The 117,789-nt window shown below is 44.7% G+C and overlaps 1 protein-coding gene and 1 non-coding gene across 2 annotated transcripts; both read left to right on the top strand.

Annotated features, from left to right (window-relative positions):
• The first annotated feature begins 63,616 nt into the window (after positions 1-63,616).
• trnae-cuc (transfer RNA glutamic acid (anticodon CUC)) lies at positions 63,617-63,688 on the top strand. Its single transcript has one exon. It is a non-coding gene; the product is annotated as a tRNA-Glu (tRNA).
• Positions 63,689-78,218: 14,530 nt separating this feature from the next.
• Positions 78,219-116,721, top strand: LOC140723709 (uncharacterized; the record flags this gene model as incomplete). Its single annotated transcript, XM_073038266.1, has 11 exons — positions 78,219-78,261; positions 85,578-85,670; positions 86,131-86,297; positions 87,220-87,391; positions 87,491-87,541; positions 96,892-96,984; positions 97,479-97,645; positions 98,557-98,728; positions 98,828-98,878; positions 113,571-113,663; positions 116,629-116,721. Coding segments are annotated over exons 1-11 (1,195 nt in total), but the record flags the coding sequence as incomplete, so codon positions are not given.
• Between the last annotated feature and the right edge of the window lie 1,068 nt (positions 116,722-117,789).

Here is a 117,789-nt window from a genome sequence, read left to right as displayed (position 1 = left end):
TGATACAGTACTGTGCGGAAGGGAAAGACAGAGGAATTAGATCAGGGTCTGATACATTGCTCTGGAGTACGAGGGGACAGTTGGATTAGATTAGGGTCTGATACAGTGTTGTCAAGAAAGATGGTGCAGTGGGAGTATTTGAGGAGCCGACACAGTGATGTGGAGACAGACGGGGCATGGGGATACAGTGTTGTGGAGAAGAGGGGGACAGTTCGATTAATTTAGGGTCTGATACAGTGCTGTGGATAAAGAGTGGGCAGTGTGTTTAATTTAGGGGTTGATACAGTACTGCGCAGAAAGAGGGGGATAGTAGAGATTGGTTTAGGGGTTGATACAGTGCTGTGGATAAAGAGAGACAGTGGGATGAGTTACTAGTTTGATGGAGTGCTATGGGCAAAGAGGGGAAAGTGGGATGAGTTTTGAGGCCGATACTCTGCTGTGGTGTAAAATTGGGCAGTGGGATCAATTTACAGGCTGATACAGTGCGGTGGGTAAAGAGGGACAGCTGGATTTATTTTACCGTATGATACTGTAAAGTGGAGAAACTGGAGACTGTGGGATTAGTTTCGGACTGACACACTGTTGTGTGGAATGAGTTGGCAGTGGGATTAGTTTAGTGAGTCATACAGTACTGTGAAGAAATAAGGGGCAATGAGATTAGTTGAGGGTCTGATACAGTGCTGTAGAGAAAGAAGGTCCATTTGGATTACTTCAAAGGCTGATACAGTGCTGTGGAGAAAGAAAGGACAGTGGGATTAGTTTGGAGGCTGATAGAGTGCTGTGGGGAAAGCGGGTCCAGCGGGATTTGTTTAATATCTGCTGCAGTACTATGGAGATAGAGACGGGCAGTGGGAACAGTTTAGGGGCTGAAACTGTGCTGTGGAAAACGTGAAACCTTTGGGATGAGGTTCGGGCTAATACGGTGCTGTGGAGAAAGTGGGGGCAAGCGGAATAATTTCAGAGGATGATGGGTTTCTGTGGAGAAACAGGAGGCAGTGGGATTAGTTAAGGGGCTGATACAGTGCCATGGAGAAAGATGGGACAAGGGGGTTAGTTTAGGAATTGATACAGTATAGTTCTGCGGAAAAAAAACGGGCAGTAGGATTAGTTGAGGGATTGATACAATGCTTTGGCTAAGGAGGGATATGGGTTTTAGTTTAACGGCTGATACAGTACTGTGGAGGGAGAGCGTGCAGTGAGATTAGTTTCGGGTCTGATACAGTACTGTGGAGACAGAGTTGTCAGTAGGATTAGTTATAGTGTTCTGACACAGTGCTGCTGAGATATGGAACAGTGGGATTAGTTTAGGAGCTGATGCTGTACTGTCGGGAAAGAGGGGGTAGTGGGATTATTTATAGACAGATAAAGTGCTGTGGATAAAAGGTGAGTAGTTGGACTGGTTCAGGGGCTAATACAGTACTGTTGGGAAAAAGGGGGTACTGGGATTAGTTTATCGGCTGATACAGCGCTGTGTAGAAGGCAGGGGCAGTGGGATTGGTTAAGGGCTGATACAGAGCTCTCCTGGAGAGAGGGCTGTGGATCAGTTTCGTGGCTGATACGGTGCTGAGGAGAAAGATGGGACAGTGGTATTAGTTGAGGGTCTGATGCAGTGTTGAGGAGAAAGAGGGTGCATTGGGATTAGTTCAGAGGCTGATACCGTGCTCTGGAGAAAGTGGGGGAAGTGGTATTAGTTTAGTGCCTGATACAGTATTGTGAGGAACTGGGGGCGGTGGGAATAGGTCAGAGTCTGATACAGTGATGCGGAGACTTAAACTTAAACTACGTCAAGAGTTTATAATCCTGGTGCCAATGGTAAGAGTAGGCGATTCAATACAACACCACAAGCTACACTGTTACAATCCAGTTGTGCTGTGTCTCACAAGTGGTTCCTTTGAAGTACAGATTTACAGTGGAAGCACTTTGCAATTGATAAGATACATGTGAAGGTTCGGTCACTTTTGTCGGTTCCAACAAATCCACACAGATGGTCAAAACGCTTCTGAGAACTGAGATCCCAGAAGCCCAAGATTACTGTTGTGAGGGTTGACACGTGGACAGTCAGGGAGAGTAGGGGGACTGATCAAGTGTTGGTAGGTGGTTCCCGCTTAATATGACGTCACGGTTGGTACACTCACTGTGGGCCGAAGGGCCTGTTCCCGTTCTTTGCCTTTCTCTGTTCTAAGTCGGACAATCAGAAGGCAGAAGTTTCTTTTCTCAGAGTAAACATTTCTCTGAGTGCTGATGAACGTTGACATGTTCACGACCCAGGACAAAGTTTGGTACGCTTTACCAAAGCTGAGGATGGTTTCTTGTATCGGGAGTGGGAGATAAGTTTACAATGAGATGAGCTATGACTGCATTTGATGGAGAATTAGAGTGGAGAGGCCGCTTTGCTCTCAGTTGATCTGCTCAGCCGATGGACAAGAGTCGCATTGACACAAGGTGAGGTGGAGAGTTGGGTCTGATGGTGATTGAAACAATACTGTATCCCCTTTGCTGCAGGAATGTCACTCGGAATTTACAACCCTTAGTCACATCCAATCTGCATTGTGTCAGTTTCACATTTAATTCACTGAGGTAATCACAGTGTTGCAACCAGGGATTGCACTTGGTTGACGTAATCAGATTGTAAATAATTTTGAAAAATGTTTATTTTTAAACCTGTTAAAATCTGTCCCCTTGGAGTCGGTAAATGGTATTAAAACCCAGGTATTTGCAGCCTCGACATTTCATTCCGGGAGATATTCTGTAGCACACGGGGACATATCACTGGCTAGAGAAAATGCCATCATTGTTGCATATTTTCCGACCTGTGTATAAAATACTGCACGTGTTCATTGTCGTCATTGGAGTTCCTGGTGAGTGAGCACAGATATTGGTGTTCAGCGCTTCTGTCTGTAAACCGGTGTGAGCTTGGTGTCATTTTACAAGCTTCCCGCTTGATGCTAGTGGCAGTAATATCCGAGAGTGATATCGATCCAGACTCTTCAATATTTTTGATATTTTGATTTAATAACAAACTTAACTAAACCCCTGTCTGTCTTCTAACTCACAGGATTGACTTGAACGTTGTTCTTGCATTTGATGGAATTATATTCAGAGTGGTACCAATGCTGGGGACAGACAACTCTCCGGGAATGTGAGACTAGGAATGTTATACATTGTGGTGATGACTGTTTATGAGTTATTGACCCGAGTGAATACTTGGTCCGTTAATGACATCCTCTCCAGAGTTGTTCCAGTTTTGGGAGCCGGTTATCCTCCGGGAAGGTGTGACTGGAAATTTTCAATGGCACTTGTCCATGTTTTCCCAGTGTTGGGAGCCGGGATCCTCCAGGAGGTGTCACTGGGAAATTTTAATGTCGCCTTGTCCATGTAGTCCCAGTGCTGGGGACAGGCAGCTCTCCAGGAAGGTGAGACGAGAAGACTTTCAGTGGCCCCGCCTCCAGAGTAGTCCCAGTATTGGGGACGGGAGCACTCCGGGACGTTGTGACTGGGAGCGATTTCCAGAGACTGAATTTCAGTCATTGTGTTTCTGATCAGATTGAACCCGTGCTCCTGTGTTTCATTTCTCCCTGTGGATCCTGTCACAGTCTCATTTTATTGTTTGTTTCTCAATTATTTAGCCCGATCTCCTGAAACTAGTCCTCGGATCTACTGACGTGGGTTTTCGAAACGAGCTGCGCTGTAGAAGTAATCCATTAACGGAGCCACTCGGCATCTGGTTACTATGTTGTCCCGGCTTTCCCTCAGAGATCCGACCTCGCTCGGTGCACCCTTTGGCCCTGAAGAAAGGTCTCGGACGGATATCTCGAGTGTCTGTTCAATATCGCGAAAAATGTTGAGGTCTACCAGCAATTTATGTGTGTTTTCGCCCTGTGGATATTGTTTCTGCCCGTCAGGTGCTGAGTTTCCAGAGGCCCGCACAGTCCCTGGAAATCAGTGAAACCGACCCCACCAGCGACTAGAATCGCCTTAAGTACCGATCGTTTTTGTTCGTGCAGCTCGTGTTTAACCCCGACAATTAACGACACCTTGCCTTATCTCCACATTGAAGAAGGCAGGTCAAAGACAGTGTCAGAGAATGTGTTTAATAATGCCCGGTCTGTGTTCTTTTCTCTGTCCCTGCAGTGAATTTAGCGGCGATTGTGATCCTGTCCCGGGGAAAGTGCGGCCTCTCCACCTGCACCACTCGCTACCTGGTGGCCATGGCAGCGGGGGATCTACTGACCGTAGTCATAGAGGTCCTTGGGCGTCAAGTTTTAGATTCTTATTTTCAGTGGAATTTTCTGAGGAATTACCCTGCGTGCAAGGTTATCGAAGTACTGAGACTCACAGCCACATACTGTTCTGTCTGGTTCACCGTCACCTTCACTTTCGATCGGTTTGTCGCCATCTGCTGTCAGAAGCTGAAAACAAAATATTGCACCGGGAAAACTGCGGCTGTGGTTCTCACTACAACCGGCGTGCTGTCCTTTCTGAAAAACGTTCCCCGCTACTTTCTCTTTGAAGCCAGACAGATAATCAACAATGTACCGTGGCGCTGTAAACTCAAGGCCAATACTTTCACTGACCTCGGGTGGGTAGTATACGATTGGCTCGACATAGTTTTAAATCCGTTCGTCCCGTTCATTGTGATTCTGCTGCTCAACGCTTTGACGGTCAGGCACATTGTTGTGGCCAGTCGTGTCCGTAAGGGGCTGAGGGGTCAGGGCAAGGGGGAGGACAGCAGGGACCCGGAGATGGAGAGCCGGAGGAGGTCTGTGGTTTTCCTCTTCACCCTCTCCGGCAGTTTCATCCTCCTGTGGATGACGAACGTTGTAAATTTCATGTATTATGAGATCAAAGGGATAGGATTCAATTTCAATGATTCTGAAGCGATCTTTCACCTCGTCGGAGCCTTGCTGAAGAATTTCAGCTGCTGCACGAATACATTTATTTACGCAGTCACTCAGTCGAAATTCAGGGAGCAGGTGATCAGCGCGGTGAAATATCCGTTCACTTCGGTGTGTCAGATCATTACTCAAGCCGCACACTGAGCGGAGTCTGGAGGCGGCAGCAGTGGCTCCAGTCCGGGCTCCAGGTCCTCACATTCACCGCCTGATCTCTCATGGAGGAGTGTCCCATCGACCGGCAGTTCCTGGACGTTAGGAGCAGCAGGGGTGTGGACCAGAAGCGGATGGAGGAGCATGCATCGTGATTGAGGGAGGGAGGGATGTGGTTAGTATGGGGAGCCATGAGACAGTGGCTGAGCGAGGTGGGGAAGCGAGTGCGTGGGCTTGGGGTGATTGAGAAAACGAGCGATGTGCTGGAGCAGGAGTGTGTGTGTGTGTGTGTGTGTGTGTGTGTGTGTGTGTGTGTGTGTGTGTGTGTGTGTGTGTGTGTGTGTGTGTTTGTGTGTGTGTGTGTGTGTGTGTGTGTGTGTGTGTGTGTGTGGTGGAGCGTGTGTGTGTGTGGTGGAGCGTGTGTGTGTGTGTGTGTGTGTGTGTGTGTGTGTGTGTGTGTGTGTGTGTGTGTGTGTGTGTGTGTGTGTGTGTCCGTGCGTGTGTGTGGTGGAGCGTGTGTGTGTGTGTAGGACAGGGAGCGAAATGTGGCCAAAGTGGAAAGTGTACGGAAACAATTTACGAGTCTGATGCCAAGAAGTGGGGTGTGAGAGCTGTGTTATAGAGTTTGTCCAGCCCGGGTCCTTATTCTCATTCAGGAGTGACCTGCCTTGATTGTAATTTCTACCCACCGTCAATGCGGGGCTGGAGATGGGGAAGATGCACGATTCACATGCATTTTCGTAGTTTTGAAGTCGGGACACAGTGCACCGTGTGGTTGTAGTGGTGGGTCTGAATTCTGGGATGAGTGCGCAGTCAACGCAGGCTCGTAGGATTTTGCGAGTAAAACATGTCCGTGACTTTTCAGTTTATAACAAAAGTCGGAGACCTTTACTTTGATTCCAAAAAAAAAGAAAACCCAGTCGCTGTACACTTTCGTCATTAGGTCAGACACCGCCTCGTAAAGTGAACACAACAATTGTATGATGGAGTTTGTGAATGATGTCAGCATTTCCTCTTACGAACAGCTTGTGTCATTTGCCTCAGTTTACATTGCCCCACAAATGTTCCGTGACAGTTGGACTTGTTGTGACGGGGGGGGGGGGCGAATAATCATTGTTACACCATGGTCATGTTTGGGATCAGAGCACATTCACTATCCAGTCTCCTCCTGACTCAAATCCTCCCTTCGTGAATTCTTAAGTCTTTTCTAAGCCGGGCGACCAGAGATTCACAAGGTGCTCCAGCTGTTGTCTCACCAAACCAGAAAGGGACAGAACGGGAACAGGACTTTTGGATCACTGTGTGTTCTGAACCAATTGAACTGGTAATTTCATGCCGAGCTGAACCAATCCCGTCTGCCCACACAATGTCCACATTCCTCCATTCCCCCCATTTTCATGTGGATTCTAATATCCTCCATCGCCTCTGCCTCCACCATCGCCCCTGAAATTCATTCCAGACACTCACCACTATGAGTATGGAAAAAAAAAGATTTGCAACGTACATCTCCTGAAAACATTATGGGTCAGGATTAATATTACTGCGTTTTACTGTTTTTTTTCCGCATGAATCTCGGGAAAAGATACAAAATTACACTAAATAAAAAAATAAATATATAAATAGTGAGAAAACAAGTGCCTGCGTTTGACCCATCTCCCTTGGGACAGGAATTGGCTCGAATAGACTCCCGTCGCTTTGCACATGCGCTGAAGGATATTTTTCCCTCGCCGTCTGTGTCTATGACCAAACCTTCACTATCCTGCGAGCATACAAAACCATGAGGAGATACACAAACAACCACTAAGGAGCTCGCGTCTGGTCGCTTAAAGAGCATTAAGCGGGATACGTTTCCAGCGCTTGGAGGGATTTACTGAACATTATTGAGAGGTGGAGATGAGTATACTGCGGATTTGACCAATGCATTTGGGTTCTCCCTACCCACAAGAAAGATTCCAGAAAGCCAATTATAAATTTTATTGTAAATTTAGAACCGGGGTGGGTAATTTAGAAAAATATAGACCAACCTCACGTCAGGGGTAGGTAAGTTACTGGACAGGATTCTTAGGGAGAGGATGTAGAATTATCGAACAGCACGCACACTAACAGACCCCTGGCCCTTCCAATCTGTACCGATCTGCTTTCTAGCCTCGTCCTCTCAGCGTGCACCGGAACAATAGCCTTCCACACCCCTTCCCATCCGTGCACCTACCGAGATATGAACGAGACGAGGAGAGAATAGAAAACCCGTTCGGAGTGAAACATCAACCCCAGACCGCACAGAAAGGAACGGCATCCAGACCACCAACCCTACTACCCCGCGCAAAACAGAACAAAAATATCGACCCCTAACCCCACTCCCTTCGCAAATCAAAAGGGAAAGAAATAACCCAAAAACACGGAACACAGAAACTATTAGTGTGAGATCGCAACACTCCATAAACACCATTATGTCCAACACGTAACGTAGAAACAAGGAAACATCTTCCTCCGTCAGTGAAAAGTGAAACACCACTCGATCAGGGGAGAGAAAGAGGGAGGCTGGGAGAAACAGAGTAATAGATAGGAAGCGAGGACAGAGACAGGAAGAGAGGCTGAGAGCTTCGGGGGAGATCGGAACAGAGGAAAAAGAGAAAGAGAATCAGCCAATCAGATCCAGGGAAGGCAGAGAGGACTCTGCAGATGAACTACACTAATCAGCTCAACAGTAAACCATACCCTCCACATGAGGTGATGAGAGAGAAGGAGTGGGTGGGCAGAGTGGCCACTGCATTCTAACTCTTCCCTCAGACCTCCGATGGGGAGTCGTGTGGGAAGTGGGGATTTGCCGATGCACAGGAAGATCCAGTAGATACACCTCACGGTAATATTGAAGCACCTGGGTGAGTGGGGCGTCTAATCAATAGCCCGACGTCTCTACCCCCCCCCCCCACCCCCGTGTTACAGCTGACTGATTGTCGGTGTGGTGTGGTTAGGGTGTGCGAACACGGGGCGATGGTGCTGGGACGTTGAGGATTCTGTTGGTGGGATATCAGTGGAGTTGTAGGTGAGACCTTTAAGCTGGGTTAGTTTAGGGTCTGTCTGGTAGCGAACTGTGGAGGAGAGTCGGTGAGAGGTTGTCATTACATCGCCACTCCTCACATTCCCCATCCACCTCTACACCAGACACTATCTTCTTTGCCCCACCCTTCCCAATGACTTACTCGGACTCTGAGAATTCCTCTCTCCAGGAAAGAGTTCCGCGCCTCCGCTACCCCTCCACCTGCTACGCACTTTAGCGTGTCAGTCGCTTCTTCCCTACCCAGCACAGCTCCCCTGTGCTCCACACAGTCTCCGGCAACCGCTCCCTCACTGATACCACAAATTCCACCCCCCCCCATCACGGCTCTCCTCTCTGAACACGTTAGCGCGCTCATCACTACTTTAGTTACGCACAGACCTCACCGTCTACGTCACCTCTCCCTCCCACAACAGCCTATCTCGCCTCGGTTACCCACCCCCTCCTCAAAACCCCAACGGAAATTCGTTTTGCAGTCTCCTCCCGAATTCGTGACTCCCTCTCTGTCCATCCCCTATTCTCTTGCACCCCAATCCGTCATCCTCACTCCTCACTCCCCTACACACCCCCGGGGATTCATCACCGCGACCTTTACCTACAGCACTCCCCGTCTCCTTCAGTTCCTCCCCCGCCCGCACCTCTCACAAATTTGAGACGCTCCCTTGCTCAGTCCCTTGATCAGTCTAGAGGGAGCCATTCAATTCCGACTGACGAAGATTTACGGCAGTGAGACAGGACAGTTTCGCATCGAAGTTCTTATCCTCCGCCGGCTTCATTTAACCTGGGCAGGAACAGCAACAGGGCAAATGTCTGATAGAACCTGCTAATTGAGTTGAGTTTTTGAATCGCCTGTTCGATCCGGCATGTTTGCGGTGTGAACTGAAGTATCGAGGGTGCGAGACGGTTGCGGGCCAAATCGAAGCGGCCGGGCCCGGAACCGAGATCGGGGAATGAGCGATGATTGGCCGTAGCCGGAGAGGATATGGAGGCGTTTCGCGATTCGATGCCGCAGAACCGAGGAGACTGGAGCCGAAATAGAGAGGAGGCGGCGGGGACCGGTCCGAGACACAAAAGCGAGTAAAGAAGCGATCGTGTCAAGTGCCAGGACAGAGTTAGAAAAGCCGGTGACAGGCCGAATCGCGGGGTGTTGGACAGGTTGGAGAGCTGGCGGGGGTCCGAAAGTGTGGAACGGTCCGAGGCTTGGATGATCCAAGCGCCGAGCTGGATGGATGGGTTTACCGGCCGGTGACGAGGGACGGGCCGGTTCAACTCGCTGCTCCGCGGGGTTAACCCGTGTCTCTGCTGAACGCAGACTAGGGTGAGGACGGCTCCGTGGGTATGGACCCTTAGGAACTTCAGATATGTGTTTTTTCTTTCTCTTTGCACGATTTTATTTTTTTTTTCTGCTCATTGCGCGTTTGACGATCTTTTTTCTTTCCTCTTTATTTTGTTGCTGCCTGCAAGCAGGCGATTCACAAGGTTGTGTGTTGTGTACATACGCCGATAAAACTGAACCTGGACATTGTCTGTGAAACGCCACCGGAGGAGGACAGCGAGGAAGCGCAGCACCATCTCTTCATCACCAGCCGCCAGGCCATCTCTCTTTCTCCCGCAATGTCTCAGCAGTCTTCCAGCCCCACAGCTATCCCGTCCCGAAAACTATCCCCCTCCACATTTCGCCCCTCTGCTCTCCTCCCGGCCAGCAACTCTCCCCTCTCCGTTTCACCCGCCTGGTTCCCCTCGATCCTACGCTCTCTTGTCCTCTCTCCCCCTTCTCTCTCGAGTTTTACTTCCCTATCTCCCCACCTCTCCACCTCTCTCCCCATCTCTCGCCTTGTCTATACACTTTCTATACACACGACCTTCTCAAAACCTTTCCCCCTTCCAGCCTATGTACTCTCCCCATCCCACATTTGCACTAGGTCTCTCTCTCGCCCTGTTTCTCGCGTCTTTCTCCCCTCGTTCTGTCCCATCCCTTGCCCCCGTTACCCTCTCTCTCCATCCCTCTGGGTCATTGGAATATTATCTGGGGAAGGTGCGACCTGCACAAAGAGACGCTTCACACCTGAACCAAAGGGGGACAAACATCTTTGTGGGCAGGTTTGCTAGAGCTGTTCGGGCGGGTTTAAACAGATTTGACAGTGGGAATGGAACCGGGAAGACAGACTGACGATGGTGAAGCTGGTTTAAAAACAAATACAGGGCGTAGTGAGACTGCCGGCAAGAAGAGACCGATCACAGGGCAGAGGGGCAGCCAACAGGGTAAGATGCAAAGTCTGAGGGAGGGGAGGGGGAAAAATCAATCTGTTGATGAGCACAGGATTGAAGGCGTTATACTGAATGCCCGCAGTGTACGGATTAAGGTAGACGATCTTGTGCCACTGTTATAAAATTCGCAGGTATGACGTGTTGAGCACCACCGAATCGTGCTGAAAGAAAATTAAAGTTGAGAGCTTAACGTCCAAGGATACACATGGAATGGAAAGCACAGGAAGGTAGGCGGAGTGGATGGGGTGTCTCTATTGGTAAACATACGTAATAATAATAATAAAATAAAACCACGGTGAAGAGGTGTTACAGTATCGGAAGGTGTAGAATCGTTGTGGGTAGAACTGAGAAACTGCGAGGCGAAAAGGACCTTGATGGAGTTCTACACAGAACTAAGAACGGGAGCCTAGTATGATTTACACTTTACTGTGGCGGACTGGAAAACGCATGTCAAAATGGCAATGTTGCTGGTGTCACAGGGAGTTCAATATATATGCAGCTTGGGAAAATCAGGTTGGTACTGAATCTTCAGACGGAATTTCCGGAATACCTGCGAGATGGATTTTCAGAGCAGCTGGTGTTTTACCCACAGGGGGCTCTGTTAATCTGGATCAGGAGAGCGTACTGATCCGGATTTGATTAGGGAGCTTACGGTAGAGGAACTCTTCGGAGACAGTGATCAAAATACTAGGGATGGACAATGAATGCTGGTTTAGCTGGCGACGCTGACATCCCGTAAATGAATTTAAAAAATAACACCACAGAATGCACCCCGCAATTTGAGAGGGAGAAGGGGAAGTCAGATCTTTCAGTATTCCAGTGGAGTAAAGGGAATTACACAGGCAGGAGGGAGGAGCAGGGCAAAGCTGATTGGAAGGGGGCATTCGCTTTCAATCGAATGCTAAGCGGCAAGGGCTGGAGTTTCTGGGAGTAATTCCCAAAAATTCACATATCCCGAATAAGAAGCAGGATTGATGACGAAACCATGACTGACAGGGAAGTCAGAGCCAACATTAAATCAAATGAGAGATCATATAACTGAACAAAAATTGGTGGGAACTTAGAGGATTGTAAAACTTTAAGAAAATAATCAGCAGAACGTGACTAAAGAGGCATAAAGGGAAATATGAAATAGGAAGGAAAGCTAGCAACCATATCAATGATTTTCCAGATATGTGTATTGCCGTAGTTAAGATTTCCACTGCGAGCGCTGTAGAAGATTTCATTTTGTTGCTTTCTGTAGAAGCGGCGTGCACTGTTGGTAGTGTTTAAGTTTCAGTTAAAGATAAGTGTCGATGCTGATCAACCAATGTGTCATCCATTCAGGATGGTGGAATGGGAGAAGGTTCTAGAGAAAGCTGGGCCGAGAGCAATTTGTGAGGGACACTGCTGGGTTTCGGGGTCTTTTGGCGGGAGCTGGGGAGAGGAGAAGATCAGGGGAGACGGCCATAGGGTTCGATCCGGCGGCAAGGCGCGATCCGAAAAAGACCAAGATGGGAAGTTTTACCGGTGACGGTGATGTGACTCGGCGGCATGAGTGAAGGACACATCAGGCTTTTGGAAGATATGAGCCCCAACGCTGTGTGCATTTAGCTGATTTAATTCCTAATGGGCCCTTTGATATTTGCTAAAGTTGGAATTAGTAAATATACTTACGTTATAATTGTTTGTGGTGTATAATCTGCTCTTCCTTGCCGAAGCACAACCGCAGAGGGGTAACATTACACCGTCATCGCTCAAGTCGGGATTCCGTTATTGGAAACCTCCCGGATTTCTGGTTTGCTGTGACCGAAATCACACCGGCCCTGGACCTACATTGTTTGAGAAAGGTGACAGTCCGGTGTCTGTCAGCACAGCCGACTGACGGTGACGTTTCTATTCAAGTGGCAGAGAAGCAAGAATAGATGTTAGATGTCTACACTGGAGAGGTTGTAATGGGGCATCGCTCTCCCTCTACCACTGACCACCCCTGCTCTTACTGTCGCCACCGCCTCCTCTCTCTGACTCCGTCTCTCATCCTACAAACCCCACTGTCTCAGCGATACTCCTCACACCGATGTTCCTCTGGTTGGCCTTCAGTGGTGAGCGGAAAACTAAGCGGTTTAGACCTGAGCCCACAACAGTTCACCCTCTATATCACCGGGTTGGAACAGGGGACACAGCGAAGCGAAGTTCATTTTACTGATCACACTAAACTGAAAAGTAGTTTCAATTTTGGATATAGATAGTCTGCACAGTGATATGTACAGGTTCGGAGAGAGGGCAAAGGTATTTCGGATGTATTACAACGTTGGGAATGCGGGATTCTCCACTTTGGAGGGGAAAACACAATTGATTATTTAAACGGTGGAGGACTGCGGAAGGAAGTATGAGTGCTTTAAGAGCCGTAAAAGCTGCAACTGCTTATGAGAAGGCAAATGGAAGGTCGACCTTCGAGGCTGGAGGGTTTGAATTTCAGAGCAGGGCATTATTTCTGAATATTTTCAGGGTATTACCGACGCAGCAGCCAGTGTACCGTATGCGGTTCTGTCCTGCTAACCTGAAGAAATACCGGACACAGGACCGGCCCTTCGGCCCAGGGTATGCTGACCATTCAATTTACTCCGCCATCAACTTAGCCCTACTCTCCTACACTGCCCATATCCTTTCATTTTCCTTTTACACACACGGAGATCCATGAGACTCTGAAATTTCCCCAGTTTATCTGCCTCTTTCCGCCTCCCCGTCAACGCGTTCCATGTATTCACCAATCTCTGTTCAAAAATCCAATCTCTGACAACCCTCGAAAATTTCCCTTATTCACCTCAACAAATGTCCTGTGGTAATCGCCATTTCCGCCCTGTGGAAAATAGTTCTGTATGTTTGGGCTATCTATGCCTCTGATCATCTTGTACATCCCTGTCAATTCACCTCTCATTCCCCTTCGCTCCAAAGTGAAGAGTCCCAGCTCGCTCAAACTATCCTCACAAGACATGCTCTCTAACCGAGGCAGCATCCTGGTAAATCTCCTCTGCACCTTCTCATCCTCATCCTTCCTATGTCGAGGACTAGGAACGGTGCAATCATACTGATGGGGTTGTACTACAGACCCACAAATAGCCACAGGGACTGTGAGGAACAGACATTTAATGCGATTCAGGAAATATCGAGTTGTTGTCATGAGGTGTTTCACCCACCCGATTATAAACTGGGACATTCTTAGTACAGGGGCTTCAGATCGGGCTGAACTTGTTAAGTGTGTATTTCCAGTTTATTGAATCAAATTATGGACTGTCCAAAGAGAGAACAGACCGTACAGTGAGAATGAGAAGAGGGTAAGGGGTACATGTCGAGGGGGTGGGCGAGGGGTGTGTGGCAAAATGTGTAGACAGGACAAGAGAGAGGAACGTCATTGGGGAAGTAAGGAGAGGTAGCTAAAATAAGATGCCAGGCCAGACGTGGAGACCACAAGGAAAAGGGAACCTACGACCACAGGACAATGTGCTTGGCAAAATAATTTGAGGATACCTATTTCAAGTGTTTTGATACGCCAGTATTAATTCTAGGTATTACGCTTTAACCTTTGCTAAATTCTGAGTATTTCGCATGCTTAGCTATGCAATAGCCAATCAATTGATGATTTCGAATCGGTAACCATATTTGTTAATGTAGTACCCTGCTTTCGGGTATAATTCTGACCTTTGTAAACCGACAGATTGGGAGTTGGCTACCTTACGCCCGAAGTGCGTGGGGCTGCGAACTCCTCTCTGAATAAAAACCGTTTCAGAGGTAATTTTGTGTCTCTGGTGTTTTTCCTCAACTGAGCAGGTAACAGTTACAGGTTGACAACAGGAACTGGTGTTGGGGAATGAGCCTGGCCAGGGGACTGACCTCTCAGTCGGGGAGCAGTTAGGGATCAGTGATCACATCTCACTAACTTTCTGGGACTGGTTTGGTCCTTGCGGGAGGGTTTTAAATTGGAATGGGACACATCAGCCATGAACTGAGAAGAGTTCTTTGGGAAGACGTTTTCTCAGTCAACTCCACATCAGACATGCGGAGACGTACACAACGCTGGAAGAACTCAGCAGGTCAGGCAGCATTCGTGAGAAAAGAGTAGCCAACGTTTCGGGCCGAGACCGTTCCTGATGAAGGAATTTGTTAAGTGCATGATGGACAGATCATTGAATCAATATGTGGGCTGTCTAACGAGAGAACAGGACCTGGTGTTGGGTAATGAGCCCGGCCAGGTGACTGACCTTTCAGTCGGGGAGCAGTTAAGGAAGAGTGATCACATCTCACTAACTTTCAGGATAGCCTTAGAAGAGGACTGATTTTGTTCTTGCACTAGAATTTTAAACTGGAATGGGACACATCAGGCATGAACTGAGAAGAGTTCTTTGGGAAGTCCTTTTCTCAGGCAACTACACCTCAGACATGCGGAGAGTGTTCGCAGATCAATAGCACAGAGTACAGGAATGGTGTTTCCCCGTTAGAATGAAGGACAGGGATGGGAAGATAAGACAACCTTGGATGTCCAGAAACGTGATGAATGCAGTCAAGATGAAAAAGGAGAAGTAGGTAACGCTTCCGAAGTCAGGATCAAAGGAAGTCCGTGAGGAGAATAAAGACGCCTGGAAAGAAGAAAGGGAGGGAATGAGGAAAGCCAGGGGGGACCATGAAATGTCCTTGACAAGTAGGATTCAGGAGGATCCCAAGGCTTTTCGTACGTACATCAAGAGCAAGAGGATAACTCGGGAGAGTGTGGGTTCACTCAGAGATAAAGGGGGAACATTTGCTTGTCTGCGGAGAATGTCCGTGAGGCATTTCATGGGTACTTTGCTTCAGTATTTACCAAGGAAAAGGACACGGAGGCTCAGGAGATCGGTGCTGAGTGTATAAACACGTTACGGTGCTTAGAGATCAAGCAGGAGGAAGTGTTGGGCCTCCTAATGAGTACTATAGTGGAGGACTCCAGGGCCTGATGGGTTGTACACAAGGTTATTGCAGGAGGCAAGGGACAAGTTTGCTGCGGTCTTGACCAACATGTTCGCGTCCTCTCAGCACAGGCGAGGTCCCGGATGAATGGACAGTACCATTTTTTAAGAAAGGAAAAAGGGAAAATTCTGGGAATGACAGACCGGAGAGTTTCACATCAGTTGGAGGGAAATTGCGGGCGAAAATTCTGAGGGACAGTATACATGAGCGTTTGGAAACCCATGGACTGTTTCTGGGGCTTGTCTTGTATTACAAACTCGAATGGTTATTTGGACAATATGACAAGAGGGATCCTTTTCCGAGGGAAGCAGTAGAGAATCAGTCAGTAAATATATCCTCAGTGGCCACTTCATTGGGAACAGGTGTGGTCCTCTGCTACCGTCGCCCATCTACTACAAGTTTCGACGTGTCGAGGAGGCGGTGCGAAGTTAATTTGGCACTAAATGGCGACTCATTTTCTTTGTATATTTCGAAAGCAGCTTTATTTCTGTCGTTGATATCTCTTTTTATACCTTTTTGCGGGAGTGGGGGTTCTTTTGAAGACACTGTACTGAAGTTACACTCCGACTTCTGTTATTGGCGAGAATGGGACCCGCTCTCAGGGAGTCACGGACGGCCGCTTTTGATATCCTAAGGCTGTGGCATGGAAGCCGAGCGCGCCTTCAGGGTTCCGGGATTTCCTGGCTCAGGGGACGTGCTGATTGTGGGTCGTTGCCCTGAGTGAAGCGTCGCTGGAGAACGAGGAATATCGGAAGCAGCGGGTTGGCTGCCGGGGGTTGTGAGTACGGAGAGATGCGCCTTTTTGGTGCCGAAACTCCGGGAGCAGATCTTAGAAAAAGTGACGCAACAGACTTTTAACATCGTGAATATGCCAGTTGTTTGTTATGGCTCCCCTGTAGCTTTGAAACGGGGACACTTCCTTTCCCCTTATTAGGGAGGGAGAGCCTGCGGTATGTCGAATTATCGGGTGAAGGACTAGTCTTCGGGATACTGCAAGTTTGTATCTTTATTGATGCTTTGCTGCGGGTTTGAGCTCTCGGTGGAGGGGGCTGATGCTTTCATTTTCAGGTAGAGGGTTGGGGTTCGTTGCTTTTCTGCAGCTTATCCATGGGAGGGGGAGCTCGGGTGGGCGGGGGCTTTGCAGTTCTAAGGTGTTATCTGTCACTCATTGTTTTCAGCACTTCTCTGTTTTCGTGGATGTTCGCGAAGGAAGAGAATTTCAGGATGTATATTGCACCCATTTCTCCGACATTAAAAACACCTTTTGAACCCACCTACCCATTGTGAGTTCAGAGATGCTCTTCTGCGCACCGCTGTTACACATTTGTTAGTTTGAGCTACTGACAGGCGTCACAATCCCAGGAGATTATTCTTTTCGGAGATTCTCAAACCACCCCTTCTGGCAGCACCAATCATTCCAGGGTCAAACTTAGATAATTTGTATTTCTTCCCTGTTCTGAAGTTTAGTCTCAACAACAAATGAACCTCTTGACCTTGTCTGCACAATTGTATGCATTGTGGTGCTGCCACATGATTGGATGATTCGATATTTGTATTAGCGAGCAGGTGTACAGGCGGAGGATGCGTGTATTGTAGACACGAGCAGATTTCTGGGTGATGGGTGAAAGGCAGGTGGTGTCACTGTGCTCGCTGGCAGGATTTGAGCCAAGTGCGGAGGAATGGCCGAGTCGGTCACGGTGAGCTGGGCAACGACTGAACACAGCAGAGGTGTAAAAGGCAGATTCCCGCGGAGAGACAGAAACAAGTGTTTAGATATGTGGGTAGAAGTAGACGGTCGGAGGCATGGCTGATCGGCAACGAGAAGCAACTCATTGTCCTAAGCACAAGGACTCACTGCAATAAAGCGAGAGTCTCCGCTAAATAGTCTTGGAGTCTGTGTCTTCTCGCGCTCCTTGCACCTCTCTGTCTCTCTGTCTCTCTCTCTCTCTCTCTCTCTCTCTCTCTCTCTCTCTCTCTCTCTCTCTCTCTCTCTCTCTCTCTCTCTCTCTCTCTCTCTCTCTCTCTCTCTCCCTCCCTCCCCACCTGCTTTTGCAGACCAGAGCAACCTCTCCCCACGCATCTCCCCTCCGACACATCCATCAATACCAGTCCCAGCTCATCATCTCACCCTCTAACTCTCCCCTCTCTCTTCCCACCATTGCCTCATGCTTCATTTGTCTATTTCTCCATTCCACCTCGCTCACACTACCACTCGCTCCTCTCCTTCATCTCACCCTTTTCTGTCTCTCTCCCAGCTCCTCCCACCTCTCAGCAGCCCCGCTTCCCTTACTGACGTTCCGCCTCTCTCCCTCCACCTCTACATACCACCCTACCCCCCAGCTCACACCATTATCTCACGCTGCTTCACTCTCTCCTTCTCTCCTCCATTTCTCCCTCTCTGTCCTCCCTCTTCTCCACGTATTTTCCTCCCTTCCCCACTCTGTCCCTCGCATCTTCCTCCCTTTTCTCTTTATCCAATGTCGCACTCTATCACTGGCACTTCCTTCTTATTTTACCCCTTCCTCATTCACCATCATCTCCGCTCCCTCACACACGCTTCCCTATCTTGTACGCCCACTCTCTCCAATCTCGTTCCCCCTCTCTCGATCCCGCTGGTTCCACTCTCCTTCTTTCCCTCTATCGCCCTCCGCGCTCTTACTCTACCCTCTCTCCCTTTCGCTTTCGCTCCCTCCATCCTCTCTTCCCAGGTCGATCTTTCTCTGCCCCTTCGTTCCCCTTCTCCCATTTCCCCAACTCCCCCAACATATCGCGCTCTCCCTACCCGTCACCTCTCTGTCTCCCTCTCTCTTCTCTCTCACTCTCTCACTCCCCTCTCCTCTCTCTTCCCTCTCTCACCCGACACTTTCTCCTTTTTCTCTCCCTCCCTCTCCCCTTTCTCGATCTCTCTTTCTCTCTCTCTTTTTCGCTCTCATTCCTCCTATGTGTCTCACTCATTTCTCCCTTCACCCCACCCTCTCGCTTCCTGCACCCTCTTTTTTCCCCGAAGCCCTTCTGCCCAGCGCTTCGCAGTTTTCTCTTTGTCTCTCCACCTGCAGCGAAAGAGTGTTGCCACTGGCTTATTTTGGGAATTGTCGCTGGGCTGTCGGTACACACAGTCATTCTCTTGGACTGCTGAGTTTGGTGGCCATGCATTAGGTTTAGGGTGCGTCCTGAAGGAGTCCCCAAATATTGTGACTGTGAGGGAGTCACTGAAGACACTTGACAGCTTGGTGGATATGAAAGTGTTCATTCTTCAACAAAAATAGACATTTTCCTAGACAGACTCTGGGCAGAGACTCTCAAACTCAAATTACGTCAAGAGGTTTTAATCCTGGCGGCAATGCTAACAACAGGTGATTCAATACAGTAACTCAAGCTGCAATGTTACAATTCAAGATGTGTCTTACAAACATTTTTTATTCAAGTTCAGATTTACAGTGGAAGCATTTCTGCAATTGATGAGACACCTTTGAAGGTTCAGTCACTTTTGGTGCTTTCAACTAATACACACAGATGGTCAAAATGCTTCTGAGAACTGAGATCCCCGAAGCTCAAGATTACTGTTGTGATGATTGACACGTGGACAGTCAAAGTGTGTAGGGGGACTGATCAAGTGTTGGTAGTTGTGTTCTGTTTCATACGACTCTTGGTTGGCACAGTAACTGTGGGCCGAAGGGCCTGTTCCCGTTCTTTGGCTTTCTCTGTTCTATGTAGGACAATCAAAGCAGAAATTTACTTTCTCAGAGCAAACATTTCTGAGTGCTGATTAACGTTGACATGTTTACGACCCAGGGCAAAGTTTGGTACACTTCACCCGAACAAGCTGAGAATGGTTTCATATATCGGGAGTGGGAGATGAGGTTACTGTGATATGAGCTGTGATTACAATTGGTGGAGGATCAGTGTGGAGAGTCCGCTTTACTCTCAGTCAATCTGCTCAGTCGATGGACAAGAGTCGCACTGACACAAGGTGAGGTGGAGAGTTGGGTCTGATTGTGTTTGAAACAATATCCCCTTTGTTGCAGGAAGGCCACTCGGAATTTACAACCCTTAGTCACATCACATTGTTTCAGTCTCACAATTAATTCACTGAGGTAATCACAGTGTTGCAAACAGGGACTGCACTTGGCTGTGGTAATCACATTGTAAATAAATTTTATAAATGTTTATTTTTAAACCTGTTGAAACCTGTCCCCGTGGAGTCCGTAAATGGTATTAAAACCCCAGGTATGTGCAGCCTCGACATTTCATTCCGGGAGATCGTCTGTGGCACTCGCGGACAAATCACTGATCAGAGATAATGCCTGAATTGTTTGATAGGTACATGCGAGTGGACAAAATACTGAACGTGTTCATTGTCGTCATTGGAGTTCCTGGTGAGTGAGCACAGATATTCGTGTTTGGCACTTCTGTCTGTAAACCGGAGTGAGCCTGTTTGGAGTTGTTTTACAAGCTTCCCGCTTGATGTTCGTGGCAGTGATATCCGTCAGTGATATCGATCCTGCCTGTTCAATATTCAGATTTATCAGATTTAATGACAAACTGAACTAAAGCCCCGTCTCTCCTCTAACTCACGGGATCGACTCGAAAGTTGCTCTTGCATTTGATGGTATTTTGTTCAGAGTGGTACCAATGCTGGGGACAGGCAGCTCTCCAGGAATGTGAGACTAGGAATGTTATACATTGTGGTGTTGACTGTTTATGAGTTATTGACCAGAGTGAATACTTGGTCTTTTAATGACACCCTGTTGTCAAAGTGCCCCAGTGTTGGGAGCCGGGAGTCCTCTGAGGAGGTGTGACTGGGAAGTTTTAATGACACCGTGTCCATGTTGCCCCAATGTTGGGAGCCGGGAATACTCCGGGAAGGTGTAACTGGGACGTTTTTATGGCACCCTCACAATGTTGTCCCACTGCTGGGGACAGACAGCTCTCCAGGAAGGGGAGACTAGGAGACTTTCAGTGGCACCGTGTCCAGAGTTGTCCCAGTCTTGGGGCGGGCAGCACTCCGGGACGGTGTAACTGGGAGCGATTTCCAGAGACTGAAATCAGTCATTGTGTTTCTGATCAGATTGAACCCTTGCTCCTGTGTTTCACTTCTCCCTGTGGAACCTGTCACAGTCGCATTCTGTTGCCTGTTTGTCAATGACTGGGTCCGATCTCCTGAACCTGAGTCACGGATCTACTGACGCAGGTTGTCAAAACGAGCTGCGCTGTAGAAGTAATCCATTAACGGAGCCACTCGGCATCTGGTTACTATGTTGTCCCGGCTTTCCCTCAGAGACCCGACCTCGCTCGGTGCATCCTTCGGCCCTGAAGAAATATCTCGGACGGGTATCTCGAGTGTCTGTTCAATATCGCGAAAACTGCCGAGCTCCAACAGCAATCTGTATGTGTTTTCACCCTGTGGATACCGTTTCGGCCCCGTCAGGTGCCGGGTTTCCATTGGTCCGGACAGTCCCTGGAAATCAGTGAAACCAGACCCACCAGCGATCAGAATCGCGTTAAGTACCGATCGTTGTTCGTGCAGCTCGCGTTTAACCCCGACGATTACGGACACATCGCCTTATCTACACATTGAAGAAGGCAGGTCAGAGACAGTGTGACCCATGTTTGGTGTTGGATGAGCAGCCGTTCACCGCATCTAGTCTCCTCACCTCTGGCTGAAACTCGAACCTGAGTCCATTCCCGGAGAATGAGTTTAATAATGCCCATTGTCTGTTCTCATCTCTCTCTCCCTGCAGTGAATTTAGCGGCGATTGTGATCCTGTCCCGGGGAAAGTGCGGCCTCTCTACCTGCACCACTCGCTACCTGGTGGCCATGGCAGTGGGGGATCTGCTGACCGTAGTCATAGAGGTCCTTGGGCGTCAGTCTTAAATTATTACTTTCCGTGGAATGTTCTGAGGATTTACCCTGTGTGCAAGGTTATCACAGCACTGAGGGTCACAGCCACATACTGGTCTGTCTGGTTCACCGTCACCTTCACTTTCGATCGGTTTGTCGCCATCTGCTGTCAGAAGCTGAAAACTAAATATTGCACCGGGAAAACTGCGGCTGTGGTTCTCACAACAACCGGCGTGCTGTCTTTTCTGAGAAACGTTCCCCGCTACTTTCTCTGGGAACCCAGACAGATAATCAACAACGTACCGTGGCGCTGTAGAGTGACAGCCAACACTTTCACTGACCTCGGATGGGTAGTATACGATTGGCTAGACATAGTTTTAAATCCATTCATCCCTTTCGTGGTGATTCTGCTGCTCAACGCCCTGACGGTCAGGCACATTGTTGTGGCCAGTCGTGTCCGTAAGGGGCTGAAAGGTCAGAACAAAGGGGAGAACAGCAGGGACCCGGAGATGGAGAAACGGAGGAGGTCTGTGATTTTACTCTTCACCCTCTCCGGCAGCTTCATCCTCCTGTGGATGACGAACGTTGTAAATTTCATGTATTATGAGATCAAAGGAATAGGATTCAATTTCAATGATTCTGAATGGATCTTTCACCTCGTCGGAGTCTTGCTGAAGAATTTCAGCTGCTGCACGAACACATTTATTTACGCGGTCACTCAGTCGAAATTCAGGGAGCAAGTGATCAGCGCGGTGAAATATCCGTTCACCTCGGTGATTCAGTTCATTACTCAGGCCGCGCACTGAGCGGAGTCTGGAGGCGGCAGCAGTGTCTCCAGTCCGGGCCCCAGATCCTCACATTCACCGCCTGATCTCTCATGGAGAGATCTCCCATGGACCGGCAGTTCCTGGACATTAGGAGCGGCAGGGGTGTGGACCAGAAGCGGATGGAGGAGCGTGCATCGTGATCGAGGGAGAGAGGGATGTGGTTGGTATGGGGAACCATGAGACAGTCTCTGAGCGAGGTGGGGAAGCGAGAACGGTGCTCGCGTGTGCTTGGGGTGGTTGGGAAAACGAGCGAGATTGTGTGTGTGTGTGTGTGTGTGTGTGTGTGTGTGTGTGTGTGTGTGTGTGTGTGTGTGTGTGTGTGTGTGTGTATGATCCCAGGAAGTGGGGAGAGGGAGCTGTGTTATAGTGTTTGTCCAGCCTGGATCCTTATTCTCATTCAGGAGTGACCTGCCTTGATTATAATTTCAACCCACCGTCAATGCGGGTCTGGAGATGGGGAAGGTGGACAATTCACTTGCATTTTCGAAGTCAAGATACCAATGCATTTTTGTAGTTCTGCAGTCGGGACATAGTGCACCATGTGGTTGCAGTGGTGGGTCTGAATTCTGGGATGAGTGCGCAGTCAACGCAGGCTCGTAGGATTTTGAGAGTAAAACATGTCTTTTCTTTTTCAATCTTTTTATTAGTATTAATAATATTATGAACAAAATTCAACTGATATAGTAATAAAGGGATTACAAACATACAAATTCCCATTGCACGTGAAAGAATACATAAGCAATGAATACAGTATTAATAAGTTTTCCCGAAACATGAACCATATAGTATATGTATAAACCAGGTATATCTAGAAATTTCATAATATATAATGTAATATAAAAAAAGAAAATAAAAAAATATATATATGCAAAGTTAACTAACCTACTAATCTAGTGTCTAAAGAAAAAAAGGAAACAAAAAAAGAAAAAGAAACTAACAAAAAGGGAAAAAAAAGGCTGTTTATAATATATCACAAGAATACATAAACATCAATGTCGTCAACTCCGATCCTCTCAATATAAATACGATTAAAGCTGATAAAACCAATAAGCTTGGAACAGGGTCGTATTACATCATATGAAAATATTGAATAAATGGTCTCCATATCTTTTCAAATTTAATAGAAGTATCGAATACACCACTTCTAATTTTTTCTAAATTTAAACATAACATAGTTTGAGAAAGCCAGTGAAATACAGTGGGAGGATTAATTTCCTTCCAATCCAACAAAATAGATCTTCTAGCCATCAAAGTGAGAAAAGCAATCATTCGACAGGCGGAAGGAGATAAATGAAGTGAGTCCATCATCGGTAAACCAAAAATTGCGGTAACAGGATGGGGTTGTAAATCGATGCTCAGTACCGCAGAGATAATATCAAAAATATCTTTCCAATATTTTTTCAAAAGCGGACATGACCAAAACATATGAGTTAAAGACGCGATTTCCAATTGACATCTGTCACAAATAGGGTTTATATAAGAATAAAAATGAGCTAATTTATCCTTGGACATATGGGCCCTATGTACAATCTTAAATTGTATTAATGAATGTTTGGCACATATAGATGATGTATTAACTAATTGAAGAATTCTATCCCAATTCTCAATAGGAATAATAAGATTGAGTTCTCTTTCCCAATCCTTTTTGGTCTTATCAAGGGACACTGAACGTATCTTCATAATTATCTTATAAAGTTTTGATATAAGCTCTTTTTGAGAAGGGTTTAATTCAAACAAACTCTCCAAAATATCTGAAGACACAAAATTTGGAAACGTAGGAAGTACCGTACTTAAAAAATGCCTAACCTGTAAGTATCTAAAAAAATGAAATCTAGGCAAATTATATTTATTAGATAATTGCTCAAAAGACATAAAACAATTGTCCGAAAATAAATCAGAAAATCTTAATAATCCCTTAGTTTTCCAAGTCAAAAAAGCTTGATCTATAATTGAGGGGTGGAAAAAACAGTTAGATACAATAGGAATATTTAAAACGAATTGAATCAACCCGAAAAATTTCCGAAATTGAAACCATATACGTCAGGTATATTTAACTATCGGGTTGTCAATTCGTTTCGGCAATTTAGAAAGAGCAAAAGGGAGAGAAGTCCCTAAAATAGAACCCAGAGCATAACCTGGTACCGATTTAGTTTCCAAACTCACCCAATGAGGGCCAGAAGGACCATCCCATTCTTTCAACCAACATAACAAATATCTAATATTAACTGCCCAATAATAAAATCTGAAATTGGGTAATGCCAACCCACCTTCCTTCTTTGTCTTCTGTAAGTATATTTTACCTAACCTGGGATTTTTATTCTGCCATATATATGAGGAAATTTTTGAATAAACATTAGTAAAAAAGGATTTCGGAATAAAAATTGGTACTGCTTGAAAAATATATAAAAACTTAAGTAAAATAACCATCTTAATAGCATTAATCCTACCTATCAGAGATAAAGATAATGGTGACCACTTAGCAAACAAGCCTTTAATCTGATCAATTAAGGGTAGAAAATTAAACATAAATAATTCTTTATGGTTTTTTGTAATTTTAATCCCTAAGTAAATAAAAGAGTCATTAACTAATTTAAAAGGTAAATTACCGTAGCTTGGGACCTGTCTATTCAAAGGAAACAATTCACTCTTATTAAGATTTAACTTATACCCAGAAACTCACTAAATTGAGCCAACAATGATAAAACTGCTGGAATAGATTTCTCAGGGTTAGAAATGAATAATAATAAATCATCTGCGTACAAAGATACCTTATGAATATCTGTTCCACGGTTAATACCCAAAATATCCTGTGATTCTCTGATGGCAATTGCCAAAGCTTCTAAAGCAATATTAAATAATAATGGACTAAGAGGACAACCTTGTCTAGTGCCCCGAAATAAACGAAAGAAGGGAGATCTTTGATTATTAGTAAACACCGAAGCTACTGGAGTTTGATAGATCAGTTTAATCCAAGAGATGAAGGTCGGACTAAAAGTAAACTTCTCCAGCACATAAAATAAGTAAGGCCATTCAACTCTATCAAATGCTTTCTCCGCATCTAATGAAATAACACATTCTGAAGTGCTATGTGAAGGAGTATAAACAATATTCAATAATCTCCTAACATTGAAAAAAGAGTATCGGTTTTTAATAAAACCGGTTTGATCTTCCGAAATAATTTGGGGTAATACCTTCTCCCGCCTGGAAGCCAGTAACTTGGAAAAGATCTTGGAGTCCACATTCAATAAAGATATTGGTCTATAAGATGCACAGTCAGTAGGGTCTTTATCTTTCTTCAGTATTAAAGAAATGGAAGCTCTATAAAAAGATTGTGGCAAATTCCCCAATCTAATTGCTTCTTCAAAAACCTTGCATAACCAAGGAGAGAGAGTAGCAGAAAAGCATTTAAAAAATTCTGCTGCATACCCATCTGGACCTGGTGCTTTCCCGGAATTCATTGAGGAAATAACCCCTTTAATTTCCGCATCCGTGATCGGAGTATCTAATACTGAAAGATCATCAGATGATATTTTTGGAAAATTCAATTTCCCAAGAAAATCACACATGGTATTATGATCCTGAGGGAATTCAGATTGATACAGGGAGGTATAAAAGTCTTGAAAAGACTTATTTATCTCATTATGTTTAACTGTCAAATCCCCATTCTGCTGACGAACCTTAGTGATTTGACGTTTAACCCAAACATTCTTCAACTGACTAGCTAACAGTTTTCCCGATTTATCACTATGTATATAAAAATCAGATCTGGTTTTCATTAATTGATTTTCAATCGGAGATGTAAGTAATAAACTATGTTCCATTTGAAGTTCAACCCTTTGTTTGTAAAGCTCCCTACTAGGAGTGGTCGAATATTTCTTGTCAATCTCTTTAATTTTATCAACCAATAAAAGAGTTTCCTCCTTAATGCGTTTTCTCAGACCAACAGAGTAAGAGATAATCTGTCCACGTATATACGCTTTAAAAGTGTCCCAAAGTGTTCCACAAGAGATATCTTCCGTGGAATTAGTTGAAAAGAAGAAATCGATCTGCTCCTTCATAAATTTGATAAAGTCCGGATCTTGCAATAAGGTAGAGTCAAATCGCCATTGTCTAGCACTTAAAGCTGTATCCGTAAAATTAATAGAAAGTTTTAATGGAGCGTGGTCAGAAATAGCTATAATATCATAATTACAACCAATTACCGATGGAATAAAACAAGAGTCAATACAAAAATAATCAATTCTCGAATAGGAGTGATAAACATGCGAGAAAAAAGAAAACTCTTTGTCATTAGGATGGCGAAATCTCCAAATATCAAAAACTCCATTATCAGTCAAAAAGGAGTTAATACAAGTGGCCGACTTATTGGGTAAAGACTGAGTAGATATAGATTTGTCCATCAAAGGATTTAAACAACAATTAAAGTCACCACCCATTATTATCTTATATTCATTTAAATTAGGTAAAGAAGTAAATAAGGACTTAAAAAAATCAGGACAATCCACATTTGGAGCATAAACATTAACCATAGCAACCTTTTTATTACAGAGTAAAACCGTAATTAACAAAAATCTACCATTCGGATCCGAAAGGATATCATGTTGAACAAATGCAATAGAGGAGTCAATAAAAATTGAAACTCCCTTAACTTTGGCATTCGAATTCGAATGATATTGTTGACCCCGCCAAGACCTAAAAAAGCGATATTTGTCCTCCTTCCTCACATGAGTTTCCTGTACAAAAATGATATGCACATTAAGTCTTTGGAATACTTTGAAAATCTTCTTTCGTTTAATCGGGTGGTTTAAGCCATTAGTATTCCAAGACACAAAGTTAATGGTTTGAGCCATACTTCTAAAGTCAACCCTTTGGTATAAAAAGTGTTAACCAAATTATAAACTCATGCACCCGGAAGAGGAACAAAAATAAAGAGCAGACCCGGAAGTGACGACATCGTAGACATATTTGTAGTTCAAATACAGCCCGAATGAAAAAACTGAAACAAACTGGTAAAGGAAAAATAAAAAAGGAAAACAGACCAACCCCCACCCCCACAAGAAAAAGAGAAAAAGCCAAAATATGGCTAGAAAAAGAAAAAAATGAGACGAATTCTACCCCCATATCAGCGGCAGACCACTCCGTATTTAAAGGATATATAACAAAAACCACCCCAACTTTAAAAATTATAATCACAGTACTAAAATCTACGCTTCTTAATATGCTTAGTTGTAAAAAAAAAGAAAATAATCACTAAAAGTTTATAAATCGGGTTATAACCCAAACAAATCAAGAAGTATTTAAACTATGATAAGCGATGCATTATAGGAAGAAGACGAAAAAAGAAACAATAACACCATCTTAACCAAAACCAAGAATATTTTTGCAAAAAACCACCATCTTGATAATACAAAAAATTTCCCTTCGAAAGGTTAAAAATATACCTTCAAGGGAACAAAATTAATAGTCAAAAATGTAGTATAGTGGTTAAAGTGTATAAGACAGAACGATTAATATAACGAAAACACACTTTAACTTAAATATGAAGTATAGGATAAACCTACACCGATAACCAGAGACTAACCCTGGTTTGAGGAATCGAAAACCATCTTACACAATCAGAATCACTCATTTATTAGGGATCAGTGTCTATAGTAGTAGGGAAGTTCTCCTCCAGATACTTTCTCGCTTCAAATGTAGAAAGAAAAACCTGGCGTGGAGCATTCGATGGAGATATTGTGAGCTTCGCCGGGTATAAGAGCGCAGGTTTTAGATTTTTCTCATAACATTCAGATACCAGAGGTTTAAAAAGAAACCTTTTTTTCATAACTTCAGGACTAAAATCTTCCACCAAATGGAAGTAGTAATTTTGAAATTTAATCATCCCAACCCTCCGAGCTTCACGAATAAGTTGTTCTTTGTCGTGTACATAGTGAAACCGGACAATTACCACCGGGGGTTTAGCTGAAGCACTCGATGAACGACTCCAAATTCTATGTGCTCGGTCAAGTAACGGGGGGGGGGGTTTCTGGAAAAACCGACGGAAACGCATCTTTTAAAAGTTGAGCAAAATATTTCGAAGGATCGCCTTTTTCTATGCTGTCTGGGAGACCAAGTATACGTAGGTTCTGTCTTCTGGACCGATTCTCCAAGTCGACACTCTTGGCTTTAAGTGATTCCACCAATTTAATGGTCGAAATTAAACCCTGTTGCAATTTATCAATTGTCAAATCTCGTTTCCGAGCTTCTTCTTGCAGAGACGCAATAAGAGCTTGCTGCTGTTTAATTACTGAATCCGTCTTAACCATATAATCTTGAAAAGCCTTTATATCTTGTTTAAAAACTTGTTGTAGTTCATCGAATTTTTTTATCCAAAACCTCCATAAAAAGTTCATAAGTTAACTCAGTGCGTTGCGGATGAGCTTGCTTCTTTCCATTACCGTTCGGGTTGCGCCCCCGTTCTCGTCCTTTGGATCTAAGAGCCATTTCTGTTTGAATATCTTCAAAAATTCACAATAAACTCTTAACGATAAGCCCAAGAAAATAGCAAGAATCTTTTGGTGTAGGTAACAATAAGTTGAATAAGGGTGATCAAAGGTTAAAAAAAGTAAAGGTTATGGAGCGGATCTGAAACAATACTCACTCCATGAGCGTCTCCCGCTGACCTCAATTTTTTTTAAATGACAAAATCGAACCTGTCTCTACCACTTACACTGGAAGCTCGTTCCACACAGTTACCACCCTCTGAGTAAAGAAGTTACCCCTCGTGCTAAACCTAAACTTTTGCCCCTTAACTCTCAACTCATGTCCTCTTGTTTGAATCTTCCCTACACTCATTGGAAAAAGCCTATCCACGTCAACTCTATCAATCCCCACATAATTTTAAATACCTCTATCAAGTCCCCCCTCAACCTTCTACGCTCCAAAGAATAAAGACCTAACTTGTTCAACCTTTCTCTGTAACTTAGGTGCTGAAACCCAGGTAACATTCTGTAAATCTCTGTTGACATCTTACGTATAATTTGGTGACCAGAACTGTACACAATACTCCAAATCTGGCCTCACCAATGCCTTGTACAATTTTAACATTACATCTCAACTTCTATACTCAATGCTCTGATTTATAAAGATCAGCATACCAAAAGCTTTCTTCACCACCACATGAGTTTCCACCTTCAGGGAAATATGCAGCATTATTCCTAGATTTCCTCACACTGTCTACAAGCTTTCTCTATTTGTGAACTAACCTCCTCTCTCCTAGTCTCTTCAATTTGATTCCCACCCCCAACCATTCTAGTTTAAAGTCTCCCCAGTAGCCTTCACAGATCTCCCCGCCAGGATGTTAGTCCCCCTAGGTTTCAAGTGCAACCCGTCCTTTTAGTACAGGTCACACCTGCCCCAAAAGAGGTCCCAAAGATCCAGAATCTTGAATCCCTGCCCCCTGCTCCAATCCCTCAGCCACGCATTTATCCTCCACCTCATTCCATTACTACTGTCACTGTCACATGGCACAGGCAGTAATCCCGAGATTACTACCTTTGCGGACCTTCTTAACTCCCTTCCTAACTCCCTATATTCTCCTTTCAGGACCTCTTCCCTTTTCCTACCTATGTCATTGGTACCTATATGTACCACAACCTCTGGGTCCTCACCCTCCCACTTCAGGATATCATGGATGTGATCAGAAACATCCAGGACCCTGGCACCAGGGAGGCAAACTACCATCCGGGTCTCCTGACTGCGTACACAGAATCACCTATCTGACTCCCTAACTATCGAGTCCCCTATTGCTACTGCCTTCCTCTTCCTTTCCCTACCCTTCTGAACTACAGGGCCGGACTCTGTGCCGGAGGCACGGCCGCTGTTGTTTCCCCCAGGTAGGCTGTCTCCCCCCCCCCATCCCCCCCCCAACAGTACTCAAACAGGAGTACTTATTGTCAAGGGGTACAGCGACAGGGGTACTCTCTAATGCCTGACTCTTCCCCTTCCCCCTCCTAACCGTGACCCACCTGTCTGCCTCCCATGGCCCTGGTGTGACAACCTGTCTGTAACTCCTCTCTATCAACTCCTCACTCTCCCTGACCAGACGAAGGTCATCGAGCTGCATCTCCAGTTCCCTGGCACAGTCCCTTAGGAACTGCAGCTCGGCGCACCTGGCGCAGATGTGAACGTCCGAGAGACTAGGAGACTCCGGGACCTCCCACATCCGACACCGAGAACAGCAAGCTCCCTCACACTCATAATTCCCAGCATGGAACCGTAATCCCACGGTGGATTTGTTCGGTGATTTGTGAACATACGTGATTAATGACCCTGCAACTGGGGACTGAATAAATAGTTAGTCTAACAATTCTAATCAGACACACAGTCTCCTCGCCTTTCTCCCTCACCCCTAGCTACTTACCCCATTTCCCTCACCACACCCTCCTCACAGTCCGTCTTCCTCATAGGGCCCTCTACTCCAGCCCTCCCTTCTTGCTCCCTCACTGTCTCAACTCTCCCTCACCCCTTCCTTATCATCGCCCCTCTCAATCATCCTTGCTTCCTCACCGCCTCTCTCCCTCCCCTTCTCTTTTCCCTATCCCTCTGTTACACTGCTACTCGACCAGTCTCCCACTCTCTTTCACCCCTTTCCTCTCGCTCTCCTTTTTTGCCACTCTCTCTAATCCTCTATTAATAAATCGTACTCCTCTCTCTTGTTTCTCTTCATCTCCTCACTCTCTCATGCCTCTTTTCATTTGTCTCTCACTCTCTCCCCTTCTATCCATCTGTTTCTCATACTCTTCCATTCTCTCTCCCATCTCACAATCCCTGTCCCTACCCCTATCACCCACCATCCCACTCTCAATCTCGGTCACCCTCTGTCTTCCCCTCTCCATCTCCTCCTCTCTCACGCACCTCAATCAAACTTGTCTCTCTCACTCACTCACCTCCGCCACTCTGTAACCGCCTCCATTTCCAGCTCTCAACCTCTCTATCTCTCTCCCTACATCCCCCCTCCCCCCTCTCTCAAACACTCTCCCTGCTGGCTCCCGTATCCCACATTGTCTTCCCCTCTTTCTCACCCTCTAAATCTACCACTCACCCCACGCGTTCTCCCTCTTCGCTCCCTGTCAGTCCCATTCCTCCTCCTCCCCCTCTCTCCCGTCACACCCCGCGCTCTCCACCCCATCCCATACAGTGGTATGCAAACGGCTGGGCACCACTGGTCAAACTTCCTGTTACTGTGAATAGTTAAGTGAGTAGAAGGTGAACTGGTCTCCAAAAGTCATAAAATTAAAGACAAAACATTCTTTTCAACATTTTAAGCAAGATTAGTGTGTTATTAAAAACACAAAATGCTAGCAGAACTCAGCAGGCCAGAGAGCATCTATGGGAGGAGGTAGTGACAACGTTTCGGGCCGAAACCCTTCATGAGGAGTTTAGTGTATTATTTCTGTTTTGTACAATTTTAGAGTGGGAAAAAAAGGAAAGGAGCACCAAGGAAAAGTTTGGGCACCCCAAGAGATTTGAGCTCTCAGTTAAATTTTACCAAGGTCTCAGACCTGAATTAGCTTGTTAGGACAATGGCTTGTTCACAGTCATTGTTAGGACAGGCCAGGTTATGCAAATCGCAAAGCTTTATAAATACCCTGACTCCACAAACCTTGTCCCAACAATCAGCAGCCTTGGGCTCCTCTAAGCAGCTGCCAAGCACTCTGAAAGTTAAAGTAATGGATGCCCACATAGCAGGAGAAGGCTATAAGAAGATAGCAAAGTGTTTTCAGGTAGCCGGTTCCTCAGTTTGTAATGTAATTAAGAAATAGCAGTTAACAGGAACGGTGGAGGTCAAGTTGATGTCTGGAAGACCAAGAAAACTTTCCGAGAGAACTACTTGTAGGATTGCTAGAAAGGCAAATCAAAACCCCCATTTGACTGTAAAAAAAAATTCAGAAAGATTTAGCAGCCTCTGGAGTGGTGGTGCACTGTTCTACTGTGCAGCGACACCTGCACAAATATGACCTTCATGGAAGAGTCATCAGAAGAAAACCTTTCCTGCATCTCCACCACAAAATTCAGTGTCAGAGGTTTTTCTGACATTGAGGGAGAGGTTGTTTTCTTGACACCAGACAGATGTTCAGAGCTCAGATAGAGTCAGCATCAAATGCTTGAGCACGGTGCGATGAATGTGTTGAGCTGTAGAAATCACGATGCAAGAAGCATCGTAGGAAAGCCAGATGAGCCCAGGGCATGGAATTATGATATCGTAGGCATTACTGGGAATTGGTTGCACCCAACAGTCTGAGGGATTCAGAGGAACAAATTTGTAGAGAGTTCACAGACTACACCAAGAAACAATTGTTGATATAGTAAGTGATTTTAACTTTCCATATATTGACTGGGACTCTCATACTGTAAAAGGACTAGATGAGGTCGAGTTTGTCAAATGCTCCTTAATCAGTACGTAAAACATCCGGCGTAGAAGTGTGCAATAAGCTGTTGGGAAACGATCCAGGGCTGGTGACAGAAATTAATGTATGGGAACACTTTGTGCATAGTGATCATAATGGCATGAGATTCCAAGTAAGTACGGAAAAACATAGGTCTGGACCTCTCTTGAGATTCTAGATTGGAGCAAGATCAATTTTTATGGTATTTGCAAGAATTTGACAAGTGTGGATTGGGACGGGCTGTTTTCTGGCAAAGGAGTACTTGGTCAGTGGGAGTTCTTCAGAAGTGAAATTTTGAGGGTGTACTGTTTGTACGTGCCTACCAAAATAAAAGTTGAAAGGTAACTGGTGCAGGGAATCTTCGCTTTCAAGAGATATTGAGGCCCCGGATATTTTGTTCCTCTAAATTCCTCAGGCTGTTGGGTGCTACCAAGACGCATTAATGACTACAATATCATATTTCCACACCCTCTCATCTGACTTTCTTTAGTTGTCTTCTGTTGGTTTCTAAAAGCCTCCCAATGTTTTTTACTCTATTATTTGCCCTCCCTTTGGCTTTTATGTTGGCTTTGGCATCTCATTTCATGGTTGTGTCCTCCTGCCTTTCCAATGCTTCCACTTCTTTGGGATGTATTGATCACTCACCTCCCGAGATGCTGCCAGAAACTCCAGCCATTGCTGCTCTGTCGTCACTCCTACCAGATTCCCCTTCCAGTCAGGTTTGGCCAGCTTCTCTGTCACAGAAACATGGAGAAGGTCAGAACAGAAACATGCCCCCTCTGTACGATCAGAATGGTAATCTATACGGGAGACAAAATAGATGGGGGAGGTTTTAAATAGTAGTTTTGCATCTGTATTGACTCAGGAGATGGACACAGAGTCTGTAGAGGTGAGGCAAAGCAACATCAACTTCAGAGTCCCTGGACAGATTACAGAGGTGGAGGGGTTTGCTGTCTTCAGGCAAATTAGCGTGGATTAATCCCCAGGGCCTGACAAGTTGTTCACTCGGACCCTGCGGAAGACAAGTGCAGAAATTGTCGGGATCCAAGCAGAGATATTGAAAGAATCCTTAGTGACAGGTGAGGTACTGGAGGATGGAGGGCAGACAATGTGGTTCCACTGTTCGAGAAGGGCTCTAAGGAGAAGCGAGAAAATGTTACGTTAGTGAGCTTGACATCAGTAGTGGGAAAGTTATTAGAACATATGTGCAGGAACCCGATATGTAAGTATTTGGATCGATGTGGACTGATTAAGGATAGACAGCATGGCTTTGTGCATGGTAGGTCATGTCTAACCAATCTTAGAGAGTCTCTCGAGGAAGTTATCAGGAAAGTGGATGAAGGCAAGGCAGTAGGTGTTGTCTACATGGACTTTAGCAAGGCACTTGACAAATTCTCATATGGGAAGTTGGTCAAGAAGGTTCAGTCACTCAGCATTCAAGATGAGACAGTAAATTGGATGAGACACTGTCTTTGGGAGAGGCCAGAGTGTGGTAGCAGATGGTTGCCTCTCTGACTGGAGGCCTGTGACTAGTGGTTGTCACAGGGATCAGTGCTGGATCTGTTGTTGTTTGTCATCTATATCAGTAATCTGGATGATAGTGTGGTTAACTGGATCATCAGATTTGTGGATGACACCAAGATTGGTGGTGTAGTGGACAGTGAGGAAGATTATCATGGCTTGCAGTGCGATCTGGACCCACTGGGAAAATAGTTTGAGAAATGGAAAATGGAATTTAATGCAGACAAGTGTGAGGTGTTGCACTTTGGTCTGACATACCAAGGGAGGTCTTTCACAGTGACTGGTCGGGCACGGAGTAGTGTTGTGGAAGGAAGGGACCTGGGAATACAAGTCCTTAATTCACTGAAAGTGGTCTCACAGTTAGATAGTGACGGAAGGAAAGATTTTAGCCCAATGGCCTTCATGAACCAAATATTGACAATAGATGGATGTTATGTTGACTTGTAGAAGACATTGGTGAGGCCTAATTTGGAGAATTCTGTGCAGTTTTGGTCACCTACCTACAGGAAAGATGTAAGAGGTTCAGAGATTCAGAGAAAATTCACAAGGATGTTGCCATGTCTGGAGGACTTGGGTTATAAGGAAAGTTTGAACAGGTCAGGACTTTATTCCTTGGAATGTTAGAGATTGAGGTGAGATTTGATTGTGATAGAAGGGCATCGATAGTGTAAACGCAAGCTGGCTTTCTCCACTGAGTTTGGGTGGAACTACAACCAGAGGCCAGGGATTAAGGGTGAAAGGTGAAATGTTAAGGGGAACATGAGGGGAAACTTCTTCACACAGACGGTCATCCGGGTGTGGAATGAGCAGCCATCAGGAGTGGTGCATGCGAGCACAATTTCAACATTTAAGAGGTTTGCGTAGGTACCTGGATGATGGAGGTATGGGAGTGGGCAGTTTAAATAGTTCAGCACAAACTAGAAGGCCCAAAGGACCTGTTTCTGTGTTCAACATGAGTGAATCTGCAGATGCTGGAAATAAATAAAAAAACACGAAATGCTGGCAGAACTCAGCAGGCCAGACAGCATCTATGGGAGGAGGTAATAATGACATTTCGGGCCGAAACCCTTCATCAGGAGTGAAGTAATGTGGGATGGTCGATGGGGGATAAGAATTGGGGGGAGGGATAAAGTAGAGAGCTGGGGTGATAGGCTGGAGGGAAATGGGCTGGGGGAAGGTGGAGAATTATAGGAAATAAAAGAGAAAGAAAGGTAGGGCTGTGGGGAGAGATTATAGTGAGGGGGGAAAAGAGAGAGAAAGAGAACCAGACTAACATAATAGATAGGGATGGGGGTAAGGGTGGGGGCAGGGGAATCAATGGAGGTCAGTGAGTTGGATGTTCATGCCAGCAGGAAGAAGGCTACCTAGGCGGGAGATAAGGTATTGCTCCATCGACCTGCGTGTGGCCTCATCTTAACAGTAGAGGATGGACAGACATGAAAGGACTGTCTGGGGCCTGGGATGGTGGTGAGAGAAGAAGTGTGGGGGCAAGTGTAGCACTTGTTCCGTTTGCAGGGATGAGTGCCCAGAGGGAGGTCCGTGGGGAGGGATGGGGGGGATGAATGAACAAGGGAGTCACATAGGAAGCGATCCCTGCGGAAAGCTGAGTGTGGGGGGGAGGGGAAGATGTGGTTGGTGGTGGGATCACTTAGGAGGTGGCGGAAGTTACGGAGGATTATGCATTGGATCTGTAGGCTGGTAGGGTGATAGGTGAAGACCGGGGGACTCTATCCCTGGTGGGCTGGTGGGGGGATGTGGTGAGGGCACAGGTGCGTGAAATACGGGAGACGCGATGGAGGGCAGAGTTGATAGTCGACGAAGGGAGGCCCCTTTCTTTAAAAAAGGAAGACATCTCCTTTGTCCTAGAATCAAAGGCCTCATCCTGAGAGCAGATGCGGCGGAGGCGGAGAAATTGAGAGAAAGGGATAGCATTGTTGCAGGAGACAGGGTGTGAGGAGGAATAGTCTAGGTAGCTGTGGGAGTTAGTAGGTTTGTAGTAGACGTTGGTGGATTGGGTGTCTCCAGAGATCGAAACAGAAAGATCTCAAAAGGGGAGGGAGGTGTCGGAAATAGACCAGTTGAATTTGAGGGTGGAGTGAAAGTTGGAGGTGAAGTTAATGAAGTCCAAGGCCCCAGGCAGTCCTTTCAGGTGAGGTACCACTTCACCTGCGAGTCATCTGGGGTGATATACTGTATCCGGTTCTCCCGATGTGGCCATTTATACATTCGGGAGACCCGCCGCAAACTGGGAGACCGTTTCGCCGAACACCGGCCCTCGGTCCTCCAGCAGTGGCGGGATCTCCCTGTGGCCACACACTTCAATTCCACAGACCACTCCCACTCTGATATGACTGTCCATGGCCTCCTCTACCGTCAAGATGAGGCCACACGCAGGTCGATAGAGCAATACCTTATCTCCCGCCTAGGTAGCCTCCTTCCTGCCGGCATGAATGTCCAATTCACTGCCCTCCGTTGATACCCCTTACCCCCATCCCTATCTATTATTTTAGTCTGTTTCTGTGTTGTACATTTCTAGAAGAACCTGAAATATTACAAAAATTCACTCTAAACCCTTTTAACAGCTGTGCAGCCCAACCAGTCATTTCAGCAGGAATTTTTTATATGGCGTTAAAACTGTGACACTTTAAGTTAACAATACATAAAAGAAAATCCCAGCTGCACATCAAGAAAGACTATTTGCGTGAGACTGTTTCAGTTACTGTGGGACCAGGCACCCATGCAGTTCAGCAAGAGAAGGGAATAATACCAATGGAGAGTCAAACTGAGCGAGGGTACAAATTGGAGATGACAGAAATGCCCCATTCTTATAAAGACAGGAACAGCATCAGGGAATTGATGGTCATTCCAGATACCAGCACTCTGCCCAGTCAGGAGATGATTTCACTGTCCAACTTGGGTAGAACTTCACTGTAACAGTGTGATACCAGATCAAACCTTGGCAACTCAAGTAATCTCATCCAAAATGTTGTCCTAACCCCATTGATGGATTTTATAAATCATTTTACAGGTTAAAAACGAGAAGGAATTTGTCTCCAGCAATTTCAAACACGGCATGCCAGTTTTGTTGTCTCTGTCCAGATATTTAAGAAGTGGAGAAGTGATTCAATCGACCTTCCTTCCTGCTCAGACAGTGGGGAGGGATTCACTTGGTCATTTGACGAACTGGCACGCCCGTCATTTTATACAGGAGAAAGGCCATTCACCTGGTCAGACAGTCGGAATGGTTTCACTTGGCTATCACAATTGAAGGTACATCAGCAAGTTCACACTGGGCAAGGCCATTCACCTGTTCTGTGTGTGAGAAAGGATTCAGTCAGTCTTCCCACCTGCGGACACAACAGTCAGTTCACACCAGGCAGAGGCTGGTCATCTGCTGAATTTCTGGGAAAGGATTCACTCTGTCATCTGACCTAATGGCTCACCAGCGAGTTCACACCAGGGAGCGGCCGTTCACCTGCTCACTCTGTGAGAAAAGATTCACTCACTCTTCCACCCTGTGGAAACACCAGCGAGTTCACACTGGGGAGAAGCCGTTCATCTGCTCAGAATGTGGGAAGAGATTCACTCAGTTAACCCACCTACAGAGTCATCAGCGAGTTCACACTGGGGAGAAGCCATTCACCTGCTCAGAATGTGGGAAGAGATTCACTCAGTCATCCATCCTGCAGAGTCACCATCGAGTTCACACTGGGGAGAGGCCATTCACCTGCTCAGAATGTGGGAAGAGATTCACTCGCTCTTCAAGCCTACAGAGACATGGGCAAGTTCACACTGGGGAGAAGCCGTTCATCTGCTGAGAATGTGGGAAGCGATTCCCTCAGTCATCCCAACTACTGGCACACCAGTCAATTCAGAATGGGGACTGGCCATTGTTATGAATCTCTCGGTTTCGTTTGTTGTGGACTATCATTTTAAGAGACAGAGAGAGAGAGAGAGAGATTAAAAAGGTGAATCAGTCTGACTTGCAGCTTGTTTACATCGCTCGCAGCTTGTTTAGTTTTAACCGAGGACACAGACACTCAGAGTCAGATGGAGATGAAGGAAGAAAAATGGAAGGATCGAAACCAGGGAAATAGGTGCCAAGGGTCACTGTTTGGAATTTTCCTGTGCCCACAAGGGTGGGTTAATTATCGATTCACCGTACATTGAATGTGTGTTTGTCACCTCGTTTGATCCATAGGAATGGATTTGATTTGGGGTATCCAATGAAGACCACTGATGTTTTAACCCTTGCCTGGGTGTGGTGTGGTAATTCACTTGATGATACCTCCTGTGACAAGTCACTTTCGGTGATAATTCGTATGTGGATTTGGAACGACGACAGATAAAATCTACAGTGACTCTTCTCTCATTTTACCACAATGGAACCTGTGGAATTCAACATAATTGCCTTCTCTCGACATTTACCCTGGATTACAAATATCTCTCTCATCACCTATTCTGTAGATGAACTGAACTTTCATACTTTACCATCTCAAGACTCCAAGCCTTGTTTCCCCCGAGCTCAATAGTTTGGGAGTTTTATTTACACACATATATACACATGACACTGTTAACTTCTGTTTATCTTCCTTAAGTTACTATATTATAAGTAGATTATATTAAAGATAGTTTTAGCATCAAAAACATACTCCAGGTGTAGTCTATTGCTGCTGGTTCGTTTCTAAAGCGTTACAATTCAGAATAAAATTGGGGCCTGCGTCCAGAATATGAACAGATTTGGGGGTGTATTGATTAATTATTGATTTCATTGGGGAAATTCCTTTTGATTTATTTGTTTGTGGAAAATCAGCAGCAATGGATGTTGATCAATGTCAGGAAGCACCAACCTCTGAGGCATTAGAAGATGTATTGAGTTGTTGAGTCTTGCTAGAAGGTTAAAACTTGCTACGGTGAAATCGACAATAAGGAGGGCACAGATGCAGAGGATAATAGCTGAACATTATGTATCTGAGGGTGTGTTTAAAGTGGAGGAGTTGGAGTTGTTTCCTGAAAGTAAACCTAGTGAGCTTGAGCTCCAGTACGAGTGATAAAAATTAAAGCTGGAGGCTGCGGAAAGGCAGAGGCAGAAAAACAGAGGGAGGAAGCAGAAAGGCAGAGGCTGTTCGAGCTGGAAAAGATAGAGAGATTGCAGCAAAGGGGTCGAGTGTTAGACTCTGGTGATATGTTGAGGCCAGTCAGGAAGTTAAATTGGTACCTCCATTTGACGAGCCAGAGGTTGATAAATACTTTCAGCATTTTGAGAAGGTTGCTCAGATTTTAAAGTGGCCAAGAGAGGGTTGGTGTATTCTCTTACAAAGTGTAAATCAGGGGAAGGCTTAGCAAGCCGATTCTGCTTTGACAGTTGATGAAGCAGCTGATTATAGAACATAGAATAGTACAGCACAGTACAGGCCCTTCGGCCCACAATGTTGTGCCAACCCTTAAACCCTGCTTCCCATATATCCCCCCCCCCCACCTTAAATTTCTCCATATACCTGTCTAGTAGCCTTTTGAATTTCACTATATCTGCCTCCACCACGGACTCAGGCAGTGCATTCCACACACCAACCACTCTCTGAGTAAAAAAACCTTCCTCTAATATCCCCCTTGAACTTCCCACCCCTTACCTTAAGCTATGTCCTCTTGTATTCAGCAGTGGTGCCCTGGGGAAGAGGTGCTGGCTGTCCACTCTATCTATGCCTCTTAATATCTTGTATACCTCTATCATGTCTCCTTTCATCCTCCTTCTCTCCAGAGAGTAAAGCCCCAGCTCCCTTAATCTCTAGCTCCCTTAATCTCTGATCATAACGCATGCTGACTAAACCAGGCAGCATCCTGGTAAATCTCCACTGTACCCTTTCCAATGCTTCCACATCCTTCCTATAGTGAGGCAACCAGAACTGGACACAATACTCCAAGTGTGGCCTAACCAGAGTTTTATAGAGCTGCATCATTATCTTGGGACTCTTAAACTCTGTCCCTCGACATATGAGAGCTAACACCCCATAAGCTTTCTTAACTACCCAATCTACCTATGAGGCAACTTTCAGGGATCTGTGGACATGAACCCCCAGACCCCTCTGCTCCTCCACACTACCAAGTATCCTGCCATTTACTTTGATTTAACCTTCCAAAGTGCACCGCCTCACACTTCTGAGCGTAGAAGCAAAAAGTAGTAAGGTGGAAAGTAAAAGTGGCAGGCAGGCAAATCCAGGGCAAAAATCAAAAAGGGCCAGTTTTCAACATAATTGTATAAGGTCTAAGAGTGTTTAAAAACAAGCCTGAAGGCTTTGTGTGTCAATGCAAGGAGCATTTGTAACAAGGTGAATGAATTGAATGTGCAGATAGTTATTAATGAATATGATATAGTTGGGATCAAAGAGACATGGCTCCCGGGTGAGCAAGGATGGGCGTTCAACATCCAGGGATATTCAATATTCAGGAGGGAAAGAAAAGGAGGTGGGGTAGCGTTGTTGGTTAGAGAGGGGAATTAGTGCAATAGAAAGGAAGGACATTAGCCTGGAGGATGTGAAATCGATATGGGTAGAGCTGCATAACACTAAGGGGCATAAAACGCTGGTGGGAGTTGTGTACAGGCCACCTAACAGTACTAGTGAGGTTGGGGATGGCATTAAACAGGAAATTAGAAATGCATAAAATAAAGGAACAGCAGTTATAATGGGTGACTTCAATCTACATATAGATTGGGTGAACCGAATTGGTAAGGCTGCTGAGGAAGAGGATTTCTTGGAATGTATGTGGGATGGTTTTCTGAACCAACATGTCGAGGAACCAACTAGAGAGCAGGGCATTCTAGACGGTATTATTGAGCAATGAGAAAGGGTTAGTTAGAAATCTTGTCGTGCGAGGCCCCTTGGTTAAGAGTGACCATAATATGGTGGAATTCTTCATTAAGATGGAGAGTGACGTAGTTAATTCAGAAAAAAAGGTTCTGAACTTAACCTTGAAGGTATGAGACAGAAATTAGCTGAGATAGACTGGCAAATGATACTTAAAGGGTTGACGGTGGATATGCAATGACAAGCATTTAAAGATCGCGTGGATGAACTACAACAAGTGTTCATCCCAGTTTGGCAAAACAATAAACCAGGGAAGGTAGTGCACCCGTGACTGACAAGGGAAATTAGGGATAGTATCAGTTCCAAAGAAGAAACATAAAAATTAGCCAGAAAATGTGGCATACCTGAGGACTGGGAGAAATTCAGAGTCCAGCAGAGGAGGACAAAGGGATTAATTAGGAAAGGGACAAAAGATTATGAGAGAAAGCTGGCAGGGAGCATAAAAACTGACTGTAAAATCTTTTATAGCCTTTTAAAGAAAACGTTTGGTTAAGACAAATGTAGGTCCCTTGCAGTCAGAAACAGGTGAATTGATCATGGGGAACAAGGACATGGCAGACCAATTGAATAACTACTTTGGTTCTGTCTTCACTAAGGAGGACATAAATAATCTTCTGGAAATAGTAGGGGACCGAGGGTCTAGTGAGATGGAGGAACTGAGGGAAATGCATGTTCGTAGGGAAGTGGTGTTAGGTAAATTGAAGGGATTAAAGGCAGATAACTCCCCAGGGCCAGATGGCCTGCATCCCAGAGTGCTTAAGGAAGTAGCCTAAGAAACAGTGGATGCATTAGTGATAATTTTTCAAAACTCTTTAGATCCTGGATCAATTCCTGAGGATTGGAGGGTGTTTAATTTAACCCCACTTCTTAAAAAAGGAGGGAGAGAGAAATCCGGGAATTGTAGACTGGTTAGCCTGACATCGGTGGTGGGGAAAATGCTAGTCAGTTATTAAAGATGTGATAACAGCACATTTGGAAAGAGGTGAAATCATCGGACAAAGTCAGCATGGATTTGTGAAAGGTAAATCATGTCTGACAAATCTTATAGAATTTTTTGAGGATGTAACTAGTAGAGTGGATATGGGAGATCCAGTGGATGTGGTATATTTGGATTTTCAAAAGGCTTTTGACAAGGTCCCACACAGGAGATTAGTGTGCAAACTTAAAGCACACGGTATTGTGGGTATGGTATTGATGTGGATAGAGAATTGTTTGGCAGACAGGAAGCAAAGAGTGGGAATAAACGGGACCATTTCAGAATGGCAGGCAGTGACTAGTGGGGTATTGCAAGGCTCATTGCTGGGACCCCAGTTGTTTACAATATATATTAATGATTTAGACGAGGGAATTAAATGCAGCATCTCCCAGTTTGCGGAAGACACGAAGCTGGGGGGCAGTGTTAGGTATGAGGAGGATGCTAAGAGGATGCAGGGTGACTTGGATAGGTTAGGTGAGTGGGCAGATTCATGGCAGATGCAATTTAATGTGGATAAATGTGAGGTTCTCCACTTTGGTGGCAAGAGCAGAAAAACAGATTATTATCTGAATGGTGGCCAATTAGGAAAAGGGGAGGTACAACGAGACCTGGGTGTCATTGTACACCAGTCATTGAAAGTTGGCATGCAGGTACAGCAGGCGGTGAAAAAGGCAAATGGTATGTTGGCATTCGTAGCACAAGGATTCAAGTACAGGAGGAGGAAAGTTCTACTGCAGTTGTACAAGGCCTTGGTGAGACCACACCTGGAATATTGTGTTCAGTTTTTGACCCCTAATCTGAGGACAGACATTCTTGCCATAGAGGGAGTACAAAGAACGTTCATCAGATTGATTCCTGGGATGGCAGGACTTTCATATGAGGAAAGACTAGGCTAATACTCGCTGGAATTTGGAAGATTGAGGGGGGATCTTATTGAAACGTGTAAAATTCTAATGGGATCGGACAGGCTAGATGCTGGAAGATTGTTCCCAATGTTGGAGAAGTCCAGAACGAGGGGTCACAGTTTAAGGATAAAGGGGAAGACTTTTGGGACAGAGATGAGGAAAAAGTTCTTCACACAGAGAGTGGTGAATCTGTGGAATTCTCTGCCACAGGAAACAGTTGAGACCAGTTCATTGGCTATATTTAAGAGGGAGTTAGATATGGCCCTTGTGGCTAAAGGGACCGGGGGTTTGGAGAGAAAGCAGGTACAGGGTTCTGAGTTCAATGATTAGCCATGATCATACGGAATGGCGGTGCAGGCTTCAAAGGGCTGAATGGCCTGCTCCTGCCCCTATTTTCTGTGTTTCTATCATCCAAACATCAACTCCCTAATCATTCTGCATCACTTATTAATTCCTTTTTAATTGATTATGGCTTAATTGAAATTTGGAGGCATATGCATCCTAGTGATAGAGAATACTCTTTTTTTCTCACATGTTCATAATAAATATTCGAAAATCGACTATTTTATAGTCGACCCTCGATTTCCATTTAATGTTCAGAAATGTGAACATGATGCAATTGTTATCTCTGATCATACTCCTTTAAACCTAATAATTGAACTGAAAGATGTTGCTTCTACCAGACCACTTTGGTGTTTTCCAGAACATTTGTCAACGAGGTTCTGGATTTGTTGACTTTATTGAAACTCAGATAAAAGAGTTTTTTCTCTTTAATAATACAGGAAATGTCTCAAAGTTAGTAATTTGGGATACATTAAAAGACTATTTAGGTGGTCAGATTATTTCATATATAGCTAAACTGAAGAAACAGACAAGAATGGAATTAGATAAAATCTCTAATACAAATTAAAGAATTAGATAACATCAGTGCTACCTCTCCAAATGTTGCTTTGTTTAGAAGAAGAGTTGAATTACAATCATAGTACAATTTATTACTAACATATCCTATTGAAGGATATTTGCTTAAATTGTAAAGTCAGTTTTATATTTTTGGGGATGACTTGGACCGGTTGGGTGAATGGGCAAATATATGGCAGATGCAGTTTAATGTGGATAAATGTAAGGTTATCCACTTTGGCGGCAAGAACAGGAAGGTAGATTACTATCTAAATGAAGTTAGGAAAAGGGGAAGTACACAGAGATCTAGGTGTTCTTGCACATCAGTCAATGAAAGCAAGCATGCAGGTACAGCAGGCAGTGAAGAAAGCTAATTGCATGCTGGCCTCCCTAACAAGAGGTATTGAGTATAGGAGTAAAGAGGTCCTTCTGCAGCTGTACAGGGCCCTGGTGAGACCCCACCTGGAGTATTGTGTGCAGGTTTGGTCTCCAAATTTGAGGAAGGACATTCTTGCTATTGAGGGAGTGCAGCGTAGGTTCACAAGTTTAATTCCCGGAATGGCGGGACTGTCATATGTTGAAGGATTGGAGCGACTGGGCTTGTATACACTGGAATTTAGAAGGATGAGAGGGGATCTGATTGAAACATATAAGATTATTAAGGGATTGGACATGCTGCAGGCAGGAAGCATGTTCCCGCTGATGGGTGAGTCCAGAACTACAGGCCACAGTTTAAGAATAAGGGGTAGGCCATTTAGAACAGAAATACGGAAAAACTTTTTCACCCAGAGAGTGGCAGACATGTGGAATGCTCTGCCCCAGAAGGCAGTGGAGGCCAAGTCTCTGGATGCATTCAAGAGAGAGTTAGATAGAGCTCTTATAGATAGTGGGGTCAAGGGATAAGGGGAGTGGGCAGGAACAGGGAACTGATTGTGTATGATCAGCCATTATCACAGTGAATGGTGGTGCTGGCTAGAAGGGCTGAATGGCCCACTCCTGGACCTACTGTCTATTGTCTATTGTCTATTACCAATTTGGTTCACCCAATCTATATGTAGATTGAAGTCACCCATTGTAACTACTGTTCCTTTTTTGCACGCATTTCTAATTTCCTGTTTAATGCCATTCCCAACCTCACTACTGCTGTTAAGTGGCCTGTTCACAACTCCCACCAGCGTTTTATGCTCCTTAGTGTTATGCAATTCTACCGATATCGATTCCACATCCTCCAGACTAATGCCCTTCCTTTCTATTGCGTTAATCTCCTCTCTAACCAGCAATGCTACCCCACCTCCTTTTCTTTTCTGTCTATCCCTCCTGAATATTGAATATCCCTGGATGTTGAGCTCACATCCTTGGTCACGCTGGAGCCATGTCTCTGTGATCCCAACTATATCATATTCATTAATAACTATCTGCACATTCAATTCATCCACCTTGTTACGAATGCTCCTCGCATTGACACACAAAGCCTTCAGGCTTGTTTTTACAACACTCTTAGCCCTTACACAATTATGTTGAAAAGTGGCTCTTTTTGCTTTTTGCCCTGGATTTGCCTGCCTGCTTGCCACTTTTACTTTTCACCTTACTACTTTTTGCTTCTACCCTCATTTTACACCCCTCTGTCTCTCTGCACTTGTTCCCATCACCCTGCCACATTAGTTTAAATCCTCCTGAACAGCAGTAGCAAACGCTCCCCCTAGGACATTGGTTCCAGTCCAGCCCAGGTGCAGACCGTCCTATTTATACCGGTCCCACCTCCCCTAGAACTGGTTCCAATGACCCAGAAGTTTGAATCCCTCCCCTAGCACCATTTTTCAAGCCACGTATTCGTCTGAAATATCCTCCTATTGCTACTCTGACTAGCACGTGAAATGGTAATCCAGAGATTATTACCTTTGTGGTCCTACTTTTTAGTTTACCTCCTAACTCCCTAAATTCACCTTGTAGGACCTCATCCCGTTTTTTTAAACCTATATCGTTGGTACGTATGTGCACCACAACGACTGGCTGTTCACCCTCCCATTCCAGAATGTTCTGCAGCCACTCAGAGACATCCTTCTCCCTTGCACCAGGGAGGCATATATCAATATGCTTGAAATATTACAGAGAAAGTATCTAATTCCAGAGAGCTTGCATTTCAGGTGAAAGGGAGAACACTACCTCATTTGTCATTTTACCACCATTCATGTATTGTTTAATTTTGTCTAATGTTTTCTCTTTGCCGTACAGAGCTACTGTAAGAATCAAGTTATATAAGTTATATAAGACACCAATATTGAATCTGACTCAGAATAATTAACTGAGATGTGTATTGCAAGATTTTCTTTCATACGCATAGTGGTGAGTGTCTTGCGTGAGTGCCAGGGGTGTTGGTGGAGCCAGATGAAATAGAAGCTACCATGAATGTGTGGAGAATAGAGGGTGTGGACCTGGTTTAGGCAGAGGGGATTGGTTCAGTTAGGCATGCATTATAGATCAATTCGTTTACAACAACGCACTGAGCAGAAGGGCCTGTTCCCCTGTCCACTGATGTACTGTTCGATGTTGCTGAGACCACAGCTGGAGTGTTGTGTGCATATCCGGTCGCCCGCCTCAGGGAGGATGGGATTAGTCTAGAAAGGCACAGAAATGATACAGGAGTTTTGCTGCCGGGTCCGGAGGACTCGAATCAAAAGGTGCAATGATCCCAGTACTGATGGCGATGCAACACTGATTCTGCATTCCTCCACCACAGACCCCACTGTCACAATGCAATTGTAGGGTGATGTTAAAGGTGGCAAATAGCACAAATGGTTCATAATTCACAAACATTGTCTTTAAGATGATGTGTTCGCGGTGTTACGTATTCAGGCAACAATAAATATAGATGAGTTAGGCAAGAGGTTTTTATAACAAATAACACGTTTATTAAACACTGAAACAAACCCCCTCAAAAGTAAACAAACCCAAACGTAACCCGAAACCAGCTGCTGTGCGACACATTCACAGTTCTTAATAGCGCTGCATGTTCAAACAGTCTTTAAAGCGGTATTGAAAAAAAAATAAAACAGTTCTTTAGAGCGATATGCCAAAAGTTCAAAAGCTCACAGTCCTTTTAAAAGGAGAGACTTTTTAAGGCGATTTAAATTCTCTTCCACGTCGTTGTCCTTCGATTCCCCGGCGTCGAACTTTCCCACGTCGAATTTTATTAAATATAACGGTTTAAAAGGTACTGACCTTCCTTCCACACTATTCTCAATCTCCCGCTATTTCCAGCGGAGACTAACACGAGAATAGTAAACGAAATCCTTCCGAATGAGGATCAAACAAGGTCGAAATCAATCCACCGTCGAAAATCGATTCTCCTCGATTTTTACCTTCCAAACTTATCTTCACTCTCCACCAGCAAAGAAACCATTGGCAATGACCTTTTAAACTTTAGGCATTATATAGAACTTCATTTTTAACTAAACTGCGTCATCACATTAAATCACGCAGGGACATTAAGTCATCTTGGCAAATTCCGCCACGAACTGCCGCACCTGACAGGGTGGGTCTTCCTTTTATACCCTGTAAAAAAACCTGTCACATGACCTCTACTGGCGGGAAAGTGACATCACTCCACCATCACAAGACCATTACCTCAAGTCCAGTATAACTTCAACCCCAGTCACGTGACAAGGGTACCACTGTCACGTGTCACGGGTACGTAACACCTCCCTCCAAAAAAAAAACATTTTTGGTCTGACAAGAACAAAAATTTTAACAATCACTTACAAGAAAAACAAATGTATAAATTATATAACATACACAATATACAATACAGTAGGAGTGTTACAATAAAAAAAACCACTCCAAAAAAAAAATATTACATTGTACATTCAACATCGAGATAGACAATCAGCAACCACGTTATCTTTACCTTTAATATGAGTTATCACAATATTGTACTCTTGTAACATCAAACTCCAATTTAACAATCTTCTGTTTTTGTTTTTCATCTTACTCAGAAAAACTAACGGTAAACAATAAGTGGTTTTTGAGTTGTACCAACATATACCTCAAAATATTCTAAAGCCAAAACAAGAGATAACAATTCTTTCTCTATTGTTCAATAGTTTCTTTGATGCTTATTAAATTTCTTAGAAAAGTATGCTACTGGATGATCAACCTCATCACCCTCATTCCTTTGCATCAATACTGCTCCCGCAGCTTCATCACTAGCATCCACAGCTAAAGAAAAAGGTTTTTCAAAGTCAGGTGCCTTAAGCACAGGTTGTTGACATATCATTGTTTTCAATTTTTCAAATGCTTCCTGACAAAACACTGTCCACACAAACTTCACATTCTTCTGCAGAAGATTAGTTAATGGAAGGGCAACATTAGCAAAATTCTTACAAAATTTTCGATAATATCCTACCATTCCCAAAAATCTTCTGAGAGTTTTTTTCCCCCGTCGGAGTGGGAATCTCTAAAATTGCCTGAACTTTTGCCTGAACAGGAGCTACCTTACCTTGACCCACAACATAACCAAGGTAAGTCACAGTGGCATGTCCAAATTCACTCTTGGCTAAATTAATAGTCAAGTTAGCTTTTGAAAGCCTTTCAAACAATTTCTCCACCGCAATTATGTGTGCTTCCCAAGTATCATTTCCTGTCACTAAATCATCAATATAAGCATCAGTATCTTTCAATCCCTGAATCACAGAATTAATCATCCTCTGAAAAGTACCTGGGGCATTCTTCATCCCAAATGGAAGAACATTATACTCATATAACCCAGATGGAGTTACAAATGCAGAAATCTCTCTACCTCTGTCCGTTAATGGAACACACCAATGCCCTTTCAATAAATCAATCTTTGTAAGGAACTTTGCTTTTCCAACTTTATCTACACAATCATCTACTCTAGGAATTGGATATGCATCTGTTTTCGTTACAGCATTCACCTTCCTATAGTCCGTACAAAACCTAATACTACCATCAGGTTTTGGCACCATAACACATGGCGAACTCCAATTCGAGTTAGAATGTCTAATAATATCATTCTCTAACATGTATTCAATTTCCTTCTCAGCAAGTTCACATTTTTCCATGTTCATCCTATATGGATGTTGTTTAATAGGTTTGGCATCTCCAACATCTACATCATGTGAAGCTATAGTAGTCCTTCTCGGAACATCTGGAAACAAATCCTTATACTTAAAAATCAATTCCTTCATCTGTTGTTTCTGCTCTAGCTGTAAATGTGCTAATTTCTCATCCATATTTTCCAAAATGGTTGAATTAGGTAACCTAACAGAAACAATGTTAGATTTAGAATGAAAGTCAGATGAATCATCTATCATGTTCCCAGTTAAATCAAACTCATTCTCACTAACCACAACAGTCACAGTATCAAATTGTTTCTCAAAATATGGTTTAATCATATTTATGTGGCAAAGTTGTGTTGACCTTCTGCGATCTGGAGTTTTTATTACGTAATCCACATCATTGATTCTAGACACAATTTCATAAGGACCATGAAATCTAGCTTGTAAAGGATTTGTCTGCACTGGGAAAAAAAACAACACCTTATCTCCAGGCTTAAACATCCTCATCCTAGCTTCCTTATCATACCAAGTTTTCATTTTCTCCTGAGCCAACTTTAAATTTTCCTTGGCTAAACTACAAGCTTTATGTAACCTGTCCCTAAATTTCAAAACATAGTCCAACAAATTAGTATGCACTTCCTTACTAATCCACTGTTCCTTCAATAAAGCTAAAGGTCCTCTAACTCTATGTCCAAACACAAGTTCAAATGGACTAAAACCTAAAGATTCCTGTACCGATTCCCTTACTGCAAATAAAAGTAAGTTTATACTCTCATCCCAGTCACTTTCATTCCCCACACAATATGTCCTAATCATATTCTTGAGAGTAGAATGAAGCCTCTCCAAGGCACCTTGCGATTCTGGATGGTATGCAGACGAAGTGATTTGCTTAGCTCCCAATTTATAAACTATCTGTTGAAACAATCCAGACATAAAATTACTACCTTGATCAGTTTGTATTTCCTTAGGCAATCCAAAATAAGTAAAGAATTTTATAAGAGCCTTCGTCACAGTTTTAGCTTTTATATTCCTAAGTGGTACTGCCTCTGGAAACCTAGACGAAGTACACATGATAGTCAACAAATACTGATAACCAGTTTTTGTCTTTGGTAATGGACCAACACAATCTACAATAACTTTAGAAAACGGTTCACCAAATGCTGGAATAGGTTGTAATGGAGCTACTGGTGTAACCTGATTTGATTTACCCACAATTTGACAAGTATGGCACGTCTTACAAAACATCGCCACATCTTTTCTTAAACCAGGCCAGTAAAAATGTTTTAAAATCTTGTCCACAGTTTTCCTTACCCCTTGATGTCCACCTAAAGGCACACTATGAGCTAAAGTCAAAATCTCATTCCGATAAACTTTAGGAACAACCACCTGGTAAACAACATTCCATTCCTCACTTGCAGGAATTGTAGGCGACCTCCACTTCCTCATCAACACTCCTTTTTCCAAATAATATCCTACTGACACCTTCTCAATTTCACTACCCAGTAAAGCTTGTTCCCTTAATTTTACAATCTCAGGATCTCTATTCTGCTCTGCTATCATCTCTTTCCGAGACAGAGATAAATCTTCATAGTCAGACTTACCCCCAGAATCTTGTTCAAACAACGAAGGTAAGAAAGTCTCTGACACATCCTCAAAACTCGAATCCTGAGTCGAACAGTCATGAGTAACAACCTCATTCTGCACATCAATTTTTTTAGCCATAGCTCTAGTCACAACGCAGAAAGAATCTGTGTTAGAATTCACCTCTGGTTCCTCTGACTCCATTGTCAAATGCACTTCAGGAAAAACTTGTCCACCTGCCAAGTCATTACCTAACAATAAAGAAATACCCTTCACAGGTAAGCTATGCTGTAGTCCTACTTTAACAAATCCTGTAACTAACCCTGACTTTAAATTTACTTTATGTAAATGTACAGGCATAAAATCACTCCCAACACCTCTTATGTAATTTACCTCACCAGTATCACTCTCTTCATTAAACTTCAACACACTATCTAACATCAGTGATTGAGAAGCTCCAGTATCCCTAAGAATTTTTATTGGCACCAGAGTAGATCCTTCTTTCAAGGATACAAACCCTTCAGTTATAAAATGATCATATCCCTTTCTAACTTGGTCAGACTCTAACAAATCCTCATTTGTGTTTACCAAACCCTGTAACTTTACAGGTGCTTCAGTATGTTGCACACAAGCATCTGGAACTGCTTCCTTCTCTTTCTTTTTCAATTTGAAACAGTTAGCTATTACATGGCCAGGCTTCTTACAATAGTTACAAATAAGACCAAACTGTCTTTCCTTCACAGGTTTTCCTTCCTCCGTACCTCTCTCATTAACCTCTGATTTAATTTCTAATTTACCTGAAGTCTCCATATTATTTTTCCTCTTGAAAATTCTACCCTGAGGAAATTTATTCTTATGGATTAAAACATGCTCATCAGCTAATCTAGCACAGTCCTGCAATTTATCAGTATCCCTCTCATTTAAGTAGGTCCTTACTTCAACAGGAATGCTTCTTTTAAATTCCTCCATTAAAATCAGCTCTCTCAATGTATCATAGTCCCCATTTACATTTTTAGAAGAAACCCATCTCTCAAAACACATAGCTTTATCATAGGCAAATTCCACATAAGTCTTTTCCACAGACTTCTTCAAACGCCTGAATCTTTCTCTATAAGCTTCTGGGACCAATTCGTACGCTTTGAGAATATTTGTTTTCACAATATCATAATCTAATGCTTGCGCAGCAGTTAAAGCTGTGTAAACTTGTTGTGCCTTGCCTTTAATCACACTCTGTAACAACACTGACCATTTATCTTTCGGCCACTCTGACATCCGAGCAATAGTTTCAAAATGTTGAAAATATCTTTCCACTTCTGTTTCACTAAATGGAGGGACCAATTTAATTTCTTGGCTAGCAACAAACGGTTTTCTAGAATCAGAAGACTGATTCTCAGACCTTAAATTCTCCATCGCATATTTAAACTCTCTCTTTTTCTGGTCAGATTCCAATTTATAACGCTCCAACTCTGCTTTACTTTGTTCCAACCTCATTTGTTCAATTTGCAACTGCATCTCCAGATTACTTATTGGAAACGATTCTAAAATCGATTCATCAAAATCACCCGAAGCCACAAAATATGATGCGATTTTTCTCTGTATTACAGCTTTTGATGTAGTCGCCAAAATACCTTTAAGTTGCAATCTCTTAGCAATCTCAGATACTTCAGTTTTTTTCGCCTTCGCTAACAAATCCGCGTCTGGCAAATCCAGAAACTCATCAGTATTCATCGTTGCCGAATACCACTCACAAGCCAATCAAACAAAAAGAATCGAGTATTCCCCGTTACCAAAACACCGACTCAAAATTCAAAAAGCATTTTAAACTCAAACGATTCAATCCCGGACGAGCCCCCATAATTATGTTACGTTTTCAGGCAACAATAAATATAGATGAGTTAGGCAAGAGGTTTTTATAACAAATAACACGTTTATTAAACACTGAAACAAACCCCCTCAAAAGTAAACAAACCCAAACGTAACCCGAAACCAGCTGCTGTGCGACACATTCACAGTTCTTAATAGCGCTGCATGTTCAAACAGTCTTTAAAGCGGTATTGAAAAAAAAGTCTTTAAAACGGTATTGAAAATAAAACAGTTCTTTAGAGCGATATGCCAAAAGTTCAAAAGCTCACAGTCCTTTTAAAAGGAGAGACTTTTTAAGGCGATTTAAATTCTCTTCCACGTCGTTGTCCTTCGATTCCCCGGCGTCGAACTTTCCCACGTCGAATTTTATTAAATATAACGGTTTAAAAGGTACTGACCTTCCTTCCACACTATTCTCAATCTCCCGCTATTTCCAGCGGAGACTAACACGAGAATAGTAAACGAAATCCTTCCGAATGAGGATCAAACAAGGTCGAAATCAATCCACCGTCGAAAATCGATTCTCCTCGATTTTTACCTTCCAAACTTATCTTCACTCTCCACCAGCAAAGAAACCATTGGCAATGACCTTTTAAACTTTAGGCATTATATAGAACTTCATTTTTAACTAAACTGCGTCATCACATTAAATCACGCAGGGACATGAAGTCATCTTGGCAAATTCCGCCACGAACTGCCCCACCTGACAGGGTGGGTCTTCCTTTTATACCCTGTAAAAAAAACCTGTCACATGACCTCTACTGGCGGGAAAATGACATCACTCCACCATCACAAGACCATTACCTCAAGTCCAGTATAACTTCAACCCCAGTCACGTGACAAGGGTACCACTGTCACGTGTCACGGGTACGTAACAGCGGCAAGAGGTAGTGCCTGTCATAATGGCGAGACTGTAAGGGGATGGTTTTTCATTTCTTCATAAGTGAAGTAAAGGTCTGCAGCTTTTATTTAGCACTTAAAACGACTCGACCACGGTCTATTCACAAAATCCTACGAAATCACAGCAAATGTGCACTGCTCCCGGACGGGCCACCCGCCACTGCAGTCGCACAGTGCAGTGGGTAAAACTACAAAAATGAATGTGAATTTCCACCCCTCCCTTACTTCCAGCAGCACAGTGATTGTGGGTGGAAGTTAGAAACAGGATGTGTCACTCCAGTGGAGCTGGACCCCAGTAGTCAGCGTGAAATTCAGCTGTCACGTTCCAGACTACCTGAACCTATGGTAGTTTTAATCGTTTCCATTCGTTTCTCTCCTACTCTCTTAAGTTCCAAGAAATGAAGAGCCATCCTTGCCTACCTCTCCCTATAACAGAAGCCCGATATTCCTTGTAACGTCCTTGTGATTTTTTCCAGGTTGACTTCTCTCTCTCTCTCTCTCTCTCTCTCTCTCTCTCTCTCTCTCTCTCTCTCTCTCTCTCTCTCTCACACACACACACACACGCACACACACTCACACACACAATATCTATCTCGTTCTCTCTATCTCACCATCCCCACACGTACCCCACTCTCGTTTCGACACCACATTCAGTCACAATTTCACGTCTTCCCTTGCAACTGCATTCATGTCTTTCCGCTGTTCATACTGTCCCGGCGCTGCCGATCGATGGGACGATGCGCCCGGGATAAACACCTGTGAGCAGGCGGTAAATCTGGGTTGCGCTCAGGATTTGGCTTTATTAATGAAGTGAAGCACCAAGATCACCGGGTATTTCACCGCGCTGATCACCTGCTCCCTGGATTTCGATTGAGTCACCGCGTAAATAAATGTGTTCGTGCAGCAGCTGAAATTCCTCAGCAAAACCCCGATGCGGTGGAAGATCCATTCAGAATCATTGAAATCGCATCCGATTCCTTTGATCTCATAATACATGAAATTTACAACGTTCGTCGTCCACAGGAGGATGAAGCTGCGGAGAGGGTGAAGAGTAAAATCACCGACCTCGTCCTGCTCTCCATCTCCGGGTCACTACGATTCTCCTGGTTGCTCTGACCCCTCAGCCCCTTACGGACTCGACTGGTCACTAAAATGTGACTGACCGTCAGAGCGTTGAGCAGCAGAATCACAACGAAAGGGATGAACGGAGTTAAAACCGTATCGAGCCAACCATTTGCTCTCCACCAGGGGTAATTGGAAATATAGTCCATGATTATGCAGAACCACGGTACATTGTCGATTATCTCGCTGGGTTCCCATGCGAAATAGCGGTTAATGTTTTTCAGACAGCACAGTACGGAAGTTGTTGTTAGAATCACAGCCGCAGTTTTCCCGGTGCAATATTTTGTTTTCAGCTTCTGACAGCAAATCGCCACAAAGCGATCAAAAGTGAAGGCGACGTTGAACCAGACAGAACAGTATGTGGCTATGAACCTCAGTACCTCGATAACCCTGCACACAGGGGTAATGTTCAGAAAACTCCGCGGGAACTAATAATCTTTGATTCGAAACAAAATTACCTTGATGACAACGTTCAGTAGATCCGCCGTTGCCATGGCCACCAGGTAGCGAGTGGAGCAGGTAGAGAGGCCGCACTTCCCCCGGGACAGGATCACAATCGCCACTAAATTTACTGTAGAGAAAGAAGGAAAGATGAGAACAAACACTGGGCATTACTGAACACATTCCCCGGCAATTAACCGTGATCAAGAGTGCGAGAGTCGGTTACGGCTGCTAATTTAACATCAGAGACGGGCCACACTGTCTTTGACCTGCCACCTTCAGAGCGGTGTTAGAACGATTTGTGGGGAAGCGTGGGCGATAAAAACGAGCTGCATGACGAACGGTCCGTGCTGATCCCGATTCCAGTCGCTGATGGGGCCGGTTTCACTGATTTAACCGTGTCTGATCAGGCCTCTGGAAACTCCGCATCTGTTGGTGCTGAGAAGGGATCCAGGGGGAAGCAACTCACGGAAAATACAAGAGGAAATCAGCAGCTCTGGCGTCATATATGGACAGTTACAGCCACAACGTTTCGGGCCGAGAGCCTTTGTCAGGACTAAACGGTGCTCCAATTTACAACAGGTCTCAAAAGCAAAGTAAGGACAACTTATCAACCAGAAGCCCGCTGGCTCGCCTAATGGATTAATCCTGCAGCGTAGCTCAACTCGATAACACACGTCAGCAGATCCATGGACACGGGTTCCAGTGATCCAACTCAATTACTGACCAACAAGCCGAGGAATCTGACGTTGGCAGACTCGAAAGTCAAAGGTGAAACACAGGACCAGCTGTTCACTTTGTTTAATAACTCAGAAACAGTGAACTTACCATTGTAAAATATTCCCTGACGCACTTCCTCGCAAAGATGCCCGACCCCGACATTGGTACAGCAAGGGACAAGGTCCCATTAAAACACTTCCAGTCACCTGTTCCCGCAGAGATCCTGTCTCCAGAACTGGGCAAGCCAAGACAAGGTCTCATTAAAAACCCTGGCAATCTCATTTTCCTGGTGAACTGCCTGACCCCATCAATGGGACAAGTCTGCAACAGGTCTCATTAAAACTCTGCCAGTCCTTCTTCCACTCAGAGTTGCCTGTCCTAAGCACTGGGGCAGGTTAGCAGAAGGTCTCATTAAAGCCTCGCCAGCGTCACTTTCCCGGAGAGATGCCTGTTCCCAGCACCGGAAAATCTCTGGACAAGCTCCCATTAAACTCCGCGAGTCTTACTTCCGCGGAGTGCTGCCTGTCCCCGTTTGTATAACTCTGGAAAACGATCCATTAAAAACCTGCTGCTCTTACTTTTCCGGAGGGCTGTCTGTCCCAGTACTGTTAAAGGTCTGCCAGTATTACAGTCCCGGACGGCTGCCCCCCAGGTAACTGGTAAAGCTCTGTACAAGGTCCCGTGAGAAAGTGTTCATCACACTTTCCCGGAGACCTGCTTGTTCCCAGCACTGGTACAAACCTGGACAAACTCCCATTAATACCCTGTCAGCCTCACTTTTCCGGAGACCTGCTTGTCTCCAGCACATACTCATAGTGACATTGAAAAGCAAATACCTGACAGTAAATCAGGAGAAGGAAAATACAATTTCGTGGCAAATACTAGAACAGCCTGGGAACCTGTGGATAGTTCACAGATTTCATTTGCTACTTTTGTTCAAAGACCGAATGGATGTATAAATAGTGGTAGAATTGTGGCAGGTTTGAGAATATCTTTAAAGTTAAATAGACTGCATCGCAGGTCACGGGTATGGGGCGGACAAGTCATTCACTGGCAGAGGTCAAGTTCCTGCCAAACGGCCTGTGTGCGCTGGAAAACATTGTTCTTCAAACTTTCCTCAGCCCTCGCTAATCTCCCGTGGATCGCTGTGGATCTTTTAAAGTGTTTGGAGGAAAATGTGCAGTGTATTTTATTGTAACATAACTCAGCTGTCACTGTGATTTCCATCAGTCAAGCCCCCGGAATGACTGGGACGAACGAAAAGATGAACTAATGTCCCCTTTAATAAAGGAGTGTTCTTCATTTCACCGGCCAGAACAAACTCCCTCCCTCAATTTCAGAAGCGAACGTGCTCCGTCAAATGTTACAAAATAAATCGACTTCAAGATGAATGCCTGATTTAAAAGCAACAATGACAAAATGTATCATCATTTAATCAGCTAAAGCCAGGTATCATGGAAAATAACATGGAAACATCATATTTTGTTTTAAAGTAAATAGATTGCAAAGTCCCTTGAGAAGTCAAATTCATGACACGGGGACAGAGTGAGTAAAAATAGTTTAACGTAAGTGTTTGTGCATTTGGTTGTCACTAATGTCCCTGACGTGATCGCCACGCTAATTGCCTCAGTGGAATTGCTCTCACCTCAATAAAAGTCTGCTAAACCGATTACCAGTCCATCTGAGCAGCTGAAACGCTCCGTACAACTGAACGCTGCTTCTGACGGAATATGGGATATGCGGCGATTTACTACATTGCGGCCATTTTCTATCCCACACTTGTAGCGGTTGGTGTCCCCGGTAAGATGCCGGAGCTGGTTACTTTATGTATGGTGCCGTCGTTACTCTGCTGCGGTATCCTCACTGTTACTAAGCAAAGATGCTACCATCGGCTGAAACGTGTTTCTGGAATGGAGGATTCAGGCATCTAATGGTTTTATTTTTATTTTCCATATTTCGATCGCAGTGTTTTATTCTTTTGTTAATTACGTTGGCGTCGATATTGTCATTGTTTCACAATTTCACCTCGCTAGAGTTTCTGAAGTGATTCTGGTCTCTGCTTTTCCAGACCCGAGTCTCTATCAGTGCAGACACTTCGACCTTATAACAACGTGGAAGCTTATTTAAATGATGGTCCCGTCTATTTTCGACACGTAGTTCTGTTCTTCTGTAAGTCTGTAAATGAGAACTCGTGCTTTATATCTCCTTGACTGCACTTTGTCGTCGCTACAAACAATCCCTTCACCTCTAATAATGGAAACGGTGTTGTTTACAGGAGCGATCGACTGCTCACCGGTCCGTGAGTCGTGGAACTCGGATGCCTCGCTCTAAACTGTGGGATGGTCGCCAATCCACTGACACTCACATCCGTCATTGTCCTTCAGCCGGAGTGCAGCGACCGGGACCGCACACACTGGATTCCCGCTTTCCACTTCCAAACAGACCATACCCTGCATAGCATCGGTAGAATGGGGGCATTCAGAGAGCTGACCATATTTCTTACTTTTTTTTCAAATTTCTTGCAGTTAATTTAACGGCGATTGTGATCCTATCTCGGGGTAAATGCGGACTCTCCAAATGCATCATCCGTTACCTGGTTGGAATGGCAACAGCGGATCTGATGGTGGTTATCGTTGTTGCTTTAGTGGAACAGACCAACAATATCTACATTTATTCCAGATCCCTGCTCATCACTCCTGTATGCGCTCTGACACTTGTATTTGTGGCTGCGACGCGGGACTGTTCTGTTTGGTTCACGGTCAGTTTTACCTTCGATCGCTTTATCGCAATATGTTGCCGAAAGCTGCGGGAGCGATACTGCACCGAGAGAACAGCAACGGTGGTTATCGTGACCGTGGTTATAGTGAGCTGCGGGAGATGCGCCCCGTTTTACTTTGTCATTGAACCTTCTGTCATCATTGACAACATGCCGTGGCGTTACGCCCTCACACATGAATACGCTACTTCGCCCGTGTGGAGAGGATACCAATTACAGGCCAGTATTTTAACACCATTGGTACCGATCGGCTTAATCCTGGTGTTTAACGGGTTAACCGTAAAACATATCGTTGTGGCAAATAGAGTCCGCAGAAGGCTTCGGCACAGCAGCGACAATCAGAAAGATGCCGAAGTGGAAAACCGCAGAAAATCGATGATTTTACTGTTTTCTATATCAGCTAATTTCATATTATTTTGGATGCCCTTTGTAGCCCATTCCCTGATATGGCAAGCGCAAAACTATTTTTACGAGGACAGATATTTGAGTTCCCCGGTATACATCCTACAGCAATTTGGGTTAATGTTGCAATTTCTCAGCATGTGCACCAATACTTGTATCTATACACTGACACAGAGGAAATTCAGAGAAGAGCTGAGGAATGGAATGAAGTATGTGTTTACATTAAATGGCCATCTGTGTAGATAGCGCCGTGTCTATGGTAATTCAGGGGAGTTTTCAAATAAAGCCGTTTTACAATGAACAGCTTTGGCAAATATGTCATAAATTCAAACATTCATATGCCTGGGCATCCAGAAATTGCAGAATTGGCGGACGATTGCTGCCTTCATACAGTTCAGGTAGGTAGCAATACAAACGCTCAATGCTGCTGGCGTGATTGTTACATTGGCTGAAGTTTGTTCCAAACTATCACAGACACTCGACTGTCACACGGGCAGGGATGGCTTTAGGACATTCTGGGTTTTAGATGTTTCAAAATGGACAGCGTCGTGTAACAGAGTGTAAAGGGAGTGCGATGGCAAACCAGGGATAGTATCGCAGCTGCAGGAAGGGAGGACAACGTGAAGCGTTCGTTTGTCAATTGACTGTGAGACGAACACAGAAACATGAAGGGGGCGAACACCGATTTGGTGTTTTCTGTACGGCCGCCCACCGGGAGCGGAACCTGGACATGTGCCAAGTTATTGGAATGTAAAACTAAAACTTCCCTAATATTCGTCGGCACCTCTCAAGGGTAAAAATAAAGTTTAAGTTTTAGCATAAATTCTCAGTTGTGTCCAGGAAGGATTCATGTCACTATAAGAAGAAAGGCAGACTAGCAAACAATCCAGATCAGATCCCATATTGGAAAAGGAATCGGGTCATGTGACAGATCTCTCCGCGGGTCAGAATTTCAGAACGACAGGGCAGAACTCCCCGACATTTACCTTACACAGAGATACGACCAGGGAGCATGGGATGTATTTAATTTGGGGTCTGCGATGTATGGTGCTACCTGGCAGGAACTTGGGAACGTACATTGGGAAAAGATGTACTCAGGGAAATACGCAACAGATATGTGGGGATTGTCTAGGGAGCACTGAGATAAGGTTCAGTATAGGCTTGTCTCCGTGAAGCAGGGAAAGGATGGTAACGTAAAGTAACCCTGGGTGACAAGTAAGTTGGAATAACTCGTCAAGAGGAAGAAAGAACAAAGCTTAAAGATTAGGAGGAAAGGATCAGGTAAGGCTACAGCGGGTCACAATGTAAAAAGGAAAGAATTTAACAATGGACTTAGAAGAGGTAGAAGGGGCTTAAGAAGTCCTTGACGAGTAGCACTGTGAAGAACAGGAGGATGACTGGAGAGAGTGTGGGCAGATCAGAGGAAAACTTGTATCTGGAGTCCAAAAAGGCAGTGAAGCTCCTTACTGAATACATTGATATACCAGAACCTGCCGACGCTCAGAAAGAGGATTTGCTGGAAACTTGGAAAACATTATGATAGATGATTCTCCGGTGCCAGAAGGGATACGGTCCAGGTAATTTCGGAAGGCGAAGAAAGATATTGCTGAGCTTTTGGACAGGATACTCGTGGCTTCGATGGCCACGAAATTAGAACGAGACCTCCGTTGATACCCCTGCACCCCCTTACCCCATCCCCATCTATAATTTTAGTTTGGTTCTCTTTCTCTTCCACCCCTCACAACAATCTCCCCCCGCCCCGCCCTACCTTTCTTTCTCTTTTAATTTTCCAGCTTCCCCCTAGCACATTTCCCTTCAGCCTATCACTTCACAGCTCTCTACTTCATCCCTCCCCCCACTTCTTATCCCCCCCTTGACCTTCCCATGTTACCTCACTCCTGATGAAGGGTTTCGGCCTGAAACGTCGTAACTACCTCCTCCCATAGATGCTGTCTGGCCTGCTGAGTTCTGCCAGCATTTTGTGTTTTTATTCAGTCCCGTCAATAGCCGTGTAATGTTTTTCAACATTCTTTCAATCTTATTTGCATATTTCCTGCAGGTGGTTGAGCCCAACTGTACACAATATTCCAAATTGGGCTCCAATAAAGCCCTAAACAACAGTAACGTAACATCCCAACTCCTGTACTCAGTACTTTGGTCTATGAAGGCCAATGTGCGAAAAGCTGTTTCTCCGACCCTGTGTAACTGTGCCGCAACTTTCATTGAATTATGGACCTGCATTCCCAGATTCGTTTGTTCTATCGTACTCCTCAGTGCCCTATTTCTCATTGCGTCAGACCAACCCTGGCTGGTCCGCCCAAAGGGCAACATCTAACAGTTGTGCGTGTTAAATCCGATCTGTCATTTTTCAGCCCATTTTTCCAGCTGGTCCAGATCCTGGTTCATGCTCCAGTACTCTTCTTCGCTGAGAACTACACCCGTAATGTTGGTGTCATTGGCAAATTTGCTGATCCAGAGTAACGACATTGTTATCCAGATCATTGATACTACCTCATTGTGAACGCAAAGCGACTGATCCTTCCCGAGCATCCTCCCACACGGAAACCTGACAAATTTCTTCAACAGCATTGCGGGTAACTACCTGGTAAAGATCTGTGAGATTGGTTAGACATAACCTACTATGCACTGGCCCATACGGACTATCGCGAATGTTCCTGTTTATCCAGATACTTCCCTTCATACCCCATGACCAGCGTAGTCTGAACACCGAGGGCAATTCATCATTACATAATACTTGACGAGTTCCTTCCAAGCAAAGCTATGGAGATCATCCAGCGGTCGGTACTGATATATATGCCCTATTGTCTTTTTAATTTCTCCTGCAGGATTATCAGGCGCATTGAGAGTAGTCTGGAAAAGCAAGGCGTCGTAGCTTTAAATAATTAATCAATTGGACTTAAATAGTGAGATACGGCCTACTAGATAGAGCATAGAATGGAGAATAGTACAGCACAGTACAACCCTTCGTCTCACGAGGTTCTGACAGACTTTCAACTAATTTAAGCTCAAACTAACACATCCCCGCTGCATCTGAATCAGATTCAGAACCAGATTTAATATAATCGGGAGATGTGGTGAAATTTGTTAACTTCACTGTAGCAGTACAATGAAATAAAGTATAACTAAATATAGGGAAAGTAACAAAACATCTGTTGCAGGTGGCAGAGGGGAAGGAGCTGTCCCTGGATCGCTGAGCGTGAGCTTTCAGGCTTCTGTATCTCCATACCAATGGTAACACTGTGCAGAGGGCGGGACTAGTTAGTGAGCAACTTTAATGATGGACGCCACTGTTAGAAGAAACACCCCTTTTAATAATGATCAGTGAGGTACAGAATATCTGCATTTGCAAACTTGTAACTTTTATTATTTCAACTAAAAAGCACGTAGGTTCAGACGCCATGTTCACTTCGCGACATTCCATGAGCAGTCAATGAAGAGAAAAGTTATTACCGGGGAAAGGAGTCGACTCTGGCCAGAGACGGGACAGAGGGACTAGGGAGAAAGTGACTGGGACAGAGGCAGGTGAGGAAGCGAGAGATAGAGGAGGGTAGAGAAAGACCATGGGGAGGGACGCCGGGGAAGGCGATGAATCTGGTGTGTAGAGAGATCGGGGGTTGGTGAAAGATTTTCGATGGGGAGAGAGATCGGAGTCGGGTGTTTGGTGTCGGTAGAAAGCGGGAGGGGCATAGACAGGAGAGAGATAAAATGCGAGGTGATGCATTTTGTAGGCTCCAGTAAGAGCGGGATGTCTACATTATTGATACGGCTTTAGGAATTTTGAGATTTGTTTATAAATCCAAAGATCCACGATGGCACTGGCGATACACGCGACGTATTGCCGACAGCTCGCAAAATGTCTAGATGTATTTCAGCTGAACCACTGTGGCTGCAATCTGAAGCCCCTAGTTTCACTTTAAGAAACGTACTGTTGATCTGTCTAAATTAACCGGCAGTTTAAGGAGCTGCTGAAGGACCAGATGGACTTGATTCTCGGGAATGCAGGTGCGGCACCTTTCAGCGATCAGCGAAGGTCAGCCATTACCATTGCCGGAAAAGAGGTCGGTTCGGAAGACTTCAAGTCAGACTAAATCGATGGGCGACGAAACGTCCTTTACCCGGCATCTTCTTCGCGGAAGGCCAATTACTTGAAAACAAGATGCATTACGTCAGCGCAACATTGCAGTTTCGGAGGGAAATGAGGGGTTTCTGTCTTCTCTGTTTCATGGAGACATGGCTCAATTCGGTGGAACAGCCGGAAGAATTCTCAATCCACCGTTCGGAGAAGATAAGAAGGTATAGTGGTGCTGGGGTGGAGGGGGGGTGGAGGGATGTGGAACAGCGGTGTTGTTTCATGACTAACTCTTCATGCTCTCCGTACATAGCGGTCTTGCCGCACCCTTGTTCCCCTAATCACAACATTCAATGATTAAGTTCTGTCGGTGCTGCTTACCGAGAGAGTTCTCCTCATTGATCCGGACGGCACTTCACATACCGCCAGAGCAGATGTTAAGCAAGCATACCATGTACTGTGTGCCGCGACCAGCAAACAAGGACTGCCTACCCTGAGGAATTTCAAATAATTGCGGGTTTTCTATCAGGCTTATTTGTCATCAGCACATCATGCTCAGTACCAGCGGCTCCCGCACACTCGACCACGGTTAGAGCACGATCAGGAAAGCCCACCATTCCAACCCCAGACCATATTTCGGGCATTCTGAACGTCTGGTTTTCTTTGTCCTACCTCCACCCAGGCGGAGGGTGTGGAACAAGACACCAGATGTTTCGGCGACAATGTCACGGGAATCGGGGGCCAACTACTGAATTGTTTCGAGGCGAGGACAGAAACAAAAATGACGCAGGGCTCATAAGAGAATCTGAATTTTACCATCTTTATAAAGACACTGGAGAACGAGTGTTTCCCACCGATTCATACAGTCCAGAGTGTTCCTTAACCTGAAACACTGGGTGAACAAGAGATCTGCAAAGTGCTGAGCAGTAGATTCGTGACAATATTTATCACTTTCATTCATTATTATTATTTATCCATTGATTTTGTTTTGTATTTTTCTGATTTGATAGTGTATGTTGCTGTGATGCAGCGCATCATCAGCTTTCCTGGTGGTCTAGTGGTTAGGATTCGGCGCTCTCACCGCTGCGGCCTGGGTTCGATTCCCGGTCAGGGAATAAAAATATTTCCTGCTGTACATTAATGTGTTGATTTTAAATTATTTTGTGTATTCATTGCTCGGCAACAACCCCATTCCTGTCAGTGTTTAACCTGCATCCGCCTGATTCAGCGCCATAAAACCACAAAATATAGAAGCAGAATTCGGCCGTTTGGCCCATCGGGTTTGCTTCGACATTTCCTCTCAGCCCCATTCTCCTGCTTTCTACTGTGTGTACTACCTCTTTCCGTCTACAAATGCTGCCTGACCCACTGTACACTGTTCCTGCAGCGATTCGTTATTTGTTTCTGTATGACACTTGTTAGACAATGAAAACATGACTTTGAAAAAAAAAATCGCAGGTGCAGTCTCAATAAAGCTGGAAATAACTGTGCGAGGTCTTACAGACAATAACTTGCAATCGATACAATGTAGGTTTGATCTTCTTCACTCCTCACTGCACTTCAATCCACTCAGAGATGCTGTCTCTCTGTAGAAGAGGGTGACCATACATTTCCCATATTGGACTCTGGTTCTACTCACTCAGTTTGCCAACATCACCTTGACTCATCTGCCCGGGGTCATCACTGCTCAAATCTCAGTGAGTATTGTCAGGTCCGGTCGGGTTTATTGCCGTGTGCACAGGGACGGTGAGGGACAGGTACAATGAAACACTTGCAGTATCATTGCAGGCTCGAAAAGACAGACAGTACGCAGAACATAAATTGTACAATTCTGCATCATTAACAAACGATGGATATAAATCTTGTGCCTGTTTCAGGCTTGGAAATGATTCCTCAGGCAAACTGATGACATAGATTGCGAACTATTATATCCACGGGGCAGCATGCAGGCCCAAGAAAGGCCTGTTTATTCCTTTTCTTTAAACAGACAGACAACAGAATGAAGGGCGAGTCTCTAGTCCTCTTCAGCCAGCCCTGGCATTCAATAAGATCAGGCTGGCCCAGACTTTTTCTCAATCCTCCCCCCTCCCCATACCGCAGTTGCGAGTCAAAAATTGGTCGGTGTCCTCCAGCAAATCTTCTACCGTCTCCCCAGGTGAGAGGAGATAAACTTCTGTCGCCCGCCTTTATTTCGACGCCCTGACAGCGCACCCAGCTTCGATCAGAAGCATATGGATATGAATGTTATATAATGGGACATTGTTCTGAGTTTTGCTCAGTATTGACGGGACTTTGGGGAGGCAGAAGCAGTCAGAGTCTGTGGGAGGGAACAACTCCTGGGTGAAACCCTTTCCGCAATTGGATAACACATTGGATTGACATCTGCATACACGAATGGGAGCTAGGTAGGTTGCACGTCATTTGACGAGATTGGTTGATGTCGGACCATTAAACCGCGTCACTGACAATTGGCGAGGTTGATTTGAGGAAAGGTCAGCGAACCGATTTGTCTATGGCAATAGGCGGGGTCGCTCACTAGACAAGAGAGCAATGGGGAGTCTGTACAGTGAGTGATATGAAACGGCGAAAGCTTTTCGCGTTCAGAGACCGTGCTGCCCACTTCAGCGAATCAGTCACAATCTCAATCTCCCCTCTCCCAGCCGCGGCTGAACAACATTTCTTATTGAATATGGAAATATTTTTCAAAGTTGACAATTCAAGTGTTTTCCGCTAACCGAAATTTCACATGGTGGTCGTGTCTTAACGGAGCACTGAACCAAAGTCCAGGAACAGATTTGTTTAAAAAACAGCTACTCCTTCATGTCATATTACCTATTCGCCCCGACATCTCAGCACCAGTTTACACCTACTCCCCTGCGCCCCAACCTAGCTGTCTTGTAAAGGAAAATCTATAAACGTCCCACTGCACTAAGTTTAGTCCTTTCACTAAACACGAATACTGATAGCTAACCGTTCGCTTCAGCCTGTGAGGAAAGTGTGGGAATAAGGAGCAAAGGAAGATGTGGAGAGAGAGAGAGAGAGAGAGAGAGAGAGAGAGAGAGAGAGAGAGAGAGAGAGAGAGAGAGAGAGAGAGAGAGAGAGAGAGAGAGAGAGAGAGAGAGAGAGAGCATGCGCGTTCGTGTGCGTGTATGCGTTTGATGGAGAGATATAGAAAGAGCGGGACATGGAAGTGAGGCAGGAGAGACAGTCACATCGTAGACAGGACAAGAGAGATCAACAGGGGAATTTGAAAAGCAGCTAGAGAAAGAAAGTTACGGCAATTTACCAATTTCATGTTCACTTTCAGCCATTTTTTTCCTCGCAGTGTTTTCTTGACCACCAGAGTAACTCACCTCACCGACAAAGCGAAGTGGATCTTTCCGCCCCTTCGTTTGAACTCGAACGCTGCAGGGCACGTAAGTATTATCACCATTTGGACTGAGGAGGAGAAATGGTTCATGTGTTTACAGATTGCCCTTCAACAGAGGGATGAACAGACGGCGCACGTTATACTTATTGACGCCGTTCTCCCAGTTTCTTCAATTATAAAGGCAATTAACATTAAATTAGCGCCATTAATTCTTAGAATTCCTAAGTTAATTCTGATTTGGATGCAAGGATTCTGCTCCGAGCGATAAATTGTCCTCTGTCTAAATGAAGGAAGTACGTTGGTGAACGAAGCGAGGCACTCAGCATCCGTACAGTTGTAGAACACACCGGCATCAATCGTCCTGTTTCTACTCATAATATATTGTTAGACACTCGGTTGCAAAATAAAAATATCGTAGCTAAATAAACTGTATTGGCATCTCGATTTGGCTGGTTTCCACCCGTCCCCACCCATCAGCAAGTACATTTTTCACTGCGCTTGTGTGTACACATAGTTGTGCGCATAAATATAAATTTGAGTTCACATTGAAGTAATCACCAATTGCGTATGATGCATGATCCCCTCGGTTAGATCCGTCACCAGATGCAGATGAATTGAGTCACTGTAAGTTATTTTCGCGCAGTAGAAACTCAAGACGTTGACCAGCATATGCGTGTGTGGGGGCTGTGTGGTGGAAGAAATTTTCAGCGTTTTGCGTTGAAATACTCAATCAGGACCTCATCATCTGGTATATATTCTCAGCTAAAAATGCTGTGAGCATGGAACTGACAGAAATATGGGATGTCAACTCCACAAATTCTCGTATCTCCCCAGCCGAGGGAACAGGATTTATTGAGGAACTTGAGACCGGCTCCAGATTTGTTTTAGATACGCTACCAGAACTCAGTACATCGAAATCCATGTCGTTAATGAAAATCGAATCGGGAAAGTACCGCGTTGAACAGAGAATCAGAATCAGGTTTATTATCTCTGGCATGTGACGGGAAATGTGTTAACTTAGCAGCAGCAGTTCAATGAAATATATAATCTAGCAGAGAGAGAGAAAATAATAATAATAATAATAATAATAATTATTATTATTATTATTATTATTATTATTATAAATGAACAAGTAAATCAATTACGTATTTTGAATAGATTATGAAAAATGTGCAAAAACAGAAATACTGTATATTGAAGAAGTGAGGCAGTGCTCAAAGCTTCGAAGTCTATTCGGGATTCTGATGGCAGAGGGGAAGATGCTGTTCCTGAACCGCTGACTGTCATGACTAAGGTCATAACCTTAGACACCCAAGTTCCAACCTAATATCCGCTGCCATCTGTGTCGACATTGTTCTTTTGCAGATTGGAAGAATTTTCATCGGCAGTGTCATGACGGTCTATTATCGTCCCTCATTAATGAGCTGCCTTTACTGTGTGAGGCTGATGACGTGACGTAGCCGGACAGCGGGTTGCAATGAGAATATTTAGGCTGCAATTGGTTCGTTCAGTGAGGGCGCAAACTGGACAAAAGAGTTTATTGCAGGAACGTGTCAGGTCGTGTACTTCGTTGGGATTAGTATTAAATAAAGGACGATCGGTTGCGGTGAGACTGTCAAAGGAAACTGTTCACGAAACCGAGGTGGCGAGCCGATGGGTAGATTAGGTATTTTGCAAGGCAACTACAGATTTTAGGTTATTTCAACTCGATTGGAAATTAGAAATAGAGAAAGCATTGTAATATATTTGTATGGGAAATGCTTAGCAGTACATAACACCTGCATTAGGGTTAGAATTGTGCAGAATTATATGGAAAACCCCAGTCCCGACTTTGTTTTAAGGAAAGAATGTCATCTCACTTCCTGAATTCAAATAAATTTCTATTCGACAAAACCGCTTGTTGAAGCTCATTTGTGATTTAATATTTTTTCTTCGCGAAAACTGATCAAACTTGAGGTAAGGACGGAGAGAATCACAGTCGTTTTCAATTGCTGGGAGCTTTCGGACTATTCCCGTGGTGTTCAGTATTCAGGCTTTCCGGAGATTTACAGAAACATTGTCGGGTTCGCCCGAATATTTAATGATATTGTGCAGTGACTCTGGGATGAAACCAGCTGTGGATATTACTAATGAGACAATGCACACACTGTTCATTTGCCATAGTCTCTCAATCTCGCATATTGCCGGTGTTTTCACTTGTTGATTTCTGTATGTTTGGTGAGTTTGGAATTGCTATAGCTATTAAGTAAATTGTTATTGAATGTTTATCTTGTAATTGGACGGAAATTGTGTATTGCTCTATCTCCAATAAAAAAAAATCAGTGATAAAATAATTGCAGAGCCCCGACTCTGAAACCAGATCAGGATTGATTTATAGTGATGAGTGGCATGTTTCCTCAGCTTGCACCTTCAAGCAAGATTTTGGTGAATGGTGCGTGCCGCTTGATTCTGTCTGTGTAAGTAACCAGATTGAAGTAAACTGTCGGGGGATTCTGGAATGTGTTGGATAGTTTCTGGTTTCTCTGGACAGTTTCTACTTTTGTCGCATAGAATGTGTTACTCTTTTATAGTGTATCTTTGGCAGTTTATGTGTTGACCACCCGGTCCTGCATTGTCACAAGGAACAACTCTCTCTGGGAAGAGGTTTCCAACTTGGAGCCAGGCGTCGGACTCTTGTCGACACCGACTCTGCTGAGATCGAGGGGATGTCATCCTTGGAAGTTCATGCTCAACCACTGGTTAACCCTTTCTTCCACAGTGATGATATCTTCATATCTCTGGGGGGAACTTCCATTCCAGTTTAGTGGTCTGTACTTCTTACCAGAATAGAACATAGCCAATCGAGTGTTGAAACCTGTTTTCGCTGATACAACATATCCCTGGATGGTTTACTGTGAGCGGGACAGAGGGTATGGATCTCGCCCGACACACAGTCTGAGTGTGTGCCGCTCTCACAACATCTTCTTCGCTCCTCTCCACACAGTGAGCTCACCTTGTCCGCTTTCCGCTTTCACCCCAACACTCCCCATCCTCTCACTCCTCAGCACGCCCTCCTTCCTCAGTCTCACTACTCCAGTTTCTCTTACTCGCCCCTCTATTTCCTCTTTTTCGCATCCGGGGACATCGCCATTCTCTTGTTCCGATAGGTGTCCCAGACGGAGCTTAGGACAACCTGGAGCCAGGCCGGACTTGGAGATCTGGTAGAGTCCGGGAGGAAGAGTCTCCTCTCCGAATGAGGATCTGGCCCGGGCCGTGGTCGCCTATACTCTGGAGCACCTTTCTCCCCCACAACCTCTGCGCTCCCTTCTACCTTCATTAGCGAGACATGGCGGATCCTGGCCTCCAGTCCCGGTGCGCTAAACACTCCAAACTCCTGTGTGGCCTTTCGGACCTACCGCAGCCTTCAGTCCAAAGAGCTCAGTGATAAAGTTCTGAGGTTCCGGAGGAGGGGAGGGAAAGTTGGAGCCCCACCTTACCTTCGTGGGGCTGATCCCTGGGCCCACCGGTGGCAGGGATGGTGGGATCACCGGATTTCCGGCACTGGTGTTGTGAGCGGTGCTCGTGGACTCGGCGATTCGGTGGTCTTGAGGTAAAAGGAAGACTGGCTGAGAGCGCGGTAATGCGGCTTTGGACCGCTAGGAGTAGCTTCAAGATGGCGAGAGGGTGATCGCTGTGCGGTCTTAATTTAGCTCAATAGAAGACATTAACTATTCATGAAATAATACAGACCGAAGACATTTGAAAAATATAATAAATGTAATACTTCAGTGTGATTCACTTCGTTCCAGCAGCCTTCTTTCGTAAACGGGGGACACACATCAACCCCAAAGGCCGGTAACAGCCCTCAAAGTAATCCCACCACGCCATTACATAATCGCTGCCCCCTGTCAGCCCCAAAACGTATTGACTGAGTAAGTGGATTTATGGTCCTATCACGTTGCAAACCCAGAGCTAAAATCAGGAACGGATGTACTCTGGGAAATACACAACGGAAAGGTGGAAGTATTTAATGCAGAACTTGCATGGGATTCTGGATAGGTTTGTCCCATTGAGGCAGGGAAAGGATGGTGTGGAGAAGGAACCATGGTTGACAAGAGATGTGGAAAATCTCATCAAGAGGGAGAAAGAAGCTGACTTAAGTTTCAGGGAGCAAGGAACAGACAGGGGTCGAGTTACAAGATAGCGAGGGACGAACTGAAGAATGGAATCAGGAGAGACAGAAACGGCCTCAGACGGGCAGAGCAAATGCCATTATGGAAACGCTCCAAAGTATTCTAGATATATTTGATGACTACAGTGAGGGTAGGACAGGTCAGGGCTAGAAGATGAAACATGCGCCTAGAATCGGGGAGGCAGGGCAGGTCGTTAATGAAGAATCTACTTTAGTATTCGCCAGTGAGAGAGATCGTGACGTTTGTGAGGACAGCGATAAACGGGATGAGGTGTCGAGGTTAAGAGAGAGGATATGTCGGAACGTCTGGAAAACATCAGGATATTTAAGTCCTTTTGGGTGGTTGGGATATACCCCAGGTTACTGCGCGAAGCGAGGGAAGAGACTGCAGCTACCTCGGAGATGTTCTTTGCATTATAAGCAGCTAGACAAATAGTGCCAGAGGATTAGAGCATGAAAAATATTATTAATTTGTTCAAGAAAGCGATTAAGGACAATTGTAGAAATCATAGTCCAGTCAGTCTTACTTCGATGGCGGGCAAATTATTGGAAAAGATTCTTAGAGACATGATTCATGAGAATGGGGAAGCATAACCTGATTTGGGAAAGTCAGTATGGCTTTGTGAGGGGCAAGGCGTGTCTCACGAGCCGGGTTGAATTGATAAAGGTAGGAAAGTTAATCCTGTATAAATGGATTTTAATAAGGCATTTAACACGGTTCACCATGATAGGATGTTTCAGAAGGCTTGGTATCTAGTGAAAGTTGGCTGGTGGATTCTGAATTGGCAGAGCAGAGGATACGCATATGTGCAGGAAAGGAATGGAGGGTTATGGGCTGAGTGTGGGCCAGCGGGACTAGGTGACAGTAAGCGTTTGGCACGGACCAGAAGGGCCGAGATGGCATGTTTCCATGCTGTAATTGTTATATAGTTATATGATAATATGTAGAGAGAATGTTTTCCCTGGAGGATGTTGACCAGTGGTGCTCTGCAGTGATTTGTTCTTGGATCCCCTGCTTTTAGTGTTTTGTATTAATTACTTGTTTGAGCATGTGGAGGTGTGGAGTTAGTAAGTTTGAAGATGATATGGAGGCTGATAGAGTTGTGGATAGTGTAGGGATTGTCGGAGACACGACATTGACAGGATGCAGAACAAGGCTGAGAAGTGGAGTTTCAAATGTGCAAAGTGATTCAATTTGGAAGGACGAATTTGAAGGCAGAATACAGGGTTAATGACGGGATTGTTAGCAGTGCGGTTTAACAGAAGGATGATAGGGTCCACATCCATAGATCCCTGAAAGTCTCTTCAGATAGGGAGCTTCAGAAGGTAAATTGGGTGCCGGGCTCATGAATCAGGGGCTTGAATTCAAGAGCAACGAGGTAATGTAACTTGAAAAATCCTGGTTAGACCGCCATTGAAATATTGTGCTCAGTTCTGAGCGGCTCATTGCAGGAAGGGTGTGGAAACTATCGACAGGGTGCAGTGTAGGTTTACCAGGATTCCGCCTCGATTAGACAGAGTGTACTACTTTGAGCGAGCGAGGGTGTTTTCTGGGGGGAAAGAGGTGTAGACAGTGTGGCTTTGTGAGGGGCAGATCATGTCTCACAGGCCTGGCTGAATTCTGAGACGATATGACGAAACACATTGATAAACGTAGAGAAGCTGATCTTTTATAATTGATTTTAATAAAGCATTCGATGACGTGATGGGCTTTTTCTGTAGGCATGGTATCCAGGGAAATTTGGCTGGTGGATTCAGAATTGGCGTTTGTCCGTAGAAAGCAGAGAAAAAGTATGCATACGACCAGTGGTATTCTGGGCTAAACCGTTTTTAGTGTCTTTTTATAAATGATTTGGTTGAGGATGTGCAAGGGTGGAATTAGTCATTTAAAAATGATATGGGGATGGGTAGAGCCGTGGATAGTGCAGATGATTGTCGGAGGTTACAACAGGACATTGACAGGATGCAGAAAAGGACTGAGAAGTGGCAGATGGAGTTATCCTCAGAAACGTGTGAAGTGATTTTCTTTGGAAGGGCAAATTTGACGGCGCTTCTTCCCTCCACCAGCCAGCAGGTTACCGTTGGGAAAGGTGGAGCACCCACTTAGCAGAAACCCACCACCATCACCACCCCGCCCACCCCCGGGATCAGAGTGACTTGAAGCCATGGGGGCAGGTACAGTATGATCGTATGAGCAGCCGGTGCATGTGACAAGTACTGCTTCTCCGACCACTGACGCCAGGCAGGCAATTGCTGAAGAGTATTGTTAATGTCTTGGGTCACCCGGTTTGTAAAGATACTGCCCAGAAGGCGGTAATGGCAAACAATGTTTGTAGAATTTCCATGTAGTCATGGAAAGATCCTGATCACCCACGTCATGCGACTCGGCACACACCGAACTAACAAACAAATATAATCTGAGACCTTCTGCATGTAATGACTGAGATGGAGCATAATTTGCCAGGTGCATTTTAAATCAGTATGTGTGTTGTCCAACTAGTGGAGGACCCTTACTGCATCTGATATTGAGTAATGAGACCGACCAGCTGAATGAACAGTGAACGCAACATCTTTAGTTTCAAGCAACACACACAAAATGCTGGTGGAACACAGCAGGCCAGGCAGCATCTATAAAGAGAAGCACTGTCGACGTTTCGGGCCGAGATCCTTCGTCAGGACTGAATATAGCTGCAGATGAGAGACATTGCTTGTGTTGATAACCAGAGGCTTTTTCCCAGGGTTGAAATGGCTAACACAATGGGGTATCTTATTAAAGTGATTGGAAGTAGATACACAGGTGACGTCAGAGGTAGATTTTACACACAGAAGGTGATGGGTGGGCGGTAAGTACGACCAGCAACGGTGGTAGAGGCGGATACAATAGAGTATTTTAATAAAATCTGAGATAGGTACATGGAACTTAGAAAAATAGAGGGCTATGCGTCAGGGAAATTCTAGGTAGTCTCTAGACTATGTTTCACAGTTGTCACAACACTGTAGGCCGAAAGGCCTGTAATGTGCCGTAGATTGTTATGATTCTTTAAGGATAAGCATAGAGCTCGCGAAAAGCAGGGCAAATTACAAAAGCATTAGGCAGGAACTCGTGAGAGTTCACTTGGAGCGGCCGCTTTTGGGTAAGTCCACATCCGGGGTTCGCAGTCTAACTACTCAGAGTGCAGGGCAGGTATGTTCCAGTGAGAACTAAGGGCAGGGAGGACAAGGAAAGAGAACCGTGAATTTGGAGGGAGGTGATGAATATAGTCCGGAATAAGAATGAAAAATAGGTAAAGCTTAAGAAGTTAGAATCAAACAGAGACTTGAAGAATTAATACGAAGCCAGAAAAGAACTCAACGGGAATTAGGAAAGCCAGGACAGTCCATACAAAGTCCTTGACAAGTATAATTCAAGACAATCTCAACCGAGGCTTCATTTTATTTATTCGAAACTATCAGTCCATCCTCTACTACACTCCAGTAGAGAGGGATCTGGGGTAATTAGGAAGTCTATCCGTATTGCCCAAAGGCAGGGACTTGATTGAATTTGATGTTAATTGGATAACTGAGTTGTGCACTTGCTTGGAACACACAACATCAAGCGGGATCTTGACAGGAATCTGGAGAATATGTTTGCTCCTGTTGGGGGTGGGGGGGGGGGGGCGGTGTGGTGAACAGTTTTTATTTTTCAATGTGATGAATTCCGCAGAGCACAGATCATTGACAGGAAAGGTTTCTGCAGACAGACGCAGTGTTGGGCCGCTGAGATGAGCTTATAGAATGGCGGAACAGGATTGAGAGGCCGAATGTCCTAATGCTAATCTAATATGGCAGAACCAACTTCCCACAAAAAGGAGACGCAGCGAATTTAATGTTCGGAGTTTTCCCATCACTGACTGATGAGAAACGGCTGACGTGTCTGTAAAATAAAGGCGATGTCACGCAAATTCAATGTAATTTCATGATTAATGCTCTGACATGGTAACTTGTTCTTGCTGTAGACTTTGACCGGTAGCTGCCCCTGGAAGATGGTAATCTCGTACAGTTGCTTCCCAATTGACCAATTGCCCCAATGAAACAGCTACGGACAACGGTTGAAAACGACTTCATGAAAGGCTGAACGTGAGATCACGGCATCTCCGGGCAGCTGGTGCACAGTTAGATCTGGAGAAAGGAAGTGTGCACTGCTCAGTGCAAAATGTTATCCCAAATGCGTAACTTCTCGCCAGAGTCCAGAGCGCCCTTTCTTCTGCTATCTAAATGCATAGCTACAGCTAGTGCTGTGGTTTATAGTCTGGCAATAAACAGATCACAAGGTGAACAATGAATCAGACTGGACCAGCTAAACCGAACTCGGATGCGAGATCTGATTCCACTCTGGAGCAGATTAAATTTTAGAGAGCAAGGTAACCATTGCCACCGTGTACTGAAGTAGTAATTCTGGCTCGATCCAAATGTTAGGAAAACATTCAATCAAAATGAGTCTTTGTGTGGTTTACCACAAGCGTTGTGGAACAGGATGTGGCGTTACATGCTGAATAGACTGAAGTTCAGGTTGATGAGCGTGTTATCAACAGAACATTGCTCAGGGCCAATTCACTTACTGTGAGGGACATAAAATTCAGATTCTTGGATTCTCTGAAACCAGACTCAGGATTGCAGCACCAGGTAAGAACAGAGACTGTACTGATCTGTGTTATGGTGCAGACCGTAACACATTCAAATACCCACTTGTCATGGCAGTATTTCTAGTATTGCAACCATATCAATATTATCGTTGAAATTCCGTGGCTTTACGGATCTGTGTGCTTTATTATTTTGTATGTGGGATTTTTTTAGGCAAGGCGTGGTAGATCTGCCAGCGATATTTATATTAATAAATATTATAGTAATTCTCACAGACTGTAATTAAAAATAGCAAATTCTACACTCACTGGGCACTTTACTATGTACGTCCTGTACCTAATAATGTGGCCACTGAGTGCATGTCTGGGGGCTTCTGCTGCTGTTCCCCGTCCACTTCAATACTGACCACTACACTACCGTCCGCTTCAATGTTGACCACTGTGCTACCGTCCGCTTCAATGCTGACCACTGCATTACCGTCCGCTTCAATGCTGACCACTGCACTACCGTCCGCTTCAATGTTGACCCTGCACTACCGTCCGCTTCAATGCTGACCACTGCACTACCGTCCGCTTCAATGCTGACCACTACGCTACCGTCCGCTTCAATGCTGATCACTGCACTACCGTCCGCTTCAATGTTGATCACTGCACTACCGTCCGCTTCAATGCTCACCACTGTGCTACCGTCCGCTTCAATGTTGACCACTGCACTACCATCCGCTTCAATGCTCACCACTGTGCTACCGTCCGCTTCAATGCTGACCACTGCACTACCGTCCGCTTCAATGTTGACCACTGCACTACCGTCCGCTTCAATGCTCACCACTGTGCTACCGTCCGCTTCAATGCTGACCACTGGCTACCGTAGGCTTCAATGCTCACCACTGGCTACCGTCCGCTTCAATGCTGACGACTACACTGCCGTCCGCTTCAGTGCTGACCACTACGCTACCGTCCGCTTCAATGCTGACCACTGCGCTACCGTCCGCTTCAATGCTGACCACTGACTACCGTCCGATTCAATGCTGACGACTGGCTATCGTCCGCTTCAATGCTGACCACTACGCTACCGTCCGCTTCAATGCTGACCACTGGCTACCGTCCGCTTCAATGCTGACCACTGCGCTACCGTCCGCTTCAGTGCTGACCACTGGCTACAGTCCGCTTCAATGCTGATCACTACGCTACCGTCCGCTTCAATACTGAACACTACGCTACCGAGCCGGCACGTTTATCAACATCAGCTTGTTTCCGATTTAGTAGAATTAGAGGCAGCACGATATCTTCAGATACTGGATGAATGTGTGCATTTGACTGCATTTGCTGGTATTAGGTCAAGACAGGAAGTTGATTGCATTCGCTGTTATTGAGAAGAAGGAGAGGAGGTTTTGTCCGCTGCTGTTTAAATCACGCGGATTCTTGGCAGGAGAACATGTCTGCTGCTGTAGGAGGCGCTAAAACAGGTGAAAGTACATGAGGTTATTTTAATGAGGTGGAACTGCTGTGTCTTTGGAATTGTCTTCCCCGAAGGAAAAAAGAAGCAGAGGTTTTTTGCAACACACAGATTCTAGAAAGGCAAGGGAGTGAAGTGATTAAGCGGTCGCAGGGACGTGTCACTGAGATCACAGTCTGACCTGAAAGATCACAGATTATTTACGAGGGGGAGATAGTGTGTGCCTGGAATTCCCTTACTCAAAATATAAGCCGATTTTTTTTTATCATGTTTAATTCCGCAGAACACAGATTCTGGACAGGCAAGGGAGTGAATTGTTGTAGACGGTCGCAGGGATGTGTCACTGGGATCACTGTCCGTCTGTGATCATAGAGAATGGCGGAAAAGGACTGTAAGAGAGAGAGGCGAATGTCCTGTTACTAATTCAACATACCAGCAGCACACTCCGACATGAAGAGCCCCCCTTGTGAATTGAATGCGTTCTTTCCCATGGTTTTTTGATGATGAACTGTGCACGCTTTTGGAAAATAAGGACGATGCCGGTTCTGTATGTGTGAAGTAAATGGGATGCCAGGCAAATTCGCCAGTGGAAATGCTGATGATTTCACATGTTTGCTGCTGTGACATTGCATCGTGTTTCCAGTAAGTTAGCCATAAACTGAAGGAGAAGGACGTCCTTATCTTGCTGTCAACTTCGACAGGTTGCTGTCTCTGGGAGATGGTTATCTCGGCACAGTTCCTCTCCAATCGGCCCATTACTGTAATGGTCTGAGTGCGGACCTGTTAAAAATGGGTCTTTATAAACAGGCTGACCTTGAAGTCAGCTCCAGGCAGCTGGGGTACAGTTTAATCCGGAGAAAGGGAATGCCCAGTTGACATAAAAAAAACTCCAAATGTATAACGTTTCACCCGAGTTCACAGAGCCCTTCCTTCTGCTGTCTCTGTGCAATAAACCCACAGCGATTTTTGCCCTGAGCAGTCGCTGGAAGTTTATAATCTGACAATAAACTGGTCCCAAGGTGAAAATTAAATCAAAACGACGACACCAACTGAACTGTGCCAGGATTCGGTTTGTGATTCCTCTCTGGAGCGGATCAAATTTTCTGGAGAAAGATCATCATTGCATCGCACACTGACGTATTAATTTTGTCTTGGACCACTTGTGAGAGAGTCCTGTTCAGGGAAAATGAGTCTTTGTGTGGTTTAACCTAAGTGTTGAGGAACAGGGTGTGGCGTTACATGCTGAATAGACTGAAGTGCGGGTTTATGAGCGTGTCACCAACTGATTTTATCCTCGGGTACTGGATAAATGGGGGCATTTGACTGCATTCACCGGTATTAGATAAAGACAGGAAGTTGATTGCATTCGCTGTTATTCAGAAGAAGGAGAGCAGATTTTATCCACTGGTGATTTGATCAATTAATTGAGTCATTGCTGGTGACAGTGAACATCACGCGGTATCTTGTCAGGAATGCGGAGTGCATGTTTACTGTTGTAGGGAGACGAGATTATTTTTGTGAGGTGGAGCTAGTGTGTCTTTGGAATTCTCTTCCTCAAAGGGAAAGAGGAGCGGCAGGGGCACAGATAAATCTTGGGAAAGGGAAAGCAATACTCCAAATATTTCCTCAGAGTTCACAGCGCCCTTTCCTCTGTTATCTCAGAGCTATAAACCCGCAGCGATCTTTGCCCTGAGTTGTCGCTGCAGTTTACAATCTGATAATAAACTGGTTCGAAGGTGAATTATAAATCAAAGCGACGACACCAACAGAAGCGAACCGGGATGCGGAGCAGATGAAAATTTCGAGAGAAACATAATCACTGCATGCGTACTGAAGTAGTAATTCTGGCTCGATGCACATGTTCGGAAAACATTCAACCAAAATGAGACTTTGTGAGGTTTAACACAAGCTTTGTGGAACAGGGTGTGGCGTTACAAGCTGAATAGACTGAAGTTCATGTTTATGAGCGTGTTATCAACTGAACATTGCTCCGGGTGAGTTCACTTACTGTTGGGCACATAACATTCAGATGCTCGGATTCGCTGGAAACAGACTCAGGAGTCCAGCACCAGGTAAGAACAGAGACCACAAGGGGAAATATTGTGGTGTTTTATTACCGCACTTGTCACAGTAGTATTTCTAGAGTTTCTGCCAGTTCAATATTGCCCAGAAGATCGCCTGGATTTACGGATACGTGTTTGTTTTTTTTTTATTATTTTTGTGTGCAAAGACGGTAGTGAAATTTTAAAAAAAAATCCTGTAGTAAACCTCATTGGAAGTTGATAAAAGTCTGGACGTCTACACTCAGTGGGCACTTCTTATCCACCCCTGTACATAATAATGTGGCCATTGAGTGTATGTTCGGTTTTACTGCGGCTGAACCCCGTCCAAATCCAATGCTCGGCGTTCGGTGACACTCTTCCGCACCCCCGCTTTTGGAGAGCATGGTTACTTAAGTTACTGTCGCCTTCCTGTCGGATTTAATCCGCCTGGCCAATCTCCTTGATCTCTCCCATTAACAAGGCGTTTTCACCCCCCAGAACTGCTGCTCACCTTTTCTTTCGTTTTGTTTACGCACCATTCGCAGTAGACCGAGCGAATTGTGCGTGAAAGTCCCAGGAGATGATAAGTGTCCGTAATGCTCACGCCGCCCTGTTTGGCACCAGCAATCATTCCATGGTCAAGGTCACATATTTATTCCAGATTTGCATGTTTGGCCTGAATAACAACTGAACCCCTTGACCATGTCTGCATGGTTTTATGCTTTGAATTGCTGCCACGCGATTAACAGATTCCCATTAATGAGCTGGTGTACAGTTGTACCTGATAAAACGGCCATCTAGTGCATTTACCATTTAGATGGGCCCACACCTATCTCCAATATGAACATGGGTGAGATTTTGTGCTGATTTCTGCGATTTTCCTGTTTCCAGCATCAGGTTGGAAGGCAGTGGACGCAACATTTATAAGTTTGGGGAAACCTTGAGAGAGAGAGAGAGAGAGAGAGAGAGAGAGACTGTGACTATTCCCTGTGAGCTGCGCCGATGTGCGACTGCGCTGAAAATAAAACGCTCCCGTCACGGAGACTTTGCTGCAGTGCAGTTGGATTTGAACGCAGATGGAAAAAGGTTCATGAAACATGGGAGTTTTTCTTTGTTGTACTGTATTTTATCTTATCCATCCAGTAATAGATAAAGTCAAAAGCATGCTTTTTTTGTCAGTCCGTTCTAAATATTAATAGATGCGCATTACAAAAAAGAACATTTCCGAGATGCCGCGCTTTTTTCAGGCCGTGTGGAAATTTCCTGCTCAGATCAATGATGGATCCACGCAGATGCAAAAATAGTAATTAGTGGGAACATCGGAGACCTGACCATTTTAGATTTTAGGCATTTTATTAGCGGTTGAATGTGGCACATTATTCTGCTTCATTATGATACATTATTTTGGTCCTGTTTTAAAATACTGGCTAGCTTATATTCATATTTCACCGTTTCTCTGCTTATTTCTGTTTTAATTGCCTTCTTTTGAATGTTAAAAGCTCCCCGATTCTCTGTCTTCAACTATTTTTGCTCTCTAGGATGACATCTTAAATCAGTATGTAGATAGCAGGAGCTGGGTAATTAAGCTAGCTAGGTACCCGACCATTTGGTGGGTGAACGGTTAGGGCAGAACTCCTTAAGTTTAAGAGAACTATAGAGAAGGGAGGTGTAGACTTTGCGGGAAGGTAATGAATTGGATCAGGGTAAATTACGAGTCCATAAGGAGGGAATCAGGGAGAGTTAATGGGAAACAACTGTTTCTGGCAAGTCCACATCTGACATGTAGAGGGTGTTTTTAGTCCATCTGCACGGAGTATAGGACGGGTACATTCCTATACAAAGAAATGACGAGATTGGCAGCGTAAGAGAACCTTAAGTAATGTGGAGAGAAGTGATGAATTTAGTCAAGCAGGAAAAGGAAAAGTATGTAAAGCTCAGGCAGGTCGAATCAAACAGAGCCCCCGAGAATGTGTGTGTGGTCCTTAATGAGTAACTTACATCAGTATTTACCAAGGAGAAAGACATGGAGGATAGGGAGACCAGTGCCGAGAGTACTAGTATGCTCGGGCATTCTGAAATAAAGGAGGAGGCAGTGTTGGGTCTCTTAAAGTGCATTAAGGCGTATAGGTCTTCAGGACCTGATGGGATACACACCAAGTTACAGGGAGATGCAAGTGAAGAGATTGCTGGGGTCTTGACTAATATCCTTGGGTCCTACCTAGGCACAGGCAAACTCCCGGTAAACTGGTGAGTACCTCATGTTGATCCATCATTCAAGAAGGGAGCCAGGGAATAATCCTTATGAGCATTGAAACTGCCGAGATACAGTCGGCAATGAACCAAGTGCTGATAAATGGGACCAGTGTAGTCAGAGAGTGGATGGCCCGAACAGTTATGGCCGGTCAAAGGTGACCGAACCATCCGAACATTCTAAATGAACGATAGGGGCACCACAAGGCATTGATTTAAAAACTCCACACCCCACTCCAAAGTGAAATAAATTAGACTGCACCCCTTCACACCACTGCGAATATTTGTTTCTGTCAAGGAAACATACAAATTGGTCAATTCTGTTAAACAACTGGTAATTGGTGAAGATGCTGTGTCTTCTGCCATTAACGTTGCTTCTTTACTGCAAAACTAACCGTCTTACTGTATCAGGATCAGTGATTAGATCAGACCCCGAACACTGTGCTTTCATCCCTGCACATTGTAACTTGAACATCTCACTGAAGGTCTAATGGAGACACAACCCCTGCTCTCAACACATGCGACCACATCTCCCCTGCTTCTGACATTTCAAATGCCCTCAGAATGGTTTTCTGATAGTCTGAAGGTTATGGTACATTCATCTCATTCTCAGACCTGAGAAATCATGTCTTCCATCAGCCAGTTCCACCTGTCTGTGTCCTCTTTCCTCCACCTCTAGGGAAGTCTCATTTCTATAAGACCATAAGACCTCACGCCAATCAAGCACTGATTTATCCATGAAAGAATGTTTCCTGTAATACCATGGGCTCGTAGCTTGGTAAGCAGCCTCAAGTGTGGCACCTCGTCACAGGCCTTTCCAAAAGTCAAGTACACACATCACCTTTGTATATCCGGCTTGATATTTCTTCAAAGAATTCCAACAGATTTGTCAGACAGGGTTTCCCTTGAGGAAACCATGCTGACTCCGGCCTATTTTATCATTTGTCTCCAAGTACCCTGAGACCTCATCCTTAATAATGGACTCAATCGTCCCAATCACTGAGGTCAGGCTGACTGGCCTATAGTCACCTTACTTCCGCCTCTTCCCCAACTTGAAAACTGGAGTGACATTTGTAATGTTACAGTCTTCCGGAATCATTCCTGAATCTTGTGACTTTTGAAAGGTCTTTTATGCCTCCAAAATCTCTTCAGCCTCCATTTTCTGAACTGTGAGGTATGCACCATCTGGTCCGAGTATTGTATCTACCTTCAGACCTTTCAGTTTCCCAAAAGCCTTCTGTCTAGTTCCGCAATTCATGACAGCGACACCTGGAACTTCCACCACACTGCTGGTGTCTTCCACAGTGAAGAGAGACGCAAAATACTTATTAAGTTCTCCCACCGTTTTGTTGTTCCCCATTGCAACCCCTCCAGCATCGTTTTCCAGCGATCCGATATCCACTCTCACCTCCACTTCACACTTCATATATCTGAAGAAGCTTTTGGTATCCTCTTTAATATTATTGTCAAGCTAACTTTCATATTTCATCTTTACCTCCTTAATGTCTTTTTTCAGTTGCCTTCTGTTGGTTCTAAAAAACCCAGTCCTCTAACTGTTTGCTCTGTTGCATGCGCTGTCTTTGTCTTTTATGTTGAGTTTGACTTCTCTTGTCAGACACGTTTGTATTATCTTTACTTTAGAATATTAGCACCTCTCACACAAACTCTTCTCCCTCCTGCCGTCTGGGAAAAGGCACCGAAGCATTCAGGCTGTCACACCCAGACTATGTAACAGTTTCTTCTCCCAGGCCATCAGACTCCTCAATACCCAGAGTCTGGACTGACACCAGCTTACTGCCCTCTACTGTGCCTATTGTCTTATTTATTATTTATTGTAAAGTTTGCATTGTTTTGTCCTCTTCATGCTGTCCTGGGTAGGACTGTAGTCTCGTGTAGTTTTCTTTTCTGTGTTGCTTTTTTACGTAGTTCAGTCTAGTTTTTGTACTGTTGCATATAACACCATTGTCCTAAAAAAAGTTGTCTCGTTTTTACCGTGTACTGTGAAATGACAATAAAAAGTGACTTGACTTGACTTGACTTGACTTGATTTCTCCATCTTTGGGATGTATATATCCTGTGCCTTTCGAATTGCTTACGGAAATTCCAGACATTGCTGCTCCTCCGTTATCCCTGCCGTGTTCTGTTCCAATCCATTCAGGCCAACTCCTCTCTCATGCTTCTGTAATTCCCTTTACTCCATCGTAACACTGAAACATCAGACTTGAGCCTCTCCTTCTCATATTTCAGTGTGAATTCAATCATATTATGATCACTTTCTCCTCAGGGGTCTTTTTCATGAATCTCTCTAATCAAGTCTGGTTCATTACACAACACTCAATACAGAATAGCTGATCCCCGACTGGGCTTAACCACGAACTGCTCTAAAAGCCATCACATAGGATTTCTATAATTTCCCCCTCTTGTGACACGGCACCAAACTAATTTTCTAATTTACCTGCATATGGAAATCTTTCATGGCTATTGCAACATCGCTCTTTTGGCAAGCATTTTCTACCTTTTTTTAGTGCAATCGTGAACAATGGCCAGATCAGAAATGCTGATCAAGTTAACTAGTTCCCAAAGAGAAATTTGATAGGCCAATAAGATGGTTCACTGCTGCTCAGAGAAAGAACATAAAAAATCATATGTACAATTAAGAAACATTAAAAATTAGTAGAAATACTGGAGGCATGATGATCATGATGAAGTCTGCAGGAGAGAGGCATTTATACACACGCTGTCCTCCATAATTCAGAGCGATTGAAGGATAAGGTTACAGGGTGACAAAACGGGGCAGGAGCACTTGGAACTGAAAACTAATCCCTACCGGGAGAAAACAGCACCTGTTCTTTCCGCACTGTTCTCCAGCAGTTTAAGGACTAAGTCCACCCGGAAGATAACTCACAAGTGCTCTTGAAAGTCAGGTATTACCCCCACCTACCAACAGCCAATCATTGCCATCCCGGTCCCCTTCATGATAGATTATGAAGAAGCCCGTGACTTCCCTCCCAGAGATGATAGGTGTTTGTGCACTCGAAGCTTGAAGGTTTGGACCCCGTCGTCGCAGATGTTTCCAACCACAGCATCTGGAAGGCCGTTCCAAATTCTGATAGCACAGTGAAGGAAGCTTCTATCCAGTGTGTAGGTTCTCACACCAGGCATAGAAACAGCATGAGCAGGCACAGATAAACTTGATCGTGTAATGCGCTGTCTCTCATAAGTTGAAGGCAACATGGCGTGAAGGTCTGCAGGGCTGTGGCTGGAGTGCATTTTCTACAGCACAGCAGCTGCAGCAACCTGTCGTCTGTGGTGTAAGCTACTGCTGGCTCGCTTCTCATGAGTTGTGACTTCATCTACACCTATAATCATGACTTCCTTTCTTTGAAAAATGTGACCGTATGAGGAACGGCTGGCAGCTTTTGCGTTATATTCCCTGCAGTTCAGGAGAATCAGGGGAGATCTCATAGGACAATTCCGAATGTTAAGCGGCCTGAGCAGATTGATATGGCAAAGTTATTTCCAATGGTGGGGGATTCTAGGACAAGAGGGCACAAATTCAGGATTGAAGGACGTCCATTTAGAACAGAAATGCGAATAACTTGCTTTAGTCAAAGGATGGTAACTTCATTGAATTTGTTGCCACAAGCGACTGTGCAGGCCAGGTCATTGGGTGTATTTAAGGCAGTGATAGGTAGCTTTTTGATTAGCCAAGGCAGGAAAGGGTATGGGGGAGAAGGCAAGGGAGTGGGGATAACTGGAAGAATTAGATCAGTCTTTGATTGAATGACGGAGCAGACCGGATGGGCCGAGCTTCTGCTCCTCTGTCTTATGGTATTATATTTAAAATAATCGTCAGATTGAGAAACATTTGTTGAAAATGTAGCCGAAACAAATTGTCATTGTTGGCGACTCCCACGGATTTGTAATAATTGTATGACGTGCCCTCAGCTCCAATGTTGATTGTAAAAGTGGGTGACTGTAAAGGTTGGTGTATTCGATCCTTTATTAGAAATCAACAAACATAGAATCTTGTAGCGATGAAACTGAAGTGTGCCCAAGTGTGAGTTCAGTGTATTTGAGTGGATAACAATAAAAGATATGACATCCGTTAGTTCCCAGGTGTGAACAAAGCACAAATACGTAACTGATTCCTCTCACTTTTACCTCGGAGCATAAGAAAGTTATAAATACGCTACACAGAATACAACGCAGACAGAGAACAGATACATGGCTGCTAGAGATAGGCTCAGCTTCGATTACGCTGTCTTCGATCTGAGGTATCAACGTACCGTCTAACTTGCTCAATAATTCGAGCATTTTGTTTTAGTTATTGTCAATCTGTTTTTGCCAGCTTGCTGTTTTTGATGTATGGTGGGTCTACATTGTGTTTAACAAGGTGACATGTAATTATCTGAGAACAGACAGATGAATGCGTAAATAAACCTTGTCCAGAGATTAGTTGCTAATAATGATCTTAAAATCCTGCCGTAGAAAATGTCGTGCTTCTGGTCAAGATGCCGCGATGCTATGGGTGGAACTGCATTGTTCAGGAGGTCAGAGTGTTTCTGTGTAGACTCAAACCATATATTGCCATAGGTATCAATGACAGGCGACGCTGAAAGGGGACAGTGGGAATCAGGTGTGACTGAGACAACTATAACTCAGTGATGAGATGAATAGATATCCCACTGGTCAGCAGAAATGTTTCACCCCACAATTGTCCATTACGCACCACAGCGCCACCAGTGGTAGGGGGACAAAAGCAGTGGGTGCTGTCTGCTCAATCTGCCGCACCATCTGTTGACAAATCACACACAGTCCGGTACACAAGATTGGTTCTTTAAAGGGAGTTGCCTGCAATAGAGCGAGCAGATACACCAGGGAATCCCAGAAAGGTGTACAATCCAGGAATAAAGGGGAAATGTGTATTGTGTGACTATGAGTGTTGGGGCGCATGTAGATTCGGCCGTTTTAAGTCTTCAGTGGATAGGCCCAAGATGTTTGGAAGGGTGTCGTTCTATTTATAAACAAAACCGTCTTCCCCTTTATACTTCAATTAATGCTTGACGCTCTACTGTTAATTCTGTTTGTTACAGCTCAGCAAAATCTCATCACAACTGTCCTCAACATGGCTGAACGGACGGGTAGTGGAGGAGTTCCAGTGATGTCAAGATCAGGAAAGGTCACGGGTATGTCGGCAATTGCCTTGACTCTGTATCTGGGTTTAATGCACCACCTGCAGTTCACAAAATATTTGTGAAAGCAACACAGAGATGAGAGAGAGAGAGAGTTAACATCTCTAGGGGAACACAGTCACAAGTGAAAAGAGTACAATCTGCGCTGCATCTCTCCTCACCCCTACCTTCCCCCTCTCCTCTCCCTCTCTCCACCCCTCCCTTTCCGCTCTCCACTCTATCTGCCCCCACCCCAGACTTCACGTTCTCCTCCGCGTCTCTCCCCAGCCATCCCTTCCCCCGCCCCCCCACTACCGGAACTCTCACTTCTGCCTATCCATTCCCCTCTCCACCTACCGTAGGTATTTCGGACGGTGTTTGGTGACTTGCCGCACCACCTTTAGGTTCCAGAGAGCAAGTTACTGCCCAATATGGAGTCAGTAATTTCTTTAATGCTCCTCATTTTCCGTCACAGGTCCAAGCTCAGTGATCACCGAGCTCCTGGCAAGCTGGGACGATTTCCAGCTGCTGCAGCTGACGGACTTCTACCGGGAGAGGCTGGAGCAGGCGATGGAAAGAGGGGTGCACAGAGTCAGCCAGGCGTTAACGGCCGAGAATCAGTTCAGTGTAAAGGAACATCGGGTGAGTGGCAGGGAGAATGGGTTTGAATTTTCACACATCACAGGACTGATGGGTGTCGGAACTCTCACTCACCGGATAATAAATTAGATAAACGAACAACTGTGAAATAAATACTGTACATACAATCACAAACATGTGAATCTGAACCAGTGATGGAAAGGGGTGAAAAGACCCCGCGGACTGGTGGGTGGCTGCTCAATGTTCAGAGTGAGTTGAGCAGGTAACAGTTGTGTGGGCTTACAGTATTAAATGGAAATATGACAGGAAGTACCATTTTGGAAAGATCGTGCAGCATTACGGAAGGTTGATAGTGAGTACGGGGACATCATCAGTGAATGCCACAGGAGCTCGAGTGTGTTCTGTTTAGGGTGGAGATGTTTGTGTTAGAATCTGTAATTGCAAACAGTGTGGATTGGGGATTACTGCCATGTTGTAATGTGTAATCACTGAATAAACCTCCACTGGAAAAGGCAAAGGAAAGGCATCAGGTGTCAGCCGGTAATCCGCTGTCATGTTGGACACCGGCGAACTTGAGGAGATGAATCACATCATCTTTTCTGCAAATTCCCTGTGACTGCTCACTCTGTATTAAAAACCTTCCTGAATTCTTTCTTCATCTGTGATCGCTATTTTCTGATTTCTGTTTTGCACCGTCAAATCCGGTGAGGAATTATTTATGGATTTGGAGCCACGTCAATGAAGCGGTCACAGACCAGCCAGGGTCTCATTGACTGCTGGACCAGGTTCACGGTGAATGTCCCTCCGTGTGCTCTGCACTCAGAATGAACAGTCCATGTCCAGACAGGATCAGCACCCGTCCGGGTGACTGCTCAGTGTGATCCCGTTACAGAGCACATCATTTACTTCTCATTCTCTGTGTGAATCTGTCAGTCCCCAATATGTTCACTGTTACTCTTCACAGAAAATTTCTGATCTCGCTGATAAGGGAGAGCGGGCGGACAGTTCTAAACTCCTCCTGAGCCTGGTGATGGAGAAAGGCTCCCGCGCCCAGAGGGTGATGTGGGAAATTTTCGTGAACGTGCGGGATGGCGTCCCAAAGTTGGACAAAATACTAAAAGAAATTCAGGAACATGGTGAGTTAATATCATTGATTAATCTAATTTAAGATTGAAGCTCTACATAGTTAATAATTGCACGAATTTAAATTCCCCAAATTGTTTAAATCCGAACAGGTTGTGTTCCGGTCCATCGACCCGTACCGAAGATTCCCAGAGAGCTGAAAGGTAAGTGAAGAAACCGCTGTTCCACCAGAGGTTGATATTGTGTAGGTTCATCTCGTTGTTCAGCCACGGGGTTTTGACCAAGTAAATGTAGGCAACATGACAGAGTGAGACGCATGGAAAACGGTTGCTGGAAGTTTGGTGGATAAATGTCCTCGACCTGATGGAATGCACACTCGGGTCCTGAAGGAAGTAGCTGGAGAGATTGTGGAGTGACTTACGATGATCTTTCAAGAATCTACAGATTCTGGCATTGTACCGGATGACTGGAAAATTGCAAATGTTGCTAATTAAGAAGGGTGGGAGGCAGAAAAAAGGAAACTATGGATCTGTGGTTGGGAAGTTGTTGGAATAGATTATTAGGGATGAGATTACAGAGTACCTGGAGACTCATGACAAGAAAGGCCAAAGCTCGCATGGTTTTCTGAAAGGAAAATCCTGCCAGATAACCCTACTGCAATTCTTTGAGGAAATTACATGCAGGGTAAATAAAGGAGATGCAGTAGAAGTGGTGTACTTGGACTTTCAGAAGGCCTTTGACAAGGTGCCGCACATGAGGCTTTTTCGGAAGATAAGAGCCCATGGAAATACACGGAAGTTACAAACGTGGGTGGAACATTGGCTGTTCGGCAGAAAACAGAGTGGGAATAAAGGGATCGTATACTGGCTGGCTGCCGGTTACCAGTGGAGTTCCACAGGGGACGGTGCTGGGACCGTTGTTTTTTACGATGTATGTCTATGATTTGGGCTACGGTTTTAATGGATTTGTGGCTAAATTTGCCGATGATATAAAGATAGGTGGAGGAGCGGGTACTGCCGAGAAAACAGAGAGCCTGCAGAGAGACTTAGATAGTTCAGAGGATTGGGCAAAGACGTGGCAAATGAAATACAATGTTGGAAACTGTATGATCCTGCATTTTGGTAGAAGAAATAAACATCAGATTGTTGTTTAGATGGGGACAGAATTCAAAATTCGGAGATGCAAATGGACTTGTGCAAGATACCTTAAAGGTTAACCTCCAGGTTGAGTCGGTTGTGAAGTAGACGAATGCAATGTTTGCATTTATGTCTTGAGGTATAGAATATAAGAGCTGGGATGTAATGTTGAGGCTCTTAAGGCACCAGTGAGATCACACTTGGAGTACTGAGTGAAGTTTTAGGCTCCTTATTTTATAAAGGATATACTGACATTGGAGCCGGTTCAGAGAAGATGCATTAGAATGATTCCCATGATAAGGGATTCTAGGACAAGAGAGCCCAACTTCAGGATAGAAGGACGTCCATTTAGAACTGAGATGCGGAGAAATTACTTTAATCATAGGGTGGTAAATCTATGGAATTTGTTGCCTCTAGCGGCTGTGGACGCCATCTCATTGGGTGTATTTAAGGCAGACAGATAGGTTCTTGATTAGCCAGGGCATCAAAGGGCATGGGGTGAAAACAGGGAAGTGGGGATGAGTGGAAGAATTAGAGCAGCCCGTGATTGAATGGCGGAGCAGACTCAATGGACCGAATGACATATTTCTGGTCCTATACCTTATGATATTTTGACATTATGAAACAAAACACAGAAAGTTGTGGTATTTGCTGAAAGTGAACAAACCTCTCTGGGTCCTGCAACGACAAGTCCCCCTCACCGGAATCAGAGTGGAGAAAGTGACGATCTGGGGGAGTGAGAAACATAATTTCCTTTTTTATAATTGCGAAAGTTGAAATCATTCCCCTACAGCCACCCAAACCCCGGAACAGCCCTCATCCTAAATCACTTTTCAAAAATCCCTCAATCCTACAAGTCAACAGTTTTAGAGTTGGGAGTCCATTGAAGTTCTCGGCACAGAGAAAACAATGACAGCATCCATTTAAACAGTGGGGCAGTAACATTCCAAACTGGTCTGTTCAACCCCAAAGTAGCATATGGAACCCACTCTGTTCGCATCTGCACTCCCTCAGTGCAGACACTGCTACAGTTATCCAGAGTAAGTTCCAGCTCAATAATCCTGGGAAGTCCATCAGGAGACAGTGTTAGTGAGGTTGAGATGGGGCACAAAATATTCATCTCAGTCCAGAAAAGCTGGAATTCATATGTGTCGGTGTTGTGTGATGGACACTGTGGAAGGGTGAGAGATGGGAATTAGGATAGAGAAACTGATAGTTGTATGACCGCGGCAAGGAAGGTGCAAAGGACTGAAAATATTGAGAAATAATATTGCAATTAGTTACATTGTGATCGGCTGGATCAGAAACTCACTACATCCGAAAGCGCATTGTGTCTGTGAAAATGGAGCCAGGGGCAGTCCATGGGCGCAAGTGATTTTAAGGCTTCATAATCGCAGACTGAGTTGAATCACTCAACCGCACATTTACGAGGAGAGGGCAAAGGAGAGACAGATATTGCAACAGTTACTAATCTTGCAGTAGCCCCTGTTTATTTTGAATATTTGAAGCTCTTGAACAGAAACGTAAGGAATCTCAACCAGAACACTGGGTCAGTCTCTCTCATTGCCAAGTTCAAATTCCAAAGATGTTAATTTACCGATGGCTCCACAGATAGATGAATCAGGCGGTTTGCAATCTGCTCACGTCTCTGTCACCACAGTTAATGCTTTTGCAGTCCACATTCAGACAATATTGCTCTCAGTTTCCCTGCACCCTGGATATGGGACATAGAACATAGAATACAGAAATTAACAGCACATTCCAGGCCTTCGGCCTACAGTGATGTGCCGACCATTTAACCTACTCTAAAAACTGCCGAGAATTTCCCCAGTGCGTAGAACTCTATTTTTCTAAGCTCCATGTGCCTATCCAAGAGGCTCTTAAACGACCCTGTCGTGTCCGCCTCCACCACCGTTACTGGCAGTGCATTCCACACACCCACCACACTCTGTGTTCAAATAAAAATCTTACCCCTGATGTCCTTTCGGTTTCGATTTCCAAGCACCTTAAAACTATGCCACTCGCGTTAGCTATTTCAGCTCTGGGAAAAAGCCTCTGGCTATCCACACGATCAATGTCCCTTATCATCTTATACACTTCTATCGGATCACCTCTCATCCTCCCTCACTCCAGGGAGAATAGGCCAATTACACGCAGCCTACTCTCATAAGGTCCGCCCTCCAATCCATAAACCATCCTTGTCAATTTCCTCTGCACTCTCTCTATAGTATCCACATCCTTCCTACAGTGAGGTAACCAGAACTGGACTCAGTACTCCATGGTGTCTGACCAAGCTCTTTTATAGCTGTAACATTACCGCACAGCTCTTGAGCTCAATCCCACGGTGTATGAATGCCAACATACCATACGCCTTCTTAACAACACTGTCAACCTGCGAGGCAGCTGTGAATGTCCTGTTGACACGGACCCCAAGATTCTCAGAGCCTCCACACTGCCATGATTCTTACCATTTACAGGTATATTATATTCTGTCTTCAAACTTGACCCCCCAAAATGAACCACTTCACACTTATGTGGGTGGAAATCCATCTGACAATTCTCAGCCCAGTTCTGCAACCTATCAATGTCTCGCTGTAAATTCCGACAACACCTCAGACTATCCACAACATCACCAAACTTTGTGTCATCTGCAGTGTTACTAAGCCCCTCACCCCTTATACTTCTTCAGCCAGGTCATTATAAAAATCAGAGTGGTGGCGGCGGGAGGGGGCAAGAACGGTTTTCTGCAGAGCACCACGAGTCACCAACGGCCATGCGGAATACGAGGTGTCTACGACCACCCTTTGTCTTCTGTGGGCAAGCCAATACTGGATCCGCAAAACAAGGCCCCCTTGCATCCCATGTCTCATTACTTTTTGAATGGGGAACCCTTGCATGAGGAACCTTATCAAATGCCTTACTGAAATCCATATGCACCACATCCACTGCTGTACCTTCATCAATGTGTTCTGTTACACCCTCAAAGAATTCAATCAGGCCCTTGAAAAAGCCATGCTGAATATCCTCAAACAGATTATGTCTCTGAAAATGCTCATAAACCCTGCCTCTCAGAATGTTCTGCAACAACTTGCCCACCACTGATATCATACTCACTGGTCTATATTATCCTTGGTAATCCCTACTCCCTTTCTTCAACAAGGGAGCAGCATTTTCAACCATTCAATCGACCGGTACTTCTCCCGTCCATATTGAGGATCGCCAGAGGCTCAGCAATCTCCTCCCGCACCAGTTAAGAACAGAGACCACAAGGGGAAATGTTATGGTGTTTTATTACCCCCCTTGTCACAATAGTATTTCCAGAATTTCTACCAGTTCAATATTGTCCAGAAGATCGCGTAGATTTACGGATACTTTTTTTCTCTTTTTTTACTTCTGTGTATTTTTGTGTGCAAGTATGGTGCATATCTTAAATCAGTATGTAGATAGCAGGTGCTGGGTAATTATGCTAGCTAGATACCCGATCATTCGGTGGGTGAACGGTTAGGGCAGCACTCCTTAAGTTTAAGAGAACTATAGAGAAGGGAAGTGTAGACATTCTGGGAAGGTAATGAAATGGATCCGGGGAAATTACGAGTTCATAAGGAAGGAAAAGAGGGAGAGTTAATTGGAAACAACTGTTTATGGCAAGTCCACATCTGACATGTAGAAGGTGTTTATTGTGTATCTGCACGGAGTATAGGACGGGTACTTTCCTATACAAAGAAATGATGATATTGGCAGTGTAAGAGAACCTTAAATGTGGAGAGAAGTGTTGAATTTAGTCAATCAGGAAAAGGAAAGCTCAGGAAGGTTGAATTAAACAGAGTCCTCGAAAATGTGTGTGGGTCGTTAATAAGTACCTTACATCAGTATTTACCAAGGAGAAAGTCACGGAGGATAGGGAGATCAGCATTATCAGTACTGTTATACTCGGGCGTTCTGAAATAAAGGAGGAGGCAGTGTTCGGTCTCTTAAAATGCATAAAGGTCTCCAGGACCTGATGGGATACATACCACGTTACAGATAGAGGCAAGTGAAGAGACTGATGGGGTCTTGACTAATATCCTTGGGTCCTATCTAGCCACAAGCAAACTCCTGGTAAACTGGTGAGTACCTCATGTTGATCCATCATTCAAGAAGGGAGCCAGGGAATAATCCTTCTGAGCATTGAAACTGCTGAGATACAGTCTGCAATAAACCAAGTGCTGATAAATGGGACCAGTGTAGACAGTGAGTGGATGGTCCGAACAGTTATGGCCGGCCAAAGGTGACCCAACCATCCGGACATTCTAAATGAACGATAGGGACACCACAAGGCATTGATTTCAAAACTCCACACCCCTCTGCAAAGTGAAATAAGTTAGAGTGCACCCCTTCACACCACTGCGAATATCTGTTACTGTCAAGAAAACATACAAGTTGTTCAATTCTGTTAAACAACTGGCAATTGGTGAAGACCCTGTGTCTTCTGCCATCAACGTTGCTTCCTTACTGCAAAACTAACCGTCTTACTGTATCAGAATCAGTGATTAAATCCGGCACTAAACACTGTGCTTTCACCCCTGCACGTTGTAACTTGAACGTCTCACCGAGGGTCTGACACAACCCCTGCTCTCAACACATGCGACCACATCTCCCCTGCTTCTGACATTTCAAATACCCTCAGAACGGTTTCCTAATTCAGTCTGAAGGTTATGGTACATTCAGCTCGTTTTCAGACCTGACAAATCATGTCTTCCCTCAGCCAGTTCCACCTGTCTGTGTCCTCTTTCCTCCACCTCTAGGGAAGCCTCATTTCTATAAGACCTCCTGCCAATCAAGCACTGATTTATCCATGAAAGAATGTTTCCTGTAATACCATGGGCTCGTAGCTTGGTAAGCAGCCTCAAGTGTGGCACCTCGTCACAGGCCTTTCCAAAAGTCAAGTACACACATCACCTTTGTATATCCGGCTTGATATTTCTTCAAAGAATTCCAACAGATTTGTCAGACAGGGTTTCACGCTGTCACGCCCAGACTATGCAACAGTTTCTTCTCCCAGGCCATCAGACTCCTCAATACCCAGAGTCTGGACTGACACCAGCTTACTGCCCTCTACTGTGCCTATTGTCTTATTTATTATTTATTGTAAAGTTTGCATTGTTTTGTCCACTTCATGCTGTCCTGGGTAGGACTGGAGTCTCGTGTACTTTTCTTTTCTGTGTTGCTTTTTTACGTAGTTCAGTCTAGTTTTTGTACTGTTGCATATAACACCATTGCCCTAAAGAAAGTTGTCTCGTTTTTACCGTGTACTGTGAAATGACAATAAAAAGTGACTTGACTTGACTTGACTTGACTTGACTTGACTTGACTTGATTTTTCCATCTTTGGGATGTATATATCCTGTGCCTTTCGAATTGCTTACGGAAATTCCAGCCATTGCTGCTCCTCCGTTATCCCTGCCGTGTTCTGTTCCAATCCATTCTGGCCAACTCCTCTCTCATGCTTCTGTAATTCCCTTTACTCCATCGTAACACTGATACATCAGACTTGAGCCTCTCCTTCTCAGATTTCAGTGTGAATTCAATCATATTATGATCACTTTCTCCACAGCGTTCCTTTACCTGAAGTTCTCTAATCGATTCTGGTTCATTATAGAACACTCAATACAGAATAGCTGATCCCCGACTGGGCTTAACCACGAACTGCTCTAAAAGCCATCACGTAGGATTTCTATAATTTCCCCCTCTTGCGATCCAGCACCAAACTAATTTTCTAACTTACCTGCATATTGAAATCTTCCATGGCTATTGCAACATCGCTCTTTTGGCATGTAATTTCTATCTTTTTTTTTAGTGCAATCGTGAACAATGGCCAGATCAGAAATGCTGATCAAGTCAACTAGTTTCCAAAGAGAATTCTGATAGGCCAATCAGTTAGTTCACTGCTGCTCAGCGATAGAACATACAAAAAATCATATGTACAATTAAGAAACATTAAAAATTAGTAGAAATACTGGAGTCATGATGATCATGATGAAGTCTGCTGGAGAGAGACATTTATACACATGCTGTCCTCCATAATTCAGAGCGATTGAAGGATAAGGTTACAGGGTGACAAAACGTGACAGGAGCACTTGGAACTAAAACCTAATCCCTGCCGGAGAAAACAGCACCTCTTCTTTCCGCACAGTTCTCCAGCAGTTTAAGAACTAAGTCCACCCGGAAGATAACTCACAAGTGCTCTTGAATGTCAGGTATTAACCCCACCGACCAACAGCCAAGCATTGCCATCCCGGTCCCCTTCATGATAGATTATGAAGAAGACTGTGACTTCCCTCCCAGAGATCATAGGTGTTTGTGTACTCGACTCTTGAAGGCTTGGACCCCATCGTCGCAGATGTTTCCAACCACAGCATCTGGAAGGCCGTTCCAAATTCTGATAGCACAGTGAAGGAAGCTTCTATCCAGTGTGTAGGTTCTCGCACCAGGCATTGAAACAACATGAGCAGGCACAGATATTGTGTGATGATCGTGTGATGCGCTGTCTCTCATAAGATGAAGGCAACATGGCGCGAAGGTCTGCAGGGCTGTGGCTGGAATGCATTTTGTACAGCACAGCAGCTGCAGCAACCTATCGTCTGTGGTGTAAGCTACTGATGGCTCGCTTCTCATGAGTTGTGACTTCATCTACACCTATAATATTGACTACTTTTTTTGAAAGGGGTTACCATATGAGGAACGGCTGGCAGCTGCTGGGTTATATTCCCTGCAGTTCAGGAGAATCAGGGGAGATCTCATAGAACAATTCCGAATGTTAAGCGGCCTGAGCAGATTGATATGGCAAAGTTATTTCCAATGGTGGGGGATTCTAGGACAAGAGGGCACAAATTCAGGATTGAAGGAGGTCCATTTAGAACAGAGCTGCGAATAACTTGCTTTAGTCAAAGGGTGCTAACTTCATTGAATTTGTTGCCACGAGCGACTGTGCAGGCCAAGTCATAGGGTGTATTTAAGGCAGAGATAGGTAGCTTTTTGATTAGCCAAGGTAGGAAAGTGTATCGGGGAGAAGGCAAGGAAGTGGGGATGACTGGAAGAATTAGATCAGTCTGTGATTGAATGGCCGTGTAGACCGGATGGGCCGAATGGCGTACTTCTGCTCCTACGTTTTATGGTCTTATATTTAATATAATCGTCAGATTGAGAAACATTTGTTGAAAATGTAGCCGAAACAAATTGTCATTGTACGCGACCCCCACGGATTTGTAATAATTGTATGACGTGCCCTCAGCTCCAATGTCGATTGAAAAAGTGGTGACTGTAAAGGTTGGTGTATTCGATCCTTTATTAGAAATCAGCAAACATACAATCTTGTAGTGATGAAACTGAAATGTACCCAAGTGTGAGTCCAGTGTATTTGAGTGGATAACAATAAAAGATATGACATCCGTTAGTTCCCAGGTGTGAACAAAGCACAAATACGTAACTGATTCCTCTCACTTTTACTCCGGAGCATAAGAAAGTCATAAATACGCTACACAGAATACAAGGCAGAGAGAGAACAGGTACATGGCTGCTACAGATAGGCTCAGCTTCGATGACATTGTCTTCGATCTGAGGTATCAACGTACCGTCTGTCTTGCTCAATAATTCGAGCATTTTGTTTTAGTTATTGTCAATCTGTTTCTGCCAGCTTGCTGTTTTTGATGTATGGTGGGTCTACATTGTGTTTAACAAGGTGACATGTAACTATCTGAGAACAGACAGATGAATGCGTAAATAAATCTTGACCGGAGATTACGCGCTAATAATGATCTTAAAATCCTACCGGAGAAAATGTCGTGCTTCAGGTCAAGATGCCGCGATGCTACGGGTGGGAATGCATTGTTCAGGAGGTCAGAGTGTTTCTATGTAGACTCAAACCATATATTGCCAGAAGCATCAATGCCAGGCGATGCTGAAAGGGGACGGTGAGAATCAGGTGTGACTAAGACAACGAGAACTTAGTGATGAAAGGAATAGATATCCCACTGGTCAGCAGAAATGTTTCACCCCAGAATACTCCATTACTCACCTCAGCGCCACCAATCCTAGGAAGACCAAACCAGTGGGTGCTGTCTGCTCAATCTGCCTAGCCATTCTGTTGACACATCACTCACAGTCCAGGACACAAGATTGGTTCTTTAAAGGGACTTTCCTGCAATATAGGGAGTGAATACTCCAGGGAATCCCGGCAAAGACTGCAATCCAGGGATAGAGGGGAAATGGGTATTGTGTGAAAATGGACGTTTAGGCGCACTTAGATTCGGCCGTTTCAAGTCTTCAGTGGATAGGCCCAAGATTTTTGGAAATATTTCGTTCTATTTATAAACAAAACAGTCTTCCCCTTTATACTTCAATTAATACTTGACGCTCTACTGTTAATTCTGTTTGTTACAGCGCAGCAAAATCTCATCACAACTGTCCTCAACATGGCTGAACGGGCGGGTAGTGGAGGAGTTCCAGCGATGTCAAGATCAGGAAAGGTCAAGAGTATGTGAGGAATTGCCTTGACTCTGTATCTGGGTTTAATGCACCACCTGAAATTGACAAAATATTTGTGAAAGCAGCAGAGTGACGAGAGAGAGAGAGAGTTAGCATCTCTGGGGGAACACAGTCACAAGTGGAATGACTACAATCTGTTCTGCATCTCTTCTCACCTCTACCTTCCCCGTCTCCTCTCTGACTCTCCCCACACGTCCCTTCACCCTCTCCTCTCCCTCTTCCCACATCTCCCTTCCCGCTCTCCACTCTATTTGTCGCCACACCACCCTTCCCTCTCTCCTATCTGTCTCTCCCTACCTCTCCCTCCCCCTCCCCCCATTACCGGAACTCACACATCTCCCTCTCCATACACCTCTCCACCTATCATATGTTTCTCGGACTCTGTTTGGTGACTTGCCGCACCACCTTTAGGTTCCAGAGAGAAGGTTGCTGCCAAATATGGGGTCATTAATTTCTTTAATGCTCCTCATTTTCCTTCACAGGTCCGGGTTCAGTGATCACCGAGCTCCTGGCAAGCTGGGATGATTTTCAGCTGCTGCAGTTGACGGACTTCTACCGGGACAGGCTGGAGCAGGCGATGGAAAGAGGGGTGCACAGAGTGAGCCAGGCGTTAACCGCCAAGAATCAGTTCAGCGGAGAGGAACATCGGGTGAGTGGGAGGGAGAATGAGTTTGAATTTTCACACATCACAGGACTGATGAGTGTCGGAACTCTGACTCATCGGATATTAAATTAGATAAATGAACAACTGGGAAATAAATACTATGCATGCAATCTCAAAGATGTAAATCTGGAACCAGTGATAGAAAGGATTGAAAAGATCCCGCGGAATGGTGGGTAGCAGCTCAATGTTCAGAGTGAGTTGAGCAGGAAACAGTTGTATGGGCTTGCAGCATTAAATGGAAATATGACAGGAAGTAACATTTGGGAAAGATCGTGCAGCATTACGGAAGGATGATAGTGAGAACCGGGGCATCATCAGTGAATGCCACAACAGCTCGAGTGTGTTCTGTTCTGGGTGGAGATGATTGTGTTTCAGTCTGTAACTGCGAACAGTGTGGATCGGGGAATACTGCCATGTTGTAATGTGTAATCACTGAATAAACCTCCACTGGAAAAGGCAAAGGAAAGGCAGCAGGTGTCAGCCGGTAATCCACTGTCATGTTGACACTGGCGGACTGAGGAGATGAATCACATCATCTTTTCTGCAACTTCTCCGAGACTGCTCACTCTGTTATAAAACCCTCCTGACTTCTTTCTTCATCAATTTTCCGATTTCTATTTTACACCGTCAAATCCGGTGAGGAATTACTCATGGATTTGGAGACACGTCAATGAAACGGTCACAGACCAGCCAGGATCTCATTGACTGGTGGACCAGGTTCACGGTGAATGTCCCTCCGTGTGCTCTGCACTCAGAATGTACAGTCCATGCCCAGACAGGTTCAGCACCCGTCCGGGTGACTGCTCAGTGTGATCCCGTTACAGAGCACATCATTTACTTCTCATTCTCTGTGTGAATCTGTCAGTCCCCAATATGTTCACCGTTACTCTTCACAGAAAATCTCTGATCTCGCTGATAAGGGAGAGCGGGCGGACAGTTCTAAACTCCTCCTGAGCCTGGTGATGGAGAAAGGCTCCCGCGCCCAGAGGGTGATGTGGGAAATTCTCGTGAACGTGCGGGATGGCGTCCCAAAGTTGGACAAAATACTAAAAGAAATTCAGGAACATGGTGAGTTAATATCAGAGATTAATCTAATTTCTGAATCAAGCACTACATATTTAATAATTTCACGCATTGCAATTCCTCAAATTGTTTAAATCCGAACAGGTTGTGTTCCCGTCCGTCGACCCGTACTGAAGATTCCCAGAGAGCTGAAAGGTAAGTGAAGAAACCGCTGCCACCAGAGGTTGATATTGTGTAGGTTCATCTCGTTGTTGAGCCATGAGGAACGACACAGTAATTTGTGGTATTTGCTGAAAGGGAACACATCTCCTGCAACGACAGGCCCCACCCCCTCCACCGGAGTCAGAGTGGAGAAAACGACGATCTGGACGATTGCAAATCAGATTTTCCTTTTTTTTTATTGCGAAAGGTGAAATCATTCCCCGACAGCTGCCCAAACCCCGGAACAGCCCTCATCCTAAATCGCCTTTTAAAATTCTCTCAATCCTACAAGTCATCAGTTTTGGAATTGGGACTCCATTGAAGTTATCGTCACAGAGAAACAATCACAGCATCCATTTAAACAGAAAGGCGATAACATTCCAAACTGGTCTGTTCAACCTCAAAGCCGCATATGGAACCCACTCTGTTCACATCTGCACTCCCTCAGTGCAAACACTGCTACCGTCATCCAGAGTAAGTTCCAGCTCAATAATCCTGGGATTCCATCAGGAGACAGTGTTAGTGAGGTTGAGATGAGGGACAAAATATTCATCTCAGTCCAGAGAAGCTGGAATTCATTTGTGTCGGTGTTATGTGATGGACACTGTGGAAGGGTGAGAGATGGGAATTATGATAGAGAAACTGATAGTTGTGGGACGCGGCAAGCAAGGTGCAAAGGACTGAAAATATTGAGAAATAATATTGCAATTAGTTACATTGTGATTGGCTGGATCAGAAGCTCACTACATCCGTAAGCGCATTGTGCGTGTGAAAATGGAGCCTGTGGCAGTGCATGGGCACAAGACATTGTAAGGCTTCATAATCTCAGACTGAGTTAGAACACTCAACGCCACATTTACGAGGAGAGGGCAAAGGAAAGACAGATATTGTAAACGTTACTAATCTTACAGAAGACTATGTTTAATTTGAATATTGGAAGCTCTTGAACAGAAACGTAAGGATTCACGACTAGAACACTGGGTCAGTCTCTCTCATTGCCAAGTTCAAATTCCAAAGATGTTAATTTACCTATGGCTCCACAGATAGATGAATCAGGCGGTTTGCAATCTGCTCACGTCTCTGTCACCACAGTTAATGCTTTTGCAGTCCACATTCAGACAATATTGTTCTCAGTTTCCCTGCACCCTGGATATGGTACATAGAACATAGAATACAGAAATTAACAGCACATTCCAGGCCTTCGGCCTACAGTGATGTGCCGACCATGTAACCTACTCTAAAAACTGCCGAGAATTTCCCCAGTGCATAGAACTCTATTTTTCTAAGCCCCATGTGCCTATCCAAGAAGCTCTGAAAAGACCCTATTGTATCCGCTTCCACCACCGCCACTGGTAGAGCATTCCACACACCCACCACTCTCTGTGTTCAAATAAAAATCTTACGTCTGATGTCCTTCCGGTTTCGATTTCCAAGCACCTTAAAACTATGCCCCTCGTGTTAGCTATTTCAGCTCTGGGAAAAAGTCTCTGGCTATCCACACGATCAGTGCCCCTTATCATCTTATACATCTGTATCGGATCACATCTCATCCTCCATCACTCCAAAGAGAAAAAGCCAAGTACACGCAGCCTACTCTCATAAGGTCCGCCCTCCAATCCAGGCAACTTCCTTGTCAATCTCTTCTTCACTCTCTCTATCGTATCCACATCCTTCCTACAGTGAGGTAACCAGAACTGAGCTCAGTACTCCATCGTGTCTGTCCAAACACTTATATAGCTGTAACATTATCACACAGTTCTTGAACTCAATCGCACGGTGGATAAATGCCAACATACCATACGCCTTCTTAACGACACTGTCAACTTGCGAGGCAGCTTTGAGTGTCCTTTTGACAGGGACCTCGAGATCCCTCAGACCCTCCACACTGCCATGAGTTTTACCATTTCAGGTATATTATATTCTGTCTTCAAATTGGAACTACCAAAATGAACCACTTCACACTTATGTGGGTGGAAGTCCATCTGACAGTCCTCAGCCCAATTCTGCATTCTATCAATGCCCCGCTGTAAATTCTGACAACACCCCAGACTATCCACAACATCACCAACCTTTGTGTCATCTGCAGTGTTACTAAGCCCCTCACCCCTTATACTTCTTCAGCCAGGTCATTATAAAAATCAGAGTGGTGGCGGGGGGAGCTGGTGGACAAGAACGGTTTTCTGCAGAGCACCACGAGTCACCAACCTCCATGAGGAATACGAAGTGTCTACGACCACCCTTTGCCTTCTGTGGGCAAGCCAGTACTGGATCCACAAAGCAAGGCCCTCTTGCATCCCATGCCTCATTACATTCTGAATGGGGAACCCTTGCATGGGGAACCTTATCAAATGCCTTACTGAAATCCATATACACTACATCCACATCTCTACCTTCATCAATGTGTTTTGTTTCATCCTCAATGAATTCAATCAGGCTCGTAAGGGACGACGTGCCTTTGACAAAGCCATGCTGAATATTCCCAATCAGAATATGTCTCTCAAAATGCTCGTAAGTCCTGCCTCTTAGAATTTTCTCCAACAACTTGCCCACCACTGATATCATACTCACCGGTCTATATTTTCCTTGGTAATCCCTACTCCCTTTCTTCAAGAAGGGAGAAACATTTTCAACCATTCAATCCTCCGGTACTTCTCCCGTCCATATTGATAATGCAAACATCATCGCCAGAGGCTCAGCAATCTCCCCCCGCACTTTGCACATCAGCCTGTGGTATATCTTATTTGGTCCCGGTGACTTATCTGACTGAATGCTTTTCCATGCTGCAGCTCATCACTTTTCTTTATGTCTATATGCTCAAATGTTTCAGTCCACTCTAAGTCATCGCCGCAGTTGCCAAGGTAACTTTCCCTGGTGAATACTGGAGCAAAGTATTCATTAAGTACCTCCGCTCTCACCTCCGACTCAATCTACGTTTCCACGATCGCACCTGATTAGTCTTATACTCACACGGCTAATCCTCCTAATCTTCACATACTTGCAGAATGTTTCGGGGTTTCCCTTAACCATGCTCTCCAAGGCCTTCTTATGGCCCCTTCTGGCACTTGTATTTCAATTTTTAAGCTGCTTCCTCGCAACCTTGTAATTTTCTACAGCTCTACCCGTACCTAGTTTATTGAACCTTCCGTAAGCTTTTCTTTTCTTCTTAACTAGATTTTCAACATCCACTATACACCATGGATCTTTAACTCAACCATTCTTTCCCTATTTCAATGGAACATATATATGCAGAACTCCAATGCTCCCTGAAGATTTGCCATATTTCTGCCGTGCATTTTCCTGAGAACATTTGCTCCCAATTTATGCTGTCAAGTTCCTACCTGATAGCATCACATTTCCTCCTACCCCAATTAAATATTTTCCCAAATTGTCTGCTTCTATCATTCTCCAGCGTTCTGGTGAAGGAGATACAGTTGTGGTCACTCCTCGAAATTGCCCTTCCACCGAGAGATCTGACACCTGACCAGGTTCATTTCCCGTTACCAGATCAATCACAGACTCTCCTCTATTTGGCCTATTTACATATTTAATCAGGAAACCTTCCTAAACAAACCTAACAAATTCCACCCCATCTAAACCTTTTGTGCTAAGGAGATGACAATCAATATTGGGAAAGTTAAAATCTCTTATCACAACAGCCATATTATTATTGCACTGTTCCAGAATCTGTCTACCTGTGTGCTTCTCGATATCCCTGTTACAATTGGGATAGTAGAGATATTGGGACAGTAGAGTTATTGCCCTTTTCCTGTTTCTGACTTCCATCCACACTGACTCAGTAGATCAGCCCTCTATGACAAAAGCCTATCAACGTCAAATCTATCTATCCCCCTCATAATGTTAAATACCTCTGTCAAGTCTCCCCTCAACGTTCTACGCTCGAAGCAATAAAGACCTAACTTGTTCAACCTTTCTCTGTAACTTAGGTACTGAAACCCAGGTAACATTCTAGTAAATCTTTTCTGTACTCTCTGTATTTTGTTGATATCTTTCCTATAATTCGGTGACCAGAACTGTACATAATACTCCACATTTGGCCTTACCAATGCCTTGTACAGTTTTAGCATTACATCCCAACTCCCTATACTCAATACTCTGATTTATAAAGGCCAGCATACCAAAAGATTTCTTCAGCACACTATCCACGTGAGATTCCATCTTCAGCGAACTATGCACCATTATTCCTAGCTCACTCTGTTCTACCGCATTCTTCAATGTATGTTTTATTTTGATTAGTCCTACCAAAATATAGCACTTCACACTTATGAGCATAAACTCCATATGCCATCTTTCAGCCCACTCTCCTAACTGGCCTAAATCTCTCTGAAACTCTGAAAACCTATTTCATTATCCACAATGCCACCTAACTTAGTATCATCTGCATACTTACTAATCCAGTTTACCACCTCATCACCCAGATCATTAATGCATATGACAAACAACATTGGACCTAGTACAGATCCCTGTGGCACACTACTAGTCACTGGCCTCCGACATGACAAACTGTTATCCACCGCTACACTCTGGCATCTCCCATCCAGTCACTGTTGAATCCATTTTACTACTTCAATATTAATACCTAACGATTGAAACTTCCTCACTATCCTTCCGTGTGGAACCTTGTCAAAGGCCTTACTGAAGTCCATAGAGACAATACCCACTGCTTTACCCTCGTCAAATTTCCAAGTAACATATTCAAAATATTCAATAAGATTTGTCAAACATGACCTACAACGCACAAATCCATGTTGACTGTTCCTAATCAGACCCTGTCTATCCAGGTAATTATATATACCACCTCCAAGAATACTTTCCATTAATTTACCCACCACTGACGTTAAACCTACAGGCCTATAATTGCAAGCTTTACTCTTAGAACCATTTTCAAGCAATGGAATAACATGAGCAATACGCTAATCTTCCGGCGCCTTCCTCGTTTCTAACGACATTTGAAATATTTCTGTCAGAGCCCCTGCTATTTCTGCAGTAAATACCCTCAAAGTCCTACGGAATATCCTGTCAGGATTCGGAGATTTATCCGCTTTTATATTCCGTAAAAAACTCCCTCCTCTCTAATCATCATAGTTTCCATAAAATCCCTACTTGTTTCCCTAACCTTATACAATTCAATATCATAGAACCATAGAACCATACACAGTACAGGCCCTTCTGCCCTCCATGTGGTGCCGACCCATATAATCATAAAATAACCCACACTACCCCATAACCTTCAATTTTTCTTTCATCCCTGTGCCTGTCCAAGAGGCTTTTAAATACCCTAATGTATTAGCGTCCACCACCATCCCTGGCAAGTCATTCCAGGCACTCACAACCCTCTGTGTAAAAAACTTAACCCCGATGTCTCCCCTAAACTTCACTCCTTTAATATTGTACATATGCCCTCTGGTGTTTGTTATTGGTGCCCTGGGAAACAGGTACTGACTATCCACCCTATCTATGCCTCTCATAATCTCATAGACCTCTATTAAGCCCTCTGATTATAGAGTCCACTATCACTACTGCCTTCCTCTTCCTTTCCCTACCCCTTCTGAGCCACAGGGCCAGACTCTCTGACAGAAGCACAGCCACTGTCGCTTCCCCTAGTTAGGTTGCCCCCCCCCCCCCCCCCGCCTAACAGTACACAAACAGGAGTGGCTGTCAAGCGGCACAGCCACAGGTGTACTCTTTTGTACCTGACTCTTTCCCTTCCCTCTCCTGACTGTGACCCATTTCTCTGTCCCCCGTTTCCCCGGAGTGATCACCTGCCTGTAACTCCTCTCTACGCCTCCTCACTCTCCCAGACCAGACGAAGGTCATCGAGCTGCATTTCCAGTTCCCTAACACGGTCCCTTTGGATTTGCGTCTCGATGCACCGGGTGCAGATGTCCTTCTGCTTAGTGAATACCGAAGAAATGTAATTGCTCAAAATGTTCCAATCTCATTTGGCTCCACACATAGCTGTCCACTCTGATTCTCCAAGGGATCAATTTTATCCCTCACTATCCTTTTACCATTAATATAACTGTAGAAACCCTTTGGATTTATGTTCACCTTACTTGCCAAAGCAACCTCATATCTTCTTTTAGCTTTTCTAATTTATTTCTTAAGATTCTTTTTACATTCTTTATATTCCTCGAGCAACTCATTTTGTCCGTGCTGCCTATATTTAGTGTTGATCTATCTTTTTCTGAACCAAGTTTCCAATATCCCTTGAAAACCATGGCTCTCTCAAACTTTTAACCTTTCCTTTCAACCTAACAGGAACATAAAAAATTTGTACACTCAAATTTTCTCTTTTAAATGACCTCCATTTCACTATTACAACCCTTCGCAGAAAACAAATTGTCCCAATCCACTCCTTCTAAATCCTTTTGCATCTCCTCTTTCTCCAATCAAAAATCTGAACCCTGGGTCCAGTCCTATCCATCTCCATAATTCTATTGAAACCAATGTCATTGTGATCACTGGGCCGGAACACATACCTTGGTCACCTGAACTATCTCATTGCCAACAGGAGATCCAACACTGTCCCTTCTCTATTTGGTACCTCTATGTATTGCTGCAAAAAACTATCCTGCACAAATTTTACAAACTCCAAACCATTCTGCCCTTTTACAGTATGGGCTTCCCAGTCTATGTGTGGAAAATTAAAATCTCCCACAGTCACAACCCTGTGCTTACTACAAATATCTGCTATCTCCTTACAAATTTGCTCTTCCAATGCTCTCTCCCCATTAGGTGGTCTATAATACAACCCTGTAAGTGTTACTACACCTTTCCCATTTCTCAGTTGCATCCAAGTAGACTTCCCAGACGATCCATTTAATCTATCCTGCCAGAGCACTGCTGTAATATTTTCTCTGACAAGCAATGCAAGACCTCCCCTCTTGCCCCTCCGATTCTATCACACCTGAAGCAACGAAATCCAGGAATATTTAGTTGCCAATCACACCCCTCCTGCATCCATGTTTCACTGATAGCTACAGCATCATCTTTCCAGGTATCAATCCATGCTCTAAGCTCATCCATCTTTCTTACAATGCTCCTAGCATTAAAATAAAAGCACTTAAGAAATTCTCCATCTCTTACTCTCTGTTTAGCACTAACAGTGCAAACAACTTTATTATCTACTTTTTCTTCCTTCTCCCATACATCTGTTCCTAAACTCTGGTTCCCCTCCCCCCTTGTATCTAGTTTAAATCCACTGCAGCCTCTCTAGCAAACCTGCCTGCAAGTATATTTGTCCCCCTCCAGTTCAGATGTAACCCGTCCCGCCGGAACAGTTCCCACATTCCCTGGAAAACTGCCCAATTATCTGTAAATCTGAAACCCTCCCTCCTGCACCATGTCTTCAGCCACGTGTTGATCAGCGTTATTTTACTATTTCTAAACCTGCCTGCACGTGGCAGCGTTAGCAATCCTGAAATTGCTATCCTGGAGGTCCTGCCCTTTAACTTGGCGCCTAACTCCCTAAACTCACCTTGCAGGACCTATTCACTCTTCCTACCTACGTCATTGGTCCCTACATGGACCACGACATCCGGCTGCTCACACTCCCTCTTGAGAATACCGAGAACTCGATCTGAGATATCGCGGACCCTGGCACCAGAGAGGCAACAGACCATCCGGGATTCTCTGTCTCTTCCACAGATCCTCTTATCTGTCCCCCTAACTATCGAATCCCCAGTCACTACTGCTCGGCTCTTTTCCCTCCTTCCCTTCTGAGCTGAGGGTCCCGTCTCGGTGCCAGAGATGCAACCACTGCAACTTGTCCCTGGTAGGTCGTCCCCACCAACAGTATCCAAAACGGTATACTTATTATTGATGGGAAAGGCCACAAGGGGTCCTCTGCTCATTCTGTCTAAACGTTTTCCCTCTCCTGACAGTCACCCATCTAACTGTCTCCTGATTCTTAGGGGTGACGATCTCCCTGAAGCTCCTGTTCATGGGCCTTGTTTATGATAATCCTTGCATTAAAATAAACACATCTCAAACCATTGGACTGAGTGCGTCTTTGCCCTATCATCTGACTATCCTTCCTCACAAACTCCCTACGAGCTGTCTCTACTTGTGCTCTAACTACCCTATCCTTTGCCTCTTCACTTCGCTTCCAAACTCTTGCAAGTTTAGTTTAAACCCTCCCCTACAGAATTAGCAAACCTCCCCGCCAGGATATTGGTCCCCCTCGTATTCAAGTGGAACCCGTTGTTTTTGTACAGGTCACGCTGCCCCAGGAGAAGTCCGAATTATCCAAAAATCTTAATCCCTGCCCCCCTCGCCAATCCTTCAGCCACGAATTTACCCCCCAACTCATACTATTCCTATAATCACTGTCGAGTGGCACAGACAGCAGTCCCGAGTTCACTACCTTTGAGGTCCTGCTTCTTAGCTTCCTTCCTAACCCCGTCTATTCTGCTTACAGGACCTCACGCTTTTTCTACCTATCTCATTGTTACCAATATGTACACCTCTAGCTGTTCACCCTCCTTTTCAGAATATTGTGGAGTAGCTCAGAAACACACGAACCCTGGCACCTGGGAGGCAAACTACCATCCTTGATTGTGTCCTGCGTCCTTCATCTGTCCCCCTTAACTATAGATTTCCCTCTTACCACTGCCCTCCTCTTCCGTTCTCTACCCGTGTGAGCCACAGGGCTAGACTCAGTGCCAGAGACACGGCCGCTGTTGCTTCCCTCAGTTAAGATGGAGCATTTATTGTTAAGGGGGACAGCCACATGGGGTGCCCTCCACTACCTGACTCCCTCCCTTCCCTCTCCTGATGGTCACCCACTTATCTGTCTCCTGTGTTCCCGGGGTGACTACCTATCAGTAGCACCTTTCTATCACGTCCTCACTCTCCCTGACAAGCTGAATGTCACCGAACTGCAGCTCGATGCACCTGGCGCAAATGTGGCCGTCAGGGAGGCTGGAGGTATCCCGGACATCCCACATCTGACACCCAGAACAGAAAACTGGCCTCGCAGTCATACCCACTATTCTTATGAGCTCTTTTTTCAACTCTTCTCCCCGACCTGTGCGAAGCTCTCTCTCTCCCCGAAACGACCAGTCCATCATTAATACCTCTATAATTTATATAGTTCTACAATACCTGTCTACAGATTGCCTGCAAATTTCTTCTTTACTGTTCTTCATGCTGTTTACCGAAGGAACATACACGGCAGTGAAATTCCCACACACATTTCTGAATACAATACAGATTCTTTCCCTGATTGTTGAGAAACAGTATTTCTACCAATGTAACAATCTCTAAAGTAACTATTACAACAATCAATGTTTTCCTATGCTCCCTATTTCACCCGAATACATTGAATAGAGAGCCGACGCTCTCTCAGCAGTGTCCTGGCAGACTGTGACACACCTAGCAGGATCCTGACACGCTGTGAAATCCCACACGCCACGAGCAAGATCCTGACACGCTGTGAAATCCCACACGCCACGAGCAAGATCCTGACACGCTGTGAAATCCCACACGCCACGAGCAAGATCCTGACACACTGTGTTTGCATTTGGCTTCTTTACCACAGACTCAACCTGTTAATTAACCGGGGAGTCTTACATGGATCTCCGAAGTCCCTTGCACCTCTGATGTTTGAACCTTCTCCCCATTTTGATAATCGTCCGCACTTCTGTTCTGCTACTTTTTGCCCATTCTTCCAGTTTTATCTTGCTGAGCAGCCTCGTTTTCTTACGCTCCCTATCAACCATATGGCACTCTATCAAACGCCTTCTGAATATTCAAGGAGAGTAAATGACTTCCACTGCCATCTTTTGTTCTCCCTGCTCGTTACTTCCTCTAAGAACTCTAACAGATTTGGCAGGCAAGATTTCCCTTGACAGAAACCAGCTGGCTTTCACTTGTTTTATCGTTGGTCTCCAAGTACCTCGAAATCTCATCCTTAATAATAGATTACAATACTTTCCAAACCACTGAGGTTTTCCTAACTGGCCTATAATTCCTTTTCTTTTGCCTTCGTCCCTTCTTAAATCTTGTTAATAGTTTCCTTTGGTTAGATTTTAAAAGCTTCCCAATCATACAACTTCCCACTCAATTTTGCGACAATGCGTGCCCTTTCCTTGGCTTTTATGCAGTCCTAAACTTACCTTGCCAGCCCGGCAAGGGAACAGGTCCTTACCTTAGACATGTCCCTACCTTAGAACTACCTCGGCCTTTACCCATATTCTAAGGCTCCATGTAGCAATCCAGCAGTCTCTTAAAAGACCCTATCTTTTCGCCGCCACCACCACCACCGGCAGCCCATTCCAAGCCCTCACCACTCTCTGTGTAAAATACCTACCCCTGAAATCTCCTCTGTACCTTCTTGAACCTTGAAACTATGCCTCTCGTGCTAGACATTTCAGCCCTGGAGAAAAAGCCTCTGACTATCCACACGATCAATGCCTCTCATTATCTTGTACATTTCTATCAGGTTACCTCTTATCCTCCATCGCTCCTAGGAGAAAAGGCCGAGTTCACTCAATCTATTCTCATAAAGCATACATCCCAATCCGGCCAAAATCCTTGTAAAATCTCCTCTGCACCCTTTCTGTGGTTTCCACATCTTCGCTGTAGTGAGGCGACCATAATTGAGAACAGTACTTGGAATATTGATGTAATTCTGTCCCCCATTACAGGAAAGATGTCAAGGCCTCACTGGGAGCTGAAGAGAAATGCAGCTCACATCCTAGATTAGAGGGCATAAACTTTAAGGAGTGGGTAGACAATCTTGAATATTTTATATGAAGTGTAAAGTGTTGAAAAGATACCATATGTTGGGCTATAAAATCGTGAGGTGAAGATAGTCAGAGTGTTTCTGGTGTAGATATATCAGATAATAGAGGCTATTGATTTGGGTGAGATAGGGAAGAATATGTACAGTGCATTTTCTTTTACACAGAGTGGCTGATGCCTGTAATATACTGCCAGAGGTGGTGATGCGAACAGATATTAGAGAATTAGACAGGCTCATCGACATTCAGGATTGGGGGAGTAATTAGGACAGGAGGCAGGTTGGATGAGCCTAAATGTGGCATCATGCTGACACCAGCGTTTTGTGCCGAACGCCTATTCCTGTGCTGTTCTGTGTTCTATGCAGATCCTGTGACAGCTGAAATCCTGAAGCACTTGCTACCGAATTCCTCCTTTACACTTGATATATCTAAAGAAACTTTTGCTATCTTCTTTAATATTATTGTCAAGCTAACTTTCATCTTCCATCTTTACCTTCTTAATGGCTTTTTTCAGCTGCCTTCTGTTGGTTCTAAAAAGAACCCAATCCTCTAACTCCACTACTGCTTGCTCTGTTGTATGCTCTCTCTTTGGCTTTATGTTGGCTTTGACGGCTCTTGTTAGACACGTTTGTGTTATCTTTACTTTCGAATATTTCTTCTTTTTGGGTTGTATTTTTCCTGTTCCTTTCGAATTGCTTCCGGAAATTCCAGCCATTGCTGCTCTGCCGTTTGCCCTGCCGAGTTCCGTTCCAATCCATTCCGGCCAACTGCACCCTCATGCCTCTCTAATTGGTTTTTACTCCACAGTAGCAATGATACATTAGACTTTACCCTTTTCTTCTCATATCTCAGGGTGAATTCAATCATGTGATCACTTTTCCCTCAGGGTTGTTTTGAAGAAGCTCTCTAATCAGTTCTGGTTCATTCCACAAACACCCAATACAGAATAGCTGATCCCTGACTGAGTTTAACCACGAACTACTCTAAAAGCCATCACGTAGGATTTCTATAATTTCCCCTCTTGCGATCTAGAACTAAACTAATTTTCTAATCTGCCTGCATATGGATATATCCCATGGCTATTGTAACATTGTTCATTTGGCATGTATTTTCTATCTCCCTTTGTAATTTGTAGACCACTTCCTTGCTAATGTTTGGGAGACTGTATTTAACTCCCATCCAGGCCTTCTTAACCTTCCAGTTCTTAGTTCTATAGGCAATGATTCAGCACCTTCCAACACTATGTCACCTCTTTCTAATGATTTAATTTCATGTTTTACCAACAGAGCAACACCTTCCCTCTACCTTCCTGCCTGTCCTTTTGATGCAATGCATACTCTTGGATATTAAGAATATGTCAAAGGGATGGTTTTTAAGAAGAGCTTATTGTTGAGCCCACTAGGGAATCAATTGTGCTGTATTGGGGTGTCGTGTAATGATCCGGAGGTGATAAAAGAGCTCAAGGTTAAGGAAACATTAGGGAACAGTGATCACAATATGATCGAATTCACATTGTAAAATTTGGGTGCGTAGGCTTATCGGCAGAAAACAGAGAGTGGGAATAAAGTGATCCTATTCTGGCTGGATGCCGGTTACCAGTGGCGTTCCACAGGGGACGGTTGTTGGAACTGCTGCTTTTTACGATTCATGTCAATGATTTGGACTATGGGATTAATGGATTTCTGGCTAAATTTGCCGATGAAACAATGTAGGTGGAGGAGCTTGTAGTTCTGAGGAATAAGAGAGGGCTGCACTTAGATAGTTTAGGGGAATGGGCAAAGAAGTGGCAGATAAAATACTATGTTGGAAAGTGCATGTTCATGCACTTTGTGGAAGAAATAAATGGACAGGCAATTATTTAGATGAGGAGAGAATTCAAAATGCAGAGATGCAAAGAGACTTGGTCCTTACCAGAATACCCTATAGGTTAACCTCCAGTTTGAGTCGGTGGTGAAGTAGGCGAATGCAATGTTGGCAGTCATTTGTAGAGGTATAGAATATAAGAGCAGGGATGTGATGTTGAGGGCTCTATAAGGCACTCGTGAGACCACACTTGGAGTATTGTGTGCAATTTTGGGCTCCTTATTTTAGAAATGATGTAATGACATTGGAGCGGGTTCAGAGAAGATTCTCGAGAATGATTCCAGGAGTTAAATGGTTACCGTATGAGAATTGCTTGGCAGTTCTTTGGCTGTAATCCCTGGGGTTCAGGAGAATGAGGGGGGGGGGTCACATAGAAACGTTCCAAATGTTAAAAGGCCTGAATAGATTGAATATGACAAAATAATTTCCCATGGTAAGGGATTCTAGGATAAGAGGGCAGAACTTCAAGATTGAAGGACGTCCATTAGGAACAGAGATGTGAAGAATTTACGTTAGTCAAAGAGTGTAAATCTATTGAATTTGTTGCCACGAATGGCTCTGGAGGATAGGTCATTGGGTGTATTTTAGGTAGCGATATACAGGTTCTTGATTAACCAGCACATCAACGGGTATGGGGTGAAAGCAGGGGAGTGGGTTGAAAGCAGGGGATTGGGGTGACTGGAAGAATTAGATCAGTCTATGACTGAACGCGGAGCACACAGATGGACCGAATGGACAACTTCTCCTCCTATACCTTATGATCTTATATTTAAAATGATAGTCAGATGAGAAACATTTGTTGAGAGTGTAGCGAAGCCATATTGTCATTGTTGGCGAGACCCACTGATTTGTTATCGTTGTATGACGTGCCCTTAGTTCCAATATTGATTGAAAAAGTCGGTGATTGTAAAAGTTGGTTGTACTCGATCCTTTATTAGAAATCAGCAAACATACACTCTTGTAACGATGAAACTGAAGTCTACCCAAGTGTAAATCAGTGTATTTATGTGGATAATAATAAAATATTTGACATCCGATAGTTCCCAGCTGTGAACACAGCACAGATATGTAACCGACACCCTTCACTTTTACCACGCCCTATCCCATTCTGGATCATAAGAAAATCAGAAATACGCAACACAGAATACAACGCAGACAGAGAGCCGATACATGGCTGCTACAGATAGGCTCAGCTTACATTACACGGTCTTCGATCTGAAGTGTCAACGTACTGTCTGTCTTGTTCAATAACTCCATCATTTTGTTTTAGGTTGTATTAAATCTGCTTTTTCCAGCTTGCTGATTTTGATGTATGGTGGGTCTGCATTCTGTTTAATAAGGACCCATGCAACTATCTGATAATAGCCGGATGAATGCGTAAATAAATCTTGACCGGAGATTAGTTGCTAATAATGATCTTAAAATCCTGCCAGAGAAAATGTCGTGCTTCTGGACAAGATGGCGTGATGCTATCGGCGGGACTGCATTGTTCAGGATGTCAGTGTGTTTCTACATTGACTCAAACCACATATTGCCATAGGAGTCAATGCCAGACGATTGTAACTGAAAGGAGGCGGTGAGAATCAGGTGTGACTGAGAAAACTGTATAACTCAGTGATGAGAGGAATAGATGTCCCATTGGTCAGCAGAAATATTTCACCCCACACTGGGGTAACACCTGTCCATTACGCACCATAGCGGCACAGTGATAGGAGGACCAAAGCAGTGGGCACTGTCTGCTCAACTTGCCTCGCCGTTCCATTGACAAATCACTCCTGCTCCAGAACTCAAAATTGGTTCCAAAAACGGAATTGCCTGCAGTATAACGAATAGATACTGCGGGGATTCCCGGAATGGTGTAACAATCCAGGGATAGAAGGGAAATGGGTATTGTGCAACTGTGGGTGAATGGCGCGGGGTATATTAGGCAATTCCAAGTCTTAGTGGATAGGCCCAAGACGTTTGGAAGTGTGTCGTTGTGTTTAAAAACAAAACAGTATTCTCCTTTATACTGCAATTAATGCCTAACGCTCTACTGTTAATTTTGTTTGTGACAGCGAAGCAAAATCTCACCACAACTGTCGTCAACATGGCTGAACGGGCGGGTAGTGGAGGAGTTCCAGTGATGTCAACCGCAGGAAAGGTCACGGGTATGTCAGCATTTGCCTTGTCTTTGTATCTGGGTTTAATGCATTGTCTGCACTTACAAAATATTTGTGAAATCAGCAGAGAGATGAGAGAGAGAGAGAGAGAGAGAGAGAGAGAGAGAAAGAGAGAGAGAGAGAGAGAGAGAGAGAGAGAGAGAGAGAGAGAGAGAGAGAGAGAGAGAGAGAGAGAGAGAGAGAGTTCTCATCTCTGGGGGGACAGTCACAAGCACAATCCGCTCTCTGTCTCCCCTCCTCCCATTCCCCTCTTCTCTCTGTCTCTCCCCACCCCTCACTTCCCCCTCACCTCTCCTTCTGTCCCTACCCCTCCCTTCCCCTCTACGTCTCTCCCCACCCCTCCCTTCCCATCTCCTCTCTGTCTCTGCACACCCCCTCCTTCCCTCTCTCCTCTCTGTCCCACCCCTCCCTTCCCCCTCTCCGTTCCGTCTCTCCCGACCCTCGCTTCCCTCCGTCTCTCCGCACCCTTCTCTTCCCCCTCTCCACTCCGTCTCTCCCCACTCCTCCCTTCCCCCTCTCCTCTCTTTCTCTCCCCACCCCTCCCTTGAGTGCGTAGGCTTTTCGGCAGAAAACAGAGAGTGGGAATAAAGTGATCCTATTCTGGTTTGATGCCGGTTACCTGTGGCGTTCCACTGAGGACGGTGTTGGTACTGCTGCTTTTTACGATGTATGTGAATGATTGGACTATGGGATTAATTGATTTCAGGCTAAATATGCCGATGAAACAAATGTAGGTGGACGAGCGCGTAGTGTTGTGGAATAAGAGAGACTGCAGAGAGACTTAGATAGTTTAGGGGAATGGGCAATGAAGTGGCAGATGAAATACTATGTTGGAAAGTGTATGTTCATGCACTTTGTAGAAGAAATAAATGGAAATACAATTATTTAGATGGGGAGAGAATACAAAATGAAGAGATGCAAAGAGACTTGGTCCTTATGCAGGATACCCTATAGGTTAACCTCCAGGTTCAGTCGGTGGTGAAGTAGGCCAAAGCAAAGTTGGCATTCATTTCTAGAGTATAGAATATAAGAGCAGCGATGTGATGTTGAGGCTCTATAAGGCACTCGTTAGACCACACTTGGAGTATTGTGTGCAGTTTTGGGCTCCTTATTTTAGAAATGATATAGTGACATTGGAGCGGGTTCAGAAAACATTCTCGAGAATGATTCCAGGAATTTAATGGTTTCCGTATCAGGAACGCCTGACAGATCTTGAGCTGTATTCCCTGGAGTTCAGTAGAATGAGGGGGGGGGGGGGAGCTCATGGAAACGTTCCAAATGTTAAAGGGCCTGAATAGATTCGATATGGCAAAGAAATTTCCCATGGTAAGGGATTCTAGGATAAGAGGGCACAACTGCAGCATTGAAGGACGTCCATTAGGAACAGAGATGTGAAGAATTTACATTAGTCAAAGGGTGGTAAATCTATTGAATTTGTTGCCACGATGGCTCTGGAGGCTAGGTCATTGGGTGTATTTAAGGTAGCGATATACAGGTTCTTGATTAACCAGCACATCAAAGGGTATGGGGTGAAAGCAGGGGAGTGGGTTGAAAGCAGGGGATTGGGGTGACTGGAAGAATTAGATCAGTCTATGACTGAACGCGGAGCACACAGGATGGACCGAATGGACAACTTCTCCTCCTATACCTTATGGTCTTATATTTAAAACAATCGTCAGATTGAGAAACATTTGTTGAGAGTGTAGCGAAGCCAAATTGTCACTGTTGGCGAGACCCACTGATTTGTTATCGGTTGTATGACGTGCCCTTAGCTCCAATATTGATTGAAAAAGTCGGTGATTGTAAAGGTTGGTGTACTCGATCCTTTATTAGAATCAGCAAACATACACTCTTGTAACGATGAAACTGAAGTGTACCCAAGTGTAAGTTCAGTGTATTTATGTGGATAATAATAAAAGATTTGACATCCGATAGTTCCCAGCTGTGAACACAGCACAGATATGTAACCGACTCCCTTCACTTTTACCACGCCCTATCCCATCTGGATCATAAGAAAATCAGAAATACGCAACACAGAATACAACGCAGACAGAGAGCCAATACATGGCTGCTACAGATAGGCTCAGCTTACCTTACACGGTCTTCGATCTGAAGTGTCAACGTACTGTCTGTCTTGTTCAATAACTCCATCATTTTGTTTTAGTTATATTAAATCTGCTTTTGCCAGCTTGCTGATTTTGATGTATGGTGGGTCTGCATTCTGCTTAATAATGTCCCATGCAACTATCTGATAATAGCCGGATGAATGCGTAAATAAATCTTGACCGGAGATTAGTTGCTAATAATATCTTAAAATCCTGCCAGAGAAAATGTCGTGCTTCTGGACAAGATGGCGTGATGCTATCGGCGGGACTGCATTGTTCAGGATGTCAGTGTGTTTCTACAGAGACCCAAACCACATATTGCCATAGTTGTCAATGCCAGACGATTGTAAACTGAAAGGAGGCGGTGAGAATCAGGTGTGACTGAGAAAACTGTATAACTCAGTGATGATAGGAATAGATGTCCCATTGGTCAGCAGAAATATTTCACCCCACACTGGGGGTAACACCTGTCCATTACGCACCATAGCGGCACCAGTGATAGGAGGACCAAAGCAGTGGGCACTGTCTGCTCACCTTGCCTCGCCATTCCATTGACAAATCACTCCTGCTCCAGAACTCAAAATTGGTTCCAAAAACGGAATTGCCTGCAATATAAATGAGTAGATACTGCGAGGATTCCCGGAAGGGTGTACAATCCAGGGATAGAAGGGAAATGGGTATTGTGCGACTGTGTGTGAATGGGCACAGGTATATTAGGCAATACCAAGTCTTAAGTGGATAGGCCCAAGATGTTTGGAAGTGTGTCGTTGTGTTTAAAAACCAAACGAGTATTCTCCTTTATACTGCAATTAATGCCTAACGCTCTACTGTTAATTTTGTTGTGACAGCGAAGCAAAATCTCACCACAACTTTCGTCAACATGGCTGAACGGGCGGGTAGTGGAGGAGTTCCAGTGATGTCAAACGCAGGAAAGGTCACGGGTATGTCAGCATTTGCCTTGTCTTTGTATCTGGGTTTAATGCATTGTCTGCACTTACAAAATATTTTGTGAAATCAGCAAAGAGATGAGAGAGAGAGAGGGAGAGAGAGAGAGAGAGAGAGAGAGAGAGAGAGAGAGAGAGAGAGAGAGAGAGAGAGAGAGAGGGAGAGAGAGAGAGAGAGAGGGAGAGAGAGAGAGAGAGAGAGAGAGAGAGAGAGAGAGAGTGAGAGAGAGAGAGAGAGTTCTCATCTCTGGGGGGACAGTCACAAGCACAATCCCCACTCTGTCTCCCCTCCTCCCATTCCCCATCTCCTCTCTGTCTCTCCAAACCCCTCCTTCCCTCTCTCCTCTCTGTCCCACCCCTCCCTTCCCCCTCTCAGTTCCGTCTCTCCCGACCCTTCGCTTCCCTCCGTCCCTCCGCACCCTTCTCCTCCACCTCTCCACTCCGTCTCTCCCCCACTCCTCCCTTCCCCCTTCTCTCTCTTTCTCTCCCCACCCCTCCCTTGTGTGCGTAGGCTTATCGGCAGAAAACAGGGGGGTGGGAATGAAGTGATCCTATTCTGGTTTGATGCCGGTTACCTGTGGCGTTCCACTGGGGGGCAGTGTTGGTACTGCTTCTTTTTTTACGATGTATGTCAACGATTGGACTATGGGATTAATAGATTTCAGGCTAAATATGCCGATGAAACAAATGTAGGTGGAGGAGCGCGTAGTGTTGTGGAATAAGAGAGACTGCAGAGAGAATTAGATAGTTTAGGGGAATGGGCAATGAAGTGGCAGATGAAATACTATGTTGGAAAGTATATGTTCATGCACTTTGCGGAAGAAATAAATTGGAAATACAATTATTTAGATGGGCAGAGAATTCAAAATGCAGAAATGCAAAGGACTTGGTCTTTATGCAGGATACCCTATAGGTTAACCCCCAGGTTGAGTCGGTGGTGAAGTAGGCCAAAGCAAAGTTGGCATTCATTTCTAGAGTTATAGAATATAAGAGCAGGGATATGATGTTGAGGCTCTATAAGGCACTCGTGAGACCACACTTGGAGTATTGTGAGCAGTTTTGGGC

The sequence above is a fragment of the Hemitrygon akajei genome, unplaced genomic scaffold (assembly GCF_048418815.1).
Source record: "Hemitrygon akajei unplaced genomic scaffold, sHemAka1.3 Scf000129, whole genome shotgun sequence".
NCBI classification, from domain to species: domain Eukaryota; kingdom Metazoa; phylum Chordata; class Chondrichthyes; order Myliobatiformes; family Dasyatidae; genus Hemitrygon; species Hemitrygon akajei.
Note: the sequence above shows the minus strand (reverse complement) of the source record. Positions and strands in the feature narration are given on the sequence as shown.